This window comes from Girardinichthys multiradiatus, chromosome 4, assembly GCF_021462225.1.
Source record: "Girardinichthys multiradiatus isolate DD_20200921_A chromosome 4, DD_fGirMul_XY1, whole genome shotgun sequence".
Taxonomy (NCBI): domain Eukaryota; kingdom Metazoa; phylum Chordata; class Actinopteri; order Cyprinodontiformes; family Goodeidae; genus Girardinichthys; species Girardinichthys multiradiatus.
In genome coordinates this window covers 31,151,779-31,275,711 of record NC_061797.1, presented here as the reverse complement: position 1 = coordinate 31,275,711, position 123,933 = coordinate 31,151,779, and the positions used below count along the sequence as shown (strand labels likewise).

General features: G+C 39.2%; 1 protein-coding gene across 2 annotated transcripts; it reads left to right on the top strand.

Annotated features, from left to right (window-relative positions):
• Positions 1-3,177: 3,177 nt before the first annotated feature.
• mafa (v-maf avian musculoaponeurotic fibrosarcoma oncogene homolog a (paralog a)) lies at positions 3,178-121,360 on the top strand. 2 transcript variants are annotated; one of them, XM_047362805.1, is made up of 3 exons: positions 3,178-4,920; positions 12,634-12,699; positions 97,332-97,346. In XM_047362805.1, the coding sequence occupies exons 1-2, from the start codon at positions 3,953-3,955 to the stop codon at positions 12,659-12,661; spliced, it is 996 nt and encodes a 331-aa protein (XP_047218761.1). In that variant the 5' UTR covers positions 3,178-3,952; the 3' UTR covers positions 12,662-12,699; positions 97,332-97,346. The 2 variants fall into 2 exon arrangements, with proteins under 2 accessions (XP_047218761.1, XP_047218760.1); XM_047362804.1 differs by lacking the exon at positions 97,332-97,346 and adding an exon at positions 119,087-121,360 and having other exon boundaries at positions 3,179-4,920.
• The last annotated feature ends 2,573 nt before the right edge of the window (positions 121,361-123,933 follow it).

The window sequence follows — 123,933 nt, the reverse complement described above, 5'->3', positions numbered from 1 at the left end:
AGTTCTCCCTTCAGTTGACTCTTTCTTCAAGTAGATCTCGCTCTTGTTTGCATCATCAATAACTTTAAAGGCACAAAAGCAACTAAATTAGGTCTGCCACTTTCTTCTGTCATGACTAATGAGCTCTCCCTGTTTTTGTATATTAGTCTCGCTCTGCTTTAGCCGTACCCCGGGGAACAAACCGCTGCTGTGCCTTTCCTTGAACAGGTAAGCCCAAACAGATAACATAGCAAATGGATTGAAATGAGAACAATGGGGGTTTCTGTTACTTTTTTTTCCCTCACTAATGTGTTAAAATATACATTCAAAAACATAAATATGTTAAAGTTGTTACTAAATTAATTAATCCTGATATTAAGTGTGGTAGTACCATGTCTCAATTATTGATTGCTTCTTTCTTTGCTTTTGCATCAGTTCAATAAAAGCATAAAAAGGTCTTTATTCAAAGATTTCTAAATAGTTAATTATATCATAAACATGTAATAAAAATGTTAAGTACAGAGGTGTATATAAAAAGCATAAAGGTGAGGTATGTTAGCATTTTTTTTCTCTGTTTAAATTTGTTCAGTGTGTATGATTTTTAATTTTTGAACTACAACAGCACACATTTGAAAAGTGAAAGTGAAAGGCTACGTGGTTTTCAGGTGCTTCTTATAAATAAAAACCTGAAGCATGGTCTGCATTTGTATTTAACCCCCACCACCACAGCTCTTTGGGCCTCTTGGCTGCTTCTCTGATTTAGGGTGCTTTCTCACCAAGGTTAGGGTTAGAGTTAGGGTAACCCACCAAGGGACAACGAATGGAATGGCCAAATATTTCACACCTTCCTTCGGTTTGGTTCACTTTCATACCACACTTTATAAAACAGAGCAAACCACCTTGACAATGTCATGCAGCTATAACAGCTGCTTAGCTGACCAGGATGAGTAGCAGTTGAGGGAGCGAGCTATCCAGCATTTTGCTTTGTATATATGAGACAAATGAAGCAGTGGGGACCAAGAGACTGTGTCTTGCTCCTGTTGGTATATAAACACAGGGCAAGGTATTCACAGATTTAAAGATTTTTCTATCACATATTCACCCGTAAACCATTAATGTCTTCCTCACTTTGGTTGTCACCCCATTTGCAGTTCCAATAGAAAGCGAACCGCACCACCAAGACCCAAATTTTTTGATCTGCACCAGTGTTTAGATAAGCGGTCCGAACAAAGCAGGCCATCTGGGACCAAAGAGCTCTGTTGCGAAAGCGCCCTAAGGCCGTCCTTGTCTGGGCTATCACTTTAAATGGATGGCCATGTCTGGGTAGGTTTACAGTTGTGCCATACTCTTTGGATTTTTGGATATTGCCTGTAGGTGCCCAATGAGATGGTCAAAGCACGGGATATTGTTTTATAACCAAACCCTGCTAAGAACTTTTCTACAACTTTATCCATGACCAGTCTGCATTGTCCCTTAATGATACTCTTCATTCACTAATGCTTTCTAGCAAACATATGAGGTCTCCAAAGAACTTTTGGATTTATTCTAAAATTCAGTTACAAGCCAGTGGACTCTTTTTACTAATTCAGAGACTGTTGAAGGCAACTTATGTTAGATGTTATTAAGGAGCATCAGAGTAAAGGGCGGCTGGATACAGATGCACACTATACTTTTCAGATTTTTGCTAAGGAATTTGAGAAGTTGAAAGGTGTGAATACTTTACCAAACCCCTGTGCACTTCGCCTCTCATACACTCAAACTAAAGCAACAAAAAAATTTATTGATAAATAAAGTTTCAAACAATCTTTAAAACTAACAGAATCGTAAGAGATGATTTAAATACACTCAGCCACAAAGGAAGGGTAAAGTCCTTATCGTGAAAAGATATAGAATCCTGATTGAGCCTATTATGAAATAGTGTGCACACAGAAGTCTAAAAAGCACACTGATGAGATCATGCAAAGGAGACAGGAAGACAAACTATGATTTTACGCATTTGTCAAATTAACTTTTGTCAGCACCCTGTCAGAGGAGAGCAAACAATTTAAACACACTGAGTATTGTTTCCATTTTATATTTCCTAACAAAGTGTAAAACAACAGAAATAGAATAATGCTTTGGGTTATGAGTTAAATGTATTACACCAGTTTACAAGGGAAATCAAAATGTATGAATTTTCAAGCTGTTATCCCTGTGGATAAAATTAAATTTACTCAGACAAACCAAACTAAATAAAAACTTTACAGTCTTGTCCCTGGGTCTATACCTATTCATGACAGTGTGAAGACATAGGGCACACAGGTCTATGGGTTGCAGGAAAAAAACATACTGTCTCATGTTGTACACAAGTCAATTAGTAGTTGGAGACCTCTGAACTGAGATAAAGTTCAATATACTGGAGATGTTTATATGACACCTAAAGCAACGCTTGGGATACAGCTCAGATAAAGTGATTTTTTTATTACTATTGCACATAATAACTGTTTGAACCGAACACTGCCACTCATTTCTTCGGACATGACGTCTTGCACGCAACAACAAAATTTAAGGATCTTCTGTTTAAAAATTAAGAAAGCCAAATTGAGAAATACGACAATTCTAAAAAACCCTATTGTGTGTGTATGTTTCTAATTATTATTTAAGGGCATATGTATGATTTTCTTTATAACCAGTTTAATTCTACTTGAAACGTGCATATAGAATTGGGAGGAGTGCTAACATGACCAAAAGGTGGCAGTATTGAGTTTTATAATTTTGTGAGGAGACGGGACAGACCTCTGAGTTCAGTCTTCATATTAATTACACGACAAATTCAGAGTTAACGCTTAGAAAAGAACTTGCATGTAAGCTCAGTTTAATGTTTAGTTAATTTATGGTACCATACATACATTTAATTTAGAGAAAAACATTTAGATAGAAACAAACAATATAACGATTCTTGAAATGGATACAAAATATATGCTCCATCTATCTATCTATCTATCTATCTATCTATCTATCTATCTATCTATCTATCTATCTATCTATCTATCTATCTATCTATCTATCTATCTATCTATCTATCTATCTATCTATCTATCTATCTATCTATCTATCTATCTATCTATCTATCTATCTATCTATCTATCTATCTATCTATCTATCTATCTATCTATCTATCTATCTATCTATCTATCCATCCATCCATCCATCCATCTATATATCTATCTATCTATCTATCTATCTATCTATGGATGTGTTGAGACTGTCTTGTCAGTTTATGCATACTTTATGTGCGCTTTGGGTGCTTTATTACGTTTATGTCGAAATATATTATAATTATAATCCATGATAAACACTTTTTATTTAGTAAGAAATATTAAAATTTCAACCACTGAAGCTATAGAGCGTCTGTCCCGACTGACAGTCAGCTGGTGGCCTCTGCCAGTTGAGAAAAGTTTGTTTCTGAGCGCTTCTGATATGTTAATTAGCTCTGCGAGTGTGCGACCCTATTGGCTCTTCGTCCGAGTCAATTTCCCGTTTCCAGCCTTACGTCAGGGCGGCTACAGTGCTCTTAAACTCATCTGCTGTGTGATCCCAGTAAAAAAGCGTCCCACTAGGAACTCAGCGGAATCAAAGGTGCGAGGCTGACTCTCGGCTTGTTTTGCCCTCTACCCTCTCTCCGCTCACTTAATGTATTCCTGAAGAAGGCGTAAAGTGTTAAATGTTTGAAACACAAAACCGTCGTGTTTCACATGCTGAAAGAGGACTCCGCTATTCGTGTGCGCGGCACTGCTGCGTCTGTGCAATAGATTCTGCAAAGAAAAACTCTTCTCGCACGTGGCTGCGCAAAAAGGACGCTGCAAAACCTATTTTTTTTTAGTTTCAAGACAAACGCTTAAAAATCAAACTGGCTCACGTCCTTCCCAACCAGCCCAGTTTGACAGCTGCTCTTCACCCCGTTTGGAGGACTGTCAGCAGCAGCAGCAAGAGGATGGCATCAGAGCTGGCAATGAGCAACTCCGACCTGCCCACCAGTCCCTTGGCCATGGAATATGTTAATGACTTCGATCTGATGAAGTTTGAAGTGAAAAAGGAGCCGGTGGAGCCCGATCGCAACATCAGCCAGTGCAGTCGCCTTATCGCCGGGGGATCCTTGTCTTCCACCCCGATGAGCACGCCTTGCAGCTCGGTGCCCCCTTCCCCAAGCTTCTCGGCGCCCAGTCCGGGCTCGGGGAGCGAGCAGAAGACACACATAGAGGATTTCTACTGGATGTCCGGTTATCAACAGCAGCTGAATCCAGAGGCGCTGGGCTTCAGCCCCGAAGACGCAGTCGAAGCGCTCATCAACAGCAGTCACCAGCTCCAGTCCTTCGATGGCTACTCCAGGGGCCAGCAGTTTGCTGGCGCGGCCGGGGCAGGAGGTACCATGGCTGGGGAAGAGATAGGTTCCGCCGCAGCTGTAGTGTCAGCTGTGATCGCTGCGGCAGCAGCCCAGAACGGGTCGCAACACCACCTCCACCACCATCACCACCACAACGGCAGCCACCACCAAGCGCCCTGCGTCCAGTCCAACGGCACTTCTGGGACGAATCACCCTCACATGCGCCTGGAAGATCGGTTCTCAGACGAGCAGCTGGTGACCATGTCAGTGCGGGAGCTCAACCGGCAGCTACGGGGGGTCAGCAAGGAAGAAGTGATCAGACTGAAACAGAAGAGGAGGACCCTAAAGAACAGAGGCTACGCGCAGTCCTGCCGCTTCAAGCGGGTCCAGCAGCGGCACGTCCTGGAGGGAGAGAAGACGCAACTCATGCAGCAGGTCGAGCACCTAAAGCAGGAGATCTCCAGGCTGGTCCGGGAGAGGGACGCGTACAAAGAAAAGTATGAGAAGCTCATCAGCAACGGCTTCAGAGAAAACGGATCCAGCAGTGACAACAACCCTTCATCCCCGGAGTTTTTCATGTGAGTCTCGAACTTATCGCGAAAAAGAAAGAAAAGTCACCCCTCTTAAAAAGTTTTCATTATGACACTTTTTTGATTGTCTTTTTTGCGCAAAGCCAAATAGACAAAGAACTAATTTGTCAAGTTTTTGTTATGATTTTATACTTTTATTTTATTTTTTTTTTTTTGCTTTTTTTTAAAGACAATGTCCTTAAGTCTGTGACTCATTTATATGTGGAGGGGGTTGACATCCGTTTTTTTATTATTTTGGAGCGACATATTGAGAAAACGTTCATCATTTTTTTTTTTTTTTTTTTTACTTTTATTAGCAGTATATAGCATATAAGCAGATTGCCAAGCTCATTTTTTCCAATTGCTGTTCATTAAATTTTCAGTGTTCATTTGTATTTTCTTTTAAGTTGACCCAACGTCCCGCAGTATGAAGTGGGCATGCATGCACTATATACTCCTTTGAAGTTCATCAGTGTGCCCTTTTACAGCATTTTACTTCTAATTCAGTGTACAGATTCCTGTAAAAGCTGTAAACATTGTCTACTTTTTTTTCTTTTCTTTTTTCATCTGTCAAACTTGGAGGATTGCAAGCCTGACATTTGACGCCACCTCATCTCATGCGTTTGCTTCTCATTGTGTTGAACAAAGAAAATGACTGTCTTTATCACGAACTATCCATTGTTTTAAAGAAATGTATACTATTGAACTTGCCCTGCATGCTGGACATGTATGGTTTTCTTTATTTTTATGCTTGAAGACGTCCTTTATTTTTGCTCGGATGACTCCAGCATGGCATTTATAACTTAATTTAGGTCTCCTCACTTTTTTGGGACGGACACAAAAAAGTGACAGGACTCCCCACCCTCCCCTTTAAATCTATACAAGTGCATTTCAGCTGTGTTGAAGTGCTCCACCATCGGCTGTCATTGTAGGCTGCAGTAAGTGCGCAGAGCATTACCTGATGGAACTTTTTTCGGCGGGGATCCTGCAGCGAGACGACAAAAAAAAAAAAAAAAAAAAAAAAAAAAAAAGAAGAAGACTTTACAATTATAAGACAATTACCAGTCCAATCTCTGGAAGTCTAGTCTGTTGCTATAAGCCAACAATGTTATTTAAAAATATTTCACTGTACATATGTCAACATTTGAGTCATTTTTTATTTAATTCTAAAGTTTTTACGATCTAAGTTGCAAACAATAAGGGGTTGAAACAGAGATTGCTAAAAAAAGGAGAGGGATTTTTTAAAACAATCATTAAGAGAAATTGGCTCGGCTCCAGTTTACAGTTTATAAATGAGCAGCATTGTCCAGTTCAGAAACAGCGCTTTTGCAGCATGCATTAATAAACTGAAGTGTGCGCTCTGGTCTCAGCTACGTTTAATTGTTGTATTTTAAAGTAATAATAAAAATAACAAAAGTCCATAAAAATGCGATTTAAAATGTATTGTGGTCAAAGGTAATTGTCCTTGCTGAAGGCGAAGTCACTTGCAATATACTTTTGAGAAATGTGTTTCTTTAACAATCTGACGTACAGAAATGTACTAAAGATTTCGCCTTCTGTTATGTGGGAGTCAGGGAAATAAAAATGCATCTGCATCCCCTCATAAAGATAAGACTGACACCTTGTTACGACCTAATCCTAACGTTTTTAAAATGTAATGATCAGCTCACAAGAGAATGTTGTTTGTCTTTAAACAAAGTCAATATTTGCAAAGCAATAACTAATTATTATAATTATTATTATTCTAATCGATGATGTCTGGACATTGTTGGATCTTCAGGGATTGTTACCCTGCATGTACAAAGACGAAAGCACCATTCGCTAATAAATCTTAGAAATATGTTAATTATTCTTTTTCTTATATATAGTATACATATATATATATATATATATATATATATATTTTGCTGTGCAAAATTATACCACCCACTAACCATATGTGATGTTCATATGTGCTCGTATTTTTTTCATTTCATACAATTAAAAGATATGCAATAAATGTATTTAACTGTCTTCATTAAGTTTGTCATATTTTTGTCTTTTGACTTGTCTAGAGAAATTTAGTTTTTATGACTAAAGCATGAATTAGGAAAATTACAAACATGCTGAAATGCAACTATTGGTTCCTCGCTGGCAGCTTTTTCTTACTTTTAATAGATTTTTATCCCAATTTAATGATGGGTCATGTCAAACCAATAAAAACCACAACATTTTGAAACAGTTGAAATGGCGATAATAAGATTTTGGACAGTAGCTTAGACTGTAGAAGTCGTGCATTCTATCTAATGCTTGTAAAAATACAGAGATCTGGATGCTGTCACAGTAAGTTTGTGATAATTATTATGTTCTTTAGGCAATTATATGAGAAAATATGTCTCTTTTTGGCTGACATAAACCATGTTTCGCACATTTCCACATTTTTGGATAAAATGTAAAGAAAAAAGAAATCTTCCACCCGCATATAGCTGTTTGTTCCCATTTGAGTACCATTATCTTATATTTTTAACATTCTGTATAGAACCATTTATACTCTTTCGAGATCTAAGGCTCAGCATATGATTTCTTTAGCTGACAATTAGTTTCTATGAATTTTGTTGAAAACTTTGACCTGTGATCAATGTGTGTGGGTGTGTTTGTAGAGTCTTTCTAACTGTGCATTTCTGTGCTTGAGAGTTTTAATGTGTGTAAAGCCTGCCCTTGCATGTGTTTAAATAGTTATGGATCCAAACGTGGGTGTATTTCCCTGAATGAGAGTATGTTTGATCACATCTTCACATGCAAGTTTCTTGTGGTTTTTCATGTTTCAGATTTTCACCTTACTTTTGTTCTTTCTCATTGTCCTGCCTGCTTCTGTGTGGTGTCCTCGCTTCAGAGTATTTGTCATCAGCATGTCATCGTTCGGCCTACCCAGTTTCACTCAGGCTTGTTCTGTTTGTCAGTTGCTCTGAATGTTGGCCTCATACGGACGTGCTGAGGGTGACGGGTTGCAATAAGGGCATAGCTATGACAGGCATTTAAGAGGGCGCAGGAGAAGGTATCAGTATATGTCAGCCGCTGTGGTGAGCAAGGAAAGCTTCTGCGCTACTCGACCAAATCTTTTGCATTTTGGTGCTGTTAATATATCTTTGGTTGACCTCTTTCAACATAGCTGTTTTGCTGCACTGGTGTGCTAACTGAAAAGGCTTGTTCTCTGAAACACAAGAGGAAAAATGCATTTGTAAGTTCTGGGAAAAGGAGTAATCTTGTGGGCATCTTGTTTCACTGTTCCAGAACAATCTGTTTTTTGAAAGAAGAAAACTAATCTGCCAAAATACACTTCAGAAACACAGAGGACTTCAGATGATATATTCAGTCTGGATTTGTCATCTTTACACACTTGAGGAACAGCTCTGCATGACTCTGATTAAAGGACAATCACGAAACACCTTTCAGAAAAAGTGAACAGCATTTTCTATGTTACCAAAGCACTTAATGTTCTCCTTTTGTTCAGAAACTGTAGAGTTTGCAATAACAAATTCATTACTAAAATCACACAGAGACAAAGAAATAAAAGGCCATTCTCTGCACCACCTGCAGATGATGATGCACTGACACCCCTCCCAAAAAACAGAGAAGGGAGAAAAAAGAAATTTTTAACCCACCACTTGTATCCCATTTGAGACATGTGTGCTGCTGCTGTGGTGGCTGATTTGCCCCGAGTGAGCGGAGAGACTGAGACAATAGTCGGTCTTGGGCTGAATTAAATGATTTTGCTGATGATTAATAGTGGTGTGGTCCACTGGCTCCTGCGATGTAGAGATGATAAATCGTGAGTGCAGCTCTATGCAGCTGTGCCCGTTTTGGGTCTTAGTGTGCACACACCATGCAATTTACAACCAAGCTGCTCGCCTTCTTCCTCAATTTATCTAATTACATCTATTTGATCCAAGCAATAGTGCCGCTATATTTTGATGTTTCATGTTAACCACAACACTGAATTCAATCACTTCAGGGAGGTTAACTCTTTGGGTCTTTTTCCCCCCTTAAAGGAGATGTTTCTGTTTGTCATCGCAAAGGCAAAATCCCTGCTCCCCCAGAAGTTTGGCTTTGCTCCTCTGAATATCATGCATTTTTGTGGTAGTTCTTTTGAAGTGCTTTGAGTGGGATGTAAAAAATACAAGAAAATGGTTCATGGTTAATGCTTCATTGTAGATTCTTTTTCATTTTGAATTATTTTCTTATTGGTATAGATCAGTTAATGCATCTAAATTAAAAGGACACAGCAGCTTTTAAGAAACGGCACCCGTTTGTAATTACATTCAGATATTTCTATGTGAACGCTACATGATACTTGAGTGAAGACTACTTGTCAAAAGCATGTTGTCTTTAATAAACTGGTTGATTCTCCAGAGATGTGCCCATGTGGTACTTTAGTGCTTTGCGGGCTGGCTCTACAAGATGCAGTGCAATGTTCACTAAAGTTACCATAGGTCAGTTGACAGAATGAAAAATAAAATGTTGGTTTTAGATGTGAAATCTTAAAAGGTGTAGATTGCACTGAAAGGACTAAAACAAATCTTTGCATTGCTGCCTGTCTTTCATCCTCACTAACTCTGGCCTGTGTGAGAGTCTGGTTGGTGCTTGTGCAGACAAAACATGTGGATGTGTGTGTAAACTTATTTAAGTGTGTATCTGTATGCTTGTATGTGTCTCCCTTTTGAAGAAGAGGATGAGTAGAGGTCAGAAGTTACAGCACACAAGGCTGCTCTCAAGGTCATTAGAATAAACCCTGCCCTGGGGATCTCATGCTCATTTCCTCTGCACAGACCCCACTGACTGAGATGTGCATGCACAGCGGACATGGCAGACAACCACTCATGCCCATGTTTTTTTTTTTACAATTTCTTGTATTGCACTGATGTCTTAAAGAAATCAACCTTTTTTTTTTTAGCATTATTTAAGTACAAACCACATTTTTAACAATTGTTTGTGAGTATGAAACCAATATTACAGGGATAATGTGCTCCATGTGGATGGTTGGTATTAAAACATATGAAGGATGTTCAAGTGCAGTATTCTGTTCAACTGTTACTCAGTGTAGTGACTTTACAAAAGACTGTAAATGTTAATTTTATACTATGCTTTTTCTCAGCAAAATTCAACAGAAACAGTGTCACTGGCAGGTGCAGGAGGAGAACCGAAGATAACTTTATGGCACTCAAAATGAATAATTCATTTTGTCCCCACAGCCACATCCTTTCTCTGAGTAAAACAGAAGAAAGCAAACTCCTTTTCCAAACTGGCACCGACCCACACTCAGTGACTTAAACTATTATAGGTGTCTTGTTTTTATACTTTAATTGGACTTAATCAAAACAGGCATAGTGTGCGGTGTGATAAAGCTACAAAAACGTAGGAACAATTATGGTTGCATTATTTATGGTACTGTTGTAAGTAATAATAATAAAAAATATCTTATCTGTTTTCCTTCTTTCAATTTTATAACTTCAGTGTTTGCCTTTTAGAAGATGTTATCATTTCGGTCAGACACTTTGAAAAGCTAATAAATTAACAATTGAAATGTAATTTAAAAATAACCAAACAAATTAATAAACAAAATAAAAAATGTATTCTAATTAACTTCTTTTCAATTAAATTAAATAAGCATTTCTTTTTTATTGCATATTTGCTCATGGGAAACAGCACATCACAAAGAAGATTCCAGTAGATTCTGACATGGTTAAGACTATACAACAAGACAACATCCATATTCCTCACTGACCTACCCTGTGTAGTAAAATAGACAAAATAAATTTACTACATATACAAGAGTTATTCTTCTAAACCTTCACACATTAAATTAATTCCAGGTCTCAGGTAACGTCCGATCATCAGAGTTGACTTTGTCCTTTGTACACCTTTTTCCTTTCTGGCGGAAAGCACGCCTCAAATAGATATCAGGAGGAAATGTGTGGTGTCATTAGAGAATTGTCCTTGAAAGACTTGCTGCCGCTGGTGTTGGTAATGAGGTGGTATAGCTACTTGCACGGGTAACTTTATATTTCTGTAAATAGATCAAACTAAGGGCCTGTGACTTAAACAAATCGCTCAACCGTGGCAATACTATATGTGAAAAAATAAATAAAGATAAAGAACAAATCAAATATGTATATACACATACACACACTACATTGCCAAAGGTATTCGTCTCTCTACTATTATAGGTACATGAACTTTGATGTCATCTGGTTCGTAATCTCTAAGGTCCAATTTGTTGATAAACCTATCGTTGCCAGCAATATAAACTTTATTCAGTAAACATCTTCCACAAGGTTTAGGAGTATGTTCACAGTTAGATGAGAAAACCAGAATTACAGCCTTCGCTTTAATTCATCCCAAAGGTGATCAAGAAGTTTGAGGCAGGACTCTGTATATATATATATGGAATTCTTATTCAATAAATTACAATATCACTTATATCAGTAACTCACTTCATTATATACATTAAGTACACACAGATTGAAGTGTTCAAGCCTTTATTTCTGTTAATTATGATGATTTTCTGCTTATAGCTGATGCAAAACAGCAAAACATAACATTTGAATATTAAATCAGACCAATAAAAAAACATTTTAAACATTTTTAAAACAGAAATGTGGGCTTAATTAAAGGTGTACGAAATACCTACTTGAGGTACTTATAATCTGACAAATGAGCTTCATCAAAACACATATCCTAACCTATTAAATATGACGGCATTCAGAAATTTTTGATTTACTAAAAAAGAATACACTAAATTCCAAATACTTCTTAATCTTTCAATGGTTATACAAATATTTGCACCCGAATTCCAATGCTGGATCTAAGCAATAGTAAGCAAAAGGACATCCCTTTTAAATTGACTTTGAAAACTGACATGAATTCTTTAAATAATTTTTTGTGTACTTCACACAGTTTTCTGGTCTCAAACTAACATAATACTGCTGCATTTCTGCAGCTTCTATTTGCTTTTGCAGGCATGAATTATGTAAAAGTCCAGTGATTTAAAATGTGCTTCACTGCAGTGCACTGACAAAGTATTTCAACAACTGTCACTTTCCACAGTGTTTTAAAAGGGACTCTGCTTGGGATCAGTGCAAAGAAGCAGAGTCCCCACGCTCATGTTTTCACTTCTGTAGCAACATTTATAGGGGTTATAAATAGTTGTATTTAAGCCCACCTTACACAACATGCTTTCCTCTGTGTGTTTTACTAGTGTGCTTGAATGAAAGTTTCAGTTTTAAGTTGTTAAGAAAACCGAATCAAACCCCTCTCTTGGGTCTGTATGAGAAAGCGTTAAATGTTTAGAACAATTACTTATTTCTTGAAATGAGCAGAAATAAAATTATTTTTACCTTTTTCTCTGATGGAGCACTGCACGTTCATTTTTGTCTTTTGTGCTTCCAGTGTTTTGATGCATTGGCTGTGCCTGTAGAATCTATTTGCATGCAAATTTTTACATTTCCCCACGCCTCCTATGATACATGCACTGTTTGCCAGCAGACAGACACGGTGCGACAGAATTTCACTCATAATGGGATGACTTGTTCCTTTATGATTGTTTGTGTGGATCTGCATGTGCACTGAACTGGATGGTAGACCGAAGAGACTGAAGTCGGGACTGAAAGTGACACAATGTTTGTTTGTATTGATATTAATCTATCCATGCTAATATGTTGTGTTCAATCTTATCTGCTTTTTAAGGTCGTCAAGAAAATTCCTCCATCTGTGATTTCACGCCCGCTTCATCTTTGCCCTGGGTTTTATGAGGTAAAACAAGCTCTTTATTTATTCTTTTGATTTTCTTTTCATTCAATTTTATGGCAAGAATTAAAAAAATATTTAAATATAAAATCCAAAAATTACTCTTAGCAGGTTTAGATAATTCCAATTTATTACTTTAATTATTTGTGCATTTTTGTTTTATTGATTAAAAACAGCTGTTTTTTTAAGTATAATGGTGCTTTAAAGTATAGTGTGCTTGGTTTTGGATACAAATACATATGCAGTACCACATTGTTGACATTCATTCAAAAGGACCTTTTGAATGTTTCTTAATATCTTTCTTAGTTGTGTTTCACAGTTGTGTTTCAGAAAAATGCACGGTATCCAAAGGTATCCAAACTTCCTTTCAAAGCCACATAGGGAAAAAGTCCCACACATTCACACACAACACAGCTGTAAATATTCTGCCACCCTCGATCAAGAGTACAGTCAGCAGATTATAGCCACCATTCAAATGTAAATTAAACATTAAGATTTTCTCTTTTGTCTCGGACAACAAGAGAGAGGAAGAGTGAAGAATGGGCTGCTTAGGTTGAAATCAATGCACTGTGAGAAAGAACCCAATTGTTCCTTTAGTGATTTCACTTAGCCATGAGACATAAGCATGAGAGTCTGTGTTAGCTTAAGCATGACTTTTCACTGAAAGTGCAATGATGTTCTAAATTCAGGGTTTGTATCAATTCACAGTTTGTGAGCTGCAGTTTAAGTTAGAACACATTTTGTGTGTATCATTTGTTTAGATGATTTTTTCAGAGAGTTTATGCAAAAATTTAGTCCATTCAGAATTCGACTATAAAATATTAAACTAAGCTAAAATAAAACAAAGATAAAATCAAATACAGGCAGATAAACAAATAAAATAAGTGTCAAGCAAAATTTGGGTTTGGGATTTTACAATTTATATTAGTATAACAAAGAAACACAAATAAAACAAGTTAAATAATTTAGGTAAATAAATAAAATACCTCTGTCATACATATCCATCTCAGTAACAATTGTTTTTCTGAGTACATTTTTTACTAGAATGATTTTTATTCCCATCACATGATAAAATAATATGTACATGTATGTGATGCATTTTATTAAAATCACTCCTTTTTTCCTAGTGCATTTAGAAAAACATGGGATTATCTCTTATGTCAACATGAATAGCATTGATTATAGTAAGAAGGATGTTAGCCAAGTACAAAGTTTATGTCAAAAACCCATTTCCCATTTACCTTAAATGTTGAAGTTAGGATCTAGGAAGGGTGTTATACCTTACTTAATTATGTTTCAGTAGCCAGTCAGACAACTAGTAAGAACTGTTGTGCTCAGTGACTTGACTTGCACTGCATTAGCAATGCAATTCAATAATCATGAATGTATGACCATTCTGTGGATTTAAACAATGTAGGAGCATATCAATTCACTGGGAGTTCCTACATCATTAAGTGTGGGACTAATTTAATTGTTGGAGTTATCACATCCGTTTATGTCTGTGGCAGCCATATTCCATTTTAAGGTTAGTGTTAGAGAGGAACCTCTGACTTTGCAAGTCAGAATTTTGACCTCATTAGGTGTTTCACTTGATCTTACTTTTCAATTTACTATGACATTCAAATGGAATGCACTATCTTGTATGTTATCCTTTTTTTTCAGTTCAAACTGCCTAAATAAGGCACTCACTTAAATACTGTTGTGGTCATACTGATTGCTTCAGTATGCATAAAACAGTACCCGCACAAACACATCACATGACTTTTTACAAACTAACTTATACTTATAAAGTAAGAATGTGTGAAAGGAAAATGTACAGGGGTTGGACAATGAAACTGAAACACCTGGTTTTAGACCACAATAATTTATTAGTATGGTGTAGGGCCTCCTTTTGCGGCCAATACAGCGTCAATTCGTCTTGGGAATGACATATACAAGTCCTGCACAGTGGTCAGAGGGATTGTAAGCCATTCTTCTTGCAGGATAGTGGCCAGGTCACTATGTGATACTGGTAGAGGAAAACGTTTCCTGACTCGCTCCTCCAGAACACCCCAAAGTGGCTCAATAATATTTAGATCTGGTGACCGTGCAGGCCATGGGAGATGTTCAACTTCACTTTCATGTTCATCAAACCAATCTTTCACTAGTCTTGCTGTGTGTATTGGTGCACCACCTTCAGTATACAATGTTTGAACCACTGGATGCACATGGTCCTCAAGAATGGTTTGGTAGTCCTTGGCAGTGACGCGCCCATCTAGCACAAGTATTGGGCCAAGGGAATGCCATGATATGGCAGCCCAAACCATCACTGATCCACCCCCATGCTTCACTCTGGGCATGCAACAATCTGGGTGGTACGCTTCTTTGGGGCTTCTCCACACCGTAACTCTCCCGGATGTGGGGAAAACAGTAAAGGTGGACTCATCAGAGAACAATACATGTTTCACATTGTCCACAGCCCAAGATTTGTGCTCCTTGCACCATTGAAACCGATGTTTGGCATTGGCATGAGTGACCAAAGGTTTGGCTATAGCAGCCCGGCCGTGCATATTGACCCTGTGGAGCTCCTGACGGACAGCTCTGGTGGAAACAGGAGAGTTGAGGTGCACGTTTAATTCTGCCGTGATTTGGGCAGCCGTGGTTTTATGTTTTTTGGATACAATCCGGGTTAGCACCCGAACATCCCTTTCAGACAGCTTCCTCTTGTGTCCACAGTTAATCCTGTTCGATGTGGTTCATCCTTCTTGGTGGTATGCTGACATTACCCTGGATACCGTGGCTCTTGATACATCACAAAGACTTGCTGTCTTGGTCACAGATGCGCCAGCAAGATTTGTCCTCTTTTGAACTCTGGTATGTCACCCATAATGTTGTGTGCATTTCAATATTTTGAGCAAAACTGTGCTCTTACCCTGCTAATTGAACCTTCACACTCTGCTCTTACTGGTGCAATGTGCAATCAATGAAGACTGGCTACCAGGCTGGTCCAATTTAGCCATGAAACCTCCCACACTAAAATGACAGGTGTTTCAGTTTCATTGTCCAACCCATGTACACCTGTTGCTGTGTTCAGCCTGATTGAACTCACATTCATAACATAATTTAGGTGGAGTATACTGAAGAAAGCCGATGGTCAGGGCAAAGGAAATGTAGCTCAACATAAAGATTTTTTGACAGCACTTGCTACTTTTCTTTCTCTTTGGTACTTTAATTAAAGGGCATTGAGCAGAAGAATATTTTTTTTGCTATTGAAGGAAATTTAGAATCTGTATTGGCACAAGAGAATTTTGAGCTGGGACGTCTCATGTTAGGGACTGGATCCACCAGCCGATCCTTTGAAACAACATATAATAGCTACACTGGCTAAACACCTTACATGAATTGAATGCATGAATACAAAAAAAAAAAAAAACGGGCTGATGGAGTAGGATTAGCATGCAGATATTAAAGAGATAAACACTCTTACTACTCTTAAATGTTTGGATTTGGAGTTAAAATGACATTGTTATGATTATAAATAGTAATTTATATCATTAGAGTTATTTTCTTACCTTAAATATATGTTTTTTACTTACTATTCTAACTATTTAGTGTTTCTGATTTCAGAATTCACACTTAAAAATAAAATGTTTTTTTTTTCTTACTCATTATCAACCATTTTAACATTACATTCTGTAAGATTGTTTCTTGACATTGGAGTGTACATAAAGATTGATTGTTTCCTCTTTTGTTGCAATGTTGTAATTTGCTGCAATATTTATTTTTCAGTTAAATTATTATTTCAGAGACTATCATCCTTTCATATCTAATTATGGGAGTAGAAATTAGGCTTGTGTGTATAAACAAAAATTCACAAAAGTTGAGATTACATTTCAGGGTGAGGTTGAAACATAATTTACATGTCTTTAAAGAACCTAAAAAAAGATTAAAAGATGCTTTATTTTAGACAATTTACTCCATACATGGATTTTTGTAATAGAACTAAACTCTATACATGTATCTCTGGGATAGTACTCTCACAACAAAATTCTAATACCAAGTATTACAATTGTTATTTGCAGGAGATATACACCCTTTCACGCTCAACGTGAAACAACGTACCTTGTATAAAATTGCTCTCCAATCAGATAAGTGTGAATATTGTAGAGTAGTACTCTTACATGTACTTCTAAAATATCAAAATTGAGATATTGAGATTTTGTCTATATAATAGGCTAGCAATGCATGAGTCATGACAGGAGGAGGCATGTGTCCATGTGCAAGTACTGAGCATTATTGACTTGATTCTGTCCTAGCGGGGTGTGGAATCAGAGGCTGGCGTTACTCCAGATCCACTTTATTTCAGGAGGGGGGGCAGGACAAAAGCCATCCAGGAAGACAAGGACAAATCATCTTTAGATTAAGTGTTTTAAGTGCTTTGATCCCCCCCCCCCCAGTCATCAACGTGAATTAGATGCCCTCTGTTCAATGCTAAGGGGTGTCAAATATAAACAATGCCAGGGGAACGGATGTTAAACGATTGAAAGTGGAAAACCATGAGTGTGTCTATCTTAGTCAGCGTCATAAATCTCACTTCCCCTGCCATGCTGCTGCACTGCTCTGATGCGGGACTTTGACAGCCTTTCCTCTGAGCCTAGACAGGACAATACAATGTGGCTTGGTTCTTCCTGTGGGTTGAGACTTCATCCACAGCGGAGGCAACAGGGAACATTTCTTTTTTTCATTCAGATCCATGCATATAAGAGGCAGGGTTGAAAGAGGTGGGGAGAATGGTTGATGAGCAATCTGACCACATAGCTCTAGAAAGACAGAGTTAGCAATCTAGATGGAGATTCAGGTGTCCTTGCCTGGGGAAAAAGTGTCCTGACTTCAGCCTGAACAACTGAGACCCCACCAGGACACAGTGTCACTGTGCCTACACTACATCAGTCCAAGAATAAATGTTAGAGCTGGAGAAAGATGCAAGTTAACAGTGGTGTGAAGCTGCCATTATAGTTCACCTGCCACTGGTTTAGTTTCTGTTTTAAAGGCAGGCTCACCAAGGGGGGTTGCCACCCTAGCAAAGGGACTCTAGACTTCAGAGGCCAGCAGGGAGTTGAAAGACCCAGAATATGCTGACAAAGATAAAACTCCAGGTGTATATGCATTGTAGGTATAAGACTCTGGGAAAGAAAGCTTAGCACAAATATAGATATATATGCATGTTTTGGTTAGAGAGTGAAAAAGCGTGTGATCACATTGGCATACAATACAAGAAACGCACTGCTCTAACAATAAAAGCAGTGCATATGGCAAAAATCTGAGTGAAATCTGCTGAAACATTATCCCCCAGACACCACACATCATCAAAAATTAATTTTATATCTTTAGAAGTTTGTTTTTGTCAGTGCAGTTACTCTATACATGGTGTAAATACAATCTTATGAATCTTTTCAAACTGCCTGCCACATGGCTGTATGCTCACAGTTATGGTTAAGACACTTTAATCACAGCATGCTCTATTTCTGGGTGCCAGGATGTTGGTCTCAGTCATTGAGGGCAGATGAAATCGATCCAGATTGACCTGTCATGTGAAGGAGAAAATGAATGAGGTAGAGGAGGGGTGCAAAGGCCATACAGCATAGGGGGGCAGCACAGAAGTATAAAAACCACCCTTATGCCTTCATATGGGTCAAAAGTGGACGAATGATTTATTCAAGACTGGGTGTTACACCTCCTTCCCTCCCTTTCCTCTTCTTTGCTCCACCTGCCTCTCGGAAAGGAGTGAGAAACTGGAGACTGCTCAAGAGGAGATAGCTATATTTAGCCTTGGTGACCAAAGACACCACGGTCTAAGTTTAAAGTTAAAAATACAGATATCCGTGGGCAGTCCAATGATGCAGTTTTTGTCCTCAGAGGCAACAGAGCACACGGTTTGATCAAGCCAAACTCTAAAAAGGGTTCAAATCTTTACCAAGACTTTTTTTAGGCGTCACTCTGAGCTATAACCTTTATGAGCACTTCAAATGATTAAGTTTCATGCTAGGAATCATGAGAATATAAAACTTAAATTGAGTGCAAGAATAATAATGTTAGGAAAAAAATAAAGGTAAAAGCAAAAAGAGAGAATTACAGCTTCATGTCACAAAGAAGTGGAATTAGATTTAGCCCCAGTTTGGACCGAGCTCCACTTTGTTAATTATTTTCCTGTGGCAGAGATCTCAGCATGGTGCTACTTTCTCACTTGGTGATGAAAGACTCAGTGGCAAGTGCTTAGTCAGCTCTACTCTGGGGTGTGAGATACTGCGGGGTCTTTGGTGGACTGTAGGGGAGGCAGAGCAGCATGGGACCAAAGCCATCACAAGGTGAAGTCCTTGAGATGAGGGCAGACCTATCCATCGGCCATTACTGAAAGGAATCAGTGTAAACAACTGGCTTTTAGCGCAATGAGCAAAATTTTGTTTTGTTTCAATCTCGTTCTGTATCATCAAAAGTAACTGGGAATATGTCTGTGATGCATCTTTGATAGTTTGTTGATTGTTAGGGGATGACCAGAGGCCCTCAAACTAGTTTGATCAACTTATAGCTGGTAAATTAACAGATTTTCCTTAAGTTTTTCAAGATAATCATCTATTTGTTGACATCAATCTTTGAGTTACAATGAGGCTGAAAGTTTCTTTTTTAAACTGCTCTTTATATATATTCCAATGTCAAAACCCAGCTCCTTGTCCTCCTTGGGCTTTCTAGCTATCCTCCAAATGCTTCCCGTCCTTCTGTTCTTCTCTTTTTACCAGCGTAATTTCCTCAAACACTCCCTCCGCCTCATGCTGCACCTGCGTCCCTACTTCCCTCCTTCTCTCTTCTCCTTCAACAAACGTCACTTTTCCCCTGCTTTCCTCCCCTGCTTTATTCTTCCCCTCGTTAGCTTGATGAATGGCTTTACTGCGGGGAAAGTGCTGATTTTCATTCCTCTGTCTGATTTCTGCTGGCTGTTATTAATTTCAAACACTCTGAGAAAAGCAAGTGAGTCAATAAATAAGGAAATGAACACACTTCATTCTGCCATACTGCAGCCCTCACAGTCATTTACTTGGCTTGTGGTGTTCATTGGAGGCCAGGTTTGCATTTACACTGATAGAGTTCAGCACCACTCTTGAATCCAAACAATCTTTTTAACACAAAAAGTAAAAACTGTGGAGTACCTGCAACATATGAGGTGCTTCTGGAATTTTTCTGTGTTTTGCTTTTAAAAAATATGCTTGAAGGGAGACCAAACTGTACATAGCAAACTGTTGATAAGAGCATCATTCATCGTTCACTGTAGTGGGCTTTTTAACAGATTTAGACAGAAAGTGACAATGGGAATAAAAATGGGAAATAAGAGAAGCATAGAGATGTAGCAGCTTAACATCGTTATTGCTGCACATTAAACAATGCTGTCCATGTAGTGTGGATGGGACAGCAAGTCTAAGTGCACATTACTTATAACCCAGGCTTAATGCATTGTTCTGGCTTGTTAACAATGGACACAAATAGTCTTTGAGAACAATGCAATTATCTGCGATTCTTGCTGCCAGGAGTAAAATATCCTTGGAATGTTTCTCTTTATTTCATGAATTCATTCGAAATGCTGGGGTGTTGCATCATTCTGGGATAGCTATAAAGCATGTACTTACATAGAAAATAAACAAGAGAAAGTGTATGATTACAGTGCAAAGTACAAAATCAAACACCGGTAATATGCTAAAACATGTTAAGATCTTAACTTTTATAGACAGGTAAAAAATGGTGATATTCAATATTATATTGTCCTGTGTATCATATTTGATGTGTAACGGAAATCACAATGAAGGCAGGATAATTACATTATAACTCGCCTGCATTTCAGTTGTGTAAGGAGCATCTGGTATCGCCTTTTAATGGATGTGATACTGCAGCAATATGTTGAGCTGTGCCAGGCTGCCACTTTTTTTAAGGCATGTCAAATAATTCTGCGGTGCGATTGTCACAACTCAGAGACACAAAATATCCGAGACATATGCACCTGTGCTGTGAAAGTAAATGCCATGTGAATGTTGTAGCAATGACCAGATAATGACATGCTGAATGCTTGGAGGGGCTGAATAGCAAGGGAGTTGGCCTTTACTAGGAGTAACTCGGCTAATAATTATCTAACCACTTCAGGCACCGATAGACTGTGTATACACCACTGAACTTATAGCCCAAGATGGTGAGATGGCAGGTAAGTTTGAAAAAAAAAAAAAAAACACACATTGATGTCACAGCAAAATGTGAGGTTCAGGACGGAGGACCCAGAATTTCAGCCAGAAACAGAATAAAAGTTAAACAATTTATTCAGGAGCAGCGCACAAATACTCTTGACTCCACCAGCCGGGAACCCGGGATCACTGGGAATGGAGAGGCAGGTTAGTGGCTTGAAAAAGTTTAGGTAAATATATATGATTCCAAAGAAGCCACCCACCTTAACAGAGTCCGTGTAGGACGGAGGAATCAGAATAGGCTCCTTTGCGGGGTGCGGTCCTGGCAGTCTCCAGACCGGGAGGATCGGTGCAGAACACGCCGCAGCCAGAAGTCGGATTGCCGACAGGGGGAAAGATCCAAGGCTCGGTAGTCAAGGGGGGGGCAGTAACTGGGTGAAACCAGGGAGGCAGACTCAGGCAGACAAATCCAGGGGTGAGGTAGGAGGCTTTAGTCGAGAGGCAGAAACAAGGTCGTGATCCAGAGGCGAGAGACATCCAATGAGGGGCAGGCAAGGCAGGGAAATCCAAGATGCAAAAAGTGGTCAAAAACGTGGTCAGGCAAGAAGGAATGCTGGACATCTACTAACTGGTAGGTTTTCGAAAATCTGGCACTGTCTGCCTGTCTGAGGGCTGAATATAACTGCAGAAAAACAGGTGCATGGCATGATTGATTGCAGATTAGCCGATTACATGAAGACAAAGCAGGCAGACGGGCCAGAATCATAACACAAAAAGCTGTTGAATTTAGCCTTACACATAAACACTGCACATTTTGCAACCTTTATCCCTATGTACACCCAATATACAATAAAGCCCTAAAATATCCATACCTCTGGCAGATTTAGATTTAAATAAATTTTTATTCAACTAAGAAGTTTGTTTCTGATTGGAAATTAGACAGGCATCTCTTAAACATCTGAAAAACAATGTGTACAATTCAATTAAAAAAAGGAAAATATCTGTTTTTATTTACCTTTTCTTAAGTATGGCATGTTGAAAATTATTTGTACGCTTTTCAGTAACCAGTGGAAAAGCCTTTATTAACATTACGGCAATCAAATTCTTTGTATAATTACAACCCACCATTAGCATGTTTCATCTGGTATTTTTACAAATTTTCCTTGGTGTTAAGCTCCAAATCTGAGGTTAGAAGGCCTTCTTGCTATCACCATAATATTTAGCTCCATCCACAGATTCACTACCATCTATCTAAATAAACCTAAATCTACCAGGAGTATGAATAATTTTGGTTTAAACGTATGTAATAACGATACATCATAAATGTTACACAAACTTTATGTGCAATTCAGCCATAAATTGGATTGTTGAAGGTCTGCAATGCATAAGATAAAAATAAAAATATATTATGGACATGTACACCAGTTTTTAATGTTTTAAGGATCTTCAAGATAACCTGCAAATTGGAACTATTGTTTGATAGGAGTGAAGATCATCTTGTCGGCTATTTAATGGAAGTCTGTGATTCTGCCGAAGTGGGGTTAAAGCAGAAAATTCAGCTATATAGTGTTTATACTTAAATTACTTACTGCTTTGTACATTATTCTTCAGACCAGCATCTTGATGTACTTACACATTTGACGAGTCATTACCGACATACTAAACTTATTATCAATAAACTTTTTGGATGGTGTCCTGGCTTTTGTGCACTCTACTTAGATGCAAGTATGGAGTATTTTGAGTTGTGAGAATGCATCTCCAGCAATGAGTGTCCATCGATGAGGTGCATGTGTTGACAACAGCAGTGGAAGAAGAACAGATTCTTGCATCCACTTTCTTTTGAAAATTTCAGTCATGTGGGAACTGAAGCATCTTAAAACAATTTACTTAAGATTTGTGTTAAGTAAAAAGTAAAAATAGAAGGTTGCTAGGATAATGAGTGATCAAATTCTTTGAATGCAAAAACATGTTTCAGTCCTGTCTTACAGAGTGTAAATATCATTTATAAAAAGAGAGAAAATAATTGATCCCAGCTTTTCAAAATAAGCACCATCTGTTATTCAGGTTTTGCTTGCCTTAGAATAAATAGTTTTAAACTAGACTGTGATCCAAAATATTTCAAGGTAGGAATTGTTGCAAAAAAATATAGATATTGTTTTTTTAACACAACAAATCCACATCAAATGCATTAATATGTAGAATATGTTATCCATTCCTAAATAAAAATAATTACAAAATGGAATGCACAGAACGTGTGCAGTACCCTAAGTTTTTTTTTTTTAAATATATATATTTTATCATTATATAGCTACAAACCTAAATGTATTTATGTATTTTGTGGTCAAATTAAACTTGTTTTCCAATTTGGCTGCATGTCTGACATATGTAGCAAATTACTGATAATGCAAAATGTTCTTTACAGTGAATAAAGTAACACTACACATGAGCTTAAAAACACCACTGCCACAGTAAAACATGGTGGTGGCAGCATCATGCTGGTCAAAACTAAACATACAGCCAAGGCAAAGAGTTGAAAAGTTGAAAATTGCTGTTCACAGATGCTCTACATCCAATCTGACTAAGCTTGCCAAGTACTATTTTGCAAGAAAAGAGACTTGCAGTTGAATTTGCAGAAGACTTGAAGTTGTAACTGCAATGAAAAGAGGTTCTACAATATGTTGATTTAGGGAGGCTTAATACATGCCAAATTTTATTTGTTTAATGTGTTAAAAACCACGTAGAATTTTCTTCACAGTTATGCACTGCTTTTTGGGTCTGTTACAGGAAACCCATTAAACTACACAAATGTTTGTAGTTGCAACCCATTTGGAAAAATGTGGAAGAAAAAAAAAATCTGTTTCCACCTTTAAAAAATACATTGTTCCAAAAAACCTGGATATGAATACATACAGATATATTTATTGGTTTCAGTCTGAAAACACCCCAAATGTTTGCTAATTTTGTAAATAAAAACTGGAATTTTAAACTCCTCACTGTTACTAACCAGAGTAAATGTTGTAAGGTCTAAATAATGAACATTTAATGTGAGTAGACCTGGTACAAATTAGATCTAATGAGTTAAATATGTGGAACCCAAGAACAGTATATTTTGATTCAGTGCAGATGTTCTGTTTTACCATTCAGGGTGTATCATACAGGGCCTCTGTTGGGTGTTTGATAATATATAGCATATCAATATCTGAAATACTGTAAGTTCAAGTTTGCAATTATTCCTATTTTTCACTTCAGATTTGCTAATCTTTTATGCCCAGCTTTAAAAAAATCAAAACTAAGCTTATGGTAGCAGAGTGAGTTAAAGAGGGAGAGGAGAACAGAGGGGAGCCAATATTACTGCAGTTGTAGCTGTAAGGGTGGTGGAGCCTGTATGTCTGCTTCATGGTTCTGTGAGCGCAGACATAACTATTGTGTTTACAAGGCTGACTTGCTCTCAATGTTAAATTATTGAGGTGGGGGCAAGTTAAAGCAGGAGGAATACAATAAGGGGGGAGGGGGGAAGTAAATATGTGTTCTTCTCCCTCATAGTTATGGTTAACCAGGCTGAGGAATGCTCTTTGAGTTTTATAATTACAGAGTTAGCGGTAGTGTCACCCTTGGAGAGAACATGGCCTATGGGACCTGAAAGTGTAGGGCTTTCTGTAGACTGTATAGAGAATGGGCCTTGAAGTGTTAGAGGCTCAGAAGTGTCACACCGCTACATTTCACCACTGTCAAGATGGCATGTTTGGTTAATGGGTATCTGGAGGAGAGCAGGCACACTAGGCCAGACCAGGGCATGTATTTTCTTACTCTATTTGTTTCCCCATGTTTTTGCCTGGAAATGAGTCTTTGAAACCAAGTTTAGGTTGCATTATGGTGGTGCTAGCAGTTGAGGAACTAGATTTTTATACAAGGGGCAGCCATAGGGTGGGCAATACCAAAACAGGAAAAATATTTTATTTCTCTAACTTGGTATCTAAACATGCTTTCTTGAAAACCTTCTCTCTCAGATTGGCTTTGCCATGTGCATCTAGCATTATCTTAGTTACAGATGCCATGCTTTGCAATTTGATCTAAAATGGAGAAAATAATTGCCCTTATTGTCAGTTATAAGATTTCTAATTAGCCCTCTGTGCAATAGTATGAGCAATGGATAAATGTAGGACCTATCCATCATTTTATGTAGCTTCAGTTTTAAGTTTTCAAACTTCCTTTTGTCTACTTGCATTTAGAGAATAACAAATTAACAGTGATTTTTTAGTCTCAAATTTGATCATTAAAATTGTCCATGATTTGGCTCTACATGCGCTTGAGGCGCTGCTGAACTGCTGTGGTTCTCATAATAAACAGTGAATGGTGCTGCAGATAAAATCTGCCTGTAATCAATAACTTGTAGCAGGAGAAGAGTCCAAAAAGGAAGTGAATCAAAATCAGATTTATTAGCCAAGATTATGTACACAAACAAGGAATTTGGTTTCAAGTGCTCACAGCGTACAGACATTTGGTATAAATATATGAACTTTAGAGCAGAAAAAAGAAGATACAGAAACAGTATGGATATGTATATGCATGTACAGACATTTCTTTTAATATATAAAGAAAAAAAAAAGAAAGGCAGGTTATGGTAGTGCTAACATGCGTATTTTGTTTCACAGCAGAGTAGATGACTACTCAGGCTGTGAGGTGTACATTGTGCTCATCAGAGAGAGCCTGTCTTTATGGCAGCTGGTTTTTGCAAGTAGCGTTTTGTAGCCCTTGCTTAAAGGTCTAGGATGTGTGGGGTCTGCAAAGATGTTAACTGCCCTTTTCCTGACCCTACGCTGTACAAGTTCTCGATGGAGGGAAGGTCAGCCATGATGATCCTCTCTGCAGACCTAATTGTTCGTTGCAGTCTAGACCTGTCCTGTTTTTTGGATGAGCCAAACCACACAGTGATGGACGAACACAGTAGAAGATGACCAGCAGCTTCTGTGGTAGGTTGTACTTCTTGAATTTCTGCAGGAAGTACATTCTCTTCTGGGCCTTCTTCTCATGCCTTCTGACTCTGTGTGAGAACCACCTCAGGTCCCGAGAAAGGGTGGTTCCTAGGAACCAGAAGTGATCCACAGGTGACACAGTCTTGTCAAAGATGGTGAGGGGAGTCAGTGTGGGGGAGTTTTCCGGAACTCCTCTTTGATCTCCACAGTCTTGATCAAATTAAGGTCCAGGTTGTTCTGACCACAACAATGAACCGGCTGATCCGTCTCCTGTTTGTATGTAGACTCATCATTGTCCTTGATCAGACCAATAACATTAGTGTCATCTGCAAACTTCAGGAGTTCCACAGATGGGTCCATTGAGTTGATGTAGATTGTGTACAAGGAATGGAGGACAGGGAAGAGAACAAACCCCTGGGGGTGCCGGTGCTGATGGTTCTTCAGCGGGGAAAGATGCTTCTCAGTCTCACCTGCTTCTGCCGGTCAGTCAGGAAGCTAGTAATCCACTGACAGAAGCCGCACTTTGAGCTGGTTAAGGTTCTGGAGGAGGATGTCTGGGTTGATAGTGTTGAAGGCTGAGCTGAAGTCCGCAAACAGGTGCAGGATGAAGGATAGTTGCAAACTTAATGCGTCATTTGCCAACCTGTTTCCCTGGTAAGCAAGCTGGAGGGGGTCCAGCAGGGTGCATCTGATGTCCTTCAGATGTTTCAGCACCAGTCACTCAAAAGATTTCATGACCACAGATGTCAGGGCAACAGGCCTGTGGTCATTTAATCCTGTGATGGTTTAATTTCAGCTTATAGGTTGGGATGAGATAAAGCGGACAATGATCAGAGAGTCCTAAAGCTCCACTGGGAACTGTGCAGAATGCTTCTTTTAAATCTTTGTAACAGTGGTCCAGTGTGTTTGTGTCTGTTGGGACACTTTACATGCTGTTTGTATTTTGGTAGTTCATTTTAGACGTTTGTGCTGTTAAAATCCCCCAAAATAACAATAAGAGTGAATAAAATGGTTTACAGTTCATGAAAAATGGCTCCAGGTCTTCTGTAACACTGTGACTTCAGTACACCAACCTTTGTTTATATAAAAGCAGATTCCACTTCTCTCCTTTTCCCAGAGAGCTCCTCACTATGGTCTGCCCAAATCAGTTGGAAATACAGCATCTGAAGTGCGCTGTCCGGGATGTGTTCACCAAGCCAACTTTCAGTAGAGCAGAGGGCGGCACTCAGTTTTTCCCATGCTATAAATGAGCAGCTTGTCCATTTTGTTCACCAGAGAGAGGACATTCGCCAGGTGGATTGATGGGCCAAAGCACGCAGTCCTCTCTGCCAGAACTTGACAAGCGAGCCTGCAAGTTTTTCCCATCTGTGTAAATCCCACATAGAGCTCCTGCGTTCCCAACCAAGATCTCAGAATAACTCTCTGGATCAATGAAAACCAGAGAAAAATTGCCTAGAGACGACTGCATGATGCTTAGGAGATGCTCTCTGGTAAAATGACTGTAGAATAGTAGCAAAAGTGCATTTTTAATCCATTTCTCACTGCAATGATTGGCCTCATAAGTGTAGCCATTTTTCCAAATCTATCAAAAATTGAGCAATAACTCAACCTTGATGCTCTTCCTGCTTGACGCGCGCCACTCACGGGGTCTTACAAAACTGGGGATGTGCCTTACTGACCAGATTGCCTGCCCCCCCTCTTCCCCCTCCCAAATCATGTCTGTGGTCATATTTTACCCTAATCAAACGTCTTTCAACGCTAGGTAAGGTGACGTGTCAATCACTTTGGGTGGCACCTGAGGCGTCCAATCAGATTCCAGAGAGTTAGGGTCCCTCCAGCTCTGCCCCTGGGTGCTAGTGAACTTAAAATAATGACATACATATTAAGAAAAACTAAAGCGCACAACAAAATGTTTCCACTTTAAAACAGGTTTGTGAACAGACAAATCTTAAAATAAACTTTCTTTTTAATTTCCTTTAATAGAGTGAGAATGTACAATAACTTAAGAACAGACAAGCAGACCACAGTTAGGCCAAAAAAGGCTTCATGGTTAAACTATCGATGTTCCAAAAGAAAACTGCTTGGTCTTGCATATTCTTTTGTTACCTACATAAAAATAGAACAGTAACAAAACAATTATATGATAGCAAGGAAAAAACTGTTGAAGCTCCTGTTCATAGCACCAGAAGTGCTATTACGTTTTCACATATGCTTTCCAACTCCATTGTAAAGAAATAAAAAAACTATGTTAGAATATTTTTGCTCATCATATCAATTTTCAACTGCTGGTATAGAGCAATGCTGTTAAAGAACATCGTGTATTTATCTAAAGTTCCTTGAAATATTGCCAATATGCAATACCTACTGAAGATAATGTTTTTGTAATTTAGTTGAGTTATGTTTACATGGATTTGGATATATTTTCCAATGTATCGGACCTCTCCTAGTCACTTTCCCAGAGCCTTGGTATGTTGGCTTTTTTTTCCAGAAAACTGCATTTTCTCCCTTACATGTCAGTGCAGCTCAATTATTGAGTACATATAGCAGCTTCATTGCATTCAAAGCTCCCCAGTTATTTTTTCCTCCTTCTTCCTCTCTTTGACCTGGTCTTTAAAGGAGAATGATGAGTTCACAGCTGATAGTGTCTGGTTGCGAGGAGCGGAGAACAGTATAGGATGACTTTATCGGAAGTGGCTGCATATAGATGCAACGAGAAAAAAATGAGACACAAATAAAGGGAGAATACTATGGCGCACATCTCTCGGTATAAACTTGTGCCTACTTGGATTACACTAATGACCCCTGACGAACAATAATAACAGATGCATAGCACTGGATTCAAGCCACAGGAATGAGAGCTTTTGAGCTCAAGTTTGACTTTCTGCCATCATAGTTTTGTTACAAACTAAACAATCATTAGTTTTGCATTGTATGCAACAAATGTAATTAGAATTTAAGGAAATATAATACACTGTAGAACCTAGCTTACCAAAATTGCCATTAGTGACAGGGATGTGAAAGGAGAATAATGGAAGGGGACAAATCTCTTCCTCCGTCCCTGCAACTAAAGTAGAATAGTTGTGGTGACGGGTTGTGACAGCCGAGGGAATGAGGGAGCAGGAAGGGAGTCTTACGCCAAAATCCCCAGAAAAAGGAGAGGAGGGAAGAGTAATTTAGGATGAGCTGCCACGACTATGCACTCCAAGAAAATCTAGCCCTGTTGTCTTTCTCACTTTTCCACTGAAGCTCATGTCAGGTTTTTTTTTTTCTGACACAAATGCTTTGGTTAATAGATATTTGCTTTATGAATTATTTTAGAAATTATCCAGTCATGGCATTATCATAACGATATACTCAATAAGTATAACTACTGGCTCTGGGGCTGGATCCCTTGGGTCAAAATTAGACATATATCAAACACATATGTCACATCTGAATTAAATGCAGACAGGTGGAGCACACTGACTCTCATTTCCTACCCTCGTCTCTTGATAGTATCCCTAATAGACCTCTCTTCCAGTGGCACACTGCTGTTGCAACACTCACCTACTATTGCTTTAATGAGATATCTCTGCTGTTTTCTGTATTTGTGTGTGTGTGAGTGTGTGTGCTGTTACATCCGTGTGTGCCTGAGAAAGAAAGATGTTAGCGATCCTTGTGGCCCTGTTTATCTCCACCCTTCTGTTGAAGTAGAGGGAGGTCAGAGGCAGGGCCGCCTGTATCCGTCTCCATTCCCACGGCTGCCGTCTGGCAAGCGTAGCGGTCACAGGAGGATGTAAAGAATATGGATTTTTTCTCATCCTCCCTACACTCACCAAAGAAGGAAGATTAGACTGAAGATGAGCACAGCCTGGCTTCTTTCAAAGCCCAACACTAGAAACATCTGACCCAAGTTCTACAGCTCATGGTGCACAAGTGCATGGAATACGTGCAAGCATACATGTGCACACACAGATCAACCACAACATGATTTATTGTTGTGTTTTACAGTATTGTTCAAAACTTGGATAGTTTTTAAATGTTTGACACTGAATGTATTACCTTTGTAGTAAATACCCCCTAAAACGTTTTTCTGACTACTGTTTCTTAAAAAAAAATGGAAAAACAAACAGTTTACTAAAGTTTATGGAGACAAAATATCAATTAAAGAGAGCTGGCTCTATCCATTTTGATACCAGCTTTGTGAATTACAGGTTTAATTATGAAGACAAGCTATTCAAGCTTTAATATGTTATGTAGAAGAATACCAGTCTGTGTTTTATGTGTAAACTATATTTAACAAAAAATATTGTATTTTACAACTTTTAACATATTAATAGAAGGTGGTAAGATAGGTTTTCATAAAAGATCCTGTTGGTTTTCTAAAATGTCCTTTTGAGAAGGTCAAATATGTGGCAAAACTGTATTTACAACAAAAAATAATACAGTTTTTTCTGTCTCTGTGGAGGTTTAGAAGATTTTGAAGGTTTAGACATTTTATTAGCTCATTAAAAACTGACTTTTAGAGCCTCCTTGTGGCATATACACTGGTTGGACAATGAATCTGAAACACCTGTCATTTTAGTGTGGCAGGTTTCATGGCTAAATTGGACCAGCCTGGTAGCCAGTTTTCATTGATTGCACATTGCACCAGTAAGAGCAGAGTGTGAAGGTTAAATTAGCAGGGTAAGAACGCAGTTTTGCTCAAAATATTGAAATGCACACAACATTATAGGTGACATACCAGAGTTCAAAAGAGGACAAATTGTTGGTGCACGTCTTGCTGGCGCATCTGTCACCAAGACAACAAGTCTTTGTGATGTATCAAGAGCCACGGTATCCAGGGTAATGTCAGCATACCACCAAGAAGGACGAACCACATCCAACAGGATTAACTGTGGACGCAAGAGGAAGCTGTCTGAAAGGGATGTTCGGGTGCTAACCTGGATGGTATCCAAAAAACATAAAACCACGGCTGCCCAAATCACGGCAGAATTAAATGTGCACCTCAACTCTCCTGTTTCCACCAGAACTGTCCGTCGGGAGCTCCACAGGGTCAATATACACAGCTGGGCTGCTATAGCCAAACCTTTGGTCACTCATGCCAATGCCAAACGTCTTTTTCAATGGTGCAAGGAGCGCAAATCTTGGGCTGTGGACAATGTGAAACATGTATTGTTCTCTGATGAGTCCACCTTTACTGTTTTCCCCACATCTCGGACAGTTACGGTGTGGAGAAGCCCCAAAGAAGCGTACCACCCAGACTGTTGCATGCCCAGGGTGAAGCATGGGGGTGGATCGGTGATGGTTTGGGCTGCCATATCATGGCATGGCCCAATACTTGTGCTAGATGGGCGCGTCACTGCCAAGGACTATCGAACCATTCTTGAGGACCATGTGCATCCAATGGTTTAAACATTGTATCCTGAAGGCGGTGCCGTGTATCAGGATGACAATGCACCAATACACACAGCAAGACTGGTGAAAGATTGGTTTGATGAACATGAAAGTGAAGTTGAACATCTCCCATGGCCTGCACAGTCACCAGATCTAAATATTATTGAGCCACTTTGGGGTGTTTTGGAGGAGCGAGTCAGGAAACGTTTTCCTCCACCAGTATCACGTAGTGACCTGGCCACTATCCTGCAAGAAGAATGGCTTAAAATCTCTCTGACCACTGTGCAGGACTTGTATATGTCATTCCCAAGACGAATTGACGCTGTATTGGCCGCAAAAGGAGGCCCTACACATACTAATAAATTATTGTGGTCTAAAACCAGGTGTTTCAGTTTCATTGTCCAACCCCTGTATGTCCTCAGTGCATCTGCCCAGGACAGATTCCATAAGATTTATTTGTTGCTGAACAGTACAAGCAAAACATGCAGCTGCTGCAGACTACTGGATGTGTTCAACACAACACATTATTTAGCTGATATTATGGATTTACAAGAGGCTGCATTGCACTAACAGATTTACACAGCAGGTACAATATCTAGAATATCATCACTAGGCAACTTTTCTTTATTTTATCTTGGCCAGCCTAAGAAATCAGACCCTCAACATAAAACAAGCAGGACCTACACCATGTCCTAGGTCCTAAAACCACAAATAGTGTGACAAAATGAAGATCTTCCTACCAAATAAAATTTAGAGAAACTGTGTTCTTCACCAGCAATAAAGGCACGCTCTAACAATTTATTCTGTTTTCTTAAGAATATTAAAATGGGGTCCAAAAATGATGTTCTTTAGTACCAAGGTTTGTTATTCTTTTCTGTTAACAATAAGAATGTGACACCCAGATTATCTTGCGGAACAAATTTAAAATAACATGTCGTGAGGTGACATCTTTGGACTTTGTTGTGGTTTTATGTTTTGACTTTAGTTTGGTTTTGTAGTCATGGTTGTTTGTTTATTTCCTGCCTCCTGGTGTTTGTTGTTTTCTCTCCCTTCACTCCTAGTTTCTTTAGTGGTTTCTTTTCTATTACTTGTTATGGTTTTTGTTTATTTGTTCACCTGCGCTCTTTTGTTTACTAGTTTATTTCTTCTGTACCTCCTCATCCTGGTTCCCTTTCTGTGGTTTAGGTTTTGTTTATTTACAGTTCGGGTTCCTTTATGGGTTCTTTGTTAATTATTAGGTTTTGGTGTTTCTTCTATTCCCTCTAGTTTCTCAGTTTACTTTAGTTAATGATTATTTTAGGTTCTTATGTTTCTTTTGGTTTATTATCTTCGTCCATAGTTTTGCTTTGATCTGTTTTCCCTGAGTTTTATTTATAGTTTTGTTTTTGTACTCAGGTTCCTTTGGTTATGTTATTGTCTAGCTTCCCTCATGTTTTCCCCTCTGGATTTATGTCATGATTTAACTCTCGTGTTTCATTTTGTTTCTAGCGTTATCACCTTAGCAACTATTCACATTCCCTCAGTTCTCTACAGCCTAGTTCTCTACAGCCTGGTCCACACCTGAATTTCATCTCCCCTGATTTCCTATCTCTCATTCTCATTGGTCCATACTATACTTCCCTATGTTCATAAGATCTCTGTTTTTGTTTGTTCCTCGCTGGTTCCTTCCGTTCAAATCCCCATTCATATCTCCGTTCACCTACCTTCGTCTATGTACTTTGCCTACTATGTTCCTGCAGTATGAACTTTGTAAGTTTTTGGATTTCTTGTATCTGCAGTGATTTTGCTACGTTCTTGCTACATTTGGAAAACCTTTTTGAACGTATCTTTGAATAAAAGAAGAAGACTCCTTTATACATGCAGCTGCCAAGCTCTTGTCTGTGCTTTGGCCACTCTAAACCTCAGAACACGACACAACAGATATGAGAGAAGGAGAAAACCTTCAGAATTGTATCCTTTCCAATCATTCAAAACTGGGAAACTGTTCCAATTAGTTCCATTGGCAGACTTATTTCATTGGATCAAGGAAATTCACTGACAGAAAAACTCAGCAGAGACTCACAGTCTGATCACACTTAACAATCCATTTAAATTAAAAGTTTAAATTATAAAACATTTGGCTGTTTGGGCATCAGGAGCATGCAAACTCTAAATAATAATGGCCCTGATATGGAGCAAAAATTATTTATGAGTTCAACCTGGTATGGCCTCTCCTCAGCCTGTTCATGGAGGCACTACTGTCTGACAACAATCCAGCAGGTAAACTCATATTAAGCTATTCAAATATCAGTTTAACAACTGTTTCAGGCAGAAAACACATATAGTAAAGCAGAAGTTACAGCCCATATTCTAACTTCAGCTTGTAACAACAGAACCTGCCTGCTAACACAGCTCGACTGTAACTTAAGGAACATTAGAACATTTGGCATTCACTCTCAGACACACTGAAAAATTCATTCAAACATGAACTAATTCATTTAAACTTTTCTTTACCTACTTGCGTTGGATCAGGTGATTGTGGCGCATCAGTAGGAAGGTTCTATTAACTTTTTTGGCACATTTGATTGACTGTGATGGCAGGTCCAACAGAATGACGAACAATGGGGTGCAGGGTCAGGTTGTTGTTTATATAATACAGAGCAAGAGAAAAAGGCACCAGTCAGGGCTCCACATTGTTACTATTATACATTTCTGTTTGTTGCTTTTTTAAATTGTCACGGCAGCACCCTTTCAGTAGTTGGCACCCCAGGCAACTGCATATGTTGCATTGCCAAGAACCGGCCCAACACTTAAATATCTAACTGTCATTTTCTTCGAGATAGATCTGATCCACATACAGAAGAACACTCAGAAGTCCAACTGAATCAGTGAAAGGTGTTTTATTTACAAATGGTGATACTGGAATGTGAACGTTAGAATCGCCAACTGCATGGAAAGAGGGGGAAGAGAACTGGTGAAAACAAGAACTATAACATTGTGGAATTAACGAGAGGTAATTATGTTTAACAGTTGAACGGCTTACTAAGTGAGGGAAGTCAGGTCGCCAGGGGTAGAGGGAGCCGGGACCCAGGCGAAGCGGAGAAAATCCAGATTGTTTACTTGAGCTGTAGAGTGAGTTCTGGTGAGTTCAGGAGTTAGTTCAGTGTTCAGATACTGGCGTTGGAGGGTGGACAGGGTACGCTTCTGCCTTGGTTCAGGAGACGGAGGATAACAGGAAGCTGCCAGCTTGGTACTTGAAAACAAAATCCAAACGAAATCCACCAAACATAAGTAATCTTGATCGTCCAGTAACTTCTGGAACCGAAGTCAAGTTCAACAAAGAATGTTCATAAGGTTCAGGTTTCTGCCTGCGAGGGAACATAAACAACATCAGTTTAAAGTCAAAGAACGAAGCATAGCTTAGAAGTGGCTGAGCTTGATACCACATAAGGCAAAATATCTGGCATCGAAGTGCTGGCAGCCTCCTGCTTAAATACTCCTCCAATGCAATCATCAGATCAGTTGCCCCTGTCACCCAGCACACCTGAGAAACTCCAGCACCATCTGGAAACTGAAAACAAAAGTGCAGACAAAACACAAACACACACACAGAAACCAAAACCCCGACACTAACTCCATCAATGTCTACTTGTTATTAAAGGACTAAACTAAAGAAGATAAAACAAGCTAATTAACTAATAAAAAAATCAAACAATAACCAACAAGTAGTGTGTGTTATAAGTCACACACTACTTGTTGACTGAGAGTTTGAGTGGAACTGAGACTCTTTTTCTTTTAAAAAACCGAGAAGTTATCACAGATTTGTTTGATTCTCAGATGTCAGGAGGAAGATTATTTTGGTAAGTGTTTTATGACCTATTTCTACTCTGAGAGAGGAATTTTTAAGAGGAAATTTGGGGGAGGAGGGATAATCATTTCGACATTTCAAAGTCAATATAGAAAAGAAACAGAATCCACTGACTGGGTGCTGGACCAGAAATGTAAAATGTGAAACTCATAGAGAAACATCCATTCACCAACTAAAGCTCCCATATGCATACTTCATTTGATGTAATGTTTCAGGCGCATAGTCTTTCATCAGACTAAAAGTACGCATATACAGATAGTCACCATCTTTCAATACCCGTGGTATCCTTACACCAGTTCACATATACAGGGGTTGGACATTGAAACTGAAACACCTGTCATTTTAGTGTGGCAGGTTTCATGGCTAGATTGGACCAGCCTGGTAGCCAGTTTTCATTGATTGCACATTGCACCAGTAAGAGCAGAGTGTGAAGGTTCAATTGACAGGGTAAGAGCAAAGTTTTGCTCAAAATATTGAAATGCACACAACATTATAAGTGACATACCAGTGTTCAAAAGAGGACAAATTGTTGGTGCACGTCTTGCTGGCGCATCTGTGACCAAGACAGCAAGTCTTTGTGATGTATCAAGAGCCACGGTATCCAGAGTAATGTCAGCATACCACCAAGAAGGACAAACCACATCCAACAGGATTAACTGTGGACGCAAGAGGAAGCTGTCTGAAAGGGATGTTCGGGTGCTAACCCGGATTGTATCCAAAAAACATAAAACCACGGCTGCCCAAATTATGGCAGAATTAAATGTGCACCTCAACTCTCCTGTTTCCACCAGAACTGTCGGTCGGGAGCACCACAGGGTCAATATACACAGCTGGGCTGCTATAGCCAAACCTTTGGTCACTCATGCCAATGCCAAACGTCGGTTTCAATGGTGCAATGAGCTCAAATCTTGGGCTGTGGACAATGTGAAACATGTATTGTTCTCTGATGAGTCCACCTTTACTGTTTTTCCCACATCCGGGAGAGTTACGGTGTGGAGAAGCCCCAAAGAAGCATGCCACCCTGACTGTTGCATGCCCAGAGTGAAGCATGGGGGTGGATCAGTGATGGTTTGGGCTGCCATATCATGGCATTCCGTTGGCCCAATACTTGTGCTAGATGGGAGCGTCACTGCCAAGTACTGCCGAACCATTCTTGAGGACCATGTGCATCCAATGGTTCAAACATTGTATCGCGTATCAGGATGACGATTGGTGAAAGATTGGTTTGATGAACATGAAAGAGAAGTTGAACATCTCCCATGGCCTGCACAGTCACCAGATCTAAATATTATTGAGCCACTTTGGGGTGTTTTGGAGGAGCGAGTCAGGAAACATTTTCCTCCACCAGTATCACGTAGTGACCTGGCCACTATCCTGCAAGAAGAATTGCTTAAAATCCCTCTGACCACTGTGCAGGACTTGTATATGTCATTCCCAAGACAAATTGACGCTGTATTGGCTGCAAAAGGAGGCCCTACCCCATACTAATAAATTATTGTGGTCTAAAACCAGGTGTTTCAGTTTCATTGTCCAACCCCTGTACATACCAAATCTACAAAAATGAAATACATGTCTTGAATATGTACACAGTGCTAAAATACCTCTGGACATTATAGCTACAAACTAAAGTTATTGTGGTTCCTTGTCATTGTGATAGACAAAGAGGGCCTCTTTAAATTTATGTTGGTTTATAGCAAACCATGCAGATCCTTCAGGTGATAGAGACACATCTATTTTTTTCCTACATCTGTATACTTTTCATCTGTTTTAAGACAAATAATGTTTGTTATTAGATAGAACATGCAGAGGTGTTTTGGCACCATGTATATTTTTATGATTCTTTCACTTTTTGTTCAATAGATGTTGTTATTAGATCCTATGGTGGATTTTATTACAAACTGCCAAAGAACTCCAGCAGCATTCCAGAGAATCTGCCAACATTCACGTCAAAATCCGCCCTGAATAAAAAGGAGAAAGGGCCTCTTGGGTCTGACACTTGCTGTGGTATTCATAGCTTACTAGGTTGGTTGTTTCCCCAAAGATATTTGTCTCTCTCCTCACCATCTTAAAGACAGACCTAACAAACATAATAGCACTGCTTTGGTCAGAAATTGAGATCACGGTCAGATAGCACTGTAGCGGCTGTCTTTTATGCTTTGGTTTTAGATGTTTGGAGGTTCTTAGTGTAAATGCAACACTCAAAAAGGGGCACTACAGGCTTAAACACTGCTTCAGGTGTTACGCTCTGCCTACTAGAGCTGTGAGAGATGCAGAGATACAAACTACACTCACAGAAACAAGATAAATTTCAAGCCCTGTTGGTCTCACTTGCAATTAAAGATGACTTTAGTGTAATTTGAAAAAGGCCTACGTCGTCTTTATTGGTCCAAAGAAAAGCTATTCTTTTTGTCCTCCTACTTCTTCCCTTAATTCCTCTATTCCTTTTGGCAAATGCATCAAAGGGCCCCATGACTAAGAAACAGCACCAATAACTGTTCTGACTGATACCTCCTTCACGTAGCTCAGTTCAGTTTCAGATTTTTTTTCGTGGACAAATGTTTAATGACTAGCTACATCCTAAGCAAGGACAGTTGTAACATATCGAGGTGATTAACTGAAATTGTGTCTGTATTTTATTTTTTATACTTTAGAATGAAAAAACTGTAAAAATATTTTGATTTTGAGTACTCTTTTCTGTCTCTGCTCTCAATCTAAACGTCAATCCTTTGCTGAAGGTCATATATAGAAATGCTAAAAAGCCACACTAAATGAAAGAGAGGAGCGCACACACAGAGAAAGTGTGGGCGTCGTGCAAATTGAAACTAGACGCCATGAACCCTAACGTTACTTTTATTTATAGAGTTTTCAAACCTCAAAATAGCAGTAGATAAAACTCACGATACCCGTGTGGGCAGGCATTTGATAAAAAAGAGATGCTAAAGTTTTACAGGCCTTAGCAAAAAAACTTTGTGAGAAATTTTTAGGCTTTTGAATGAGGCTTGCTGAAGTCACGCAGGCTTGGAAACCAGATTGGCTAAGGTGGCCTACGCAAATAGCTGTAGGCCACCTTAGCAGTATTTAATACCCGTATACTGGCTTTTGCATTTGGGAATATTTTTACATAAGTTAGCCTTTCCTGCTAAACAATGGGTTCCCCTAAAAAGTTAGACTTTTAGGAAGACAATAAACCATGGTTGGAGCAACTGCCATAGTTCTTGTTCATCGAGGTGTAAAGGCGGTTTTGTGCTTGTAACTGGCAGCAGTGATGATCAAATTTTGTAGCTAATGTGTCCCTGAAAATAAATGATTCCTTGTATTCTGTTAGGACACAAAACATACTTGCATGGCTTGATGCCACCTATGCTCAATGTCAACAAGCAAAGTCATTTTACCATGGCGTATATGGTAAGATCTTTATGTAAGAATGGTTTTAGACAGAAGAGCAATCTATCGATTGTCAGTTAAAGTAATTGCTGCATGTGGAGTCCATTGTAGTGTACCTGGATTCAGTTTTTTAAAGCTTAGGTGATGATAAAAACTGTCTATGCTTGAGGAAATAAATAATTAAGTAAACAATAATGAAAAAACTCCATGTTTTGAGGTCAATCTGTTTACCTGTGTGTACACAGGTAAGATTTATGCCCAGACCAAGTTATAAGTGCATCTGAATCTTATGGGAGGTTTTTTTTTTTTTTCACGGACACACAGGGGGCAACATTCCAGGGAACACTAGGTGGGTACAGTGACATAAGCAGGGCGCAGTGCCCCTTCGATACATGATGCTCTCGCAACACCTACATATGGAGAGGTTAAGGTCAGACAATGTTCCCCCAAACATTTTATTTCGTGCTGTAATATATTCACATAGGAATTCTGGCTATACACCATCTTTCATTTGAGGACGGCTTCACTTGCAATATTCCTTTGCATTGTCATTGTGTATGCTATTTAGAGTGAATGTGTTTTTTTACCAACTGTGAGCAGCTACAGTACGTCTGGTTCCACACACTTGGCAGCATCTTGCGCACACACTGTGTAAGTGCTGTAAATAGCCAGAGTGTGTCGTGCATCTCTGCTGTGTTTGGACCTATTTTAAAGCTGACACAGGAAACAGGGCCACTCTGACAGCCACCCTGCCAGCCGGTACAGCACACAGCAGCCCCAGAACCTTCTGTCTCACACACATACACACACACACACACACACACACACACACACACATAGATAAGTGTGTGTGTAAGGACTTCTTTTCTGTTCTTCTGTAGACTTCAACTTACTCTCAACAGAAAGACCTTCCACATTGTCCGCAGTCCACATATCAGACACTTATCCTCTGAAAGCCTTCTGTTTTGTCTATAGGTTTGTCTCTGCACAGAGCTGAAAAGAATCTACCTGTGTCAGTGTTACATTTTACTGCCTAATATAAACTCTGGCAGGGAGGAGATCAATTACCCAAGACACAGGTTTTTTCCCTCATCTGCACGAGGCAGCTGGAGACCAAGTTAATTTAGAGTTAATTTATGTAGCTAGCTGCTATTGCCTCTTTAGTCTTTAACCCCAGATTTTTTTATTTTGTTTTTTTTTGTCCACCGAACTGGTGTAATTAAATTTAGCATCTTCATAGTTTATCTAATGTGTAAATATTTTGGCAGTCTAGATAAAATAGAAGCAAAAAGGCAATGGGTTTAAACCTAAATGAAGCTGTATTGCAGGGATATGACAGCGCTAGCTCATTTAGACACTGTTAGCATACAAACATAAATGCCTCTTCAAAGGAGGTAGCACAAACCTCTCTTATTTAGAGCGGATGATAAATTCTGCATACTGCCTCTGCCTTCGCATGTAATTATGTATGCGATGTGCCTTTACAGCCTGCCTAACGTTCAGAAATTATCTTCCAGAAATGAAGTCCAATTAATTGTGGCACTTTCTAGACTTACCTGTGCACAGAAAAGCTGTAATGACACTGAGAAATTGGCTCTTGCTCTAACAGTTTACAAATAACAAAAATGGTGAAGCAACTGTGCACTGCATGATACTGACAAATGTTGATAATTTTTTTGTTCTTAAAAAAAGGCACACAAACACACACATACAGTACTTCAGTTCAGTTTCCTGTTTAAATGTAGCTCAAGGAAGGCAAATAGTTAAAAGTTTTAAATAATGATACGTGGCATTCCTGTCCCTTTTCCATAATTGTGAACTGGAAGGAGAAAGATACATGGTTTTCAACATGTCTTACAAATGACAATGTAAAAGGTGTGTGCATATGTATTCAGTCCTCCTGAGCCATTGCATTGTAGAACAACCTTTTGCAGCAATTACAGCCACAGGACTGCTGGTGTACCTGTCTACCAGCTTTAAACTTCTAGAGGCAAGAATTTAACTAATTTTTGATAAAAAAGCTCAAACTTAGTCAGATTGAAAGGAGAGCATCTATGAAATTCTGTTACCAAGTTTTACCACAGATTTTCTATTTGGATTTAAATTTGAGCTTTGACTGGTCTACCCTAACACATGAATTTGCATTTAACTTAACCGTTTTATTGTAGCTCTGGTTGTATGTTTATGGTCAATGCCAGGCTAAAATCTAAATCTTGCTACCAGTCTTGCAAAGTGTTTTGCAGCCTTTAACAGGTTTTCTTCCATGTTTACCTTGTATTTAATTCTGTCTATCATCCCATTAACTGTGACAGTGTTCTGAGTCTCTGCTCATGAAATGCATCTACACAGCATAATGCTGTCATGACCATGTTTTATGCTGGGGATTATGTTTCAGGGTGATGTGCAGTGTTAATTTTCTGCCACAAATAGGGTTTAGTATGTAGGCTATGAAGTTAAAATTGTGTTTCAAAAGACCAGAGCACCTTTTCACATATTTTCAAATTGCAGGTGGGGTCCTTTTTAGCTTTCTTTCAACTTTAGCATTGTCTCGTTCACTCTCCCATAAAGGTCAGATGTGTGGAGAGCAAAATTAATTGTTTTTTATTCTCTAATAAATGTTCGAGGTCTTCAAAAATCTGCTGGATTTGTACTGAAATTAAATTTGCTACAGGTGAACTCTGTTTACTAATTAGTTATTTGATTAAGGCAATTGGTTGTACTTGATTTTATTTGGTGACAGCAGAGTAGACGGAGTACTAGTATAAACTTATTTAGCAGAAAGTACTCTGAGTTAGGCCTGACTTTTACATATACCTTTAGGGTCAATCACACCTAAAATAGAAAGGTCTAATAACGGAAACGGTGGTCTTTGAGCTCTCTGTTGTAAGGAACAATGTGATGAGTCAGCAATTTTAGAAGTGCAGAATAGGACCTTTTGTTTTTGTCTTTGGGAGTCTGGGAGTTCTGCTCCCGGAGTTTATACATATATACATGCAATATATATATATACACATATATACACCCACCGGCCACTTTATTAGGTACACCTTGCTAGTACTGGGTTGGACCCCCTTTTGCCTTCAGAATTGCCTTAATCCTTTGTAGCATAGATTCAATAAGTTATTTTAAGTTTAAGTTTTTTTGGACCATTCTCTGTAAACCATAGGGATGGTAGTGTGTGAAAATCCCAGTAGATCAACACTTTCTAAAATACTCAGACCAGCCCGTCTGGCACCAACAACCATGCCACGTTCAAAGTCACTTAAATCACCTTTCTTCCCCATTCTGATGCTTGGTGTGAACTGCAGCAGATTGTCTTGACCATGTCTGCATGCCTAAATGCATTGAGTTGCTGCCATGTGATTGGCTGATTAGAAATTTGCGATAAGGAGCAGTTGGACAGATGTACCTAATAACGTGACCTGTGAGTGTATATATATACATATATATCAAATAGAATTAAATCAGGCAGGCCAGCTGACATACTAGCTTTTGCCGCAGAAAAGATAATCTTAGATGGGCACACACCGATGCTGTAACTAGTTGGAATGTTTGAATATTTACCATTTAAGAAATAATTGAAACTGTATTCTATCTCTTCTCATCTTCTCCCTTGCTCCTAACAAATCCCCAAAATAAATGAGTTATTAAATAGTTTTTATGTGCTGAAGAAATGTATATATTTAGTAGATAAATAAATAATTTTATTACCCCTATTGAATAATTTTATACTTGATGTGTTACCTAATCTAGTAATTACACTGAGGAATCTAATCAAAATTTGAATCAAATATTTGATAAAATGGTACATAAAAATAATTTTTAATTACTTTTTGCTTCTTGTGTACATCATGAAATAAATTAAACTGTTGCTTTGTCTCACTAATTATTTCATAACATCTGATTGGTTAATCTGTACTCAGTTGCAGACCAGTAACATTTTCTATAGTAGTGTTAGTGTTATTTTGATTTGCAAGGCAGAGAGATGACATAAACATGGTGTGCTACAGCACATGACAGGGAAATTTAATAATTATCAACTAATTACTAATATTCAAATCATTTTTACACTTATTTATTTAATACAAAAATGGCCAAATCGTAGGTTTTATTACTATTTGTCATATTAAAAATAAATTTATAAGACTTTTTACACTTATTGCTTTCCATAGTTGGTGAAAACATCAGTATTTTACGGTTTAGCTTGTGTGACACGTGTTCTACATCAGCATCTTCACTTCATTCATGGTGAATCACATCCTTCCACAAATGTGATGTAATGTGAAGGTGCGGCGGTGAGGACGCGCCTGGTAGTAACGTCAATCTAGAGCCAGTTGCAAAATAGTGCAAATATTTACCAGCCCCCAGCGTTACCTATCGAATCTGTTCTAATTATAACTTCCTCTTGCAAAAATACACAACTAGTGTCTGGCATAAACTGTTGAGTTTGTTAGCGACTTTAGAGCAGAAGAAACAGAGAAGATAGAAGTCCAGCTGTAGTCTGTAGGTGGGCTATACTTGCAGCTTGTGGGGGTGAGGGGCGTTCTTATCAATCAGAAGGGAAACTATTAGGAAGGAAATCTATGTGCTCACACTCTGGTACTTGCATTAGCTAAAATGATTTGGGAAAGTAATGGCTTATCTGATATCCACAAAATCCAATATTATGCAAAAGTATTCTTTAGTGTGATGGAGCTACACACATTGCAGTGGATATGGCTCGGTGCTCTGGGATCTTTTAGCTGCATGTTATAGGCTGAATAAATCAGTCACTTTTTTTTTTTGGAATTGAAAGGATTCAGACATTAAACCCATAATTGCATAATGATTAGACTACCTTTGTCCCTCTAAATGTTACATGCAACACAAGTTATAATAATGGGTCATATGCAGATGCCGCTTATTTAAATTTAACAAGTTAAATTTGCATGATTACACATAACACATCACTGGCCAGTGTCTTCTCGCGTGAGCACCAGCAATATAGCCATTCAGCTCTGCAATATGGCACATAAATGGCAACGAAGTGGTGTGTTGGAACGTGAGCTTGGCAAGCTGTGGCTGCACTATTAGCGAGCGCTAACAGTTTTATTATTAGAAAATAAACTGTACGCTGCAAAACTCTGAATGTTATTAACACCTCGCCATCTGGGTCTGACAGCTGTGTTCAGCCATCACCATGGCTGAACTGCTAAAGGCAGTATCTAAAATCTCCAGGCCTTATCTGCAGCACCTTCATTCGCTGTGTATCTGTCAGTGTGCGTTCTTCTCCTTCTCTCGTTATCTCTCTTTCTTCCTCTTGCTGCTTTTCTTGCAGATGCAATGATAACAAGTGAGTTAAAACTCTTTATTTCACAATTTCTCACGCGCACAATGCAAACAGGCAGAAGAAGCTTGTGCTGCTTTCTATTGTTTAAGTGTACCATTGGTCCAGATAGTTTTACATAGCTGTGTTTTCATTAATGTAAGTAAATTTAGGCCTCCTAAATCAATTTTGTCCAACTTGGCTTTCCGTTTTTATTTGTCTCTGTCTTTGGCAATTTATTAACTTTGTAATAAACATTTTTATACAGTTCTTCCTAAAGGGGTGCAAATAAAATGCAAACATGCTTGATAAAAAGAAATATCGTATCTCTGAGATAATTTTTATGCATGTGCTCAGGGATAGATTTTGTTTTTTATTCTTCATGAATGTTCTTTCTGCCCATCAACCAGCTCTTCAAGGCTTTATTTAAACAGGTAACCTGCAACTAGAAGCCTCCAACATTATCAAAACCTACACATTCCATTCCTTGCCTTCTGGTCTTTAACAGCAACTTATGTTTCAAAGAACCTTTCTAAGAAATGAACACATTTCAGTGCTCACAATGCACAGAATAATTCATTATTTTCTTTTTTTTGTGTAGTTCTGTTGAAAATACTTTTCACTTAAACAGGCCAACTGTTTCTTAGGGTGCATCTCCAATGTTTGACCTAATCTACATGGATACTTACCTTCTTTTAGATTGCAACCAAGCGGCATGAAGGACTCTGGATGGCATAAGAATCTATTTCACAACCAGCTGCACATGGTTAGTGTGCAAGGAGAGAAATAGCATGCTTTCAGTTTCACTCTGTCTTTTGCATTACACCATGGTTACCCATTGTCTAAATCCATTAATCTGACTGTTTCTTCACTGTCTGTTTTAGAGCAATTCTGAAGTAAAGTTATTTTTTCTATTGAGAAAATGTTTGAAAATAAGAAAAAAAATTTTTCTTTAAATGGTTATTTGTTTTAGAGAATCAGAGTATATTGTCTTAGACAAAAAGCAATGTGGTCACATTTTCTCATTCCTTATTTCATACTTTAAATCGATACATCTAATGTGACAGAGCGACTGTGGCTCAGTGGGTAGCCATTTTGCAATCGGAAGGTTGTGGGTTCGATTACAGCTTTCCCCGTCACATGTTGATGTGGCCTTGGGCAAGGCACTTAACACAAAGTTGCCTCCCGATCTGCATATCAGTGTATGAATGGATGCATGTTAGTGAGTGTGATCTGGTAAATTTGATTACACTGTATTGTTTTGCATGGTCAGTATGACTAGAAAAGCACTGTATAAATTCAGTCCATTTATCACTAAGAGAAGAATAGAAGAATGATCTCATAGATACAGTACAAGTGAACTGACCACAACCTTACAATACTGCATTATGTGGTGAAGTCATTTAGTTTGTTAGATTTATATGATGGCGCCACATACACCAATCAGCTTACCTTCTGTTGTCTAGGCTGTCAGAGTGCCAAGACACTTTATGACAACATGAATGCTTCTGCAAAATATTGTGGGGATTTAGGTATTTTCTTTAAAAAAAATAATAGGTTGGCTGCCTAAATAAGTATAAACAAAAAAAACAAAACATGAAATTATTGTACAATAATAAATACTTTAAACTGGTCTCATACAAAGGTTATAGCATTGCCAGTCCTCTGCCATCTTGTCTTATTTCTGACTTATTTTGTGAAACCTCTTAACTGAAACCTCTTAAGTGGAAAACAGAAGTAGAACATTCATCACGTTTCTAATGTTTCTGTGAATCCAGCATATAATTTGCAAACATAATAATGTTGGTTACAACAAAGTACAGCAATCCGGTCTTTCTGACTTAGAACTACCAGGTTCGTGTGGAAAAGACCATATTTCCAAGGTCTAACATTTTCCTCTAATGAAGAACTGATACCCAACACTCATACCTAAGGCCTCAGCCATTATCTGAACCAAGTGTTAAAAATTTTGGTTGAACTGAGTCATCAGTTACATCAGTGGTAAGCATTTAATGTTTATTACTGAAATGCACAGTGATTTTGAAATGTTTAGGTGATGCTTTCACACCCACTTTATCTTGAAAGGCACGGCATGGTATGAGTAGATCTGATAATTACCAATGTTTATTTTTGTAAAAAGCTGCAAATGCTTTCTTGTGTGTATGGCAGGACAAGCCCTGTACTGTGACAATATTTTAAAATTTTAATGTTCAAGTCTTAAAACAATAACAATTAGAATTGGTTTCAATTTCTAATTGCATGTTTTTTCTTCATTCTACTATTTAAGACCAGAATAAAGTTACGAGACAATTTTCTTCAGTGTACAATAATAACAGGATTGGACATCTAGCTGTGAGGAACGGAAGCAAATTTACAGGTTTGTCTGTAAGAGTACAGTGAGCCACTGAGGTATTCTGGCAACAGAAACAAAAGGTAGTTGTTAAAATACTTAAGACAGCACCAACACAACAGCATGCTTGTTATTTCTTCAGCATGACATGTCTAAGCAAACAGTTTCTAAAATGCCATTAAACAACTGACAAACTAGCATGCTCATTTCATTCTGTATGAGGTTTGCAAAGGGACTATTTTGTTCTGATCGTGTGCATATTAGTGTGCATGTTTATGCAGCTAAATGCATGCATCTCTGTTCTACATGGTTAATGCATTTCACTTGAGCCTGACCACAAATCAAAGTGATGGTTAGTGAGTACCACATAAGAGAAGAAAAATGAAGCAGATGAGTGATGAGATCAAACAGACCTTCCCCCAGTTGAAAGCTCCTCTAGAGGGGTTGGGGGGCTGCATAGCGCTAGTCAGTGTACTTCTGTTTTAGTGGAGCAGGTACCACAACCACTAACGAGGTGATAACACAGACAGACAATAAGTTATTAAAAAGATGAAATTAGATTTGTTAAGTTGCTTTGCTCTCTTATGTTCTGTCTCTCTCTTTTATACTCTGTGTCCAGCAGTAGAGCAGCTTCTGTCAGGAGAAGACTCAATGTAAAAACTGCTAAAATGCAGTACTTCTGTGAATATGTTACATGCTGGTTTGTGCTCAGATCAGAGCTTGAAGTGCTCCAAATCCAGCAGACAATGGGCCTCTGAGGACAGATGAAGAGTGGCATTGATAAGAGGGTTCTGTCACTGGGCTGGCTTGCAGCCAGATTCCAATGTAAACTGTGCAGTATTGAAATTTGCCAAGATAAAGTTCCGTTTGTCCGACAGCCAGGTTCTAACTTTCTATGTAAGCTCAGATCACAACCACAATACATCTTGGTTTACTGTTAAATTATTGTCTTTTAACTCTGGCTTAGTTTGTGATTTCTTTTCTCATACACCATTGAGTCCCCATATGCATATTACTGTTTACATCATCCTTTAACCACCATAATTTATTTAACCCCTCAAAGCATCCACAAAGAACAACTGTGGATATATTGGGGTATCTGGCATTGGAACATTACCATTATTTTGGTACTGGGATTGGATCCCATCAAATGCTTATGTGAAGGATTTCACCAACAAACCCCACAAAACTCACCCAACTATGTGCACAGACACCAATCTTTATAACTTTCTGTTAAGTGTTGTATTCACATATATTTACTTTGGTTTCATTTGAGGATAAGAGTGTCATGTAAGGATTTCCAATGCCTTGTAAAACTATTAAAACCATTTAAACCTTTTCACAATGTGTCAACTAAAAACCACATACTTCATTGTATATAATTGGGTTTTTATGTGAAACTAACACAAAGTTGTGTGAGTAGTTGTGAAGTCAGAATCACTATCAGCATTATTGGCCAAGTCTGTTTGCATAAACAACGATTTTGATTCTGGTTTTTTCATATTTGTTACTTTGTTATATATGTAAACAAAAAATAAAGGCAGGTTTCAATAGTGCAAATATGCTTAATTTTTTTCACAACAGAGTAGCTGACTACTCAGGCTGTAAGGTGTTCATTGTGTTCATCAGAGAGACAGTCTGGGGGAAATAATTGCAAATAATGCTCAGTAGCGCCATCCTGAAGGTAAAAGTCTAAACAGTTTGATGTGTGGGGTCAGTAGAGCCTACTGGCCTTTTCCTGACCCTAGACCGGTATAGGTCCTGATGGAGGGACGGTCAACCCAGATGATCTTCTCTGCAGACCTAATTGTATCTATTTGCACCTATTTGTTCATTGCAGTCTGAATCTGTCCGGTTTTGTGGATGTGGACCGTCATGTTCACGGTATAGAGTGGGATAAGCTACATGTGGTTCTGACCAGTCGATCCATCTTCTGTCTGTTTGCAGACTCGTCACTGTCCTGGATCAGACCAATTACAGTGGTGTCATCTGCAAACTTCAGGAATTTGCAGATGACAACACTGCAAACAGCTCTGAGGGTTCTTGTGTGGAATAATATGCTCCCTAGCCTCACCTGCTGCTGCCAGTCAGTTAAGAAGATGACAGGTAGAGGCCGTCACTGTGAGCTAGGTGAGCTTGTGGTGGGGGACATCTGGGTTGATGGTGTTGGAGGTGAGCCTTTGCCCCATCTGAAGTCTCAAGTTTTTTTTTCAAGAATTTCCTTTGTTTAGCTCCATCCATCTTTTTATCAACTCTGACAAGCTTCACTGTCTAGTTAAAGACAAGCATCTCCATAACATTATGCTACTACTGCTTTGTTTCATGGTGGGAATAATATGATCAGACTCCACCAGACTCTTTTTTTTACAAGTGGACAACATCTTACCAGAGCACCTACTTCTGTCTTTGCTTCATTGGCTTTAGCAAATTGTAGAATGATCTCCATGTGGCTTCCATTCAACACACATTCATGCTTCTTTTTTCATGAAGGACAGATTTGTGGAGAGCACCACAGTTTTTATGTCAATAGATTTAAAAATTTCAATAATTTTGCAAGGCACTGCATTTGCATGCACATTAACTAGAGTTGTGTTTGCTGTTGGAAAGATTCAAACAAGCCACGCATTTGTTTGACATCTGTAGAAACACTATTAAAGACATTTTTAAGCTCATCTGAGGAGATAAATTACCTTTGAGCGGTATTTAGTTTAACATCAAACCTTTTTCTACATGTGACATTTTTTGTCATTGTGTTAATTTGTCTCTGTCACCATTTAACTAGGAACTGAGCATTTCTGACTATTAATGGGGAGGATGGCAAATCAAATACTAAGTTGTAACTGCTATTAATTTTTACTTGTACTTGTACTCGTCATCTTCCACATATCCGGGACCGGGTCGCGGGGGCAGCAGACTCAGCAGAGACACCCAGAGGTCCCTCTCCCCAGACACCTCCTCCAGCTCCTCCGGGGGAGCCCAAGGCGTTCCCAGGCCAGCCGATAGACATAGTCCCTCCAGCCCCTCCCGGATGGCCGAGCTCCTCACCCTATCTCTAAGGGAGTGTTCGGCCACCCTACGGAGGAAGCTCATTTCAGCCGCTTGTATCCGGGATCTCGTTCTTTCGGTCATGACCTAAAGTTCATGGCCATAGGTGAAAGTAGGAACGTAGACCGACCTGTAAATCAGAGCTTCTCCTTTCGGCTCAGCTCTCTCTTCACCACAACGGACTGATGCAGTGCCCCCATTACTGTGGCAGCCACACCGATCCATCTGTTGATCTCCTGCTCCATTCTCCCGTGACTCGTGAACAAGACCTCAAGATACTTGAACTCCTCCAATTGAGACAGGAAGTCCCCTCCAACCTGAAGAGGACAAGCCACCCTTTTCCGGTCGAGCACCATGGCCTCTGGCTTGGAGGAGCTGATCTTTATCCCAGCTGCTTCACACTCGGCTGCGAACCGCCCCAGCGCATGCTGTAGGTCTTGGCAAGAGTGGGCCAGCAGGACCACGTCATCTTCAAAAAAGAAGATGCAAGATCCACTGATCCCCAAACCAGACTCCCTCAGGCCCTTAGCTGCATCTAGAAATCCTGTCCATAAAAGTTATGAACAGGACCGGTGACAAAGGGCAGCCCTGCCGGAGTCCAACATGCTCCAGGAACAGGTCCGACTTAGTGTCGGCAATGCGGACCAAACTCCTGCTTCGCTTGTACAGGGACCGGATGGCCCCTAATAAAGGGCCCCCGATTCCATACTCCTGGAGCACCCCCCACAGGGCATCACGAATGACACAGTTGAATACTTTCTCCAGGTCCACAAAACACATGTGGACCAGTTGGGCAAAATCCCATGAACCCTCAAGTACCCTGTAGAGGGTATAGAGCTGGTCCAGTGTTCCATGGCCAGGACGAGAACCACAAGGAGTAGTGTGGTTCCTTAAGCCGAGGTTCGACTATCGGCTGGACTCTCCTCTCCAATACCCTGGCGTAGGCCTTACCAGGGAGGCTGAAGAGTGTGATCCCCCTGTAGTTGGAACCCACCCTCCAGTCATCCTTCTTATTAAGGGGGACCACCACCCCGGTCTGCCAGTCCAGAGGCACTGTCCCCGACTGCCACGCAATGTTGAAGAGGCGTGTCAACCATGATAGCCCCACAACATCCAGAGATTTGAGTTACTCAGGGCGAATCTCATCGACCCCCGAAGCCCTGCCACCGCGAAGCTTTTTAACCACCTCGGTGACTTCAGCCTGGTGATGAAAGAGTCCAACCCCAAGTCCCCAGCCTCTGTTTCTGTTGGAATAATTGTATATAGATTTCTCTTATATTTTTCCTTTTTCATTAATTTTACTATTTGATCTTCATAACCTTTCATGTATGTGTGAGTAAGGATGTGATTAGTTGTTTGCAGGCGAGGATCAAAGTTGGAGCGGGGAGGGAAGCAGTCACAGTTGAGGATGTCATAAAGATGGTGGCTGATTGTGCTGAACAAAGGACAAACAGATCTTAAGATGGGGGAGACTGTGGAAGTGTGCTGTTACAAGATAATGGTGTATATGACCTGTTTACATTGCAGCTGTTTATCCCACCCTTTAGAGCAGCAACGTTCATGTAACTAGGGACCACCCTAAAGATAATAAAAAGAGAGGATCGGACACATGTGTTTTCAGAGTGGTAGGAGATTTGTAAATGAAGCACATCTCTGTCCGTTCTGCTCGCAGCGAGTAAGAAAGTAATTTTTTGTCTTTCTCTTCTTTTTGTGATGTTATAAGTATTTTAGGTTGCTTGAACCTGACAGTTTCCACCAGGGAATGCGTGATGGCAGGATTGAGGAGATCCTCGAAGTCCTCCTTCCTCCGCAAAATAATGTCCTCAGTCAAGGTCAGCAGCCTCCCAACCTACTGTAAACAGTGTTGGCGAAGCACTTCTTCCCTCTCCTGAGGCGCCGGATGGTTTGACAGAATCGCTTTGAGACCAACCGGTAGTCCTTCTCCATGGCCTCACCGAACTCCTCCCAGGCCCAAGGTTTTGCCTCTGCCACAGCCCGGGCCATGGCACGCTTGGCCTCACGGTACCTGTCTGCTGCTTCAGGAGTCCCACAAGCCAACCACAGCCGATAGGACTCCTTCTTCAGCTTCAGTAGGCGTCCCTTACTGCTAGTGTCCACCACCGGGTTCTGGGATTGCCGACGCAACAGGCACCGCAGACCTTACGGCCGCATGTATGGGCAGCAGCATTGACAATAGATGCAGAGAACATAGTCCACTCGGACTCTATGTCTCCAACATCCCCCGGAATCTGGTCAAAGCTCTCCCAGAGGTGGGAGTTGAATACATCCCTGGCCAATGGCTCTGCCAGATGTTCCCAGCAGACCGTCACTATGCACTTGGGCCTGCCAAGTCTGTCCGGCTTTCTCCTCCTCCAGCGGATCCAACTCACCACCAGGTGGTGATCAGTGGACAGCTCAGCCCCTCTCTTCACCTGAGTATCCAAAACATGCGGCCGAAGGTCTGAAGACACGACAACAAAGTCAATCATCGACCTCCTGCCTAGGGTGTCCTGGTGCCAAGTGCACTGATGGACACCCTTATGTTTGAACATGGTGTTCATTATGGACAATCCGTGACTAGCACAGAAGTCCAATAACAAAGCACCACTCGGATTCAGATCGAGGCCATTCCTCCCGATCACGCCTCTCCAGGTGTCACTGTCGTTTCCCACGTGGGCGTTGAAGTCCCCCAGCCGAATAATGGAGTCCCCAGTAGGGGCACTATCCAGCACCCCCGACAGGGACGCCAAGGCCGGGTACTCCGCACTACCGCTCGGCCCGTAGGCCGAAACGACAGTCAGAGACCTCACCCCAACCCGAAGGCGCAGGGATGTGACCCTCTCATCCACTGGGGTAAACCCTAACACGTGACGGCTGAGCTCGGGGGCAACAAACAAACCCACCCCAGCCCGCCGCCTCTCCCTGTGGGCCACTCCAGAGTAGAAGAGAGTCCAGCCATTCTCGAGGAGATGGGTTCCAGAGCCCACGCTGTGTGTGGAAGCGAGCCCGACTATTTCTAGTCGATCTAGTCGATCTAGTCGATATCTCAACCTCCTGCACAAGCTCCGGCTCCTTCCCCCCCAGCGAGGTGACATTCCACGTCCCTAGAGCCAGCCTAAGCATCCGGGGATCGGGCCGCTGAGGTCTCCACCACCTTCGTCTGCCGCCCAATACTCCCCCAATTTTTACTGACATTTAAATTATTCTGTAGCAATGAAGGTAACTTATCTTGCATATTGTCACTGTGCGACTATCTCAGAACAATGAATACCGAAGCAGACTTTTACACTTGAAATAGTTTATATTGAGCTCCTTCTCCATATGTGCGTCACAGTGTAATAATCTAAAAACACCCCTAAGGTTTGCAAAGGGGGTACAGTATATTTGATAAGCTGTGTCTTTTGTGAAGCAAATGTGCAGTGTGTATTGGGCATGAAGGGCATCATATGTCAGAGGCGCTGCATCAAGAAAATGTTATTATATAAATGGACTATGCACGACAAAGACTGCAATATTAACATAATTAAAAGTGAACCCCACCATATGGTGAGAGCAAAGAGCTGCACATAAACAATCTAACTGAAAGCCTCTGAATGAGCAGAAATACATGAAATGCTAATTTTTCAGCGGTGAGAACTAACACACTGAATATACACTCTTCCATACCCTTCTTCTCTCCTCATCTTATGTACAAGTGAGTGCTTGGTCACTGCCCTGGGCCTGTTAGGGGTCTACTGTACTATCCAGGAATAGTCTGCTCACATGTCTCCTCTGTGGGATCTGTTCCCCAGGCAGGAAGCTGTTATATGGTTACAGTTATTTTTGTTGTCTGGGGATAGTTTTTACTGTGCGCCAGAGGATCAATAATTGTCATAAAAGGACTGCGTCACCCAGTGCCCTCTTTAAGCAGGACAGTCTGAGTAGGTTACAAAGGTTTGTCTGTAGGTGTATGCAAGTGTTGTAATGTGCATTTTTGAACTGTCTTGAGGTGTGTAAAATTAATGGCACTAAAGTGTGACTTTACATCTTTCTCTGTGAAATGACAAAAAATAATGTATTCAATATAGACAGCCATAGTCTGTGGATATTGAGAAATATCTACAGTATGTCATGTGAGAGGACGTGAGTTGTAGACGTGGAAAACAAGGTACTGAGGTGTTTAAGAGGGGTTACAACATTTCTCAGCATTTGACCACATACTCTTTTCATGAGTGTTAAGATTCCAGTCCTTGACGTGTCGTGAGTCTCCGCTCTCGTCTGTCCTCTTCCGTCTGATAGGCCACACAGCATCCCTGCCTGTGCCATGTCTACTGACCATCTGTGCCTAAGGTGTAACTTGTCTGCTTTACACAGCCTATGGACCTGAAGCTGTAGTACTTCCCGAGGGACTCAGAGAGAGGAGGTTCTGTAACAGTGAGGGCAACGGAAGCCGTCTTCTAGCTAATTGGTTCCTGTGTTTGTGGCACACAAAAACAGTGTCAGACTCAGCACTTCTCTTCCTCTTTCTCTTCTTTTCCCTTTTTATATCCTCCTTGTCTGCCAACTTTAGATGCTGCAGGTTTGACACCTTTCAGGACCCTTGCATGAGCTAATATGTACATTGCTGAATGTTTGCATGTAGACAGGCACATAAGCCGAGTCTCTGTTGGTTGTTTCAAAGGAAAAAAATGGATTTCAAAAAATTTTTGAAATTAATATCAAAGTTAAAAAATGATGTAGCACAATAAAACTACATTAGCACCCAGAAAAAGTAGTCACACCCCTTAAACTGTTTCATGTTTTGTCATATTACAACTACAGTCTTTAACATATTGTATTTAGGTGTATGTGACAGACCAACACAAAATACAAAAAAAGGTAATAAAGATTTTCAAATTCTTTTACAAGGAATAGTATGAAAGATGTGAAAAGTGCACATGTATTCAGCCCCTTTTAATGTAATATCCTTAAATATAGTCCAGTGCAACGACATTTGCAGGGCTGTTTAATCAAACATCCTTAAATGGAAAGTCTAGGCAAAACTGCAAATCTGTCGAGGCGAGGCAAGGAGATTATAGATCAAAGCCGCAGTCAACCTATAGGAGGTTTGGATGAGCTGTTTAGAGCTACAGCTCAGGTGGGATTATCTGGTGACAGGACAACTGTTAGTCATGCACTTCACAAACCTGACCTTTGTGATGGAGTGGCACTAGCAAACCACTGCCAAGTAAATGACATAGCAGACATGTGGAAGATGATCAGAAGAGACCAAAACTTATTTTTTAGCCTACAAGCAAAATGCTGTGTGTAGGGAAACTGACACAGCATATCACCCTAAACACATCCCCACAATGAGACATGGTGTTGACAACATCATACTTTCCTTTAGCAGAAATAGGCTAACTGGTCAAAGCTGATGGGAATTTCGATGGAGGTAAATACAGGGCATCCTGAAAGAAACCTGTTAGAAGCTGCAGAAGACTTAAGACTAGAGAGGGGGTTTCACCCTCTAGCAGGGCAACCCTGTGGTCAACCACTAGGGGGCTCCACTCACACCCAGACTACAGCATGTAAAGATTTACAGGTATGTGTGCTTGGCGCTTTCTGGTACTGTGTTTTTCTTAGTTAGAGTTGAGTAAACGAGCTGATCGCATTTAGCTTCTGTGCCATCTTCACCTTATTCCTACACATTGGTGACTCCTGAAGCGAACGTGTCGAGGTCAGACAGTGTGCTATGGAACCTCCACCTTCGTCTCCAGCTTCTTTTTCTGTGGCGGTTAAACTCTCAGACTTCTAGCTTTACAACACTCCATCATGCTTTGTCCACATAGAAGCACACCTTGCTCTTCAATGAATTTCCTCAGATCACCCAAAATACGCTTTTGTAGTTGCCTACTCCTCCACAAGCCTAATAAAGCAACCAGAGCTGCAATGGAATGGTTTAGATAAAATCATATCCATAAGTTGGAATGGCACATTCGAAGTCCAGAATTAAATCCAACTCTAGATGTACAAAACTGCTAGTGACATACATTCAAAGACTTATAGTTGCAACTGCAGCAAAATGTGTTTTACAAAGTACTATTAAGCATAACTTGGTGTTGGGTCCATTACATAAAGTGCAATGAAAATATATAGAAGAAGTTTTATTGTGACAAAATTTGAAGACGTTCAATTGGTATGAATACTTTTGTAAGGCGTTCTATATCTGCTTTCAGGACTGTTGCATCATTCTCATTGCTAACCTACTCTACCTGCAATCGTTCCATCTTCATTTTTTATGTCCTTTGTATAAAGGACCCATAGACCAATGAGTAAAATAGTCGAAGGTCACTGTGCTACTCTGTGTATGTTGCCCCTCCCCCTAAACATGCTCTATTTTCACAAATGGCCTCAATGTCAGAGGAGATAGACTCTGGTTGAGTTAATCACAGCTTGCATGGGTCCGGGCACTAACATGTGCACAGATGCTTCCTCTGAGTGTGTACAGCCTGTCACATTGTGAGAGGATAAGACTATGAAGTGAATCCCACTGAGTTAGAGAGGAATTGGACGCATAGGCCTCTTCCTGCTCTGATCACAGAGTAGGTGCCTGAATGACCACAGCCTGATGTTATGTGTGTTTATCACCTCAGGATGTCCTCTCATAAACAGGCTCAAACTTTGCCAGTGCACACTCATACATAGTATCATCCACTTTACTGCCTGCACTCTAGGTACTGTATATATGTGCATTACTTCCTTGCAGTAAAATTAATGGGAAATCCTTCCATACATTTTGTTTTCACACTGGAGGCTTATAACAGAGTAAATCTGCATGACTCTGTGTGAAGGTTGGTAAAAAAAATGAATATTCTATCCCACATATTTTAACAAAGCATTTTGTTCTTACTAAAACAATTTGTAACAATGTCAGTAATGTCCCAAGTCAAAATATTCACGACTGTGTATCCCAGTTTTTGAGTTTTGGGGTTGTTTTTGTTCGCAAACCCTTAACTGAATTAAGACTTGTATCAACATTTGAATTGGCCAGACTTTAGCTTCTTAGACATTGTCTAACACAACCGCACATGTTGGCTTTTGCTAAAAGATCAGAATCAAATGGAATATATTTGGTGTTGGTCAACATTTTAAAATTTAGTAAAATGTTTATTTTTAAAAATCAAAAATTACCTAAAAAACTTTTTGCAGACAGGTCCCTACTGTGTGCAGACAAAGCTGAACAAAAGACTTGGACCTGCAAGTTGGAGTGCCTCCCAAGAGACACTTTGTATGACATATTCATGTCTCCTGTCAAAGGCTTTAAAATCGCTGTGTTTGCCCTCCAGCCAGTCATCTCCAGAAATGACCTCCTCTGTGAGGGGAGCTGGCCCAGCTTGGCCCTTTCCGTGCCCCAATGCATTAAACATTGATGGATCTGTAAGAGAAGGCTGGAGCCTGTCTTCTACTGTGGTCTGGACCTTGCCTATCGGAAGTCTCTTCTCTGGCTGCAACATGTCTCCTTTTAACTTCTCTCCCTCCTTTTCCGATTTGATAACATTTGCTGCTGCTGTGGTTATTTCGGTGTGGTCAGATGAGGCTGTCTGCACCAAGTGCTGCTCAGTCTAAGGAGGCACATTAAATCTCAAGAAATGAGAGTGATGAGTGACTGCTACTCCGACAGCCTGTGGTCACTTGCACAACAGTGAGAGATGACTTCCTGGAAATGACTCTGTGTATGTATTTGATTCCTGTATTTGCATCATTGTGCACTTATGTTATGCATTATGACTTACCACAGAGCACAGCTATATGAAAGGAAGTGGTAGGAGACACAAGGCGGTGATACTTTCCTTCCTTTATCTGTGTGACTATGTGTTTCAGTGCTGCATGTTGTTAGAAGTATCGTCATACTTCTTTTGCTAACATTCTACAGAGGTGTTGGTTTAATTAACAAACTTTCTGAATACTTGTAGATAAAGTATTTAGAAAGTTTATAATGCCAAGTACATAATAAAAGTATACACACCCCCTGAACCCTTTCACATTTTCTCACAGTGCAACCACACATTTTAATGTGTTGTAATGGGGTGTTATGAGATAGACAAACATAAAGTAGGACATAATTGTCAAGTCAAAGGAAAAAGACACATGGTTTTCGATATTTTTTACAAATAAAAAAAATATAGCGTGCATTTGTATTCAGCCCCCCCAAGTCAATTCGTTGAAGAACCACATTTAACTGCAATTACAGCTGCAAGTCTTTTGGGGTAAGTCTCCACTTTTTGCACAGCTTTTTGACAATTCGTCTTTGCAAATTAGCTCAAGCTCAGCCAGATTGGAAAGAGAGAATTTGAAAATTGTAAATAACCTTTATTTAAACAGCTGTTTTCGGGTTATATTGACCACTCAATGCTTGTCAACAGCCTTGTTCAAGTCTTGCACTGAATTCCAGTTGCATTTTGATATGGACTTTGATACTGACTCATAAATATGCTTTAATCTACAGATAGAAGGTGAATCTTTCTCCTGAGTCTCAAGTATTGGGCACCCTCTAATAGAGTTTTCTTCCAGAAGTGCCCTGTATTTAGCTCCATCCATTTCCCCATCAACTCTGAATTGTTCACCATTCAACAGGGCCATAACCTGGGTGTGATGCTGCCACCAACATGTTTGATGGTGGGCATGAGACATCATGGCTGAAACTCTGATCAATTCTTTCTTGCTCGGCTTTTTAGTGTAGGTGGTTGGCCATGTTTTGGTATATTTGCAGCTGTGTTACATCTTTTTTATTTTCGAATAATCATTATATTGTTACATGACCTATCTACATGACCTGTCTGGTTCCTTGATCCTCAGTTTATCTTCAGTGCAGCTTGTTTGATAAATGAGGCCTTAATAGAATGGCTGTATTTACAGAAACATTAAATCATTCATAGGGGGACTGTGTTTACTAATTAGGGACTTCTGGAGTTAGGCGTTTCACAGTTAAGGGGCTGAATAGAAGTACTTGCCACACTTTTCAGATGTTTGTTTCTAAAGTGTTTTAAAAATCATGTTTCCTTTTCATTCCATGTCATAAAATATGAACAACTCTGTGTTGCTCTGTCACATAAACTGTTACTTACATACACTGAAGCTTATGGCTGTAATGCAACAAAATGTGGAGAAGCGCAGTTTAAATGTGCTTGTCTGTTATAATATATGGAACTGGGTACTCGGTAAATATACTACCAGCATGCGGTGACACCTCGGTTTGGGTATTAGTGGTTGAGAGAATAACTGTCAGGTGCATGCTCTGTCTCAAAGACAGCAAGCAATTACTGTATTGTGTATTTTCATGTGTGCATACATATGTGTGACTTGTCCTAATTAGGATCATGTGTGATTAAGTGGCCACAGTACGAGAAGAGCGTACAGATAATTCTAGTACCTCGTGCTGACAGACTTTGTGGGTTGGGAGCTAAAACAGTTAGGACATTTTGTGACAGATCTAATGTGGGCCAGTAACCACTAATCTACTACATTACATCCCTAAGCAAAGTTCAGACACAACTCCAGCTGTAAAGTTTGGATTTTCAGCAAACAAATAGCATCTGACAACCAACCAACTTACAGAAGAAAATCAGATAAGATTGAAATATAGTCAGACAGATCAAATCTTTTCTTAAGCTGATGTAAGACTCCTCAGAAGTATCAGACCAATTTATTTTTTATTAGAAATCTGAACTTCCAAAACTAGGCGTAAAGGTTTTGTTCTTATTTTCAGCCTGAAAATAGAGGCTGAAAATAAGAATCACATGAGAATAATGCTAAGTGATATAATCAAAGCTTTGGGCAACAGCAAATGGGGATGAATAAATAAGGCTGACTAAATAAATGATCAGTGATTGTTTGGCTCTAAGTGGTGCTGCTGTAGCTTAGCATCCTGATTTAGTCGAAGCCTTCAGCCATCCCTCAGCGGAGCCGTGGTCTTAGCGGAAGAGAACTGGCTAAAAAGCCCCATTCTTCTTCATACCTTCAATATTCAATGAGTGTGCTAATTGCACCATGCTGAAAGAAAGAAAAAAGGGAGGAGGGAGACCACTGGGAAGGGGGTAGGCATCTACTGGTTAATGGTCCATGGGGGTTGAAGAAGAGAGAAAAAGAGAGGGGGTTTAAAAAGTTAGACATATCCTCAGGAGGTTCCTTTCTTTGTGTTTTTTATTTTTTTTATTTTTTACCTGTGCGTCTCTTAGCTATAATGTTAATGCTCATTAGTCAGTCTGTGTGATATCCGCTGAATCGTGCATACAATTAGCGACCATCACCAGAAGCATTGGGGCGAAGCAAATGCATTGACTGGTTACGCACAGGGCGTTCTGTTGTCAGCCGGAATGCCTTTCTTTTTTTCCCCCTTTTTTGTTTTATCTAAAAAGTTGGAAAGATATCCTGGAATATATTCGCTCAAGGTGCACCCATTTGTGAAGAAGAATTTGAGGATGCATATGCATTAAAAAGTCTTTGTGTGCATAAAGTGCCAGCACAGCACTTTAGCCTTCCCTCATCCTTCCATTCCTGTTTCTCACTTTAATCTTTTTCCTGAGTTATAGTGCAATAAGTTCATACAATCATTGGATCTTTTTCTCTTGACTTACCTGGAATAAATGTATGGGGAGTGAGAGGTAAGCAAAAAGTAGGGGGAATGGTAAAAACAAAAAAACTATTTAAACAGAAAAATGACTCATGGAAAAAAACAAGTTCCATTGTTTTTTAATGACCTTTACAACTGAAAATGATAGTTCTGGGCATGAACAACACCACGTGTGGTATGTTTCAGTGCTTGACTTTACCATCTCCTTTTCCTCCCTCTTGCAGTTAGCCCTTTCACTGTCCCCTGGCATACGGCAACAGAAATACTGCTGAACCAAAGTTTTTCTCATAAATCATGCCACCCACCAAACAAAGCAATAAAGATGTTTGTTTGCATTATTGAAGGAAATGTATTGCCTTAGGTCAGCTCTTACAAGAGGTGTGTGTATGCATGTATGTGTGAATGCCTGTGCATGCAATCTTAAAAATACATATTCACATGTTTTTGTGCTTTTTGCTTGTGCAAATGTAATTTGCTGTAAAAAGCATATTCTGTTGACTTTTCTGTTTTTTTGTTTTTTTTTACACAAGTTAGAAATATTGTTTCTGATTGCTCAGCCAGTCAGAGATCAGCTGCATGTGCATGTGTTTGATTGTGGACGTGGTGCTGGATGTTAGTGTACGCATGCAGATTCTGAAAATATATGTTTGCAATGCCGGCACATCAGTATTTGAAAGAGTTGGAGCTCTTTTATATCCCAGCTTTGTCTTTAGGGATCATTTACAAGTCTTGACAATTTTAAAACAACTCATTTGCTGCTATTTATGTTGATCATACAGGCTGCCAAGCTGCAGCTTGGAATAAAGGCTTTTCTTGAAATGTACTATCTTTGGGATTTAAGCCTTTTTCTTCTTTTCTCTCTGTCTTTCTCTATCTTAGTCCTGTTCATTGACTTGTTTTTATTATTAAGACATGACTAATACATATTTCATTGACACTTTTTAAGATAGAGTAATACAAAGTAGTGTATAATTGTGAAATGGAATGAAAATCAAACACATACTAATTTTTTTAATGCAATTGAATTGCACACAGACAAAGTGCATCCTAACTTCAAAGGCAATTACTTGCACTGAATTATATGTAGGGGTCAAAGAAAAAAACTGTGACAAAATACCAAAAATGTAGACACTTTTCAGACTTTTTGTTGTATAAACTAATAAAAAACATTTCTCATTTTCCTTCCAATTATGCAGTTCTTTGTATTGGTACATCACAAAGGTTCAATGAATGAATGAATGAATGAATCAATCAATCAATCAATCAATCAATCAATCAATCATCGCCTGTCTGTCCATCCACCCGCCCACCCACCTAATTCAGTGCTATCTGAGAAACCAATAAATCATCCTCAAATAATCCGTCACTCACAGATGTAAAAATAAGTCCATAGAGATGTTTTTTTTTTTCTTTTTTTTGGTTTTATAAGAAATCGGAGATATTGAATGCAGAAACTTTCCACCAGTGCCTATGATGTAAAATGTAACTTTGCTTTGTGTTAACTGGTACCCGTCAAAACTTTCTCCTTCACACTATTTAAAACACAACCACAGCTAGGTCTCTATCAATACAACCATCTGCTCAGTTGGTCACTCAAAAGACATGGCTGAGTAAACTTGAACCTAGTACACTGATTAAAACCAAACCCAAATATTTGGCTTGTGGGCTTGAGGCTTTCTTACGAGTCATCACTGTATTTGTGTGTGTGTGTGTAATGAAAGATCAAAAGTTTGGTCCACAGCTGTTTTCTTACATTAACGTGGTCCATGGGAATTTGTTCTGAGCTGCTGGTTGAACCTTCTTTGATTGTTGAAAAATAATAATCTGGAAGAGCTGCATGTGCAGAATTACAGGCCAATGTCAAATCTCCCATTTATCAGTAAGGTTATTGAAAAAGCTTTGTTTCAAAGTTTGGGGCTGCACGGTGGTGCAGTTGGTAGTGCTGTTGCCTTGCAGCAAGAGGGTCCTGGGTTCAATTCCCATCTGGGGGTCTTTCTGCATGGAGTTTGCATGTTCTCCCTGTGCATGTGTGGGTTCTCACCGGGTACTCCGGCTTCCTCCCACAGTCCAAAGACATGCCTGTTAGGTTAATTGGTCTCTCTAAATTGCCCTTAGGTGTATGAATGAGTGTGTGCATGGTTGTTTGTGTGTTGCCCTGCGGTGGACTGGCGACCTGTCCAGGGTGTACCCTGCCTCTCACCCATAGATTGCTGGAGATAGGCACCAGCTTCCCTGTGACCCACTATGGAATAAGCGGTAGAAAATGACTGACTGACTGTTTCAAAGTTCCATCTGGGGGTCCCTCATATTCAATACATGCTCCCCCTAGTCCTCATTATAACAAACAACAAGATAAGTTACTATAACTATGCAGATGATACACAGCTCTACAATACAGGTCCTTCTCAAAATATTAGCATATTGTGATAAAGTTAATTATTTTCCATAATGTAATGATGAAAATTTAACATTCATATATTTTAGATTCATTGCACACTAACTGAAATATTTCAGGTCTTTTATTGTCTTAATACGGATGATTGTGGCATACAGCTCATGAAAACCCAAAATTCCTATCTCACAAAATTAGCATATTTCATCCGACCAATAAAAGAAAAGTGTTTTTTATACAAAAAACGTCAACCTTCAAATAATCATGTACAGTTATGCACTCAATACTTGGTCGGGAATCCTTTGGAAGAAATGACTGCTTCAATGCGGCGTGGCATGGAGGCAATCAGCCTGTGGCACTGCTGAGGTCTTATGAAGGCCCAGGATGCTTCAATAGCGGCCTTTAGCTCATCCAGAGTGTTGGGTCTTGAGTCTCTCAACGTTCTCTTCACAATATCCCACAGATTCTCTATGGGGTTCAGGTCAGGAGAGTTGGCAGGCCAATTGAGCACAGTGATACCATGGTCAGTAAACCATTTACCAGTGGTTTTGGCACTGTGAGCAGGTGCCAGGTCGTGCTGAAAAATGAAATCTTCATCTCCATAAAGCTTTTCAGCAGATGGAAGCATGAAGTGCTCCAAAATCTCCTGATAGCTAGCTGCATTGACCCTGCTCTTGATAAAACACAGTGGACCAACACCAGCAGCTGACACGGTACCCCAGACCATCACTGACTGTGGGTACTTGACACTGGACTTCTGGCATTTTGGCATTTCCTTCTCCTCAGTCTTCCTCCAGACTCTGGCACCTTGATTTCCGAATGACATGCAGAATTTGCTTTCATCCGAAAAAAGTACTTTGGACCACTGAGCAACAGTCCAGTGCTGCTTCTCTGTAGCCCAGGTCAGGCGCTTCTGCCGCTGTTTCTGGTTCAAAAGTGGCTTGACCTGGGGAATGCGGCACCTGTAGCCCCTTTCCTGCACACGCCTGTGCACGGTGGCTCTGGATGTTTCTACTCCAGACTCAGTCCACTGCTTCCGCAGGTCCCCAAAAGTCTGGAACCGGCCCTTTTCCACAATCTTCCTCAGGGTCCGGCCACCTCTTCTCGTTGTGCAGCGTTTTCTGCCACACTTTTTCCTTCCCACAGACTTCCCACTGAGGTGCCTTGATACAGCACTCTGGGAACAGCCTATTTGTTCAGAAATTTCTTTCTGTGTCTTACCCTCTTGCTTGAGGGTGTCAATAGTGGCCTTCTGGACAGCATTCAGGTCGGCAGTCTTACCCATAATTGGGGTTTTGAGTGATGAACCAGGCTGGGAGTTTTAAAGGCCTCAGGAATTTTTTGCAGGTGTTTAGAGTTAACTCGTTGATTCAGATGATTAGGTTCATAGCTCGTTTAGAGACCCTTTTAATGATATGCTAATTTTGTGAGATAGGAATTTTGGGTTTTCATGAGCTGTATGCCAAAATCATCTGTATTAAGACAATAAAAGACCTGAAATATTTCAGTTAGTGTGCAATGAATCTAAAATATATGAATGTTAAATTTTCATCATTACATTATAGAAAATAATGAACTTTATCACAATATGCTAATATTTTGAGAAGGACCTGTACAGTCTCACCAGATGACTGTGAACCCATTCTAGCGTTTGGCAGATGCAAAGGACAAATCAATGTGTGAATTTGCCATAAAATTCTTCAGATGAATAAAAACAAAACTGAAGTAATTGTTTTTGGAACAAAGGAAGAGCAATCAAGAGTCAGCACACAGCTTTGGTTACTTTAGATATATACCAATAATCAGGCCTGAAATCTGGGTATAGTGATGGACTCAGACCTGAATCTTCAGAGGCACAAAAATACAATTACTAAGTCAGCCCTCTATCACCTGAAGAACATGTCAAGGATTAAAGGACTAAATACCCAGCAGGATATTAAAAAACTCAAAGAATAGACTTTAAAATACTCTGTTAGTGTATAAATCACTAAGTGGCTTAGCACCAAGATACATGAAAGATATGTTATCATTGTATCAACCTTCCAGATCACTCAGCGGATCTATGGTGAACTAAGCACAACCAGCCTACTGACATTTCTGTATTGACAGTACACAACACAATTATATCCAGAAAGACTATCCGATGAACTGTAGATTTATATGTTGTTTATATGTTGTGGATCTTATTTAGATATGAGTCAATGACTTAATTTAGCATTGAGTTAGACCAATATATTTAATCTAGATTTTGACCGAATGTAGTTTTGGCTTAGTCTTAGATTAAAAAAAATGTTAGTCATCAAAAAAGTCTCCAATGCAAATATTCCAGAAAACATAAAGAATTTCATTTGATTTATTATTGCTTCAGTATGAGCTGTTGTAATAATATCAGTGTATGGAAAAATAAAATTTTTGAGTGTAAACAAAGTAAGGATAAAAATTACAAAATATTTACATATTTATTCTGTACATAAAAACAAAAATGTCACGTTTAATTCTAAAGTGGAGATAGGCACCAGCTCTCCCGTGACCCACTATGGAATCAGTGGTATAGAAGATGAATGAATGAATGAATTCTAAAGTGTCGGTAAACATGCAAGCTGTACAGGGTGTGCATTGACAACATTACGCCTTCTTGATATCTTTAGAGATCATTTGTTGATTCAATTCAATTCAGTTTATTTATATAGCGCCAATTCACAACACATGTTGTCTCAAGGCACTTCACAACAGTCAGGTACATACATTCCAATTAATCGTAACCATTGAACAGTGCAGTCAGATTCAGTTATTTATTCAAATTGGATAAAACGTTTTTCTGTTTAAGGAAACCCAGCAGATTGCATCAAGTCAGTGACTTGCAGCATTCACTCCTCCTGGATGAGCATGTAGTGACAGTGGACAGTCCCTGGCGTTGACTTTGCAACAATCATTCATACTGAGCATGTAGCGACAGTGGAGAGGAAAAATTCCCTTTTAACAGGAAGAAACCTCCAGCACAGCCAGGCTCAGTGTGAGCGGCCATCTGCCACACTGAGCCTTGTTACCTTTGTTTCTATAAAAGAAAAATGGAGTTTTGATGAAAATTCAGAATGAAAGACTCACCTTCACCGCCTCCAACTTCCAATGACTCTTCGGTGCGTCTCCCGGCCTTCCAATCAGCATCCTGTCCATCTGATTCTCCATCCAATCACCTTCCGACGCCTTGCTTTTAAAGGAGCCTCTACCATGTTCATCTTCGCTTGTCAGCTGAGCTCATCCCTCCTCCACCCCACCTCCACCATCTTCCTTTACATCTACTCCTGGCTTCCTCGCTCCCTGGCCGCCAATCCACCACCATTGTCGGATCAGGGGGAAGACATATTTAAATCTAAGCCTTACAAATGATCATATTAGCTCATGTCATTCTCAACATTCATGTCTTCCTTCCCGGTCCGAGCGCCAAAGAAATAACCATGTAATTTCTCATCATTAAAACTTTTCTAATTGCCATCCCTCTCTTTGTGAGTCTTTTCAGATTGAAATGCCAGTTGTTAAGCAGGTACCATAATTCACAGCCACATTACTCTAATAGAGGAGAAAGACCTATGACCGAGTTGCTCCTAGCACAGAGATGACACAGTGTAGGCAAAATGTCACCGAAGCAGATAAGGAACACAGTTTTGTTTTTATAAGAAAAAAGTCATTAATGTTATTGTGGAGATAAGTAGTAGTAGTACATGTGAAAAGTATTAGACATGTATTCTTTGCACATCATATGGAAATGTATACTGTAGCTCAATAAGTAAAATAATGGATTAGGAAAAAGATAGGTCTAGACTTTCACACCCTCTCTTTCCATTTTTTACACTTATTACTGAAATGGTTAGTAATACGTGTAATACAAATAAACTTGCCTTGCCTTGTCAATCTTGGTTAAAAGAGGTCTACATTTAGGCCTGTTAAAATTGTTTGGTTTTTTTAATAGACATTAAATTATCATTTATAATCTCTGGGTCTACTATGAGCCTTCTCCGAATACCCTGAAGACTCAGATGTAATTTTGAAATTAAAAAGCAAATCATGAAATTGTTGTCATTAGGATGATGGTTCTCTCTGGGGATCTCCAAAAGACATTTAAGAGAGACATTATCTGTTTGCCATCCACCTACTTTCAAACTTTGTATGATCCTGTTTATTCCGCTTCCTCATTCTTCCTACTCCTCCTGCCTTTTTGTCATACAATGAGTGATAGTAAATGGCTTCCAAGAGGATGCAGCCGACTGAGGGGGTGAGAAACTGCCTCCTTTGTTATCTTAACACCCTGTGGCACACAAGAGATGACCATTAAACATCTCGTGGCACACTTGACATGGACAGACTCCTGTGATATGGAGAGACCTGAGAGTGACATGGTTGGTTGAGTGTGCTGCATCCTGGGCCTGGCAGCTTTATGAGTCCAGAGGGACCATAAAGACACAGGGTATCAGACCCACTGCTGCTCGATGAGCCAGGGTTAAAAAAGCATGAGGGACAGTGACAGAATATGTGTTTGGTAAAAGTTTAGTCTTATCTGAGACTTATTTAAGACTTTCCTGAACCTTAATGAAAGTGATGTTCTTCTGAACTAGTCTAAGATGTGCATTTAATTAATCAATTATGCAGATCAGAATATTAAACATGCACAGTATTTTACTAGTAAAATGAAAATAAAGTGTCAGTCTTCTTTGTGCAAACACAACCAATTGCATGTGTGAGCAGAGTGGAAGAAAATACTATTTCCTGGTTTTCACATACCTCTGGCATGTCACTAGCAGATGCTCGAGTCAGTGTTTGTTTTAGCAGCCAGATCTTTAGATGACAGCATGAAGTTCTGGAAGACCTCTATCAGTGTTTAGACAGATAACACTGAGCTCTCAGGCAGGTTTTATAGAGTAATTATTACTGTCACAATCTCCTCATGAAAAAGAGTCAATGCGAGCAGGAGACAGTAAAAGGCCTGGGAATAATGAAACAAAGTAAACATTCACACAGCCCAGTATTGTCATCTGTTTCTACTGATGGAAAACAGACTGTAGAACTGATATCAAGCAACTACAGTAGGCATGAATAGACCCATATGCTTGCCTTGCATTCAGTGTACATAGTCGCAGACTACTGGTAAATTCAATGCAAGTCTTTCAAGACATGTTGTTTGTCTTAATATTTAATGAGGTATTTTATTTTAACAGTGGCCGAACCGCATGTCTGTTGATGTGACTCAATGCAACTTGCTGAAAAGTAAGTGGAGAACATGTGAGAACTATGACAACGTCAACGTCTCAGTCAAAAAAGGTCTCCCTTTGTATGAGTGTGTTCCCTTGACATCCTCTGACAGTAAAGTGTGAATCATCAGTCGTTTCATCATCATCACGCTCCTCCCTCAGGAATATGGAACAAGGGTTGCGACCGCTGCAGTCTTGTTTTCTAGTAATGTGTGAGCTGAGAAAGACAAGTGTACAACACTCACATCTCCCTTCCTCCTAAACACCATGCCTCTGGTTCTCTCTCACTGTCTTGATCTCTGCTTAAGCTTGCAAGAGTTTACAATTTTATTCTTTAAGAAGGTTGATTATACAAAACAATAGTTGCATATTTCATATATTGCTGCACCAGAGTATTTTGCAGATTTTAATTTTTACCAAAAACCTTTCATTCAAGGGATTGTCAACTTAAAACAAATTAGGCATATTAAATAATATTGTGTAGTTTCCAGGGGTATTCATAACATGTGCAAACCTGGTTTCCCTAGCTGTTAAAATCCCCTGTAGCCCATAAGAAGGGGAGGGTTGTGGTGGTGAGGATGGCGGGTGCGTGGTCCATAAAAAAATCTGTGGTAAAGGTGGTCACACTAAGGTTCACGTATGTCTCTAAGAGTGTAAGCGCTGTAATGTTTATCTGAACTTGGGTGCAACGACAAGCACAAACCAACATCCGTGGGGAACTGAGGAACCAGAGAGAGAGAGAGACAGAGAGTGGGAGGCAGGCAGTGAAGTTTCTGTTGCAAAGATAGCGTTTCATTTTTCACCACCTCAAAAGTCACCGGAATGTGAGACTGCTGCAGCTTCTGCCACTGCTGTGCAAAAGAAAAACACTAACAGACTCTGAACATCTAAAATGCCTGCTGACTTTTTCTGCTGAGCAGGCTTTCATAATGAATGTTGGATTTCAGCAAACTGTCTTGATAATGCATTAACTGGATTTATTGCAATGCTACATAGTGACCCGTGCTCTCTGCTGTTAGTAACAAAACACTAATGCATTTGGTTATGCCGCTGTCTGTGTTGCAGGAAGGTATTTTACTCATGCTTATAATGTTTGACATTTTAAATTTAGATAAACAAATAAATAAACAGATGAACTGTAAAAAATAAGGAATTTGAAACAATGTTCCCACTCCATTTAAACAAATGTGTGTGCAGTGCATTAGAGATAGGATTAGGATGGAGAAATAGTAATTGTTTGCAAAATATCAGCAAGGTGAAACTGCCAGGGTATTCATACTCATCTGGTTCCCATGTAGTCAAATGAAAACATATGCTTCATGCAAGAAAATATTGCACTTTGCAAGACTATGAATGTGCCTTGTGTTTTAAAGCCATTGGAACATACAGTACCTTAGGTGAATAATGTTCCAGCATGGTCTCCCAATGTTTCAACACTGTAGCACACACCATTTGATCACTGATGAAGCCACAGTTATTACATAACTGCTATTTAAATATTGCGGTCATGACGCAATAATGACTTTATTTAATATCATGCAACAATATCCAAATACTCTGCCTGCAATGATAAAGATTGTATCCCTTTTGGCATGTTGAATCCTTGAATTGACAGTGAGATTATGGCAGAAGTACCCCATCTTGATGCAGGTAAACACTATGAATTTCATACCCATGACTCCAAAAGACATGTACTGTTTAAACCCAGACTGCATAAAAAGTGATAGAAATACTTTAAAATGCATGACAGGCCTTGATGTTCCCTAAAATCTGTCCTCCCTTTTTGACTGGCATAATAGAACATTTTTAGTACACCAACAAAAACAGCAAGATAGCAAACAGTGTGACAGCATAAAAAATGCCTGAGTTAAAGGTGAGATTAAATCATTAAACAGAGTTGATACTAGTTCAATGACTGCTAAAATTATCTTAAAATACCATAGGGGAAAAAGGAATGATTGCTTTTATTGTCAAAACAAAGGATTGCAATGGTGTTGTTTTTATTCTGTGATTACAGAAGATTGTCTATAATTACTGGTCTTTGTTGATGCTCTTGATCTGTCACTGAATGCAGATGAAAGCAATCTATGGCCACCGTTAAATGAAGTGTATTTATATCTAATTAGTGTTTAAAGAAAAAGTCATCAGATGTCCAATTGTTTATGTAAAATTGCGTTTGTTCACTGACGATATGCGGGTGTCAAATATGAGGTGCACCTTTCTAGCATTACAGAAAGTATGGTATATATTTATTTTCTCACTACAGCCTAGAGCAGGCATCTGTGTCTTACCATACCATCGTCACAAAGCTCTCTGGGCCAATATCTGTTTTATGCCTGAAACCCTGTTTCCTGTTTGCTTGTCCAAGCTGTGCCAGCTCTCTCATACAGACTGATCTGTTATTCTCAATCAACTTTGACCCTACTTCACTGAAACCATTGTTCTTTGCTTGCTTGGCTCCAGTCACAGGAAGTCATGCTCTAAACTCACGGCCTCAAATATGGCTACAAAGTAAATTCTTTCAGTGTACGAGCATTCATAAAAAGAAGTGCTCATGACTATAATATATGTTGTGCTGTTGGAGTTTTGCAGCACCTTTTGGCTGACTATTTCAATGACCTCTTGAGTCAGTCTTGGATACAGAGTTCTTTCATTTGCCCGGTAAGAGATTCTTCCTATTAGAGTCTCATTTATCTTCCTCCATTGCTGTTTTATTCTAAACCACTACAATCACACACAGAGCGATGTAGGTCAGCAGGATGACAAGTATAAAAAAGCCTAAACTCAAGTCCCACACAACTAGTAGAGGCTAAGCCTCATGCTGGCTCTGAGCATTAAGGAAAGGAGCTCCTGCAAAGCTTGTTCTCTTGAGCTGTGATGTTGGATGTCTATTCTCCTGTTCCAGATCCAAAGCTGAACTACTTGACAACCTATCTATTGGGAATCTTTGATGAGGTAGTTCTGTTAAAGAGACTGAGAGGAGCAGCAGGAGGTGTACCAGCAACCTTCATGAGAGCATCTCAGTGGGAGTGTATCAGGGACAGCTTAAAAAGATGAAGAGGCGGAAGATATAAAGGAGGGACAAATGCTACTGCAGACCGATGAGTGTCTAAAAAAGTGAGCGCAGCACCGTACCTATCAGCCCTAATAGAAACATGCAGCAGCCGATTATGGATAGGTGTTTGAGAATAAATCATCCAAGAGGCCCTTTTTCAAAGCATTACCCTGTCAAACCTAATCAAACCTTCCTCTGCCTGCCTTCCCCCTCCCATTCAGCTTGAGGCTCCCTCTCCTCCCTCCCTCAGTGAGCAAAGCCGTTTGCTGCCTCAGGCAAGGGCTGGTAACACAAGAGCAAAGTCATAGCAGAGTCATGAATTCAAGTCACCACCACAGTGTCTCCTCTCAGACTGCAGGCTTCACTGTACATGGGGCAGGCTAACACTTTCAGCTTAACTCCCTAGCTTAAATCATTAATATTTAGTTGGTCCTCAAACTGGCTTCAACATTACATTTGTAAAAAACTGTTTTAGATTTTTGGAGCACCAAAGTGAAAACAAGTTAATAGTCTTTGATGTGACCACTGCTTCAAGGAGCATGGATGAGACCTGCTTTCCTTCTGCCTCCTCTCTGTCTGTCACAAAGAGTGGTTTTCACCACAAGACACATCTCTTACCCTTCTGGGAACCATAAGACGAGCTTTTTAAATAGCATGGCAAAGCAACAAATAGCTCAGAGAATCTGACTGCCAGAGAAAAGGGTTTTAAAAAACAAGACCAGTTGTGCCTTATAAGTTACTAAAGAAGGGATTTATTCTCTTTCCTGTATGTTTATTTTAATCAATTAAAGTTCAGGGTTTTAAAGTTGTATTTACCTTTTTATCTACATATTTAGTTTTAACAATGTAATGGCTTGGCAGTGCATCTGACACATGAGAACTGTTTCACACAGCTCTGCACTTCCGTTCTCACTTAAGGACAAGCCCCATTGATCGGTTGGGATATGGGGCAATAAGCCTTGTGTGTTTTTCCATGACTCTCTCCACCGCTGAAGCAGACTGATGTTCAGGGTTGCTATGACTGAGATTGCCCAAGCCACTGACTGACAGCGCAGGATAAGGGATCATGTATCTGCCCTCAGTGCCAGCGCAGCTAGAAGTGATAAACACTAGCAACCTGATCCAGAGACAAGAGACGCCTCTGCCTCCAACAGAGCTCAAACTTAATGCACTTCTCTTTTCTTGGCCAATTCCAGATTTGCCAGGCTCACTCAGTCTAACACATCCTGACCACATGGAGGTCAGTGGAAGCTTTTAGTTTTTTGTTTTTTTTATTCCACTTCTGATTTACTCTCCCCTTGAACAACTGGTATATATAAAACACTGAGAATGTTAAACTGTCTGCCTATATATTATTCTAAAACCTAGTCCTACTCAATACTCATTTTGCACTAACTGGCATTCTTTTGGGTCTGCAATATTTATGGAAATTCTTAAATTTTTTTATTATTATTATTATTATTTTTGCTACTCTTGTGCAAATATGCCCCCCATAAAGTCCCTGGTCCCTGCTCTTGCAATAATGGCAATGTAAACATGGGAAAGTAATTTGAATTCTAACAAAGTGGAGATTAGCTGGTGACAGTTTGTGGCATTGGCGATTATTCCTAAAATAATCCTGTTTTGATATGCATCTGCGTCCCGGCAGGGATTTTCAATTTGTTTTCCCATTGCTGCATGTAAACAAGCTCTAGTGTCTCCTTATCATTGCGTCGCATGGACATGGAAAAAGCATATGCCCCCCTTTGCCTTCCCCCTCCGTCTTCCAGCTCAATACACAACCTGTCTCCTACAGCTTACATCTGGTAAGAGTCGCTGAGCTGCCCTGCTTGTCTGGGTTTCAACAAGTCTCTTTATCAAGCAACGTGTGTGTGTGTGTGTGTGTGTGTGTGTGTGTGTGTGTGTGTGTGTGTGTGTGTGTGCTTTGTTGTGGGGGTGGGGTGGGGGTGTAGGTGCAAGTCATTTACAAACATGAAGTCCTCAAAACGCACCTTCTGAATATTTTCTGCTCCAGGGGTTCTGCCCATTCCCTGCCTGAATAGGCAAATTTGCAACATGGAAAAAATGACCTCCTGTCTGCCAAAGGAGCTATCCTTCTTTGAGGCCTGGAGCAAGTGATAAATGTTTACACTTTAATGTCAAGTAGAAGTTGTAGAGAAAATTGGCTGTTTATCAGAATTACTTTGCATTACAAATCCACTATAATTTAGAATTTCAATAATCATTCAAAATATTTCTGAAATATGCAGCTTTATAAAGATTTATTGCCTCTACTGTAGATATTAACAAGCTAGGCAGCATTCACATGGTACCATTTAAGATGGTAGAACATAAAGTCTTCACCAGCAAGAAATTATGGGTTTACCCTTTTTTCTTGAGAATACAAAGTCAGGGGCTATTTATCTCTTCTTGATCGATGGCTCCTGCCAGAAGCTAATCAGTATGTACCTTGTTGTGTCTTAATATTTACAGGGATTATAGAACAATAAACATAGTGATCTTCTGATGTTGTGCAGGACTTTCAATTATGATGCTAACTCACCAAAAATAAGGTCACCAAAGATTTAATTTGTTAATGCAACACAAGCTTGGAAAAATCTATGCAGTGTAAATTTCACCAAACTCAAATCCTGACTCAAGACCTGGATTAAAACCCACAAGGACTTGGCTGGATGTTAGCAGTAACTCATTCGCATGGCGGCAGGTTGTGACTGGATCTGACTGGCGAGGTTAGGCTGTGGTCACTGACGTGGCTGAAGCAGGCTTCCTTACAGATAGAGATAACAGGCAGAGGTGAATGTCTAGTCCATGCTGACAGTCTGGATCGATCAGGGATAGATCACTTACAAGCAGCGATCGTTACAACCCCACCCCAGTGCTCAGGTGGAGCCATGCGGTGACATACAGTACCATGGAGAGGTGATGGTCTTGACTGGACCATGTCCTTGAATGGATTGCAGTATCTTTTTTTTTTTTTTTTTTTTTTGCTACATGCTTTATTTAATTTATTTGTTAGAGTTTGCATTTATATCAGGTTACATTTAAGTGTTTGTGACAAAGACTGCATGATTGATAAACCTTCCCTTTCCATGCTATTAAGGTAGTGTAAAAAGAAAGGATGCAGAGTGGCCTGGCTTTCAGTGCGAGCCACATCTATATCCTCCCCTCATTAATCTGCTCTAATATATTCACTGCAAAGAGCTGCTTTCCTGGGGAAGAGCAAGCAGGCCTTAAATTACAATACAGAGGAGTGGAATCATTACTACCTTTAATGTTCCCAATCTAATTGAGACATTAATTTAAGCAAAGTCTCAAGTGACGATTATTCATAACTGCTTTTTAATTTAGAAGGGTGATCATCAGAAATATTCCCAGATCAGTGACAAAGTTTTCTTGTCTGGTTTTTCCACCTGTTTGCTATGTTTCAAAGCAGGGAAATTCACACCAGTATGGATCTCCTCCATTGTGTTTCTGTTTCATAAAATGCAACACATCATGCATTGTTTACCTAATGTGAGTGAGTGCCATGCAGCCAAATGAAACACTACTGTAACCTAACAGTGCTTCTGTGAAATCTGTTTATTTAAACATGACTGGGTGCCACTAATCTCTTGATAGCAAATGTGTTTTATGTGTCAAGACTGAGCAGTTATTAGAATGGTAGCTTTAATGTTTCACCACAAGGGAAACAGAAAACAAAATTGTGATAAAGCAAAATCTGTAACCTTTGCCCTCCAAAATCACATCCTTAAACACCAGGGGCTCAGCATGGAGGGTTATAAGTAATTGAACTCCACACTGAACTGCAGCAGACAAATTTAGCCAAAGGGGAGAAATCAGAAGCCCATTAGACAAAATCGTTTTATTGTTGGATTCTCTAAAGCAAACAGATAAACAAGAGCACTTAAGGGACAAGCACACATGCTCATGTGCACTAGCTAAAACAAGCCCATACATGCGTGTACATGCAAAGAGCATGCCCCAAGGCATTAAGTCACACCAGTTATGTTGCAGTCCCCCCTGTGGCACCAGAACCAGGCATGGCGTGCCATCTGGAGCTTGGAGGAGGGTTTGTAAGAAGGTTGTTGAAGCCGAGTTGTACATGCTTCGACCGTACGGCTGACCATCTGGCTTGGCATGCTGTGTATCAGTAACTTTGAGCAGTCCTAGAATAGGGAGGAGCAAGGGAGATGGATGGAAGGAGACAGAGAGGTGGATGGCTGTAGGGTTAAAAGCAGCCAGAACATAGTGGCACCAATCAGACGGATGTATCCTGTATCCTGCTGTATTTCTGTCACTTTCTTTCTCAGTGTGTCAACTTTCCTGTACTCAGGAGTAAAAGTCAGTTTTTCAAATATGCTGTCTATGTATGTATTTTCATGCTTTTACAAGTGGATTTTTCATTGGCAAAAAAATGCTGGTGTGATTAAGACACACATGTTTAGTGTCACAGTCTGGGTTAGAGGTGGACCAAGATGCAGATAAGAGGTTGGCAGCAGCATGTTAAATAAGTCTTCAGCTTTATTCAAAAATGTTTTCAAAATGAAGCAAAAGTGCTGCAACATAGACAAAAATCCAAAATGTACAGTGCCTTGTGAAAGTACTCGGCCCCCTTGAACTGATCAACCTCTTGCAACATTTCAGGCTTCAAATATAAAGATATAACATTCAAATTTTTTGTGAAGAATCAACAACAAGTGGGACACAATCGTGAAGTAGAATGAAATTTATTGGATGTGTCAAACTTTTTTAACAAATAAAAAACTGAAAAGTGGGGCGTGCAATATTATTTGGCCCCTTTGCGATAATACTTTGTAGCACCACCCTTTGCTGCAATTACAGCTGCAAGTCGCTTGGGGTATGTCTTTATCAGTTTTGCACATCGAGAGACTAAAATTCTTGCCCATTCTTCCTTGCAAAACACCTCGAGCTCAGTGAGGTTGGATGGAGAGCATTTGTGAACAGCAGTCTTCAGTTCTTTCCACAGATTCTCGATTGGATTCAGGTCTGGACTTTGACTTGGCCATTCCAACACCTGGATACGTTTATTTGTGAACCATTCCATTGTAGATTTGGCTTTATGTTTTGGATCATTGTCTTGTTGGAAGATAAATCTCCGTCCCAGTTTCAGGTCTCTTGCAGACTCCAACAGGTTTTCTTCCAGAATGGTCCTGTATTTGGCCCCATCCATCTTCCCATCAATTTTGACCATCTTCCCTGTCCTTGCTGACAAAAAGCAGGCCGAAGCCATGATGCTGCCACCACCATGTTTGACAGTGGAGATGGTGTGTTCAGGGTGATGAGCTGTGTTGCTTTTACGCCAAACATATCGTTTTGCATTGTGGCCAAACAGTTTGATTTTGGTTTCATCTGACCAGAGCACCTTCTTCCACATGTTTGGTGTGTCTCCCAGGTGGCTTGTGGCAAACTTTAAACGAGACTTTTTTATGAATATCTTTGAGAAATGGTTTCTTTTTGCCACTCTTCCATAAAGGCCAGATTTGTGCAGTGTACGACTGATTGTTGTCCTATGGACAGACTCTCCCACCTCAGCTGTAGATCTCTGCAGTTCATCCAGACTGATCATGGGCCTCTTGGCTGCATCTCTGATCAGTCTTCTCCTTGTTCGAGATGAAAGTTTAGAGGGACGGCCAGGTCTTGGTAGATTTGCAGTGGTCTGATAGTCCTTCCATTTCAATATGATTGCTTGCACAGTGCTCCTTGGGATGTTTAAAGCTTGGGAAATCTTTTTGTATCCAAATCCGGCTTTAAACTTCTCCACAACAGTATCTCGGACTTGCCTGGTGTGTTCCTTGGTCTTCATGATGCTCTCTGCGCTTTGAACAGAACCCTGAGACTATCACAGAGCAGGTGCATTTATACGGAGACTTGATTACACACAGGTGGATTCTATTTGTCATCATCAGTCATTTGGGACAATATTGGATCATTCAGAGATCCTCACTGAACTTCTGGAGTGAGCTTGCTGAACTGAAAGTAAAGGGGCCAAATAATATTGCATGCCCGACTTTTCAGGGGTTTTTTGTTAAAAAAGTTTGACACATCCAATAAATTTCATTCCACTTCACGATTGTGTCCCACTTGTTGATTCTTCACAAAAAATTAGAATTTTATATCCTTATGTTTGAAGCCTGAAATGTGGCAAAAGGTTGACCAGTTCAAGCGGGCCGAGTACTTTGGCAAGGCACTGTACCTAGTAGACTCTGCAGGCACATGGTAACTCTGAACATAGTCGAAGATAGGGAGTGAAAGGGTAACGGAAGTGTAATGGAAGGAACCAGTGAAGAACTAAGAACATGACCAAGTAATATACCTAGGGTAACAAAAGGCAGATAATCAAAGGAACTAGAAACAGGTGTGACAACGAGGCAGGGAGGCTGAAGGAACAAGTGAAACTAATGCATAGACTAAAACATGGGCGAAGGGACTAATTAACAATATAGAGACACAGACCTAAGCAAACCAATAGGAAAAGATAAATAACCAAATTAAGCTTAAGAAATCTAGAATAACCACAAACTAAAGGAAACAGAGAAACTGGAGGAAACAGAAGAACAAAAAAAAAAACCTAAGACTTGACAACCTAAGTATAAACAAAGAACCCATAAAGAGACCCTGATTACGAAGCAGAGAACATGATGATTATAATTAATACATACAAAGTGTAAACAAACCTAAAACCACTCTGACTGAAATAATTGGAAACAAGCAGAGAACATGAGGACAAACAAAGATGTAAACAATAACTAAGGCTGACCTAACACGAGGGAGAACTAGAACTAAAGAAACTAAACATAAGGAACTATGCTAGAAAGAACAGAATAAAGGGAACTAACACCGAATAGAATAAACCACAGAAGGGGAACCAAGACGAGGAGGAACAGAGAAAATAAACTAGTAAACAATAAGAGTGCAAAGTGAACAAATACCAAACCAGAAATAAACACAGAGACACTAAATGAGAAACTAAACTAGAGAATACAAGGAAGACAAGGGGACTAGAATAATACAAGGAGGACAAGAGACCTAGAATGACAACAAATATAATAATAATCATAAGAAAACCATAACAAGTAATAGAAAAGCAACCACTAAAGGAACTAGGAGCAAGGGGAGAGAAAACAACAAACACTAGAAGGCAGTAGAAGGAAATAAACAATCAGGAGCAATAGGAAATAAACAAACAACCAAGACTACCAAAATTCTAAATATAAACATCTTAGACGAAAAGTAACTAAACACAAAACCACAAACAAAGTCCAAAATGTCGTACCCCGACAAAATGTTGCCAATGAGGCCTACTGTCCTCTACATTTTGTTCTGGGGTCTTTTGTGACCTCCTTGTTGAATTGTTGATGCATTCTTTGAGTCATTTTGGTTGGCTTGTGACTCCTAGGAAGGCTCCCAACTACATGTTTTGTCTGTTTTTGTATAATGGCTTTCACAGAACAGGATGAAAACTCTATTCTCTATTCACCAGAGTATCAAAGCATTAGAAACGGTTTTGTTACCCTTTCCAGACTGATAGATGTCAACGAATTTGTTTGTTACCTGTTTTTTTTATTTCTCTTGGTAACGGCATTATGTGTTCCTTGTTGAGCTGTGACTGAGCAGGTTAGACTGCAATCAAGGCTAGCGTGTGGCTAGTGTGGCTAGCTTAATTGAATCAAAAAATTTGATTAGTCACAGTTCATTCCTCATTTTAAAAGGTGACAGGCCATTATATTTTAACAAAAGACCAGCTTGGTTTGGCTAGATTTTTTCTTCAAGAAATAATTTTTTTTTTTTAAAGCTGCTTTTAGCATTTATTCTGGGTGTCTCTGATATTAATGATCCTTGATATACATTACAGAAACCTAGTGTAAAAAAAAGCTAAATTAGAAGAAATCTGCATTGCTCCTTTAACAGCACTGTGGATATTAAAAGGTCAAATTATTACATTTATTACATCTTGAACTTAAATTAACTAAACAAGATATTATGCTATTTCTGAGGTGAAACTGAAGCTTATAGTGCAGACTCGCAGAGGAACCTGAACCGACCCTTGCAGAAAGACTGCTCAGCAGAAGGAGAACGTACTCTGTGCAGCTCAAAGATCCTTGAAGAGTTTCTTTGAAAAGTTAAAAGAGGATGTGTAAGGAGCCTATGTGGGGCCTCGCTCGTGTTCACGTAAAGCCAATTGAGGTATTAGCTTCCTTCAAATAGGCTTTGCGTGTGGTATCACAATCTCTGTATGTGTTCATAGAAATAATTCAGATATTCAACCTGGTTTCCTGAACCTGTATAATATCCTTTTCTGCTTCCTGGACTCCATTCATACACATATTACTGGATTTCCCAGTAAACAGGAACTGTGCATGTCTTCTGATATATTTTAAATTGACAAAATTCAGAGACAGGGGTAAATGACTCAGTCAGCACACTGGAGAGTTTTAAATTACCATGAATAAAAACACAAAGTGTAACATGGTTAGTTTACTGACAAGCAGATTTCTCAGATAATAGGCTGGAAGTGAACACATGATGGTCTAGCCTTACTTCAAATATGTGGAGGGAAACACTGAAAGGAAAGTATTATGTGTATTTACACTGGTGCCCAATTACTGACAAGTCAAAGGGACCGAGGGTTTCTGAGAAACAGATGAGATCTGATATTGCTTTAAATTCAAACCCAAGCGAGAGTATTGAGTTCCTAAACACATCATGAATTTTGCAAGATTGTAAAGTCACTCTTTCTGATCTGTAAGAGAAACTTCTGAAGAACCCTAACCCACCTCTTTAAAGTCTCCAACTTACAGTAGCCAAGCAGATGGGCAGTCCATTAACTATTTACATGCACACTGAGATATGAGAAGACGTGGCCAGCATTCTAATGAAAAACAGAGCGTGAATTGGCTCCTGACGGGACCACTCTGTTTCTGATTAACATCACTATGGCCAGACTAACGTTTATGGGTCTGGTTGTGATTAAAGTTACATTATCATTTTCTATTCATCTTTTTGTGAATGCATCTGCACTCTCTTACCACCTTAGCAATAACTGTTTCTTAGCATTAAGGGCCTTCATGGAAGCTCCATTTTTATATCTGCAAGTCAAGACAGTGACAAAGTACTACTAAATCAAAATAGGGCCTGAGTAAATGCCAAAGTGTCATCTATCTTTCCTGTTTTCCCAGAGGAGTTTCTCACCTACACAGCACTTATAGTTCTATATTTTGCTCAATGGTAATAAGGAACACCCCATATTAAAGCTGGGTGAGGCCCTGTTAAGGATTCTAGCTCAAGCCTATGCATGCATTCAAAGAGACACTGCCAGACTGCAATGAGATATGGGGATAGAATATATCACACCAACTGCAGCTACATATAATTTGGAAGGGGACGTTGGAGCATAGGGTCCAGACTTCCTTTTGCAAATGATTATGATGCCAGATTAATATCAATCCAGCCTCTAAGCAAACACAACTATGCACTACTCATTTACATCATAATAAACATTTAAGAGTAACCAAATATTCTACTTGGTTTAGGTTACTGGCAATGTTTATCCCATGTTGGGTTATAATGGTGACGTTAGGCCTGCAGCTTGAGTTAGTCTGATATATAAGTCATAAAAGCATGTGAATTTTGAGAGAAAACATACTTCAAGCCAGTCCACAAAACATTGTTTAAGTAGTTTAACATGATTTACTTATTTAACAAATAAATATGTTAGGGCACTAAATAAATACACGAACAATGGCTTTTCATTGTTGTTTATGTGTATTTGTTTATTTAATTACTGTTCGCCATAATTCTCACAGTTATGTGTTTGACTAGGGGATAGAGTTTGTACATACAGTGAAATTTGTGTGTAGCCAAGGCGATGAACCTCAGCCACCCATGAATTCAAGAAAACTATGTATTCAGGTATCAAATCTTTGCAGTCTCTGTTTTGATGGATCATTGATGTTTTCTTAACCTTTAACATTTGATTGAGTCTGTTGTGAACATTTGTTTTCGATGACGCACCCAGCAGTGTCCAAAGTGCAGTCCATGGGACAATTGCAGCACTTGGAATGATTTTTTGCTGCCCTCGACTGCAAATAAAGAATGATACAAATTTGGCCCACAAATGCCATTGGACATCTTTTTTTTTTTAAAACCTAACTAGGGCGATATTTTCATTGACAAAATAAAATCGACAACACAACGTATTAGTCTTTTATTAGCTATGTTTTTTTTTTTTCATTTAAACTTTATAGTAAAGATAAAGTATAGTAGAGTAAATAGACAAAATACAAAAACAAAAAAACAATTTTTTTCAAAGAAAAAGTTTCCCATACTGTGATCTTGTTAGTGAGAATGTGAGAGCTAAAAAAGCTTTTCTCAAACAAGAAAATAGAAAAAAAAATAAAAAAAACTTTTATGCCCTTTCCTTTTTTCAGATCTATAATAATGTACAAATCCCTTTTCAAAAGAAATCCAACTATTTTGTTTATTTCATTTTTATTTATTTTAGAGTAGATAAAAATTATGAAAATTAGTAAATTTTGGCATACAAATATACTATAAAAAGAGTTTGTTCTAACCATAACAGAGCAGTTATTGGAGTGAAAAAAGTAAATGAAGTAACATACATCAATAAACAACAGACTATATACAAAAAAAGATGAGTTAAAGAAATGCAATAATAAGACAGCCATCCACTTGAGCTCCCTTGTGTAGTGTGCTTAGTGGCAGGGAGAACTTGGAGAGACTTTAAGAAAAGATAAAGAAAAGCTTCTGAAGACACGCCGGCATCTTTGCCCTCCTCTCACTTCACTTACCAGCATTTCCTAGCAGAGTCAATAAAGTGTTTGCTTCTCTCGTTTACATTCACCCTGTGAATCCCTTGCATAGCTGTCTGTGATCATGATATGAAATGTCTCTCAATCTCATCCTCCCTCTCTGAAGCAGCCGCTCAGTCTTGTGCTGCAGAACAACAGGAAGCCATTTAAGTCTGCTACCACTGTTTCACTTAGTTTCTCTCAAAAAAAGAGCTTTTATCACTTCTACCCAGCACACCGCCAGCAGCAGAAAAAATATCTGCTGCTAGTTTTTTGCTATTTCTATTAAAGTTTCTCTCTGGACATTCTAACACTTACCTTGCAGAACATATAATAAATTAGGAACAACAAGTAGCAAACTTTGGTGAGGATTTTACTCTGATTAATGACAGTGGGGCCATGTACTGTGGCAGAGAGGCAGTTTCCTCTTGTTATCTTAAAGACCATACTCAGGCTTTCCTGTTGCTCCTGTTTGTTTCTTTCACAATGGAAACATCTGGAGCCAACTTTTTTTGTACTTTTTTGTACTTTTTACCAGTACAAGAAACGTTTACTATTTACTACAAACAGAGCAGTCAGATTCAGTTTATTATTCAAACTGGTAAAAAGGATTTCCATCAGCAGATTGCATCGAGTCAATGACTTGCAGTATTCACTCCTCATGGAGGTGCATGTAGCAACAGTGGCTTCCATTGCCTTTGCAGCAATCCCTCATACTGAGTGTGCATGTAGCGACAGTGCAAAGGAAAACTCCCTTTTAACAGGAAGAAACCTCCAGCAGAACCAGCCTAAGTGTGAGTGGCCAACTGCCACGACCGACTGGGGGTTTGAGAGAACAGAGCAGACACAAAAAAACAAGAACACAGAAGCACTAATGCAGTAGTACTTTCTATAGGAAAGAAAAGTGAAACATTAATGGTTATAGCTCCTTTAGAGGCTTCTTCTAGGAGAGAAAGACAGCTAACCAGATGACTGCTGAGCCAGTTTTCTAGAGTATGAAAGAGAGCACATTCAGTTAATTACGGAAGAAGCTCAGCCAGTAGCTATGTCAAGGAGAGACAGGGTTAAACACTGAAAGACCGGGCCAAGTGTGTCATCTGTATAAGGTGAGCATTGAGTTGTTGGCAGCAGCAGCTTGGCCGATGTTCCCCTTCAGGAAGGAGCCACAGCTAAACATAGAGCCAGGTCAGATGCAGCTTCTAGAAAGAGAAAAAACAGAAAGAGAACATAGAGATAAAAGCTGAAATAACGGCAAATAACACAAATAGAGACTGTAAAAACGCCATTGCTTACACTAATTATGATTGATTCTGTTGTGAACTCAGACTCTGTTAAATCTAAAATTATTGGGTCTTATGAAACGATAAAAAGGCTTTACATTGTTGGGTTTTTTTTTGCATTCATGCAGAAATACAAAAGATGATAACTTTCATTACCATTAAGTATAAGTTTCCTTATTTTCTTGTTTAATTTGGTGTTAAGTATTTAAATTGGTTCTATGACCTTTTCTGGGATAAGCTACTTTTAAATAATCAATAAACATAAATTGCAGTTAATTGCCATGTCACAATGTCACGGACACCACAGACTCCCCATTGAGGTCTGTGTGTAGAGTTAATGTGGGATTTGTAAGAGGATTACAGGGACCAGATGTCTGCCTGTTTGTTTTGGCTTTAGTCAAAACAGGTTCAGGTCAGACTGACCACTGCAAGAGTTCCCCCAAACACAAAAATGGGTGGGAAAGGTTGGAGGTTGGGTGAAAAAAAGAAATGTTGTTACATAATATGGAAAAAATAAAAATAAAATAATTTTTATTCTCAGTCACAGTGTTCTGAGCTGCTGATAATTAATGTAATGAAAAGCAGTCCATGACATTGATTACATTAATATTAATGACATTGTATCAACTAACATTGATACAGCTTCTCTGTAAAGCTATCAGAGGTTGGTTGAGGTCTGCAAATAGTTTGAAAATTTGTTTTATCAGATGTGTATAGAACAAGAACAATATTCTTTCTAGCAGGGGCATTTGATACAAGCGTATAACTCTGAGGAAGTCTGCATAGGTCCCTCCCACTATAGCACTTATCAGTGTAATAGCCATGCCCACTTAAAATGTCTGACCAATAAAACAATATTTCTCTGACAACACACAAGATAGAAATTCTGCTTTGAATATGTGTCGAGAACAAGCTACAAGAGCAGAACAATATCTTCCTTCTTCTTCTTGCAGCCTTGAGAGAGAAAATAAGTGTATCTGTCTTTGTGGAGTATGTGAAGGCCTTTAGAGAACATTAGTAAACAAACATCTTGAAGACCAAGGAACACACCAGAAACGACTGGGATGAAGTTGTGGAGAGGTTTAAAGCTGGGTTAGATCATAAAATCTAGCTTTGAACACCTCAGTGTTCAACACATCATCTGAACATTTTGGCACAGATAAAAAACCTTTGGTAACTTGGCTGTCCATCTAAAGTTCATCTAAAGCCAAGAGCATTAATCAGAGAAGAACTCTGGAAGTTGCTGAGACCTACAGTTCAGGGGGTATAATCAATTAGTCCTACACTCCATAAATCAGGTTTTTATGGAAGACTGGCAAGATTGTTGAATTGTTGAAAGAAGGCCATAAAACGTCCCCTCTGGAGTTCGCCACAAGACTTGTAGGGGACACAGCAAACATGTGGATGGAGCAGCCAATGGTGAGATAAGACCAAGATCTAATTGAGAAACTGGGCTCAAGACCTTCACAGACATTCTTCATCCAACCTTACTGAGTTTGATCTAATGTGCAAAAAATAATGTTTAACAATTATTGTCCCTAGATAAAACTGGTATAGACATATCCCAAGTTTTTCTTGACATGGAAGATTTTAAAAATCTAAAAATAGTTTTCCTTTCACTTCACAAAAATGTTCTACCAGGCATTGGTCTCCTACAAAAAAATCCCAACAAGATATATTGAAGTTTGTGATGATGTGACAATATGCAAAACTTTTCAGAAGATATCAACAGTTTTACAAGGCACGGTATTATCACGAGCTGTTCAATTTTTAAAGCTATTCGTTAGACAAGAGATGTGGCAGAGGATACAGCTGTACGGGACACAGTGAATCATTAGAGGCTGCTGTGACCCTTGAGGCTCATACCTGAGACTGAGGGCACATACTGTATCTGTCACCTTTGTTACCCTGTCACCATTTCTTTTCTCTGTGCATGATGCCCCTCAGGCATCTATGGACTACCATAACCTCTCTGCACATTGTCAGAATCCCCTACCTATCGCTTGGGGATACCATTCACATCAGATCTGATCGGCAGAGGTCTAACAGTGACCTGACTGACTTTAACTCTTAGCACATGGACAGATTTACTCACTTCATGCAGCAGAGGAGAGTCTCTAGAAACATAACAAAAGGCTAAGACAAAGATGACTGATTTAATATAATGAGAATGTCTAAAAACGTAAAAACATCCATCCATCCATCCATCCATCCATCCATACACACATCTATCTGTTCAAAATCACATCTCAGGGCTATTAGGGTATCAGGTCTAGAAGAGAAATCTGGATATCATTCGGCCAAATAAAAATCCCTTGCCTATTCTTCATTTCCGGATGATGGATTGAACAGTGCTCTGTGAGATGTTCAAACCTTGGAAAATCTTTTTATAGCTTAAGCCTGCTTTAAACTTCTCCACCACTTTATCCCTGACCTGTCTGATGTGTTCCTTGGACTTCATGGTGTTGTTTGCTCCCCAGTATTATTTTAATCAACATCTGAGGCCATCACAGAGCAGATGTATTTGTACTGAGATTAGATTACACACCGGTGGACCCTATTAAGTCATTAGAATCATCAGGCAACTTCTGAAGGCAATTGGTTGCACTCAGAGAAAAGGGGGCTGAATACTTTTGCACACCACACTTTTCTGTTTTTATTTGCAAAAACTTTTTTTAATAATGTATAATTTTCTTCACACTTCACAATTGTATACCACTTTGAGTTGGTTTTTCACATAACATTCCAATAAAATGTATTTATGTTTGTGGTTGTAATGTGACAATAGGTGGAAAAGTTCAAGGGGTATGAATACTTTTACATGCCACTGTATATAGTAACTGGTGAGTTCTGTGTATGCCTTGAGGCCTCCTTCGAGTGCAAAATGCCTGAAAAAATTTTTAGAACAGAGTGCCTGAGGAAGTTTTCTAATCATACTGTATGCCAAAACTACCTTAGCTGTCTCCTTCCAATGTGGAGGAGTAACAGCCCTACTCCAAGTTCCTCCCAGATGATAGAGCTCCTCACCTCCTATCTGTAAATGTGAGCTCAGCCACCCTACAGAGGAGGCTCATTTCAGCCACTTGTGTCTGGGATACTGTTCTTTGGGTTCTGATACATTTCTCATGATCATAGGTGAGTTTTTTTTTTCAGTTCTTTAATACTACAACAGACCAGACCAATGCCCAGCTACCTGCAGATGAGGCTGTAATCCATCTTGCCACCCCCCACTCCTTCTTACTATTACTTGTTAAGGACATACCTAAATTCTTAAAACAGTAAATTTGAAGGAGCGGTCCATCTTTTTCAGATCAAGAACCACGGGGTCCATTGAGTTAGAAGCACAGACTCTCATCTCACTTCACAACTTTCTGTGTAATGCTTCCCCTGAGATTTCCAAAACAGACACCCTTGTCACTACGACTATAGCTCTAGTTCCTGTCCATGACTACCATAAACAAGACTGGAGACAATAGACAGCCCCAACAAAGTACAAATCACACCAGAAACAAGCTTGAATTTGTACTGAGACAATGCTGTTGCTTTAGTTGCACCCTTTTACAAGTATCCCAAGCCCCACCTGTACTGCCATAGCACCCCTATGATCATGAGCCTTCTCCAGATAAGCAGAGCACATTAAAAACAGCAGAATTTACTTGACCGCCTCAGCTGTACTGCAAAAATGTAGATCTAGTGCACTCTTCTATATTGTTAGCCTCATTGCATAATTGCCTTAGTCATATTTTGCAAATACAACTTATGATGGGCTGTCACACAAAATATGTTCAATGTGACTAATATGGAAAGTAATATGATGTAACATCACTTTGATATGGACTTTATTGTTGAGAGAACAAGTGTCACATTTGTGATATTATTTAAAAAAAACTCAAAAGCACACTCATTACGTGCACAGTCATGTGTTTTCATCTAAAATATGTAAATATACATTCTCTCTGGGAATTTTTGCATTTTCCTTCTTCAGTGTCTAAACACAATCAGTCGTCAGTTTTTGGAGTTAAAAAAAGTCTTGTTTTTTTATTTCTGTTAGAAAATCACTACACGCCCCTTAGGTGAGAGCTAGGCACTGTAATCATTGTCCTATCTCTGTTTCTGCATTTTCCTGCTTATGTTTTTTGAAGGCATTGAAGCTCACAGTCTCTCACTGGAAGAATTGACTTTAAACCTTAGGGCTTCTCTCTGTACCAGAGGATAATTGCTACTTCATAACTGGGAACTGTCTTGAAAAAAAAAAAAAAAATCATTTATTACTCATAAAGAGATGATAGGCCTCTAAAAATTTAGGTCAACAGGGATTTTTTACAGCACTGGCCTTTATGGGGGCTGATGCCAGATATTGGCAAATAGGAGGGGATAAGCTATCAGCAGTACCAGCAGTAGCCAAAAGTGAGGATGTGCTTTAATAGCCATTCTTGGTGGCGAGCAAAATGCTCAGAAAAAGGACTTGTTTTTGTTGTGAACCAGGTTTGTCTCTGTCACACTAAGGTCAATCAGTGCCACAAACAGACTGCTCTCCATCTGATAATTGCAATGTGTTCTCTTACTTCCAGTGTCAACATTATATGTTGCTATGAGTGTCTTTATAGCAAGCACAATTATGTGTTATTTGTCAACAAAAATGAATGTATGGTTTGATTGAGTGTCTTGTGATGCTATAATTTTTTAATCAGTGTAATAACTTCATCTGGCAGGGTATTATTTGTGACAGCACTGAGTGTTTCTCTGCCTGAGGAGGTTGGCTCTCCTTCTACACATGCTCACACTTTAACGACTTCCTAAATGTCACAGAATGTCAAGCCAAGGGATAAAAGCACAGGACCTCGTCTTGCTTGCCACTGATCCTGAATAGTTCTTTACCATGCTATGTAGCTGCCGGGCAGGACATTTCCACTCAGTTGTGGCCCAAACTTATCCCGACTGGCTGGTGACATAATATAATATGTTTTATACTAAGGAGGGAAAAAAGCTTCTTATTAGTGGAGAAGCCTTGAGTGAGCACAGGATTCTTTGCAAATGCTACTCAAGAAAAATTAACTGACCACTGAAGGTATTTTCTTCGAGAATTTTACTTTAAAGTTTTATTTGTAGTTGTTCTAGAAAAACCTTAACAAAAGTTAATTTCTCCTTCTGTAGTTGAGAAAAAATTAAGATTATTGTAAGAAGACTGTTATTTTTTTTCCTGAGGAACAGAGGTCAGGCTACTGCTGTGATGAAATAAGCACCAACTGCTCAATTTGCCATTCAGCTAACCAGGAAGCTCTTCCCCATTAGTATTAGTCTAACCCACTCTGCTTTGGCTTCTTTAGCCGTGATCTCGCCCAAAGCCTGGTGGGTGTTATGTGTATGTGTGCATGTCTGTTATTCTGCAAAAGCTCAGCACTGTAAGCCCTACAACTCTGAGAGATCTGAGCGTTAGGCCACGACGGGGCTCAGTTAAGCTCAGCAGTGTGAGCCTGTATCACTTATGCTGCAATAGCGATACCGACACAGCATGTGGTCCTCAGAGACAAAGACTTATGACCGTCCAGCATCTCGGTTCCTCCGGTCACAGTCAGCAGGATAACCTTTAGAGAAAGGAGACTAAGGTAAAGGGGTAGATTTAAACAGACATTTGTTAAGCATTTTAAGCTTTTACTGCTGCATCTTTTGAACTAATCTAAACCAATTTAAAGTTAATCCTTAGACGTACATATTATTTGATTGAATTAAATTAAAAAGTCTCAAATTAACAGGGAAGAACAACAGATCCTGTCCTTAACTTAATTCTTCTTTTCTACTTTTTTGACTAAATTAAATGTTCTGAAAAGCAAATGTTGTCTCAAAGGACAAATGCCCTCAGATGTACCCCATCTTTCCCTTGTCCATTTCTCTTTTGAACATTGTATAAGTTAGGTTTGAGATCTGAAAGTCAATCCATGTAGATATATCTTAGCCTAAAACCTACTTTTCAGTACTTTTGTTCTTCTACATTCAAGAGCTCTCAAAAGGTGAGCTGAAGCCTTTGAGGACTCCACAGGGTTTGAGAGAACCTGGAAGAAAAACTGTCATGCATAATTTGCATGGTATTTTCCCTCTGAAGACTCCCAGTTCGAGAAATGACTGCCATATCAACCACACAGCTGTGGGGGATGTGTAGGTGTTCACGTGGGTGTGTATGTCATGGTAATGAATTAAGGTAAATGGCAGGGTATGAAGCACTTCCTATCGTAATTTCACACTTGTCAGCTCGCGCGAAGAAATTTCACCTTTACACAAGGATAGCAGAACAGGCCGGACCTCGGAAAACATAGAGAATATGTCTTGGTGTTGTGAGAGAAATTCTCTATGCAAAGAATTTCCCTTGCAAATATATTCCTTTCTCAGTTTCTCTAAAAGAATGTTGAATTGTGTCCAATATATGCAGCCTAAACAAACCATCTAAGCCAACAATTTAAAAAGGTCACTATAGCTTAAACAAATTAAATACATAGATCAACTAATATCGTAATGGAATTAGTTAAGTGAAGAAGTTTGTACATTTGCATTTCCAAGACCTTTTGCACATATAGCATAACAATGGCTCACTTCTCATCTAAGAAAGCTGCATCAGACCAAAGAAGAGGTTTACAGCAGTGGGGACCAGGCAAGAAACAGCAGCTAAGAGAAACTACAGCGATTAGCTAAAAAGCAGTTTCCCAGCTAATGATGCAGTGGAAGTTTGGAGGAGCTTGAACACAATTACTAGCTACAGAAGCCCATCCCTCGTGCCATGATAACCCCCCCACTGGCTGATAACCTCAAGAAGTTTGTACATTTGCATTTCTTTACATCATTTGCATTATTTGCATGCATAAACACATCTCACGCAATTAATTGCCTGGTACCTAATTGATTTTTATTGAACTACTACGAGAATTTAAACTTTTTAATATTATTCTGTGAGCTAGTTTGGGCCTTATCAAATAATCTTGACCATCACTATTAGTAGCACAAACACAACCCACACACGTTTCTGTGTAAAAAATTTTTTTAGGCTTAATTATCAGTAAGTAAAGTTGTTGCACATCCTCTTCAATGCTTTTATGTTAAAGAAACCCCTGTTAATTCAGTAGGACTAAAATGTTTCTGCACTGTTCAATTTTATAATTAAATAAATCAAGGAATAAACATGATTTTTTTTCCTCAAATAATTATCTGTGGTCTGTTAGAACTGGAACCTTATGATTGAATTTATTTTCTTGTTTTTCTTTTTACAGTCTGCGCTTAATCATACTCAAACATGCATGTTTTTTTGTTTGTTTGCTTGTTTTGGTTTTACCAACATTTCGTTTTGGTTTTTACCAAATATTTTCCTTGTCAATTTTTATTAACTGGTTAATGACAGTGAAAATGGTACTACAAATGTGTTTGTGTGTCTGTAAGAAAGACAGAAGGGACTGGGAATGTGTGTGCAGACAGAGAATATGTGATCTTACTCGAGAGACCTTAAACAAACTGACTAAAGTGGTCCTGTTTTCTGATCAAGCAGAGAGAGGACAACATTTAGCACTGCTGGAGACACTTTAAACAGCCACAGAGGAATTAGCCTCTTACTGGGAATTTAACAGCTTCTGTACTGGGCCATGTCCCCAACTAAGTCACACTAAAATAGAGCAGGCAATAAAGATCAACTACCAAACGCACCTCAAATATCCTCCAGCCCTATGCACGTTTTGCATATGCAGGTGCATGGAGATGTTCTGTACAGCGCGTAAACCAATGAGCACAGCGCTCTGCGCAGTTGTCTTAACCCAGCACAAAGACATAAACTCACACAACCCGAGATACCAGATGCACTGCTGTGTCTCTGAGGAAAAGCAGTAGATAATGAATAGGCCCCTCACAAATTCCAGAAAAGTGTTGCATGTGACTACAAGGAAAATATGTTTCCACTGAGGAAAAGCGGTGACCTTATTCCTTCTCTGTACTCATGCAAAGTTTGCCTGCATCGCCAGGTTTGGCCCAGCATGGATGAGCTTAAATTTAGACCCCATGATGTCAACACAAACACAGAATAGAAAGTTCATTTCTAATTAGATATCCCCACCCCCACCCCATTTTTTTCCCTAAAGTTCATTTCAATTAGTCCCATCTCGGCCCCACTTTCAGGTCTCAGCAATTTGTCAGTGCCTCAAATTCTACTCGGTGCAGTGTGGTCACAATGCAGTAGCATATAAATGTGTGTGTGGGTGTGTGTTTGTTTTGTTTTTGCATGTATGCTTCTGTTTATTCTATGTGTGTGACCTTGACAAAAAAGGGACTCCTGTGCACTTGACATTTACTTCTTGTTGTTATGATAAATTGCACAGGTTATTTACAAGTTCACGGGAGAGATTCCTTTTTTGGTCCCGAACACTGATGCAGGATGTAGAGACATTCTTTAAAATAGCTACTCTGGAATATTTACCTCTATTGCTTTTTTGTATACTGCAATAGTATTACAATTTTTATATTTTACAAATACAAATATTTTACAAATATGTATATTTTTTGACTTAAACCACTTTGCAAAAAAACATGAAAAATCAAATCAAATCTTTGAGGAGCGTGATCATGTGGTATTTTGTATTATGTGTTACTTTAGATGTGTGGGCAGAATTCTAATTGTAACAGACGATTTTAAATTGAAAAATGTAAAATATCAGACATGGAACAAATATCATTTAGAAGATGTGCTGTACTCAACTGGATGACATCTGCGCCCATGTTATTCTCCATGTGTCTAATGTTGGAAGCTGAAAACATTCTTTCTCTCTCTATTTCTTGACACCCTCATATAAGCTGATCAATCAGCTGTAATGAAATCCATCAGGTCACCTTTGGAATTTATTATTTTTGTGCATGTAAACTAAAACCTTCCCTTAATGGCAAGAAAGCTAAATTTAGGTTACCCACATGCTAACATGTCTTTATACCTCAGATGCTGAAAACATACACATGTGCACCTGCTTACCTCTAACTGTTGGCTTTATTTTACCCTTAGCTGTGAGTTTCCAGGATTTAATATATTTATCACAGAATCTAAAAGTTTAAACGTGGACCATTTTTTGTTGCTCCAAAACCTTCTTAGACTGTCGTGTGTTTTCATCTGTGTTTCTATTGCTTGCTGAGGTTTGAGGTGCTTAGCGTCTCTTGTTTGCACACAATCCGGCAATGATTATTGCCCGCTTCAGGCATCACACACACTGATACGCCTTCTCACAAATCTGCTTCATTTGCATAGAATTTAACTTTTTTCCATAACTCCTGATATCTTCACAAAGTATTATGATGAGCAATCATAAGTACAGTTTGTGTTGCAGGTGATATAAGTATCAGGTGGATGTAAGGGGTAAATTGGCTCTGAAAGTCGGAAAAAAGCTCAAAAGTGTTCATAAATTTGTTTTGATGTACTTTAGGGAGTTTCAAACATTCAATTTTCCTCAACAGTTTTTCTTGAGTATCAATATCAAACCATTTTAACTTCACTTGAGGGCAGGCTATACTTCATTTTCTGCAGACAACACACAAAAAACCCTTATTCAGGCATTTGAGAAAATTCAGCATTCAGTGTTTGTTGATTTCTTTATTTATTTCTTTATGTTTTGTCATTGTCATTTTTTTTCCTGCTGAACACAGCTGCTTGGACCCTACCATGCAGAAAGGCCCAATATGGCTCAGCCTGTAAATCGGAGTCCAGGGGCCAGAGACAAAAAAACAACAGAGAATCACCAGGCGAAATTTAGCTCACGATGGCTCCCAACGGGCATCATTTGGGGACTGGAGATCTTATTTTTTTTTCTCATTCTCTCATTTCTTTTTCCTGCATGGTGAGCAACTTGGAAAGCACAGCTCCAACACTGCTGCTGACACAACCACTCAGGGACAGCTGTAACAGCTCTCTTAGTATGGCACCTGTTATTGAGCTATCAGAGAAAGACTGAATGAGGAAAAAAAGAATCGAGGAGGGAAGGAGAACAAGGAAGGGGGAAAGAAGACAGAGATATGGCAAGACAAACTGATAATGGTAATGTCAAAATTGAGAGCTAATAATTCACAGTATGGCCTCCTCTCTGTATCTCTTTGCTGACTGTACACAATTATTGTTCTTTTTAAATATTCAGATTATAATTAGATTCACATCAGGTCATTTCAAAAAAAGAGACCATGGCCTGGTTAATCCTGATTTCTTGACCTAGGGTCATTTATTTAAACTGTCAACCTTTTTATTACTGAGGGGGATCTCATTTGTTTTGGCCAGTGTTTACATCCCATGACAAGCCTGCATACCAGAGGCTGAAAAACAGCTTACTGACCTGATAACAGGTGTGAAAAAAAAAAAAAAAAAAAAAAAAAAAAAAAACAGATTTTAACAGTACAAACCTCTCATATTAATTTCCAGAATACAAACAGCATGTGAAGTTTCTCACCATGGATGAAAACACACTGGACCACTGTTTAACAGTCATAAAAGAAGCATACTGCACAGTTCCCTGTGCAGCTTTAGGACTTTCTGATCACTGTGGACTGATACATCAGTTTTTTGTGGAAACTTGTGTGTGCAGACCAAGACCTTTTGCACATATAGCATAACAATGGCTCACTTCTCATCTAAGAAAGCTGCATCAGACCAAAGAAGAGGTTTACAGCAGTGGGGACCAGGCAAGAAACAGCAGCTAAGAGAAACTACAGCGATTAGCTAAAAAGCAGTTTCCCAGCTAATGATGCAGTGGAAGTTTGGAGGAGCTTGAACACAATTACTAGCTACAGAAGCCCATCCCTCGTGCCATGATAACCCCCCCACTGGCTGATAACCTCAACAGCTTCTCCTGTAAGTTTGAAAACCAGCCGTTCACACCTCACTCCCCCCTAAAAGGACTACCTGCACAACCCACCAACAACTCTACAACCCCCTACCCTCTCCCCTCTGACACCCTGCCTGCACTGAAGATCACTGAGGAAGATGTAAATAGGTTTTACAGTGTCAGAAGATCATAAAAGCTCCTGAAAGTCTGTGCTGGCCAAATGGTCCTTTCACCCAGATCTTTAAACACACCATCACAGTGTTAAATGACTACAGACCTGTTGCTCTGATGTCTGTGGTCATGAAATCCTTTGAGCGTCTGATGTTGAAGTATCTGAACGACATCACATGGTCCCTGATGGTCCTCCTGTATTATACTTACCAGGCAATCAGGTCGGCAGATGTTGCAGTCAACTTGGGACTAAACTTCATCCTGCACCACCCAGGGACATATGCCAGGAACCTGTTTGTGGATTCAAGCTTAGCCTTCAACACTATCAACCCAGACATCATCGCGCAGTTATTGTGCTGTCCTCTTTCTGTCAGTGAATCACCAGCTTCCTGAATGACCGGCAGCAGCAGCTGAGACTGGGGAACATCTTCTCCTGCACAAGAACCATCAGCACTGGCACCCCCTAGAGGTGTGTTCTCTCCCCACTTTTCTCCCTGTACACAAATACTGCACCTCAGCGGAACTCCTAATGTTTGCAGATGACACCAATGTCAGTGGTCCTATTCAGGACAGTGATAAATCTGCAATACAGACAGGTAGTGGATCTGCTGGTCCACTGGTGCAGTTAGAACCACCTGCAGGTTAACCCACTCAAGACTGTGGACTTCCGGATAACTCCCCTGACACTGCCTACCCTTACCATCCTCAACAATATTGTGGATCGCACTGTGGATCACTTCAGGTTTCTAGGAACGACCCTTTCACGGGACCTGAGGTGGTCCTCAAACATAGACAGTGTCTGGAAGATGGCCCAGCTATGACTGTACTTCCTACTGTAACTCAATAAGTACAACCCTCCACAGGAGCTGCTGGTCATCTTGTACACTGCCATTTTTCACTGTGTTTATCCATCACTGGACAAGACAGGTCTAGACTGCATTGAACAATTAGTTCTGCGGCGAGAATCATTGGGACTGACCTTCCCTCCATTCAGGAAGTCTAAGATCAGGAAAAGGGCAGCTAACATGTCTACTGATCCCACACATTCTGCACACAAACTGTTTAGACTTTTACCTTCAGGTAGAGACTACAGAGCACTATTTGAAATAAAGAGACACTTTCTTTCCCTTGGATGTCTCTCTGATGAACACAATGAAAGCCTGAGTAGTTAGCTAATATGCTTATTTTGTGAAACAACATTTGCATATTTGCAGTGTCTTTTTTTTTTGTTGTCTTTACATAAAAAATGGCTCTACATGTACATACATATACATACTGCTCATCTTATCCATAGTTTTATTTCCTCTAAAGTTGTCTGTATGCTGTGAGTGCTTGAAACTGAAGTCAAATTCCTTGTTTGTGCACACAATCTGATTCTGAGAATGTTTCCCTTCCTTTCGAAAATTGTAGAATTACTTTACAAACCAGTGTAGCTTCTATGCAGCTCATTTTTATTAGTCTTCATCCTCTGAATACAATTGGCTTTTGGTTTTAAGTGATTCATAATGCTTTCAACAAACCAGTAATGATCTTGAACCCGAGTATAGTAAAAGGGGAAGTGCTAGTAAGAGATGATTTTCTATATTTTTTATCCTCCGTGTATTTTCCATTACTTGTTTACTTTATGTTTTTTTTATGTACTCGGGTAACTGAGCTGGCTGTGAAAACAAATACCACTAACCACTAACATGAGAAAACAAAGAAGAGAAGAAAAAACAGTTGAGCCTTTTTTCCTCTCTCAGCTAATCATCGGAGGTACACAGCAAGCTGCTGTCCATTCAAGCAAGGCAGTTGAATTCCTCTGCAGAGCAATCAAAATGGATTAAACCGACCACGCTCCAGCTGCCTCTACGCAAATCAGATATGCCTGTGATGATAATAATCAATTCATAATAAAATAACACAACATAAATCTGATAGTGTTGTTCCAACAATTTTTATAACATAGATTTAAATATTGCCATGTGCACTGGAGTGATTTACCGGTGAAAAAGTGCCATCAAGCTTATATACAACCTGTTTCTGGTGGCAGGCCAATAATACCATTAACTGCATTGTTCAGACTCATTATATGATGAGAAACACAATAATAAGCGCAAGACTACAAAAACAGTTTTTCCTATTGAACTAATCACTTTTGCCCACCTTTTAGGCTCTCTTCCTCACCGTCTCCGGCCAGATCAATTTTGTCGTAAATCCTGCGAGAGGCTGCTGTGTAAATCCCTAGAGCTGAATTAGTATTGTAATTTCTGGTATCCATGCATGCTTCACTAACACGGACCTTGAAGTTATTAAAACGAGGGTGACAGGTGTCACAGAAACAATATGCTGAACAGTTTGATATTCGGCTAACCCCACTATGAGCTAAAGCATTCAGTGCCTTCAAAATTAAAAAGTAGGGATTAAGAGCAAGTTTAGAAGGAATTAAAAAAAAAATCTAAACTTTTTCTTTAAAAGTTTAAAACAAAGTTTCAGTAAAGTTGGGACAACTGCGAAACATGTGAATAGAAATATCATTTATTTATTTAAAAATCACTGCATTTGGGATCTGTATATACATTTTATTTTTGTTTCTATATTAATTGACAATGAAGAGGTTATAAATGTTCTGCAATGAAACTGAGAATTGCTTTTTTTTCTTTTTTATTGTCAATGTGACAGTGATAATGTTTGTAAAAAGTGAAACTAGGTCAAACAAGCAAGAAAGAAAGCAAGCAAGAAAGAAAGAAATAAGAGTTTGAATTTAAAAAGGTATTTCAGAAAAGTGAAAGATGCTTCATCAACTGAACACATAACATCATTAGTACCCCACTTGCTTACAAAAACATCTACATTCTTTGTCAATGAACTTGGGCAACTATAAGTCTCTGAAATAAAACAAGAGCATCTTCTGTAGGAAGCCCATTAATTTAGTTCTTTCTTGACATCCATATCGCACATTGCAACTTTTGCAGTTGAATTTTAAAGGTGTGAGAGTAGGTTTCTTTTTTGCGCAGTATTGTGAACCATAAAAACAAAATATAATTAAAAAACTACACAACTCAGCCCTCTCCCAACTTTAACTACACAAAACACTTCATTGTACAATAAACCTAATAAAGAAAATAAATAAAACATTCACCTTCTCTTATTGTAAGCTCTTATTGTAGAAAAAAGAAAACAATGAACAACCCTATCACAAGCTTTTTTCTGATTTAAACAAATAATACCAACATCAGTTACATAGAGTACACAGAGGTCGCTGCAAAAACCCAGGGCATGGTCCTTCATGGTGCAAGGATCACAGAGACCGTTGAAAGATGAACACCCAGTGTACCATAATCATAGTATTGTTTCCGAGTTTTTAACCATTTTGAACCTTTTCCTTTCTTTGCTAATAACTGTCTCCGTACTTTTGTCGTGCTTTTTTAAACGGAACTTTTTTTTCATCAAACATTTGAAAACCTACTATTTTCTCTAACATTAGTTACCTTTTGATTTTTTTGCCACAGGGAAATAATCAAGAACTTTAACACGTTTTCCAAAAGTTTCATGAAGGAAAACATTGATTTCCCCCAGAGTGTACAAATCACTGCTAGATGTTTGGGATTGAAATGCTGTTTGAATCGGTGTCATATTCCGCGTCTTCTACTGGGGCACTGCATCTTCAGCTGCTAGCAGCACTCCTTCCTCAGTAGCAACAAAGTTATAAGCAACTGTCTGATCTGTTTCTGTGTCAACAATGTCACAGTTCATGAAATCTTTTTGAACATTGATTCCAGTGTCCTTGTTAACAGGCTGTATTCCATTCTGACCGCTGCTTCCCTTACCAGCGTCAGAGACAGCTGATGGGGGAGACACTCGATTCTCCATAGCCGGAGGAGCACCGATAGTTGGCGATGACTCCGCATGTCGGTTTGTTATCTTAACCTTTGTCTCTGTGTTTTAACACAGGCAAGATGCCTGTTTATACCCAAAATCCCAACACTGACAACACTTCTTGTTTCCAGTGATTTCATAAATCATATGCGACCCTTCTTCATCATTAACTCTGACAGACACTTCCAGTGTCTGTGTAGGAGAGTTAAAACATGAACAGCTGCCTCTTAAAGACTGGACATGTTTTAGTTTTTAATTTTTATAGCCTAAACCCACAGATGTAAAACTGCTGGAAAGCTTTCTGAAGAGATTCTTCAGCACTTTATTAGGTATGAATGGCGAGACATATAATAACCTTGATGGAGGGCACTGCGAGCAGGAGACCCTTGCAGGTACTCTCCACTTGTTGTCACCCTACTGACGATTAACTTGGTCACACAACGCTCGTCTTTTAAGAATATTGCCACTCCCCTATTCATTCTCAATGCATTGCCTGAATTACTGTGACCTACAATATCTCCAACAGCCAGAAGACCTGTCTTAACTGGGATTGACAGGTCAGGGCTTAACACAAATCGCATTCCTCAAAGAGAGGGGTGGCACCCCTGGAGACTTCTTTCCCACAAACAAACATCACTGTAAACATTAAAAACTCATCTATAACCCCAAGATGTAAATCCTTTGCCATAACAGAATATTAGGAAAATGATACATGAAGGGAAAGGGAAATAGATTGGTCATCAAAGACTTTAGAGCCAGACAAACCATGATGACATCATGCCATTTATTGTGACACTGCCCCTGCTGTCTCACCAAGCAGGTGAAATGACCTATCCACAATCTCCACGTCAACAGACATGGTTATCAGTGTGTGCTAAGCTCTTTCTGGAACAGGGCTGCAATCTGTTAAGCAGCACACACCTATCTCCAAATTAGACATTTACTGAATGCTTCACTGGCCACAATGGCTTCATCATGCCGATACCCAACTGGCAGCACTCCAAGTAAGTTCTTATATCACTTGTAATAGCAAAGCTGCGATATGCATCATGTCCGATCACTGCTTTTGCTGCAACAAAAATGTTCCATGAAAACAACTAAAATGAACAGTCCATGATTTTCATGTCAACAGATTCCGTGCTTTTATTGGTATGAGCTGGGTTCCCCATTAAACAGGGGCTGCAGCTGTTGAGAAGTGTGCATAGCTCTATTTTGTGCATAAATTGGTTGTTTAAAAACAGCTAAGAAACCTTTTGAAAACTACAGTAGCCTCATGATTGCCCTCAAGACGAAAGAAGCTGTCTCAATTGCTCCAGCAACCTTTGAACATTAGTGGAGGTCCTGGAGACCTTGAGTTTGCTCACAAAAACATTTTAAGGTGACATTAAGGCACATGTTTGCATCTCTATCTGTTTTGTGAAAAGACCAATGCAGTGAGGGGAGTAGAGGTAAGCCTGTCTCTGTTATGCCCCTGACATTGGCAAGGCAGCTTTGAGGGTCAAGGGAGTGATGTAGTGATGATGGTGTGTACAAACAGCCAGCTATACAATGTGCATGCATACATAAGATACAGAAATTATATTTGAAGTACTTGCCAAGGCAACAACAGGATCACTACATTGAGTTCACCCACCATTATTGTTTTGAAAAGAATTGTATATGAAGATTTATGATGTAATGCTGATGTCGATGCCGCGCGAAACCTCCTGTCATCTCGGTTTGCTGGCTATATTTTTTGTAAACTCACATCTGTGCAGGATCTCCACTTTAGATTTATTAATGGACTAAAGGAGATTAGAGGAGACTAGTTTTCACGGGCTTATGACCAAAATGTTTGGTGAAAGGCGCTTTAATCTGATGTGAAGGGGCCTTAGGCCTTGCTTGTTTGAACTGAATATTGGAAAACCACATTTAGCATTTATTTTGACAACAGAATGAATATAAAAGCTTTTTTATATTCATCCCTTCCCTTATGTTTTGCAAACATATCCTTACGTGAAAGTTCATAATAATTATTTACAGTCTCTAAATATAAATTTAAGTATTTGTACACCATGTGATTTTTTAACTCTGTCACATGGAGTTCAACACACAAGAACTTAATAAAAAATGACTGTGTCTCTTTTGACATCTTGGTGTTGGGTACCATACCATGTAATATTGTTTGTTTTCTTCCTTTTAGAAGTTAGCAAAGTGTCAAACTGCACATATGGCCCACTGACAAACAAAACAGAAGAAACTGTTTGTTTGTCTTTGTTTAGGCACTAGCTACTTTACTAATACATCTTTTTAAGTGATCAAAAAGGCCTGGTGATATTTGATGTTTGTGAAAAGAAGGGGGGAGGCAAAGGTGTCATCTTGTGATATACAGCTTGAGTCCTCTGTCACACATCGCAGAGTCTGTTGGGAAATAATCTGACATCTTGCGTTTGACACCTCCAAGTGAGGAACAGAGAAGAATGGAGAAAAAATAGAGGAGGTAGAAGACAGAGCAATGGGACAAAGAGGGTAGTTGGAGGAGTGGAAGGAGAGAGATAGAGAGAACACAATCAATTCACAAACCCAATCTCCATCATGTCATTGCCTGTCAGAATAGATTTAAGAATCAAGCTTTTGAGAGACTTTCCAGAGTCTGATCAATATCCTGGCAGTGTTGGCCCATATATCACTAACATGTTTCACGCTATTCCTAAAAACTAATTTTCTGTTTCATAGCAGGATGCAGTACTTGTTGGTGACATGTTGGTTTGATACCTTACTGTTGTAACAATTTTTTCAAGGCTTTTCTTTTATCTGCTGTTTACATACCTTCTTTTCATTAAAGAAAATCAGCAAAATACTGCATAGAAAAACAAACAGTAATAGGATGGGCATACAACCCAATGCTAATTTGAATTTTATACTTGCACGTGTGGTTGTGCGTAAATGGTGGCAAACGGATAATTTATAGTTAATTAAAAAAAAACTGATAAATAACGTTTTCTTCAAAAAATAAATAAAAATGACTATGTTTATTATGGGAACTTAAAGGCACACATATAATATTTAAAACACACAATTAAAAGTATAAACACTAAATGGTAAATTTTTTGAAGATGTTAACAATCAGAGGTCTAGAAAGTTGAAATCTCATTTTAAATCATTAGTAGATTAGGATTTTGCTCAAAGAATCAAGAGTTTAGACCAAAATTATGATTTGATAAAAACATGTCAGACATTTGTCTGCTAACTGTAATGTTCCATTGAATAAAAGCAGAGATTTCAAAGTGATCATTTACTGGGAAAAAAATACCAATCACAACACATTTTGGCTTCATAACACTTATAGATACATTTAGGTCACATGCAACAAAACAATTTGTCAAAATCTTGAATATTCCATCTAAAATGGTACTTTATGACAAGGTAGATAAAAGGCCTCCGGCCAAGAAACATTGCCCAAGTGTCTCTAAATGTCTAAGAAGCGCTATGTTACACCATAAATACAACCATAATCACAAGCAACACATCTCAAATTGCATTTTGCTTGTTTGCAGCACTCTTTTGCACATCACAGATCACACATGATATGTTAAACGTCTCCCCCATAACTTGAATGTGGAAAAAAAACTGGAAGCACATATGGGCAAAATCATTAAAAAAGACAGACAGCAAGAAAGAGATAGTGACAAAGGGAATAAATCGAGTCATTAAGCATGTATTTGTGGGACCTGGCTCCCATATGACAGTAAGGGTGGCAAGATGCTTCTCCTGCCTTTTTACCATCAACAGACAAACAGATTGGCTCAATTGCCTTTTCTCCTCTGGGCAACTCTTACATTCTGCTTCCTAGGGGAAACTTAGGATTTTCTTCTCCCCCGGGCCTCCACACAGACAATTGCTTGTGCTTTGTCTCAAATTACAGCACTGCCTTAATGAATCAAGACCTCTGCCAAAAACAAATCTCAAATGAAAGGTAATCCCAACATATTTATGCCGAAAATACTGTCACTGTGATTAAAACATATTTAATTATAAGTTCTACTAATAAAATGGTTCAAGCAGTTAAATGGATGAATGTGTAGTTTTTAAATCAAATAAAATAGTAGTAAAACAGCTCAACATTTTTCTCTTAAGATTTGGTTTCCCTGTTTTGGGGAGAGGTAAATTTGCAACTCTTAAACTAGGAATGTTTGCATATACTGTATGAAAAGACACACTCTTTTCTTCACTCTCTAAAAAGAAATCATACTAAACCTTTCCTATTTTAGGTCAGTTAGGATTCCAAACAATATTTACTAAATCTCAGAATAGTGAAAGAGCCAATCTTGAGAGAGAGAATTGTATAATTTTCTTAAAACTCAGGAGTTTAGATAATCTAAAATTATTTAACATCATTTGTGTTTGAGGTGTTGCCTTAAAATTAAGATTAGGATGCGACTGAAAAATCAGTTACATTTATTAAAGGCTTTCTAATTAATTAATCAAGATTAAAACTCTTTTTTTGTCAAATACCGAAATGTTTGACACAATAAGCAACATTCTGAAAGTTTGATTAATGACTAAAACAATAAATAGACAAATTAAACATGAATTAGGATGATATATCACAATTTCTACCCCAATTTACTGTACACCAGAATGTTGTGGCCTTCATGCAGTTGTGGATCCAACCTCATTCCACCACATTAATTAATCGAAGTTAACGCATTAAAATCCCAGCCCTACTTAAAATACATCTGTGCTGTTGAAGGCACATTTGTTCACGTTTAAGGCACACGTCAAATGCAAATTAAATCAGCCAATATATCAGGAAGAGAATTGTGCACCTTTACAAGTCTGATTCATCATCGGTACAATGTCTAGAAGCCTGAAGGTGCCACGTTCATTTGTATATGCAAAGAACAAAACACAGTGGGAATCACACTGCTCAGAAAGGAGACTGGTTCTGTGTGCCAGAGATGAATGTGCTTTGGTGTAAAATCTTAGTTTATTATATTATCTTAGTTTATTTTCGGGGATGGAGTTCACCTGTGGGCTGTACCCCTCTGCTGTGGGGAGCGGATTCGTGGCGTTTGGGTTCGGGGTCACGTGTTCGATATCTGTCTAGCCCTGTGGGGAAATTCATGTTGGGGTTCATGGGGGGTGGGGGGCTCCTGGGGTTGGGATCAGAATTTATTTGGGGGTTGGAACTGTTTCATCCTGTGGTTGGTGGGCTAGTTTGGACCATGTAGACTCCTCTTTTGTACTTGGCCCCCTCTCCGGATGAGGATGGGGGTTGTTGGGGACTGGGGTCGGTGCTCAGGTTCAGGCAGCAGCCCAGGCTATCCCAGCCCAGGTTCAGATGCTGGGGCGGTCTGCCTGTCTCCACCCCCGGAGGGAAGGGGACCACCTCCTGGGTCCAGGGGCTGGTTGCCACAATGGGGTATCAGCACCTGGACGTGAGAGTATAGAGTATGTATGGGGAGTGTGAGTGAGTGTATGATGTCCATTGATGTTTGTCTTCACGTTGGGTGCGTGGGTGTGAGTGTTTTTATGTGTACACATGAGTTTTCACATCAGTATAGGCCCCCCATCAAATGTGGGGATATTCCCTCCCTGCCACACTACCTGCCCGTGGTTGGTGTCTCTGCTCGCTGGTGTACTTGTGGTTCTCGGTGTCCGGGGCTGGGTGCTTTGGTGTGTGCTCACTCCTGGTGGCTGCTTGCCAGGGCCTGGCCCCCTGGGCTGTGTCGGGCCTCTGCTTTGGGAATGATATGTCCCGGGGTCTCTGGTCTCTGGGTCCATGGCTGGATCTGCTCAGGCATAGACAGCTGCCGTGGGGCCTGTGGGTTTGTTGCTGCAGCTTGCTGGTGCTTCTGCACTGTGGCTGCTGGGTGGTTCCCCTGGGACTCTCCCCTGCTCTTTTCTGGGGGGGTTGCGGTAGTCCCGACGATGGTTCTCCTGGGGTTACTGTGCTCTGGGGGGCCTTTAGATGTCTATGGCTCAGATCTCCTCCATATCTGTCTTTGGTCCAGGGGGCAGGTCTGTGGATCCTCAGACTTGCTATTGCATATTTTTATGGAGAAACCTTGTTTACACAAGCGCGCTTACACTCAGACCCACAGGTGTTTTGATTCAGGTGTTAACAGATACACAAATGTTCTATATTGAGCCGCATTTACCACTAAATACATCTTGCATTCATAAGTACCGTGCACCTTTTGGTAAAAAGGCTGTTAATGTCAATGTTAGCAGGGTGTTATCTTGTATTCTCTTCATCCTTCTTTCTCTCCTCTATTCTTTTCTGTTTCTCTCCTTTTCCTTTTTGCCCCACCTATCTCTTTCGTGCTTCTTAGTATTTTGCCTTTTCGTTTCTGTCTCCATGTCCGTAACAATTGAAATAATCCCAAAGCAGTTTATAATAAAGGTTCTTTTATAAATACCAAGCAGAGCTTTAAAGTATTAGCTGTAATGCTCAGCTTATGAAAGTAAATCTGTTGGGCTTTTTCTTAACACGCAGACAACAATTCTGAGCACTAGTCTATGAAAATTTAACATTCATATATTTTAGATTCATTGCACACTAACTGAAATATTTCAGGTCTTTTATTGTCTTAATATGGATGATTTTGGCATACAGCTCATGAAAACCCAAAATTCCTATCTCCCAAAATTAGCATATTTCATCCGACCAATAAAAGAAAAGTGTTTTTAATACAAAAAACGTGAACCTTCAAATAATCATGTACAGTTATGCACTCAATACTTGGTCGGGAATCCTTTGGCAGAAATGACTGCTTCAATGCGGCGTGGCATGGAGGCAATCAGCCTGTGGCACTGCTGAGGTCTTATGGAGGCCCAGGATGCTTCGATAGCTGCCTTTAGCTCATCCAGAGTGTTGGGTCTTGAGTCTCTCAACGTTCTCTTCACAATATCCCACAGATTCTCTATGGGGTTCAGGTCAGGAGAGTTGGCAGTCCAATTGAGCACAGTGATACCATGGTCAGTAAACCATTTACCAGTGGTTTTGGCACTGTGAGCAGGTGCCAGGTCGTGCTGAAAAATGAAATCTTCATCTCCATAAAGCTTTTCAGCAGATGGAAGCATGAAGTGCTCCAAAATCTCCTGATAGCTAGCTGCATTGACTCTGCCCTTGATATAACACAGTGGACGAACATCAGCAGCTGACACGGCACCCCAGACCATCACTGACTGTGGGTACTTGACACTGGACTTCTGGCATTTTGGCATTTCCTTCTCCCCAGTCTTCCTCCAGACTCTGGCTCCTTGATTTCCGAATGACATGCAGAATTTGCTTTCATCCGAAAAAAGTACTTTGGACCACTGAGCAACAGTCCAGTGCTGCTTCTCTGTAGCCCAGGTCAGGCGCTTCTGCCGCTGTTTCTGGTTCAAAAGTGGCTTGACCTGGGGAATGCGGCACCTGTAGCCCATTTCCTGCACACGCCTGTGCACGGTGGCTCTGGATGTTTCTACTCCAGACTCAGTCCACTGCTTCCGCAGGTCCCCCAAGGTCTGGAATCGGCCCTTCTCCACAATCTTCCTCAGGGTCCGGTCACCTCTTCTCGTTGTGCAGCGTTTTCTGCCACACTTTTTCCTTCCCACAGACTTCCCACTGAGGTGCCTTGATACAGCCCTCTGGGAACAGCCTATTCGTTCAGAAATTTATTTCTGTGTCTTACCCTCTTGCTTGAGGGTGTCAATAGTGGCCTTCTGGACAGCAGTCAGGTCGGCAGTCTTACCCATGATTGGGGTTTTGAGTGATGAACCAGACTGGGAGTTTTAAAGGCCTCAGGATTCTTTTGCAGGTGTTTAGAGTTAACTTGTTGATTCAGATGATTAGGTTCATAGCTCGTTTAGAGACCCTTTTAATGATATGCTAATTTTGTGAGATAGGAATTTTGGGTTTTCATGAGCTGTATGCCAAAATCATCCGTATTAAGACAATAAAAGACCTGAAATATTTCAGTTAGTGTGCAATGAATCTAAAATATATGAATGTTAAATTTTCATCATGACATTATGGAAAATAATGAACTTTATCACAAGATGCTAATATTTTGAGAAGGACCTGTATATATCTTTTTTTACCAGGAATGACCCACTAAAATTTAAAATTGCATTTACAAGGGTGCTCTGGCCAAAATTCAGTAGCTCAAGACAGCACTGAAGTAAGATACATACACACAAAAAAGTAACACCTTTATACAACATTATAGGTCACTAAACTGTAAATAAAAGTAAAACAATCTGTGTATCAGCCCCAGAAAATGAGTAAAAGACCTTGTGAAGATGCTGTCTGAAGCCGGTAAGAGAGACTCCATTGTTAAACCAGCCATAAAGCAACATTTCTATTCAATTCCGTTTGTTTATATAGTGCCAGCTGACAAACAATATTGTCTCAAGGAACTTTACAACCAGAACAAGAAACAAAAATTAAATCCAATAATACATGCAGATTCAAAGTCAGTTATATTCATTCCACTTTGATCAAACAATTCAGTCATTTTTAAGTTTATTATTGAAATGCATTAAAACGTTTTCCATCTAATAAAACGCAGCTGATTGCATTGAGTGATTAACTTTGCAGGAATCCCTCATTCTGAGCATGCATCCAGTGACAGCAGAAAGGAAAACTTTCCTTTAACAGGAAGCAACCTCCAACAAACCCTGGCTGAGTGTGAGCAGCCATCTGCTAACTGGGGCTATGAGAAGACAGTGTTCACACATAAAAAACAAGCCACATTCATTTGGTGAAAAAAAAGGGGGAGCCTGTAAGCCTGAGAACACCATCCCAACTGTAAAATACAAGGGTGAAAGCATCATGATATGTGGGTGTTTTGCGGCAGGAGAAACTGGTGCACCTTACAAAATACATGGCATCGTGAGGAAAGAACATTATCTGGAAACATTGAAGCAACATCGAAGGAGATTCAGAGTCAATATGTTCAGATGGCCATCACAAAGCCCTGATCTAATTTCAATAGAAACTTTGTTGGCACAGATGAAGAGGTGTGTCACCCTGATTATGTTAGGAAGAATTGGCCAAAAAACTGTTGTGAGAATTCTTTACAAAAATTCCCATAACGTTGGCCAAAGTTATACCGTCTAAAGGCAAACCTTAACTTCTGACTTTCAAGACGGTAATACAAAGAGGTCTAACAATTATCCCTCAGTTTCCTGATCATTAGCAAATAAAGCATGTTTGGTAATGCTGAATGAACAATAACAGGAAAGGTTTAGTGTGATTTCATGTCACACCGTGAGGAAAAAAATGCGTTGTGTTTTTACAATAGTTTGGACAGTATATCAGACGTCCTAGTGAAGAAAAAGAAACAAACTAAACATACATGAATCTTGGCATTATGATTATTATCACTGACAAATTGAAGTGTTATAACAATTGTTTTGACTGCAGCGTGGAACATATTCTTGTCTGGTTGGTGTAAGACCTTTTTCTCTGTGGAAACGAGAGAAAAATCTACCTCTGATCTCAAAACTCAGAGACAAAGTTAGTCAAAAACACACTACAAAGTTTCATAGATGAAAGTGAGATTAAATTGATTATTTTTACTTTCATAATATTTGTGTTAGACATGCATGGTGTTTCTTTTACTCAGTCTCCTTTACATCCGTGCATGCTATCCTCTACAACCCGCTGACTCTGCCTTGTCTTTTGATTTTAGCGTGGAGGGTGATCATTACGTGACTGATGGTACCCATCAGTGTATTGCATGTGCTGTAAAACTGTCAGCTGTTGACAGATTGACTGACACAGTCAAACCTTCGATTACCAGCACAGACCAGGCCAGGTCAGAGGGAAAACCTGGCAGAGTAAAAGAGATGAACCGAGTATAAAGAAATAGCAGGTGCACCAAGATGGTTGTTTTACTTTGCTTCCTTCTGTGATCACAGATCAAAATCTGGCAATAAACTTAAACCATAAAACAAACATTGTTGGTTTTTAAGGAGAGCGCAATGAAAGACATAAAAAGAACACTGATATAAAGACAGGGAGCGTTCCCTGTGTAATTTCCAACAGCTGTTGATTCAAAAGTAAAAACTTTATTCACTCCAGATGGTCTCAGTCAGTCGCAGAATGAGAAAGCAGACTTCATTGGCTCCAGCCATGTGTTTATCCTCCTGAAAGAAATTAAACTGGTCGTTCGTTTGTCACCGCTCACTACACAGCTTAAAATGCAGCAATGAAAGTTCCTTGGCGATAATGCAACATAATTACTCAAATGCCTGTTCTTTATCTGCAGCACAGGAATGGCAAAGGGAATGCTTTCCTCAGATGAGCTTTTTAAACTCTAAAGTCTACTCAATCCTCAGTAAAAAATCGGAGAAAGTCACAAGTATTTTTCTCTTTCAGGTGACAAAAATCCGTAAGCAGGTGACAAAAATCCGTAAGTCATTTCTCATTCAGAACTTTACAAGATTAAAATAAAAGGGTTAAGAGCTTGTTTCTCGTGACAATTGTACTGTTGGTTGTACAATATAAATACTGTAAAAAAAATTATGTGAAACAAATTACATGCTTGCCATACTAATATATGTGATATACCTATATAATATGTGATATATTAATTTATTTTAGCAGTTTGGTGAAAATTAATCTTTTCTGGTCTCCTCTGCAAATGAATAGTATTGTACATTGCAAAGGAAGAGCCACACCCCTTACAAAAGAGATGAGAAATCGCTTGACTGCAGAGGCGTGGGAAGCTTAACTGTGGCCTCTGACAGCCAGTTCAATGTCATTTATCGGAAATAAAAGTAAGAGCATCTCAGCAGCTACAGAGATGAAAGTCAGTGGCTTAACAGAAGCTGAGTCACAGCAGCTAAAACTGACAAACTGAAAAAACATATATTCACACACAGGTTTTAAACTCTAACATCCAAAGGTGCTCATGAGTAGGCCGGAAAGATACAGGCATGTGTAACTGATGTCCGGATATGACCTGTGACGCGTTGACGCAAATTTCCACTACATCTCTTTCCTGTCGCCGCTTGGTGAATCATGAAAGGAGATGTTTGATTGTGAATGCCCTAAATCCGGCTTTAAGTTCAGTCCGGTTATACTGCTTTGAGAGAGAAATAACAGACACTTGCTTTTGATCTCAGTTTTACTCCAACATTTTCTGATCTTTTGATCTCCACATCAACCTTCCTCCCACTCTGTGTAAAAATGGTTACAGATGATTCATTGAGCCATTTTAGGTGCCTATACTAGAAGAGCTGCCAAAAACATGGTTGTTGAGGTTTTCAACTTTGAAGAAAATGTATGCTTTTATTTGATTTCCAAAAGTTTTTTTTTTTTTTTTTTTTAGAAAACACAAAAATGTGGCATATATGAGTAGGTTTCATAGTCTATGCTCCTAATAAAAATAGAATTATATATTTATGTTTATTCTGATTATCTTGACTGACACAGTGGACTGGATAACTGTGAAGTGGTGGGCAAGGTTTCAAAATTGATTCACAAACAAAATCTGAAAAGTGTGGCATGCATTTATATTTGATTTTCATATTTGACTTTCCCCTACATCGTTTTTGGCAAACTGCAACCGGGACTTCTTGTGGCTTTCTTTTAGCCACTCTTCCATAAATGCCACATTTGTGGAGTGTAGGACTAGTATTTTCCTGTTGAGAGACTCTTCCATTCTGAGCTGCGCATCTATGCTGTTCCTCATTAGTTACCAGGGGCTGCTTCTCTGATTTATGGTAAATGGACTGAATTTACAGTATATAATGCTTTTCCAGATTTACCAACCACTTAAAGGCTGTATGACTGCTCGCTTTACCCTAGAGCCACATTGACATAATCACTCTCACATACATTTATACTGCAATACATAGCTTGGTAGGCAGCTTAAGGTGTAGTGGCTTGCACATCGACATGTGACAGGAGGAAGCTGGAATTAAACCCACAACCTTTGGATTGCAAGATAACTATTCTTCCCACTGAGCCACACTTGCCTCTAATGCTGTCCTTGTCCAGCCTGTTAGTCATGGTGAAACTTTGCGTCTTAATAGGTTTGCCATTCTGCCATGCCCTTTCTATTTTGTCGTGATGGATCTCGCAGTGCTCTGTGAATTGTTCAAAGTTCGGGATACCCTACTCTCTCCATGACCTGTGTGCTGTGTTTCTTGAGCTTCGCAATAGAGTTTTTTAACTAATGTTCTCAAACAAATCACCTTCACGATATAGCTGCATTTATTCTACGAATGAGACATAATAAACACAAGTGGACTCCAATTACTAATTAGACAACTTCTAAAGGCTGGTCTACCCATTATTTATTGGTACCATTGCAAAAAGACAAGTATTTGGAGAAATTAGTTGTTAACCGTATGACTTCTGTCAAACATTTTGGGCATCTTTCCACAAGCTTCTCACAAAGGTTTGCTGAAATCTTCATTCATTCCTCCTGATAGAACTGGTGTAACTGAATCATGTTTGTAGGCCTCCTCTTCCTCACACATGTTTTCTGCTCTGCCCTCAAATTTTTCAGTTGGACTGAAATTAGCACTTTGTGATGCCCACTCCAAAATACTTGTTATTAATATAGCATAAATGCTTAAGATTATTCTCCCTTTAGAAGACATATTTGTGCCCATGCTTTAACTTCCTGGCTGATGTCTTTTGAGATGTTGCTTCAGTAATTTCATACAATGTTCTTCCCTCATGATGTGTTCTATTTAGTGAAGTGCTCCAGTCTCTACCCCAAAGAGAACCCCAGAACAACATGCTTTTAAATCCCAAATGAAATACATTTACACTTGTAGTTGTAATGTGACAATATTTTAATAGATTCAGTGGGGATGAATAGTTTTCATACATACATTCAATGAAAGATAAAGACATGAAAGAATCTGATTCTTCAACTCAACCCTTCAGTAGGTGTAGTGCAGCCCTAGATTGTGAAACACTAAACGATTGCGGTGTCTGTCTCATTTTGTCCTGCTCTATAAACAAAGTTTGTGATTGGTTAAATTTTTCTTTCCACTTGTCTATCTTTAGCACTAACTTTACCCTGATGACCTAAAGATTGCTCGCCAGAATAATGCTCAAAACATCCTCCCAAGGTAAAACCTAAGTGTCGCTCGAGTCGTGTCTAAATATTAGGAGGGGAATTTCCATGAAAAGTTCATGATGACAAGCACATATAATCTCTTCCGGCTCATAATTTATGTTCGATTACATTTTACAGTAACTTGGAATGTACATCGCAGTCAAAAACGGGACCATCTGACTTTAAAATGAGAACGCTTTTAATTTAAACTTTAAAGCACACCATATAGTGGTGTATTGCTTTTTTAACGAGAATAATTGCATAGACCTGAAAACAGATGAAGACATGCAGTCTATTAAAAGAATACTTTAGAAAAAAGAAAACACAAAGCCCATACGTATCTTTTGTTTAGGTAGACCCTTAAAGCCCCTTTGGACCAGATCTTGTTGACTTTAGAATGAAAAAATACATAATCCACACAATGCTTTTTTTTTTTTTTTTTGTTGTAGTTTTATATTTTTGAAAACTCCAACCTCTACACCTGAGGCAAAGCAGTTCTTGAAGCTTTTTATTACTACGGTAATTGCAACATTTTGTCATTTTCTTACATTTTCCTACATTTGCAGTTATTAGCAAACGTAACTAAGTCAGTGAAACAAACATGATAGAGAAAGGCTACTGACAGATTAACATGCATTTGCATCTCAGGAAATGTGTCAGTCATAAGGGACAGTCCCCAGACCCCAAACTTTGGAACATTTAAACCATATTTTTTTACTGACACTGTACAATAACATTTTGGTGATGAAGTAGATACATAATTTAGACTTTTTGTTTTAAGTCTGAAACATAAAGTCTCAGCAGTTTTATTTTTATTTTTCATCCTTGCTGTTTTCCATCATGGTACTCAATGTTATATTATCTGCTTCCTTTTCCAGTAACATTGCATTAGATTTCCAATAGTTGTGGTGTGTTTTTCCATCTTTCCCAGATCAAGAGTCCACAAGCTTTTTAGAGGAAAAATGTTCTATACAAGATGAAGCATCAGCAAAAAAAGCCACGACACATTGCCAACATGCTCTTCCTCCTGTTGGCAGTATTAATAATTCAGCCACTAACTCATAACTTTATTTTCAATGTATAATTGAGGCCGTCCAATGATGACTGTTCTTCAGCCATTTATATGGTGGATGAATTTTAAACAATAAGCAGGAAAGCCATTAAGCTTTTAAGATCAGCTGTTTTTCCCAGTCTAGAAGATGTGGGAAGTACGGGCGGATGGTGGTCTGCGAAGTGTTTCACTTTCTGCGCCTTGTGTATATTTGATGTGAACAGTGGGCTGTTTTTGGGTAACATTTTCTTTGTAGTTGTAGCTATTGTAAACATGGAAATCCTAAAATGATATTTGTGGGGAAGCTGTGGCGAGCGAAGGAAGAAGTGCAGACTCCACATTAAAAAAATGTGGTTTGGAAAGGAAGAGGGTCTCAGCTGAGATGTAATTTTAGTTCATAGATTCCTGAATACATCTGAGGCACCGTTGCACCTTTCAGTTCCCTTAGGTATTTCTTATTTGGGTTTATTTTTAAGGATTGGTGGAGAAAACATTATTTGTAGATATAAATCTTTGTTATGTGAGCATTGCTCAAACCTACTTTAAAGAATACTTCTTCAATCACATTGTGACAGTGGTTTGCACTACCATTTAATAAATATGGTTTTACTATATTAATTACATCTTAACGTTAACGTTAGAACACAGAGGTGCCAGGGTTATAACTCTCTTAAGTTGTACCACACATTTCCTGATTGCAAATATTTTATTGTGGATAATATCCAGAGAGGGCTATAAAAGCGATTAGCAATCATTAAGAGACAACATCTATCTGCCATATCTGCTGGGTCAAATTCTGAAACACAGGTTGACCCAGCTCTAAATCAGTTGCTTGAATATTTACTAGAAACAAACTACTACTATTATTACAAAATACCCACACAGTCTTTAAGACAAGATGCTTTAGTTGACTATCAGCCAACCTCATTGTATATATCTTTTGTTCAAGTTTTGTGCAACTACTGTGTCAAGTTTTTACTGTTACAGGCCAATTTGTTAGGCGCACTTTGCTATTACCGGCTCGGATCTCCTTTCATCTTCAGTTGGCACAGAACTGTCAGCTGAACATCCATAATGTAAATCTCCCATTCCACCACATCCCAAATGTGCTCTATTGGATTGAGATCTGGTGACTGTGAAGGCCACTGGAGTACAGTGAAATCATTGTCATGTGTAAGAAACCACTTCCAGATGATTAGAGATTTGTGACATGGTGTGTTATCCTGTTGGAAGTAGCCCTCAGAAGACTGGTATGCTATGTTTATAAACATGGTTAGTAACAATACTCAGGAAGGCTATGGCATAACAAATTATTCACAATTGGTACTAAAAGGCCCAAATTATGAAAACATCCCACCACCACCAGCCTTATCTGTTGATACAAGCCAAGATGGATCTATGCTTTCATAATTTTATGCCAATTTCTGACCCTACCATTTTAATGTCAATGTTACAGTTGAAACTCACTGATCCAGGCATCTGCTATTGTCTAATTCTGGTCAACATATGTAAATTGTAGTTTTGGTTTTCAATTATCTTACAGTAGTGGCATCCAGTTTGGTCTTCTTCTACTGTTGTCCATCTGCTCGAGGGTTCAACATGTTGTGCATTCAGAGAGGGTTTTTTTTTTTATATCTTGGTTGTAACAAGTGGGTATTTAAACAATTGTTAACTTTCTAACATCTTGTACCAGTTTTCCCATTTTCCTCTGACCTCTGGCATCAGCAAAGCATTTGTGCCCATGCAAGTCAATATTCTCTTGACTCAATGATTTCTCTTTTTCCTACCCTGCTCTGCAAACTTGAGAGATGGTTTTGCACGAAAATCCCAGTAGCTCAGCTGTTTCTGAAATACACCAGCCAGTCTGGCAGCAACAACAGTGTCACATGCAAAGTCACTCAAATGCACTTTTCTTTTATTTTAGCAAGTTAATTTGTGGTTTAATGTGGTTGGCTGATCCATTAATTGGGCTAACAAGCAATTGTACAGGTTACTTAATAAAATTGCTGTTGAGTGTGCATTAGCTTTGTTTTCTGTTTCTTTTGGGTTTTTTTTCACAAAGAAAGTTTCACTTGTTTATTATAAAAACAGTAAGAAACACATGCTGCTTATTCAATCACACAGAAAAGCTGGTCAAAATTCTGTAATGTACAAATAGATGTTGACTGAAATTACAAAATTGTTTTTGTAAAGCTTTTACAATAAAATAGAGAAACAAATTTAAATCCAGTAATAGTAAGGATTTCCTCTGGAAAGAGAACATAAGAAGTCTCTCTCTTAAACTTTACTCAACAGTCCCCCTTAACTGTACTAAGAATATTCATAAACTGATTGCTTTATGAAGTGTGACTAACCAATATACCAGGGGAAATTAATCAAACTTTGCAGAAAATTGAGTTCAAGAACTTTAATTGGGGATTAAAAGATGGGATAGACAATGGGGCTATTTATGTCTCTTTTTTGCAGTATTCCTCGCTACTTATCAGTATATTTGTAGAATATACCGAATAAGTAGAAAGTACTTTCTTTTATTTTTTTACAGCACTATTGTTATGTTCAAAGGTTTTAACACTCATTTGCATGAACCTTATATTAATTTTGGAATTTTCAAATTATTTATTCTGCTGGTTCTTTCTGAAGTGGAATGATATAGCATACATTGGTAAGGATTTCTGGAAACAAGAACTGTAATATACACATGCTTTTTCCTAAAATACATATGTTTCCAGTCCTCTGGTTCACAACACCTGAATCAAATAAATGTTTCATCACCAGGCCTTTGCAGATCTTGACAGCGGAGGTAATTCAGCCATTAATTTAACTATGTTGCAGCAGGGATGGATCTAAAACATGACAACATGACATCAACTATTCAGAACTGGAGTTGGACAAATTTCCTCATTAGACAGCTTAACGGATCTACAATGTTTTTGTCTAAAATGTCTACAAGGCCTTTTATCTTCACATTGGTGATCATTGACCCCAGCTGGTAGTTTCTATTTACCAGCAGTAATTTCATTTGTTTCACAGCTTCCACTGGACTCCCCAATATTTCGAAAAAATAAGTCCAAGTAAATCGGAAAAAATGTGAGAATGAGAATGGTAGATTTACAAAAGTTGTTTGAGCATAGGAAAACTTCTGACTACAATTGATATGTGCAATTTTCCAACTCTTCCTAATTAAAATAATTAAATATTGCTTTTTGTCAAAGCAAGTAGCCTTTCTTACACCATAATGCTTTAATGTACACGCCATTGTTAGGTCTTTTTTATCCAGATTTAACTTTCACTTAAAATGTTTCCTTTTCTTAATTACTTTAGTCTATTATCCCTTGAGGCGTAATATACTTTGCCAGCATCAGTAGAATATCCTGACTGGATACAAGATTCCAAATAAATATATTCTACAATTTTACTCGTTTATGTTCTTAACAAGACCATAGCATTCCTTGTTTTGGAAATGAATGGGTTCAAGAGGACAAAGTGGTGGAAGGTGGTATGTTGGTAGTGTGACCATGCTGAAAAATTTGCAGATGTTTGAACCAACAAAATGTTAAATGAGGTGATTACACTTGGAGAAAAACTGCTCCGTCTGAGCTGTGACAGTTTTTATGACAGCTTGTAAAATGCAGTTCTGCCAAAGAGAAACTGTCAAACTGCTCTGCTTGACAGCTTGAAGAAGAGCGATTTGAATCTACACCAGAATTTAATGGAATCTTTGGCCATGCTTTCACTTCCTGTCAAAAATATACCAATATGGCAATTAAGGTTTTTTGTTTTGTTTTTTTTTATTTTGCTGACAGAAAGACTGAAAGAAGATAAATAACACATACAAAAAGCAAAAATTTGAAATGTTCCAACAGTCTCTTCCATTTATTTACCTTTTGCTTCATACTTATTTTTAAGAAAGTGTTGGGTAATATTTAATTTTGCAATAATATTACTTAACCTTTTGGTGTGGACCTTCCCACTGCAAATTCCTTTATATCTTTTTGAGTTCCTGTCCCTCTACCACTACTTCTTTCCATTTTATTCTGTTTTTTAAATTTAATTGGATATCTGCCTCTAACAAAGTTAAATTGAATGAGAAAAATGAAAAAAAACAAACAAAAAAAAAAAAAGCAACTGTGAATTTTGTTTTCTTTTGCAGGGAAGACTGGTAAACAACAAAAAATACACAACTGCATTTTATTCACATTAAACTTTGATTAAATAGATACCGTTAGAAAATAGTTTAAAGGCAATATGCAGGATCGTGTGTTTGGGAATAATCTCTGCTCAATCTAGAATTCGCTTGTTTTTTTTCCTAAGATCATGGTGGGTGGTTTAATTGAGCTTGTACTGGACCTGGGCCTAGGAGAACAGGCAGATGAGCATTGATAAACTATGAAATGGTTCCAATATAACCAATCAATGAGGCTTTGTGAGCAGCTCCCAGAGGGCTTTGATTTTTCTCTCAAACAACAATCCAGGATCTCTGCTCTTCAAAGTCAACCCCGTCTTTGCCATTATTGTTGTTCCTTTCCCCATGTTTGAGTGATGTCACCCAGGTCGATCTCATCCATGTCCATAAAGGCTCTCCCACACTTGAGTCACCCGTGAGACAGCTTCTGTCAGTCTGTGCAATGGTAAAAAACAACCAATAAAGGTCAGTCTCCCATGGTAATGGCCAATTGGGTTTGTTCCCATTATTGGTCCTCTGAGTTGTGGTCAACATATGGAGGACTGGCATCAGTGAACCAAGTTGCTAGCCAACCTTTAGAAAAAAGAGCTCTGTATCTAGGCATGGCTGTGTTGCTATATTCTGTCTCTCTGCTGGTGTGTGTTGGCTTGTACATTACTTCATCATATGCAGCTCCTGTTTAGGGGGAACAATCTCAGTAAAGTCATAGAAGTACTGCTACTGAGGGCTAAGCGTCTAACCATTTCATCTAATTGCCTCATTAATGATTCACTGGTGTTAGGCTGCTCTAGCACTTCGCTGTGGGGAGCAAATTGTTCTGATTGGTTTGCCTTTGTCAATTATTGATGAGGCAGAGAGCTGAAGTGCTAACACCTGGCTTTGGAGGTCCAAATGGCCCTGCATTCCAATTGCACTGCTATCACACAGTCTGGGAACGCATTCTGTCTTGAAGGGCTTGAGGCTTGCCACTTGTTGTCCTCAGCCAGTGGTTGCAGAATGCCCGATGTCAACTGTGATCTCAGTTGTGAAGATGGCAGAACAAAGATGGACAAAACACAGTGATTGTTACTTGGAGCAATGAAAACCTAAAGCATACAGTGACACAACATCTACATCTACGTATTTGGATAATTAAAAAAAATTTAGTTATTTAAAAACTAAACACATTTAAAAATAACATCATGATTTGGGGAATTGAGTTCATTTGACATGGCTATTTACAGTGCTGTGAAAAAGTGTTGAAACAGATTTCTTTTGTTTTGCATTTTTGTCACACAGAAATGTTTCAAATTAGCACCAGACCATCACATCTCAATGTCATAAGGTTTTCTTTTTCTGAAATTCTGTATTAGTTTTACACTGGATGTAACTGGACAAATACCTTCTAAAGAGTTCCACTTTTATCTCATCAGTTCAAAGAATACTTTCTCAAAAGACTTGGGGATGATCAAGATTTGAGATGTGAGACAGACCCTTGTAGTCTTCAGTAGTTTTTGCTTTGGGACTCTCTCACGGATGTCATTTTTATCCAGTCGCTTTCGTAGTTCAAAGGTTTTTATGGCACTAGTGGCCTTTATTTGATGTGTCCACAAAGGAAATGGACAGAGAGGGATGGGGGAAGGACATGCAGCAAAGGTGCTAAGGTTGGGAATTGAACACCGAATGGGTGTGTCTGTGTATTGGGCACACTGTCTATGTCTACACCACTTGCAACCCCATCCAGTCTCATTTTTAATGTTCAATTAAGAACACTGACTTTACTTGAGCCAATTGATGCCCGTCGTGCTATAGATGTTTTGTGACCTCCTGAATAAATAATGGATGTGCGCTTGGATTTTGTTAGGTTCTCCTGAAAGGGTTTACCAGAAACATTAAATAGAAGGGTAGAAAGCACCGGATGTTATAGAGGCGCAATTGCAGGAAATAAGCAGTGCTGTGCTCCTACCTGGCTGGCTTTCTTATCAAATAAGTTAGTTCACAATCACTTTATTCATTTCTATTATAAGAAACCTTGTAGGACAATAATCATTCTTAGCCCATTCCTGTTAAATTTATGGTCATAATAAAGAGAGGTTAGGAAAATGCTGTAAATACCACTACTACAACAGGTGACTCAACTGTAATTGTTTAGAATTTGCATCAGTACAGTTATTAAAATTATTAAAATAATAATATAGTAACTAAACACAGAGATACAACAGAAATATCTCTGCGAAACACCTAAACATGCTCATATCATCTAAAATAATAACCAGAATTACTACAAATGACAGCACATGCCAATCTGGGTCACCCAGAGATGACTGATATCTATTTTTTCTTCATAACCAGAGCACTGTTTAACTAGTGTTAAAATCATATTCTTTATTCAAATACACACCACAATGGAAGATGTTTATTGTGGTGGGATAGGGCCTACCATTTTTTAGCCTACCGTGTAAAGTCAGATACATTCTGTTTAAGTGATTTCCTTATTTTACAGATCTGACAATAGTCAGGCCTGGATGTCACTCATAAATATTCACCAAAATTTTGATTTGGATAGCTTTTTTTCAGCAATAAGTTAAGTCATTATTTGAAAACTACTATTTGCATGTAGAAGGAAAAAAATGTGTAAAAGGAAAATACTATCCCAAAGCTCTATACGTATTTATATATTCATGATATACAGGCATTGGGGGGAAAGGTAACTGTATACAATGCAATGTCAATAGTTTATTTGTTTATTATGCTTTATAATAGGTTAAGGAAGCACCATTACAGTAGGACCATGTAATTGGATCTCTAGTAGGTAGTACCTGAATTCCACTGCAGTCCCTATGTCTAATAGCCCACCCACAGGCACTCCTCCTGGCAACATGAATTATCCCCACACACTGTGGGTTGCTGAAGAGTCTCACTAAACTTTTTATGGTTCTAAACACAAACCTAGTAACAGATAGTTTTGTATGTTTGTTTTTTAAAGGGATAAACCACAAACAGACTAAACAATGTACAATAGATATAAAGTAGACACTCTGTTCAGGAATTTGCTCATCTTTGTTTGGCCTTAATTGAAGCTGATTACAGAGTCACCCCCCATGCCGACACCACTGTCACCTTGAATCTCAGCCAAGCTGGCTCACATTGTACACTCACAGGGTGGTCACTCTGCCTTTGTTTTTAAACTGGGGCCGGTGACAGCAGAGCCCACCTCACTCTCCAAAAACTTGCTTGTGACTCACTGTATGTGTGTGAGCATATCCCTTGTGTATGTGTGTGTGTTTATATGCATGCTTAATAATGCAGCACTACTTCATGTAAGAGTACTGTAGTCTGAATCACAATTTAACGTATTTTTCCCTCTCCTTACCCCTTTCTTTTTTTCCCTCTTTCTGTTAACAGAAAACTCAACAACGATAGCGAAGGCATCCAAGCAGCTGATCAGTTGCACCAAGAAACCTACAAAGCACAACATTAATAATGAAGAACAGCAAAGAAGACCTATTAGAATTTCTCAAAATCCCCACATTGAAGATCTTGAAAGTTGCATTTTCTCCGGTGTTCCTTCTTGGTATTTTACCTGCAGCTTTTTCTACAAAACAATACAAAAAAAGAAAAAAAAATAAGAGACTCACAATCATGAGATGATTGAAAACACCAGATAAATACTTTAGAAAGACTATTTTCTTTTGAGTGCGAAGATCAATGATGCATGTTTCTGTAAATAAATCATGACAAGACCCTTTTTCCTGAAATAGGCAGCATACCCAGTTGTTTGTCACCAAATTCATAAACCTTATTACTGTGGAGTGAGTATTCATGAATTGATTTACCTCACAAAACCTGAATACTTTTTATGAGTCAAGAGCCCCTGAAATGTTCATTTCAAATGTGATTTTATTGTCTTTGGTATTATTGGATCTGTAAAAGTATCATTCTTATTTTTTTAAACAACAGCCTAGTCTTCCTATCTAATACTCACATTAGTATATGCATATAGCAATGTGTGAAGGCAGCAGCATGGACAAGCTTATGATGTATATTTCCCAAACTGGTAGACCATTCACTATCTCAACATTTCATAATTAAGTTACAGCATTTAAAAAGAAAATCTAGTTTTTCTCTAAAATGACATTTTTTCCTGACATTTAGGCAATTTTTCATAACTTTTTTATATTGCATAAAATTATTATTTATAAGTCTTAAAAGCCAGAATTGCATTTGATTTTGTTTTATATTCTACTGGGAAAGTCAAAGTGTAAAGGAAATGTCATCAAACCATTGGCCTGACAAAACCATAATGTTCAACATTTCAAATATGATTTAATGTTAATGTTGGACATTTTCTACCTGTATGTAATTTGTGTATTTCCAATGCAATAACTGTGCCCTCCCTCTAAATGTCCATAACTGCTGTAAGCATAGCTGCTGTCTGTTTGAGTGGGACATTTTTATTTGCACGTTTCCAGACCGCACTCTATATCTGAGCCTACACATGGGGAAGCAAAATGGAATTCCTCGCTGACTGCAATATGGACATGAGGACTTATCCTCCGTCTTCCATGAACTTTGATGATTACCAAATGCACCGACGGATAAAACACCCAGGCAACGAACAGATGACCTCAGTGATTAGTCCCTCACTGGTGAAGGAAGAAACATTTGCATGGACAACAGAGGAAATTTACTGCAGCTTGTTGGACAGCAATTCTCCGCCATTGTGCATCCTCTCTACCTCTCAAGAAATTCATGCCCCGTCAGTGCTCCCTCTGTTATCCCCACAGTCCAAATTTCTGCTGCATGTTCCAGAACCTCATGGAGAAAGTTTAGCACTGAATCCTGCGTAGCGATGGGGAAAACATCAAATATTTACTTTAAAACTAATACATTCATTGCTTGTTGCTGTATATATGTAACTAGGACGAGTATGTGTAGTTTCAGATGCTGTACTCTGCATGTTAACTTGTAGATGGAACACAACAACTATTCATAGATGAGGACATGCAGATAGCCAATCAGTTAACTGACTGTACCAATTTAAGCTTTTTGTTAGTTTTACATCTCCTTTTTTTGATAATGTACAGTACCTGGATAAAAACAATTTTTACTTTCCTTCACACTAAACTGCAGAGCTGATAATCGTTAAATCTGATGAAACATCAGAGGGAAGCACACCCTCCCTTCAAATGTCAGAATGAAACCTGGCCATGGCAAGCATGAGGAGGAAAATAAAAGGGAGAAGTCAAACTGGGGTGCTCCAGTTAAGTGGCAGCAAACAAAGTGGCATGCGGCGTCCTGCCAACAACTGTCTATTCATCTTGTGTCAAAAGGATTTGCACATTTCAATGAGTCTACACACTGACAAAGAGGTCCAAGAGCAGAGAGTAGGAGAGGAGGCTAGACTTTAGAAAAAGAGCTAAATTTAATGAGACAATGTTGAAGTATTTTAGTGCTTTGACCAACAACATGATAATTTCTTTTCTGACCTCCTTGGAGAGCTCAACAACCCCTTGACCTCAAACTGTTACAGTATAATGTAGCTCTCTGGGCTAATTTAACCTTACGTCCTGTCAGAGGTTAACTTCATGTTAATGAGCAGACCCCTTAGCCCAACCAGATGTTCAGCCTTGTGGTTAAATACCTGTTACCCTCTGTGATTAAAAAAAAAAAAACTTAGCTGCATCTGCTTGATTTATTGAAGTAGTGTCAGAACAACTTCCCCAAGTAAAAACTAGATTGAAGGAAACATAAACTCTCAAGACACCTTAGATCAGGAGAAGTCTGACCTTAAATCCTTCACATTAAATCAGAATAAACCCACACACATGTCTTTTTCAGGACTTTATGTCCTACTGTAAAAACATTTTAAGCCAAATTTTGCATGTTGAATCTCATAAAAGTATTTACAGTCAACCCAAAAACAAATTAGGACTACTTCTGAGCAGTGATTAGTTAAAGAAGATTTAAAACGCAGAAAAGGATGAAGATGTCACTCAAACAGGATACACGTGAAAACAAACAAGACACTGAGTGACTACCTCTAAGACTCAAGCCTTCCACCTTTCTAGACATGAGACAAAACCCCATTTCTTTTAAGATGTGTCAGTATGTGACAGGTTAAAATGCTTTTCTAATTTATTTGAATGAAGACCCTTCTCTCATTTACCTGGCCAGGATGATTTTTGGGTGTGGGTGCACACAAATACATAGTAAGTACTTCCCAACCTTTTCTTTAGGTTACACACACTCATGTACACACGTACGAACCATGTTAATCAAAACAGCAAGGCTATATGTAAACAGATCGCCTACATAATGGGATTGTTCAGTGTGCAAACAATAGGCTGTTAGCGTAATCACAGGTCAAAAATATATTACCCAGAGGGCCATGCTGTATGTATATTACCATGATGGATATGTACGAGGGAGGAGGGGTACAAGGATACGACGATATTGAGCCTTGCTGATTCCGATTTACCCCCTATTGGGCCCCATCCGCTGCGTTCTCTCTTCTTCTGCCCTGTTCAGGCCTCAATAAATCAGCCTCTCATCTTTTCCTCATAATTCTTCTCCCAGTTATCCTTTTGTTTCTTGACTTGGCTCCCTTTATTTCTTCTCATACCTCATTTTGGCCCTTACCTACTACACGTATATATCTTCTGTACTTTACCATCACCCTGTTTTCCTGGACATATATAATCGGCTTCAGCAAAGTCATCAATCCCTCTCCTTAGTCAGTGGGGTACCAGGATAAAGAAGCCCCTGCAATCTTGTTTTAAGGATTAAGCAAACAGAAGCCTGAGTGATACTGAGCTTTTCAACCTGCTACACCCATGTCTGATAAGTAAACAAGATCAAGAAGTAGAAAAATGTTTTGTCGTTCCATGCTGGATGATTCAAAATTATTTTTACAGTCAGCTACTCTTTAAACTCAGCGCTGATTTACTTATCTCCACTTTATTTTACTATCGTTCTGTTCAATATATCTCGGGTTTAATAAGGCCATACTGTATGCTTATCACTGAACACTTAATTAGTGTCATCACTAGCTAACCTATGTGCAGTTAATGTGTTTGTGGGCCTTGAGGCAGATACATATGGGCCAACAGACAGAGTATACATGGAGGCATGAACACTTTGGAGAAGAACATAACAAATTCATTCAAGACTATCTGTGCTTCATGTTTGTAGCTCGAAGTTAGATTTTTTATTGCTGAGCCCTGGTCAGAAATACAGCAAAAAATTACTCTTGAAATTGGAATTCTAACTTGGAAAATCAAAGTTTACATAGTAGCCCTGAGGTTCCTATCTATTTTGGCTCCAGAGAATACATGATTTAGTGAAAGTTTCAAGTATAAACTATTTATTAGCAGTTATGACAGTTTGAATATCAATATACCAGTTGCAAACATAGTACTGCAAATTTGTTGGTTAATGTTTAGAAAAAGAAAAAAGGGGAAAAAATGTATTATTTTGAATTGCTAATAGTAGTTAGCATCAAAACAAACAAACAAAAAAAAACAAATCCCACTGTTTTCCTATTTGCAACCAGAATGCGATTAACTCAGGTGTAATGTAACCTTTAGCTCCAAATTCTAAGACAAACTAACCAGTATAGTGCTGTGTTTACTTTTTGCCCAGTGGCATCATTTTATTCCACAGCAGTACACTACTAATCTTGGATAATCAGTTTTTAACATAATTTGCCCCTTAATAATGTCTTGTCACTGTTATGGGCAAGGTAGTGGGAGTGGAGTCAAAAGGGAAATAATTAGCAACACGTGTCAACTGCTTTTGTTTAATCCGGACCAACAGGCCATTGTAAATCTTCTGATAAATGACACACACAGAAGTTCGAAACAACGCAGGTACTCCCAAACTGTGTGAATTGTAACTCAGTTTGAGGTAAAAAAGAGCTTGATAAGTAGCAGATTGTGATGCAGAGGTACCATTGATTAGAGTTGTTTTAATAGCCAAGACACAGCAAAATCAAAGAAGGCCTCCTTATGTCACACAACTAATAAAGGAGATGAATAATAGAGCTTGTAAAGCTCTTACTCCCATCTTATTCTGCCCCATGCATAAGCTTGAGCTCTATGTGGGCAATGAGCCACCAAGCCCTTTGCCAAAATGAGATGGGCTCCCAAGAAGATGGGGGCTGAAGGTAAGGGTATAGAGAATCGGATTAATTACAATGTCTCAGTTGTTGGAAATGCTCTGGGCTAACCGAAGTGTAATACCACTGACAA

Coding starts and splice junctions, on each gene's coding strand:
- mafa (XM_047362804.1), top strand. CDS start 3,953: ATGGCATCAGAGCTGGCAATGAGCAACTCCGACCTGCCCACCAGTCCC. Junction 4,921..12,633: donor TCATCCCCGGAGTTTTTCAT/GTGAGTCTCGAA, acceptor CTGCTTTTTAAG/GTCGTCAAGAAAATTCCTCC.